The sequence below is a fragment of the Cetorhinus maximus genome, chromosome 8 (assembly GCF_964194155.1).
Source record: "Cetorhinus maximus chromosome 8, sCetMax3.hap1.1, whole genome shotgun sequence".
Taxonomy (NCBI): domain Eukaryota; kingdom Metazoa; phylum Chordata; class Chondrichthyes; order Lamniformes; family Cetorhinidae; genus Cetorhinus; species Cetorhinus maximus.
This window is the reverse complement of record NC_135886.1, coordinates 121,481,325-121,625,503: the sequence shown is the minus strand read 5'-3', so window position 1 is coordinate 121,625,503 and position 144,179 is coordinate 121,481,325. Positions and strand designations below refer to the sequence as shown.

General features: G+C 45.4%; 1 protein-coding gene across 3 annotated transcripts; it reads right to left on the bottom strand.

Moving 5' to 3' along the window:
• Positions 1–74,940: 74,940 nt before the first annotated feature.
• Positions 74,941–137,507, bottom strand: chrdl2 (chordin-like 2). 3 transcript variants are annotated; one of them, XM_078547517.1, is made up of 13 exons: positions 137,491–137,507; positions 136,708–136,967; positions 135,243–135,385; positions 133,281–133,393; positions 132,194–132,290; positions 120,449–120,594; positions 115,218–115,311; positions 113,743–113,810; positions 96,820–96,991; positions 92,492–92,686; positions 90,542–90,724; positions 79,836–79,934; positions 74,941–75,598 (listed from the first exon to the last, which is right to left on the bottom strand). In XM_078547517.1, exons 3-13 carry the CDS (start codon positions 135,346–135,348, stop codon positions 75,468–75,470), a joined length of 1,404 nt encoding a protein of 467 aa, XP_078403643.1. In that variant the 5' UTR covers positions 135,349–135,385; positions 136,708–136,967; positions 137,491–137,507; the 3' UTR covers positions 74,941–75,467. The 3 variants fall into 3 exon arrangements, with proteins under 3 accessions (XP_078403643.1, XP_078403642.1, XP_078403641.1); XM_078547516.1 differs by lacking the exon at positions 137,491–137,507 and adding an exon at positions 137,107–137,348; XM_078547515.1 differs by lacking the exons at positions 136,708–136,967; positions 137,491–137,507 and adding an exon at positions 136,552–136,606.
• Positions 137,508–144,179: the final 6,672 nt, after the last annotated feature.

Genomic DNA, 144,179 nt, shown 5'->3' with positions numbered 1-144,179 from the left:
TAATTGTCGACGGGCGCGCTGCCAACTTCCGTGCACGCCCACCGACCTATGTATCGCACACTATTTTACGCCCAATCAGGTCGGGCGCATGCCTGGCTGTGGGGCGTAAAATCCTGCCCTTAGAGAATTAGCATACGTCCACCCTACAAACTCAGAAAAGCTGACAAACAACTTCAAGGAAAAGCTGACACAGCCTCGCAAAGCTGGTACCTCGAGAAACAACATACATGCGCAGAATAGCCCTGAATATCGCCACATGGCCAAGGTCACATAAATATCATTTATTGTTATTGCTTGGATTTCTGGATTTTTGTAGGTGCAAACTTGAACCTGGGTATAATGTACAAAAAGTAATAAGCTGGATCTTTATCCAGAGATGGGAAGCGAGCAGGGATGAGGAGGTTAGCAGGGTTGAGTTGGAAAACATGGAAGAGCAGCTTTCATGAAGGTCTTGCTGAATTAATGGTAGGATATGATTAACAATTCTTTTCACCATTCCCTGGTCACAGCGAGCCAGATTGAGAACCTTGCTGCTTGTCAGATGGGGAGGCCTTTTAGGAACAGAGGGAAAGGAAGATATGGCATTGGCATGTCATAGATCACAGGCTGCAGGAATGGAGCCTTGGTGGGGTCCATGTGGTCAGAGGGTGGAGGGGAGAACTGGAGGCCAAGGTGGTGGATTGCAGATCAGAGAGCAAGTAGGTGGTTTGAGGCTGAGGTGGTGTTGGGAGTTGGAGGGTGCAGGGGGTAGGTTCAGAAACGATGAGGGGAATGGTCCAGAGATCAGAGGCTTGCAGGGTGGCTTATCAGGGTGGGTGGTGGATAGCCGTCTGATTAAGGTAGGGGAGGGAGGCTGGACAGGGTTTGCGGGGTTGGGGGGGTGGTGGCTGAAGTAGGGGGGCAGTCAGAGGCCAGGGGTGGATCAGAGGCTAGGGAAGGGTCTGGCAGAACAGAGGTAGGGTAGAGTGGGGATTGATGGGAGCTAGGGGGGTTTGTTGTGGGAAACCAGAGTGGGGGTGGTTCAGAGTCGGGGAAGGGGGAGGGAGATCAGAAAAGGCAAAGGGGTTGTGAGATTGGAGACCTGGTGGGGGAGGTCAGACAGAGATTGGAAGGGTCAAAGAGGGGATGTCCGATTGAAGGGAACTAATGAGGCTGGTATGCTGGATCCAACAGTTAAGTGGAAAGACACTTATTCCTGGGTCCAGCAGTCCTTGCTTTCCTTTAGCTACAAGATTAAATTTGAATCATGGATCAATAAGAGGTTGCCAACTTCATTATAATTTAATTGTCAACCATCTCCCACAGCTAAAATATACAATGATAGATTTAGACATTTGTGAAGGGGGATGTGAGTTCTTGTTGGGGTGTGTGCTAGCAAGAAAATTAATGTTTCACTTTCTGGTGCACTTTCCAGTATATCAAAGTGTGGAGAAATTATTTTCTTCCTTTGCTATTCACTTGTTTGTGGCATTTTCCCTATTTCAAACAGATTTTTGATTTTTCGTGCACTTTCCCGGCCTTAGGTAAGAAATTAGTTATTTGTTTGCATTGACAGTTACAGCTACATGCAGATGTGGATGAAGAATGAATATGGAACATAGTGGCAGCTAACCGGTCTGTGCACAACATATCACATACCAGTTCAAAGGAGCAAGTCATAGTGAAGCAACATGTAAGGATGAACAACTGGGTAGTTTCTGCTTTGAGTACAATAAACAATCTAGATGCAAACTATGCCCAAAAGTGCACCAATTTTGAGAAGCTTCCACTCAAACTCTTTTGCATATCAAAGAGTCATTACAGCACAGAGGACACATTTTTCCCATGCCAGGAAATTACATGTCAGAAGTGGGATTTGAACCCCTGCCTCCATCTGGGAACCAGACTGGCTGATTTATCGAAAAAGATTTTACTCCTTGAATTTGACAACCTAGACCATTCAGCTCCTGACACCCAGAACTAGGAGGGGGCACTTAGATTTAAAAGAGGGACCGCCTGAACTCTAGTCAAATGTTCTACCGCTGAGTTATACCCCCAGAGGTGTTAGGGATGGGGTGAAGTGTGGTGGTATCACTGAACATAAAATCTGTCGAGAAGCACGGAAACAACTAAGTAACATTTTAAAATGTAGTTTAATATGGAATTGTTTTAAAAATATTCCTTGATATATTTAAGTGATAACTTGGTGCAATTTGATTAATCTAGCTGAAAATGGGTTTATCACAAAAAATAAGCATTTTTAGTCACAACATCAATTCACCCTGTGAGTAACCCTAAAAAAATATTTGTTAGTTAACTTGGGGTACAATAGCCTAATTTCTTAGTAAATAAGAAAAAAATAGATTCAATAGCTTTTAAAAGTTCTTATTAGTGTTCCTGTGCCCAAAGGAACCAGCTTAATTTTGAGAGCTTTCTCGAAGGCTGACAAACAAGCATATTTAGCAGAAACTCCCGATGATGATTAATTCATCCTGAGAACATTGCCAGCTCTGTGGTGGTACCAGCTTCTGGCACATTGTTTTTCAAACTAGTCCAAAAATTGCAGAAACCTCATTCACACCGATCATAATTTGTGCTTAAGATTCAGCGTTCTTACCAAAAGAAAACCTGAGCGGAAATTTCAGGCCCTGTGTAACAGACAAAACCAAGATGCAGGATTAGCAATCTGGCTAATCTGGTTTCTCATCAATACTGATTACAGTTAGGCCGATGGTTTTGATAATGACAGCCCCCACCCCTCAGAATGTGGGACACAACGTGGGATAGGACCACCCCCCCGCCCCCCCACCTCTCATTTTGGAATTGACCTACCTCAAATCTCACTCTATTCCCTCTCCCTTGTTTTTAGCCTTTGTTTGTTCCCTATCTCCTTTTCAACATCAAAGCCTCCAAATCAGCATCCCTGACTGGCTTACTGCAAAAAAAAACTGTGATTTGCCTCTCCTGTCCTACATGCTAGCTTGCACGTTCACAGAAGTTTATGATTTTTCTGCAGCAAGAGTCAGTTGCTGCCAAAAATGCTGCTTTAACAATTCTCTATATAAACATAGCGGACGGGGGTCAAAACACCAGGCTGTCCAATCCAAATGTGGGCAATTGGTGACCATGCGCTAGATTTTTTCACTGAGAAGGTTAAGGGATGACCTCATGGAGTTCTTTAACATCATGGAGAGTTATGAAGATGTAATTAGTGATGGATGGTTGGTGACGTTGGGGCCACGAGTTTTAATTAATAACAAAAAAAAAAAGAGGTTAGAACTATTTCTTTACCAAGTGAGTGATTGTGGAATTGTGCATCACAAACCATTGTTGAGCCAGAGACCATAAGAGAATCAAATATTTTAGAAAGAAGAATATTAAAGGGGGAATGGGCAGAAGAATGAGATAGACTGGGTGGCTTTAGTTCAAAAAATCCAATGTAGACGTGTTCTGCCAAAAAGCCTGTTCCTGTGCTGCAAAATTCTATGATTCAGTGTTATAGTGAATGAGAGGTTTGTCTTATATTGCTATAGTGAATAAGACGTTTGTTTTACACTGCTGCACTGAATGACAGGCCTATATCAAACCTCTATAGTTAATGAGAAACCTCAAGCCGCTATAGTAACTGAAAAGCCTTTCTGACACCGTTAAGGTATTTGCTCCTGTAGAAAATGAGAGTTTTGTTCATGCCGCTGAACTGAATGAAGCCTGCAATACCCCAACAATTATTGATTGAGAGACCAGTATCAGAATCCTTTAGTTAATCAGTGACCTTCCTTACGCTGTTGTCGTGAATAAGTGGTTTGTCTTACACTACTGTAGAAAATGAGAGGTCACTAGTACTATACTTCCAGCATTTTCTGTTTTATTTCAGAATTCTGACATTTGCAGCTTTGTTTCCTTTGAATTTCTGTAGTAATAAATGTGCTGATTTAGTGGTTGCTGCCCAAAGCAGTTGACCTAGAAAACCCACACTGGGTGGAGCACCTCTTGTCATAAACACACAGGCACTGCTGCTGATCATTGAGAGGGATCAGCAATTGTACGTTTTCAATGGCAGTGGTGCATCACTGTGCTGCAGTCCAGATTAAGTTTTAAAAAATGTGTGCCTCATCTTTGAGAGCTTGGATATCACTCCTGCCCTGCACACCCCAGTAGGAACCACATCTACTTCTGTTGGCAAGGTACATTATGATGATACCATGGGTACCTGCACTAACCTTACATTGGGTCCCACCTGAGGACCTAGCACAGGAACTTTGGAAATTCCTGTATCCCTACCACCTTGTAGTGAATGTGGAGACTCCATCCCCAAAGGACCACCCTGGAATCTTTGCCCTGTTGCTGGGAGCTGGTGCAGTTTCCAGGCATTCTGGTTGACTACTGAAGTCTACCTTGGTGGTCTGCTCTAATAATATTCTTCCACGAATGCACCTTCCGGAAACCCAGCTGCTCCAGCTTTGTTTTCCCATGACACAGTGCAGTCCCATGACCTTTCCATATCATAAGGTCTGTATTCAGGAGTGTTTTTGACTTGTTAGCTTTACTGAAGCCGTGCCAACTTTCTTGAAATGTTTTCTAGGTTCACATGTGTACACTATTCCGGTGAATGAGAAGTCTTCATTAAGCTGCAATAGTGAGAGACCTGCATCATACGGCTCCTGAGAATAAAGGCTTGCTTCACACAACTGTAATTTGTCACTCATTGCTATAGGGAACAACAAGCCTGTACAACATGGATGAGAGCATTCCCTCACATTGTTATTGGGCTTAGAAAGATGTTGATAGCTGATGTTTGAACCTAGTGAGTTGCATGTGTGTGGTAAGTCCCTTTAGTTACCAGCTGGGCTGCCAGGTGATATTTTGCAGCCAGAGGAAAAGTAACACCATATGCCTTGCCATATACTAAAGTGTGTTTCCTGTTGGCTGAGCCGTAAAAGCATCATAGGTATTAAAGTCACAGGGGAGTCAGCGGCCTCATTGCTCCCCTCAGTGCTCTGAGGTTAGCAGCTCTCGAAGTGAGAAGGACAAAAGAAGGATTCATGGCTAAAATTAACAGCTTAGTAGGAAACACGTCTTGTTTGAATTTTAGGATTGCGTTTTCAGACAGTAATCAGAGGGCAGCTGTTGTACTGCCTCCATTATTTAATTTTGGTGGTCTACAATTCACTAATTTTTGCCTTCAGTTTAAGACTTTGGCCCTTTTGCATACCCACGTTGAGTGGCAATTAAATAAAAGATACTGACAGTTGCATAGATTTGGCAAGGGAATAAGCCCATGATTAACAGTGACTCGCAGTATCTGCTTCTTTCAGTTTGCTGCCTGAGTGCTGTTTCTGAGCAATTCCTGGTAGACTGCAGCTAAGCACTGTCTGTACTCTGATTCATAATCATGTCATCCTAAGTATGGCAACCTAAATCTGATACAAGTTTGAAACCGTGCCACTTTGCTACAGAGATTTATTTTGCAGAACAATTATACAGTAAGAATTTTTTGGTTGCTATGTGTAGCAACATTGTTGACATATTCTGGTAATGTTAAAAGAAACTGGTTATAGTGCCATTGGGAAAATGGCAGACTCTTGCAATTCAGGTTTATTCCCAGCACCCAATGCAAGTGTTAGCTTCCATGGGCAAGCTAATGCACCTTACGTTCTGAAACATATCATTGTGTTTCAGTATATAGGAAGCAACAATCCTTCCTCCCCACCAGCCTCATCATTCCCACTGGGTTGTCACTGGGGGTCCATCTTGGAAGAGGGTAATGAGGCCTGGGGGTTAGAAAGGCCCAGGCTTCACTCCAGTTCCGTCATTGATCTTGCCCATCCACCCCAGCCCCACGCCCACCAAAATTAAAGAGTAAATTGGAGCCCCGAAGCCTGGAAAATGTTTCTTCATCATGTTCTGCGCCATGTTACAAGCCTAAGGGAATATATTGCTTCTTATTTGGAAGGGAAGTCAATGAATACCGACAACTAGCAGCAGTCTGTTAGTGGTCTTCTCAAAGGAGAGTCAAATAAAGTCTGCCCCAGGTGCTCCCACAGAACTATACACAAGCATTGAATTTTTTGGAGACTGCAATGATCATTTTGACACTTGAATTTATTGGGAGAATTTTAACTCCCCTCCCACCTAAATCCATGGTGGAAACTAGGCAGGTGTCGGATAAAATGGTGCAGTGGTACTTACCCACTGACTTGCCTTTCAAAGCTGGCAAATTGTATCTTAAATTGCAGTTGGCAACACTGCTTGCCCAAAGCCAGAGGGCCCCTTCTTTAAATATGCTGATGAGCTCTGATGACATCATTGGAGCCCAACAACAACAACAACAACTTGAGTATATATAGCGCTTTCAATGCAGTAAAATATCCCAAGCCGCTTCTTAGATACGTTACCAAACAAAATTTGACTTGAGGAAATATTGGCCTGGATATTCATCCTCGAGGCGGGTCGGGGAAGTCAGGAAAATTCCCAGCTTGGCCCCCCCCTGCCCGCTTCTGGAGTAAGTGCCCGCCATGATGGGATATTCATCATACTGACCCTGAAAAAAGTGTGGAGGCAGCCACAGGGGCTGTTGGGTGCAGAGGTGGGCTGTTTAAAGGGCCAGCGTTGGTGCCACAGGACTTTGTTCCAGTGGAAAAAAATAACACAAAGGCCCTCCAGCCCTCACCCCTCACAACTCTTCACACTCCAAACCACTCCCCATGCCCCATCCATGCTACCTCATGACCCCACCCACCCCTTCAGGCCCCTCATGGCCTCTCTGCTGAGCTCTGCCCCCATCCACCCACTATGTCCTCTATGACTCTGGCAATTCCATGTCCATTGACCCGCTGTACACTTTCTAGAACCAATGAACATCACAGTGTAAAGTGGGATGTGTAAAAAAAAAAAGCTTTGAAAAAATGTACTCCATTGATAAATTTCTCCAATGGAAAAAAGGTCTGGACTGAGAGCTAATAGAAGTGTCAATCGTCCAGGCCCTTTGAAGTTTCAAATAAAACCACAAGCTAAACATACATAATGAGAATTGGCTGATAGCCCAGACATCTATTTGAATAACACAACACCTGCACCCCAGTGGAAACATTGTTTGATCAGGCTCTCTGATCTCTGCCATCAATTTCACAATGTTTATTCACAAGTTAAGTGGATTCCAGTGCTTGTGGTTTGTGGTTTTTGAAACGTCAAAGGGCCTGGATGACTGTCATTTTATTAACTTTCTGTCCAGACCTTTTTTCCATAGGAGAAGTTTATCAATGGATTACATTTTTTTTAACACATGCCACATTACACTGTGATGTTCATTGGTTCTATAAAGTGAGCAGTGGGTCGATGGGCATGGAAGTGCCAGAGCCTGGCATAGATGGCATAAAATGGACCTTTTGAACTTACCTTTTAAAAGGACCCTCATGCACACTAAGGTTCATGACTCCTCTAAGGGAACTTGAATCACCAATCTTTAAAAACCTAGCCCGACTCCATGGGTGGAATCATCCATTCACATTGGCATCAGGTGTGTTCAGTGACGTGAGTGGACAATATGGTCAGAAGGCCAAAAATCGGTTTCACAGCGTCGTGAAACCAGTTAGCAATCGTCCGCTCAGCCCGATGTCGGGCCGCGTTCCCCACCATTGGACATAGGGAGCCTCATTGTAATACATCTGCATATCATTAAAAGGCCAGCCCACCGGACTCATTAACCCCCCACTGCTGGATTGTCCGTCCACTTCGGTGTGATTGCACGCCGGTGCAGAACACGTCTTGACAAGTGTGACATGCAGAAGTTGGGACTTACTGCCGGGGCCTTGCTCACATCACGGACATCCGAGGAGCAGAAGATGTTGGAGCCCAACATCAACAGCACACTGCAGGAACATCCATGGCATGCTGGGTGGATTCTCATGGACATGGCTCCACTGTGAAGCAGCCCACGGAAGTTGGAAAGTCACGACTGAGGGTCTGCTTACAATGGATGATGGTCAAGAGGGTAGAGAGGGAGGTCCAGCTGTGTTTGGGAGAGGAAGATGTGCCAGGAGGTGAGAGAGGAATATCTAGGATCAACTAGGAGAGGAAGAGGTGTTAGGATGGGGTGAGGTTGGGAGGAGGGGAATGAAGGTGTCAGGGTTGGGTGAGGTTGGGAGGGGGGAAATGAAGCTGTTGCGGGGGAGGTTGGGAGTTGGGGAGAGAGTATGGGGGGAGGAGGGGGTGACTCTCCTGGATGAATTGGAAGGCTGAATCCAGAGGCTCGTCATCTGACTCGGACCACACAGATGCTTGATCCCCAGCAGTCTTCCAGGGAGCTTGGCTGGACCTGCGTCCTGCTGCTGCAGACATGTGTCCATGTGGTGATCACTAGATTGTGAACCGAGGTGTGTGTCTCTGTGCTGGTGCAGGGTGTGGATAAGTGCTGGAACAGGTCTTCCAGGCTGCTTATTTCCAGCTCTTCAATGAGGCGGTGTCCTCTTGGCTGGAGGTGAGGATATGGATGGAACTGAGGGACTGGCTGGCTGACAGTGTCGGTTGCTTGACAGAGCTCCCTGTGAGCCAAAGTAGAGATAATTAGTGTATGGCAGCAGAGTCAAGAGCAGGAGAGAGAGCACTCACATTTGCATTGAGGGAGGGATGATGTGGTGCAGGATTCTCACGAGGATGTTCGCCGCCGACCTCACCATCACCGCAGGCACGGTCCATGTCCTCACCAGTCAGTGCGATGGCACACTCCTCAAAATGAGTGAAGGGCCTAATGTGGGCCAGCCCATCCCGGTCTGGGACATCTTCCTGCTGATTCCAGGCTTCTCCTGCATGAAACCAGATGGAGAGAGTGTGAGCAGGACACATGACACTGCGTGGAATGTTTGTGTGGTGAGTGGAGCCATGGACAGGATGAGGACGTGAGCTCGAGCGGATATGAGCCTGATGGAGATGTGAGGGTGTGTGTGAGAGTTAGTGGCGTTATCCCTTGAGGTGTGAGATCCCTGTGGATGTGTGATGGATTTGTGAGTGTGTGAGTTAAGAGTGATGAGAAGAGTGAGCAGATCAGATGAGACCATTCATCCTGAAGCGGCACTGGGTGGCTGTCCTCTTTCACAGGGCATCGGCACTGAGCACCACTGCCACTGCCTCCCATGCTGGATTGGTGATGCAGCTGCCCCTCCTGCAGCCAGAGTGAGGATAGAGGACATCACAGCGAGCCTCCACAGCACTCAAAAGGGTCACGTCACTGAGGTGGGGGGGCTACAGTCTATTTTCCTTTCGGGGCCATCCTGTCTTCCATGTGACAGTCCTGGGCTGGAAGCACTGAGAGGTGTGCGCACGGCTGCACCTTAAGTGTGGCACCCGGCATGAATAAGCGGCGAGATGATGGTGTGGCGGGCTAATGAGAGCCCACCTGCCTTGGAAATGGCGTGTTTCCTGGGAAAGCATAATTAATGCAGCTGTTTGGGACAATATGGTGTGAAAAGCTGTCATTGTGCCTGCAGGTAAAACGTCATTTTACCTGCCTGCTGCTGCTCTTAGTGAAAATCTGGGATGATTCCACCCCATGGATACTGTGGAGGAGTGGGAGATACCTATCTCCGCAATGCAGCCGGCTAGTTCAGGAGTGCCGAATGCGGGCTTTTGACAGGAAGCAGCCCACATCCTTTAAAGGCAGTCTCAAAAATCAGGCAGCCCAGGAATTGGGTCAGGAATCACAGAATCAGGACCTGCCCACCATTTTTAAAGGGCTCCGGAGTCAACCCAACTTGGTGAAAATCCAGGCCATTATGTCAGGTGAGTTACAAGGAACGTCTTAAAGGAGGGGACAGAGATGGAAAGGCATAGGGATTTACGGAAGGAATTCCGGAGTTTAGGGACTAGCTAAGTGAAGGCACAGCAACCAATGATGGAACAATTCAAAGGGGGTGCGCCAGATCTGGAGGAGTGCAGAGATCTCTGGGAGTTTTAGGTTTGGAGGAGGTTACAGGGATAGGGACAGACGAGGACAAGGAGGAATTTGAAGACAAGGATGAGAATTTTAAAATTGAGACATTGCCAGGCTAGTAGTCAATGTAGGTCAGTAAGTCCAGGGCTGAGCGAATGAACAGGATTTGATGTGAGTTAAGGTACAGGTAGCAGAGTTTTGGATGAGATCAAGTTGACAGGGGGTGCAAGGTGGGAGCCAATATTAATGTGAGCGGGTGAGAAGTAATGAAATTCCTGCCAAGCCAAAGGTCATGGCAAGTACACCTGGGTCCAGAAGAGGCCAAGAAAGGCAAATTAAAAAATTATTTATATTTTCTTGTGGACCATTTGGAGCAGAATGCTCTGGGCCCCACAAGAGAACCGCCATACCCTGGACTTCCCTTCCTTTTTCCCTTCCCCACCTGTAATAACTTTTGGATCCTTCCTAAGATCCCTCTGATCCCTAATAGCAGCCTCTAGCTACTAGATTTTAATGGTTGGGAAGCTACTACCTAGCAACTTCCAGCTTGTCTTGCTAAGAAAGTCTACCAACGACATGCTAATTAGACCCGACCATTAAAATCCTTCAGGCCTTTCCACTGCTGGGCCTAGATGGACTAGGCCAAGTTCTCATCCAGGATTTAAAATTCACCACTAAAGCCTGTAAGCTCACTGATGGGATGACAGCATCACTTTGGTGATACGGAGGTGTCCATCTATGGAATCACCCTGGATGAGTAATTCAAATCTTTTCAGACGCCTACCACTCCAAGGTATTTGTAGTACTCAGTGTGATAATATGTAATGTCTGCTTGGAACATTAGAGCTATGTTTGCTAGGTATTAGCTGACCTGTCAAAGGTGCTCTTCTGTTTGGTCTGATCACCAGGTTCTTAGCTTCAACCTTTCCAGATCTGGAACTGTTGAATCTGGACTAGATGAATCAACGCTCAGGTAGAAGGTCTATACCCTCTTTTTTATCCGCTATTTTTGGGAATACTGCATCCATTGGCATCTTATCCTTTCCAGCAGTGTGAAATAGAGGGAAACCTGAAGAAATGGGGCAGAATCTTGTGGAGGTGACTGATATCTTACCCATTGGCTGGAGAGCTGGCGAGAGCCTGCATCGCCTCCTTTCGGGAAGACCCACTGCATCTTGTTCCAGTCAGGCACGTTACAGGCCAGCAGCAGGCTTTCCCTGGGATCAAGGACCCGAGGGACGGAATTTCCACCTGCCATGAGCTGCTGGCCAATCAGAGGCCAGAATCTCTATTGAATGTTAGCGCCACTGGGGAGGTGGTGGCTGCTGCTGGTACAACAGCCACCCGAGATCTAGAATCATCACTGGATCCCAAGCCACAGGTAAGTGATGTTGGGAAGGGTATTGAGAGGTGAGGGTGGCAGCAAAGGTTGAACCATACCTGTTCCTACCTCCAAAGCTGGTGAATCAAACACACCAAACTATCATCTATAATCCAGAGGTGTTCAGCTCAGATTTATCTTTAATACTAAAAAAGCATTTTGGCACTTGGCAAACCACACAAGCAGGATATCCCTTCAAATCAATAAGATCATGGCTGGTCTGATTGTAACCTCAGCTCCTCATTCCTGTCTACCCCCGATAATCTTTCACCCCCTTGTTAATCGAGAATCTATCTAGCTCTGCCTTAAAAGTATTCAAAGACTCTGCTTCCACCGCCTTTGAGGAAGAGAGTTCCAAAGACTCACAACCCTCTGAGAGAAAAAAATGTCCCCTCATCGCTGTCTTAAATGAATGACTACCTATTTTTAAACAGTGACCCCTAGTTCTAGAAACTTCTCTTTTTCTACATTATCCATTGTCCCCTAACTGTCTAGCACTGCTCGACCAGATTTAAGAGACTATAATCCATAAACTTCTAATACTGTCAAAGTTTGGCCAACTATTGAACGGAGGTACATTTTGCTTCAGGTACTCAATTTGGTGATAACCTTCGACTAGGAAGCAGTACAGTAAGAAAATTTTTAAATTTCTTTAAGATATCTGTGGAATCTGTAATTATTTTTAAGAATGTCTGAAAAGGACTTTTAAAAGTTTGCATTAATTGTAAAAGGCTCAATTGTAATTTTCTTGGATAATAAAAAATATTGGCCCATGTGACCTGACAACCCTTGACCTGGAAGCAGTACCAACAGGAAGGAAGTTAAGAAAGAAACTTTACGGTTGGTGGGCATAAAGGAGAGCTGGAGTCAGAAGGCAATCAGCACACAGATGCAGGCACAAAGAAGTGATGCAGCAGGACAAAGTTGTCAATTGCCTCGTGTGTTTGGGAGCAAGCCAAGCTCTGCAAAAAAAATTCATTTTTCTGTATCGCAATAAGAAGAAAAATAGAATTCCCGAAGCTCTTTGAGAAGCGATGCATGACTGAGCTAAAAGGGACTGAACCCTAAATGTAATGTGAATAGCTCAGGCATGTGGAAGAGCTGAGAGTTTGTATCAGAAGACCAGATTGTGAACCAGGATATTGTTGATTGGTTGGTTGAAAAGGAACTCTGGAAGCCTACGCCCATTAGGACTGATGTAGCCTGAGTGAGAGAGGGTTTGTAGAAGTGCACTTTGTCAGTGCTAACCATATCAGGGGACCTCAGGTGGGGCACAGCTGCTGGCAAACCTGACTCAAGGGCCGAAATGATTGAGTAGGAGAATGAGATATCCCACATCTCAGGGGCCAAGTTAGAAAGGCTGTGAGATTGCACGTGTAGCTACATTTGTGTAGGGTGTGATGCGGGTGCTTGTGGTTGTTTAAGACATCTTTCTTGTATTGATTATTTAAAGTGAAATTAACGTTTTTATTTAAAGTATCATTTGCCTGTTAATTCATGTGTAATTTTCATCGGTTCTAGTTTGTGTTAAAATAAAAGTGACAAAACATGGAATCTTGTTGGTAATTTCATTATGTTGGTTGATGGTTTCCCACAGGGATAGTAACAATGTACTGATACTTAGTGCAAATATGCTGCACCTGGCTGCACCAAGGATTTATGCCAGCCCATGTGTTACACTCCACTCACAACTCAAGCATTCCAAGCTATGCCTTGATGTTGATCTGTCCAACCCAAAAATGTAGATGGCGTGAATCCGAACTTCCATTAATTTTATAGGCTGCTTTCGACAACAACGAGAGAATTTGTTGCAGATTCTTTAAGTAGTCCAGTATCATAGGTGCTACCATAACCATGTAATCCAGTTAGGCCACACGACAGTAAATTGCACCATCCATTGCATTATTCATAAGTTGCTAGAATGTATCAAGGACATTGCACAGTGAAATAATTAGAACCATCAAGTAGAAGCATCTCAGCTGGAAAAAATACCATCTTGGATTTTCTTGGATCTACTGAAGCACAACTAGGTTATTAAGAAACATAGAGGTACCATTACACTACCATGTGGATTCTATGGCCATCAACTAGTGGAAATTTGCACTGAAATTACAGAGAGGTGCAAGAAATATTGAGCAGTGATAATGGGGGAATTTAATTCTTACAAGAATTGAAACAGTAATAGTGTAAAGAGAAAAAGGGAAAAGTTTCTGATGTGTGTTCTGAAGAACATTCTTGAACAGTATGATTCCTGCCCAACAAGGAAGGTTCTGGTTCTGAGGAATGAGGTGCGTCATGTGAGTCAAGTGTTAGTCAAGGAACATTTAGGAACAGTGATTACAGGATTATAAGGTTTAGGTTAGCAATGGAAAATGAAAACGAGCAACCTAGAGTAAAAATACTTAACTGGAGGATTGCCAATTTCAATAGGGTGAGAACAGATCTGGAAAAGGTAAATTAGAACCAAAGATTAGCAAGTAAAACTGTAATTGAACAATGGGCTGCCTTTAGCAATGCATTCCCACGAGGGGGAAAGGTAGGACAAAGAAAGCCAGAGATCCCTGGATGACAATCAACTGTGATCAGAATTTCTTTACTTTTCTAGGCCTTAGACTTCTAGATGCTGCCCTGACATCCGCAGCAGGAGTGGAGACAACCTGTGCAATGGTTGGCCCCATTGCCTCTGATGACTTTGGCATGGGTCATCTGGAGAGCAGAGGCCTTGGGGGTCCAGCTTGCTTTGACTGCCCTCCTGTGGGCCAGCTGCTCCCTCTGTGGTGACAGAGGATGAGGTTGAGGGGGTCATCGGCAAAGGGGACTTGGAGGGAGTGGACAGCCTCTGAGATTCCTGAGTGGATGACCCGGGGGGAGGTCCAACCTCCCTTCAGGTACCCAAGGGCTCCAGTCTGACACCTTGAGGGGAAGGAGCACCTGGAGGTGCCCTGTTTCCCTCTTGCGTTGCCACTGCAAGAACTCACCAATCACTATTGCCATGGAGTGCAGATCTGCATGCATCTCTGTGTTCTGCTGGACCAGGATCTCCATGGCGTCTGCCATTCTTCCCATGAAGACCTCAATGCATGCACATGTGGGCACCACTTCATCAGAGAGCAGACAGACGCACTCCTCCAACTCGTGAGCCACTCTGTTGAGGGCTTCCAACAGCTTTGTGTGATATTGCCCTGCCTTCTGCTGATTCTGCACGATGAGTTGGAAGGCCGAATCCAGAGGCTCATTGTCTGACTCAGACCTCACAAATGCCTCTTCCCTAGCAGTCCGCTGAGTGCCGGGGAGCTTGGCTGAACTTACCTCCTTCTGCTGCGGACATGTGTCTGTATGGTGACCACCAGACTGTGAACCTGAGCCTGCTCTAGATCTAGGTACCACTGAGGTGTGTGTCTCTGTGCTGGTGGAGGGTGTGTGTAAGTGCTGTGACGGGTCTTCCAGGCTGCTTATTTCCAGCTCTTCAATGGAGGAGGTGTCCCTTTGGCTGGAGGTGAGGGCCTGGATGGAGCTGAGAGACTGGCTGGCTGAGGGTGTCAGTCACTTGGCAGAGCTCCCTGTGAACCAAAGTGGAGGTAATTAATGCATGGCAGCAGAGTCAAAAGCAAGAGAGAGAGAACTCACAGCTGCGCTGAGGGAGGGATAATGTGGTGCATGATCCTCACTTGGGTGTTTGCCGCCGACCTTACTGTCGTTGCAGGCAGGGTCCATGTCCTCACCAGTCAGTGCGATGACACACTCCTCAAAATGAGTGAGGGGTCTATTATGGGCCACTCCACCCAAGTCTGGGACCTCCTCCTGCTGATGTGAGCCAGCTTCTCCTGCATGAAAACAGATGGAGAGAGTGTGAGCAGGAACATGACGCATGGAATTAGTGGTGCTGTCCTTTGAGGTGTGAGATCCCTGTGAGTGTGTGAGTTAAGAGTGATTAAAAGAATGAGTTACCCTGGGGGAATGGATTAGACCATTCATCCTGTTGTGGCACTGGGTGACTGGCCTCTTTTGCAGGGCATTGACGTTGACCACCGCTGCCACCGCCTCTCATGCTGGATTGGTGACCTTACTTGCTAGTCTTCGCCCAGAGTGGAGGTAGAGGACATCCCGACGGGTGTCCATGGCATCCAAAAGGTGCTCGAGGGATGCATCAGGAAACAGTTATAGCCACAAAGCACCAAGTAAGGATAATTTGACCCCATATGTATTATGGCTGGATTTAATAGAACAACTACTAATTTAACACTATTTTTAAAATAATTTAAAATAATAATAAGGGGGCTGTAGTCTTCTTGCCTTTGGACCATGTCTTCTATGCAGTAGTCCTGGGCTGGAAGCACTGAGAGGTGTGCACACGGCTGCACTTTAAATATGGCACATGGTGTGAGGAAGCGGCGAGGTGAAGGTGTGACAGGCGAATGAAAGCCCTCCCGTCATTGAAACCGTGTGTTGCCCGGGAATGCATATTTAATGAGGGGGGAACTGGGACGATACGGCATGAAAAGCCGCCATTGCGGCCTGTGAGTAAAATGTTCTTTTCCCCACCCGCACTTCGTGCAAATCTGCGATGATTCGGCCCTCTGACTTTACCAAGGAAGGAGCTACTGCCAAAGCCATATTGAAAGGGGAGGTAGATGAGACATTTGAAGGGCTAAAAATAAAGTAAGGCATTATAAAGGTTGGCTGTATTTAAAGTTAATAAGTCACCAGGACTGGATGCGATGCATCCGAAGATACTGAGGGAAGTAAGGGAGGAAATTGTAGAGGCACTGGCTGTAATCTTCCAATCCTCTTTAGACATAGGGGTGGTACCAGAGAACTGGAGAATTTCAAATGTTACACTCTTTTTCAAAGAAGATGTGCAGATAACCCAGCTACTATAGGCCAGTCAAGTTTGACCCAGTGGTGGGAAAGCTTTTAGAAACAAAGATCCAGGACAAAATTATCAGTCACTTTGATAAATCTGGATTAATGAAGGAAAATCAGCGCAGGTTTATTAAAGGCAAAGCAGAGCTCCCAGTAGCACAGGTTCCTGAGCCTAGCCCAAATGTTCAGAATGCTGCCAAAGAGGTCTGGAGCACTAGATGAAATCTGCTCTGATACATCAGAGGAAATGTTTTGGATGCACCAAGGAGTAGCCTGGAGTAGACATGGATGCTTCCTGCCAATGCCAGATTATCACTGGGAAGCATTTGAAAAATTCTAATGAGACTGATTCTAGGAAATTCAATTGGGTTAGCACTACGTAAGTTGGGCAGACAGGAAAGAGTTATAGCTACAAAGCATCAAGTAAGAATAACTTGGCCCCTTATGTATTATGGCTGAATTTAATAGTACAATTATTAATCTAACACTATTTAAAAATAATTTATTTGTCACTGCTGTGTCTTCAAAAAAACTGTCCTGCTATTACCCTCCTTGCTGACGTCGCCAATCAAAAAATAGTTTTCCGATCTAGTAGGAAACTTAAGGGATTGGATTAGCCATGGCTAAGGACAATTATGCCCTTTATTTGAAAGGACTCCTTAAATGGACAGTAATATTGAGCAGGCTGTAAAATAGGCAATTGATCTCAACCTTTCAATTTCACACTGGGTAGTTTAGATTATAATTACCTGCTCCATCTTTAAGGAAACAGTTCCCGAGAGGTTAGATAGATTGGCAGGTTGAACAAACTCTGCAAACATTCGGGTTTCACTTGAGGTTGCATTGTAACCCTATTTACATAAAATTGCATATTTAAATTATGCTCACTCACTCTGTGGCAAAATGGAAGCAAGCATTGCGCTTGTGTTCTTTACCTTTAGCATATAATACCAAAGTGTTTGTGAAAGTTAAAGTTAAAATTATGAACCATGAGGGCAATCCATGATGAATTTAAAACTATCCAGAGTGTTTAATTGGGTACAGAAAAGATAACTATCTGAATGTCTACTATACTCTAAACACATTTTAAATAAATAATAGATCCTATTTCTACAAACATTAGATGCATGGACCCCTTTTTCAACTATTAAAAAAAGATTATTGTGAAAAGTTAATTTTGACAACAGGAGATATGATGATACATGCTTAAATTGGGAAAGCACTGGCCATATTGTCTTACCACATCAGAGAATAAAATCACTGCCATTAAGCCTCAGTGTATTCAAGTCTTTGAAGTGTGTATGTTGCAGTTTCATATTTCTGAAGTGTGACATATTTAAATACAAAAATTGACCATCACTATGCATTGGCTTCCAGTTCACTCATAGCTGTGTTTAGGGCTGAGTTAAGTGCTGGCATGAGTTTAAAGCCAACAGTTTAAGTAACTGTTTTTTTGGCTGTTCTATTACCATTTTCTTTGTTTTTATTATTAATACATAGCTGTGGTTTAGTGTATTTGAGTTTAAAATATTTCCCAACAATTTTTTTCAATCAAAAATTTGATGTTGCACATCTGTTAGTACTCATTAGATGGCAAAATAAGAATCTTACCATGAAAGCTCAAAGTGTGAGTTCCATGATATAATGTTATTATGTTCACTTGTTATAACTCTGATTAAAGCTTAGGTTGAATTCTTGCTATGAAAGATGCAATTTTTGATTGATATACAACGATATGTTGACTTTTTTTGTTGCCTGATAGTTTTACAATTCATTCGGACATGCTTGAAATGCATCAAATTAAGGCAACCCAAGCTGACTTTTAGCAAACAATTGGAAATGGAAATAATCCAGGATTGCTGTAAGATGCCCTTAGTCAACCCTATGGAGAATATTGATTGCAAAGGCTTCCTTTTAATTCATACGTGGCACATCTATTACTGCAACAAGCAGAAACCCTCAGCAGTATTAGCCTTTGTAGCAGAAAAGATGCCAGGTAACATTGCCTAGATTAGAGCCAATGATCATGTTCGTAAACTAAAGAGCTGTCCGGTAATTGTAAGAGTGATAGAATAAGAGATAGAAGGAGAGATGTTCTGACAGAAAGAAAAAAGGGATGGGAAAAATAAGGATAAGAAGCAGAGAGTGATGAGAGAAGGAGTTAGTGGATGGGAGAAAGGTAAAGTGAGGGAATGAAAGAGATATATAGACAAAGAAAACGAGTAGGAGGCAGAGAGAGATGATTAACTAAAAGAGAGAATGAAAAAGAGTAAACTTAGAATCAGAAGAACAAATGGGAGAGGTGGCCTGAGGGAAGGAGAGAAAGAAAGAATATGGCCAGAATATTTCTGGGCCTGTAGGAATAGGTTCGGTGGTGGTTGGGGGCAGCAAAATGCAGTCAGGACACACTACAATGTGGCCGGACATCAATTAAGATAGCTTACATTCCAATTAACTTGAATTTAACAGAGAATACTAGGTTTTATGAATAGCACACAGGAACCACAGGGGTTCAGAGCCCCACCTGGTTAAAGAAACTACAAGGAAACATAGAAAATAGGAGCAAGAGTAGGTCATTCAGCCCTTCGAGCCTGCTCCACCATTCAGTATGATCATGGCTGATCCTCTATCTCAAAGCCATGCCCCCGCTCTCTCCCCATACCCCTTGATGCCTTGAGAGTCTAGAAATCTATTTCCTTCTTAAATATGTTCAGTGACTTGACCTCCACTGCACTCTGTGGTAGAGAATTCCACAGGTTCACCACCCTCTGAGTGAAGAAGTTTCTCCTCATTTCAGTCCTAAATGGCCTACCCTGTATCCTGAGATTGTGACCGCTTATTCTAGACCCCCCAGCCAGAGGAAACATCATCCCTGCATCCAGACTGCCCAGCCCTGTCAGAATTTTATACGTTTCAACGAGATCCCCTCTCATTCTTCTAAACTCCAGTGAATACAGGCCTAGTCAGCCCAATCTCTCCCCATATGACAATCCTGCCAGCCCAAGAATCAGTCTGGTGAACCATTGCTGCACTGCCTCAATGGCAAGTATATCCTTTCTTAGGTAAGGAGACCAAAACTGCACGCAATACTCCAGGTGTGGTCTCAACAAAGCTCTGTATAGCTGCAGTAAGACATCCTTGTCTTGTACTCAAGTCCTCTTGCAGTGAAGACGAACATACCATTTGCCTTCTTAACTGCTTGCTGCACCTGCATGCTTGATTTCAATGATTGGAGTACAAGGACACCTAGGTCCCTTGGTACATCAACATATCCCAATCTACTACCATTTAAATAATACTCTGCCATTCTGTTTTCCCTAACAAAGTGGATAACTTCACATCTATCCGCGTTATACTGCATCTGCCATGTGTTTGCCCACCCATTCAACTTGCCTAAATTGCCTTGAAGCCTCTTAACATTCTCCTCACCACTTACATTTCCGCCGAGTTTTGCATCATCAGCAAATTTGGAAATATTACATTTGGTTCCCTCATCCAAATCACAGGAAGTGAGAGTTCAATGCTGCCTCCGCCAGGCAGTGATACTGAGAGCCAACGTGTGGTGGAAAGGAAGGGGTGGGGAATTGATGGATCACAGCAGAAGGGGTGGGGGGGGGCAGCTATTGTAAAAGTGGAAACCATAATTGAGGGGCAAGGGTGGTGTGTGAAGGTAACAGCACTGATGGGCGAGGGGCACAGAGGACCAGTGGCACCTGCTCCCAAGGGAATCGAAAGAGATTTTTTTTTCATTCGTTCATGGGATGTGGGCATTGCTGGCTAGGCCAGCATTTATTGCCCATCCCTAATTGCCCTTGAGAAGGTGGTGGTGAGCTGCCTTCTTGAACTGCTGCAGCCCATGTGGTATATGAACCATGTGCTGCAGGCAGGTGGTCTGCCAAAAATACACAGGAGAAGGTGAAAGAATAAGAGGGATGGGGCTGATCCTCTCGGTCTTTTTGGCCCAGCTGAGAGGTAAAAGCAGTCCTGAGGGAGGGAGATCCAGGCACCAATGGGGCACAGCAGGAACGGCAGGAGAAACAAGAGGACCACTATCCTGTCGGGCATGCCAGAGAAGGGCACAGAAGAGTGCGCCAACAGCCTGCCGCACAAAACAGGGCCTACCCCCAGGAGAGCCTCCAGTACAAGGCTTAACCACCTGCATATGTCTGAGTGTCCGTGCAGACTGTGCCTCTCCAGGGAGGCAGTCACTGATCTAGGTGCCATCCTGTAGAATAAACAGACTCATGGGGATTGGTGGACAATCAATACCAGTGGCACTGAAGATCACCATAACTCTCAACTTCTACACATCTGGATATTTCCAGGGATCCACTGGGTCATGTGTGGGATCTCCCAGGCTGAGGCTCATCGGTACATCAAAGAGGTGACCATTACCATGTTCAAGAGGGCCAGTGAGTATGTGATACTGCACTGACCCAGGCAGTTAGGCAGAGAGGTCCACTGGCTTCAAGGTCATTGTTGGATTCCCCCAGGTTCAAAGTATCATCGACTGCACGTATCTGGCCATCAAGGCTCCCATGGATCAGCCAGTGGCCTTCATCAACAGGAAGGACTTCCATTCCATCCAAATAAACAACTCTGCGAGCATCGAAAGCAGATCCCTGATGCATACATAATGCCTACACACTCAGGCAGCCCCAGCTGCCACAGCTTTTCTGGTCCCACCGCTTGCCTTCAGGGATGGATAATCGGGAACAAGGGATATCCATTGTAGATGTGGTTTCTCACATCTGTGAGGAACTCTTGCACTGCAGCAGAGGAAACGTACAATACCTGTCACAGGTGCATCCGAGTGACCATTGAGCAGGCCATTGGACTGCTGAGGATGCAACTCAGGTGTCGAGGTCACTCCAATGAAGCCCTTCAGTATGACCCAATGAGGGTTTCATGGATTGTGGTGGTCTGCTGTGCTCTGAACAGCCTGGGGCTGCAGAGGGGAGAGGCCTTGAATAACAAGGACATTATGGATCACCATTTTGATGAGGGAGATGTGGAGGAGGTTGCTGAGCAGGCAGCACAGGAAGAGGAACCCTTTGGGCGAGGGGAAATGAAAGACGTGCAGGGAAGCCATGGGACAATCTCATACATGCCCACTTCCTGTGACCCTGATGTGCTTTCACTATCAGTGCAATAAAGACTTCCCTTCATACTGTCTCCTCCTTCATTTCGCGCTCCGTTGCCCAGGTTCACAGCGCGCACTGACAAAGCTGAGGAGCTGATCAAATGGGGCCTGCCTTTATACCAGCAGCCCATTGACGGAGCAAGGATGCAGATGACATCTGACATGGCAGCAAGAAATGCATGGAGGACTAACAACAGTGAACCTAACATCGATTTATTGGCCCTGCAGTATAAAAGAATTAACAATTGCAATGTCTAAACGCCCATGAACCCCTATTGCAGCTAGGTGCTCTTCTTAACATGCTTACGTGTGCTTGCAGCTGACATGGAGGCAGGCTGCTGATTCGGCTTCCCTGTGGCTTACGATGACCTTGGTGGCCATCCTTTGGCTGTCTGAGGCCTGGTGGGCTCCAATACACTGAGGGACTCCTGTGCACGTACAGGACCCTGCTCTGTGGTTGCAGCTATGGGAGTTGGGGGTCACTGGCAGACTGGTTGAGGAGCCGCTGCCACGCTTGGAGCGTCCTGAGAGGAGCCCCCAGAAACAGATGGCAGCCACCCCTCCTCTGACAAGGTACACTTATACCTCCCTGCTAACCTGAGAACTGCAAGCACCTGGTGGAGACTCTAGCCGTACCGGGAAACTTTGACAGAATTCTGCGTACAACAGTGTTGACTTGCACTCATTTGTGAAATTGTGCATTAATTTTAAATGATCAATTGAAATCTGAAAGCAATGAAATGAAGCAACTGACCAGAAACCATTGCGAACATTTAGTTGTTTGCAACCGTAGAAACCACATCAATTGTGAACAGCAACTGTTCACCTGACATCATTGGTGTTAAACCCTCATGGATCAGTAATCGGCTAGCTCTAAAGTGTGCTCACAGCAAGTGCTGGCCTGTTTAAGCGCTCACGGATAGAATGTTGTTTGAAATTAACTAAATCCTTCATGCAGCCCAGACTTGGAAATTTGTCTTTGTTAAATGATTGTACCAGAATGTGCCAGGGTGGTAGACCTCCTCCCAATTTTCAGTATCACGGAGTGTAAAGATAGGCGGAATATAGATATTAGGTAGAATTCATTCATAATTCAGAGTTTATACTTTAGAATTGAATAAATGGATACAATTTGTTAACAGGTAGAACGGGGCTAAACACACTTGTACACACACACACACACACACACACACACTGCCTCCACAACCAGCCCCCCAGGCCCCCACCCACTCTACTACCACCCCTCCAGCCCCCCAGAACCACCCCCAAACCCAAACCACCCACCCCCCTACAACCACCCACCCCCTCTACACCCCCCAGCCCTCCCACCCCCTCTATACACCCCAGTCCCCACATCCCCTCTACAACCCCCAACCCCTGTAAGCCCCCAACAACCATTACCCGCTCTACATCAACCAGCCCACCACTCCCTCTACACACCCCAGCCCCAACCGCAACCCCTCTACACCACCCCCACTCCACCCTCTCTACAACCACCCCTCCAGCCCCACAACCACCCCACCATAACCACCCCTCCAGCCCCCACCCATCCTCCCCCACAATTACCCCCCCAAACCTCTACCCACCCCCTCAACCACCCACCCCCTCTGCAACCACCTACCCCCTCTACACCCACCCGCAGCCCCCACACCTCCTCTACACACCATCTCCTTTACACTCCCCAGCCTCCCCACCCCCTCTACACCCCCCAGCCCTCTCACCCCCTCTTTAAACCCCCAACCTGCAAACCCCTTCTACACCCCCTCTAGACCCTCCAAGCCCCACCCCCTCTATGTGTCCTATATACCCCCAGCCCCCCACATCCCTTCTACACCCCCTCTAGACCTCCCCAGCCCCCACCTCCTCTATGCCCCCTCTACACCCCTCCAGCCCCCAAACCCCTCTAGAGGGGGTGTTGGGTGGGTGGCTGGAGGGGTGGTTGTAGGTGGGGAGGGGTAGAGTGGGAGGGGGAGAGGTGGAGAGGGGGGAGAGAGGGGTGAAGGGAGGGGGAGAGGAAGGGAGGGGGAAGGAGGGGTAGAGAGAGAGTGGGGGAGCAAGGGGTAGAGAGCGAGGAGTGGAGGGAGAGGTAGATGGAGAGTGGGGGAGGGAGGGCTGTGGGCTGACACACTGTCCCATGTAGGTACATACCCAGCAGGCCCGAGGGGAAGGGAAAGGGTCCGGGCCATCAGAGTTGGCTGCCGGGTGTTGCTGGCTTGTGGCAGAGCAAGTGGGATCTGGAAAGAACTGAGGCAGGTTGGGTGTACCGCAAGATTGTTGTCATGCATTGGGCGATATATTATTTTCTTTTAAAATTTTTTATTCACCTTATCTTTTTACCTTTTTCTGACCTTTCCCCATCAGGCATAAACCTTGCCGGGATGTGCGGCTTTCTTCGGCAGACACAGCCTGGATGTTGGGGATGGACCCTTGCCCTGGGCTATGGTCACTCCTCCAGGCTGCTTGCTGAGCCCCTTGTCATTGCTGCTGGTGAGCTGCAGGTGGTGGAGGCTGATGCAGGTCGTCTTGTTGCCCTGGGCCACATTGCCCGCCAGCTCCTGGATCTTGGCGATCAGATACTCAAGAACAGCGGCCAAGTAGACAGGGCTGTTAGGAAGGGAGTTCCAGGATTTTGACTCAACTACAGTGAAGGAACAGTGAGTTAGGATGTCATGTGGCTTGGAGAAGGGCTTACATGTGGTGGCGTTTCCATGAATCTGCTGCCACCTTGTCCTTCAAGGTGGCAGAGGTCATGTGTTTGGAAGGTGCTGTCGTGGAGCCTTGGTGAGTTGGTAGCATTTTTATTTCGTTATATACTTTCATATTTAATTCCACTGCACTGTTCCTTCTCAATGGTGCCACATTTTCTTTGTTACTCACATTGTTAACTATTTCTTTACCATACCACCTGCCCCAACCCTGGCGAAGTGTCCCTTGTTTTCCCCGAGTCGGTGAAGGCCTATATTCCCTTCAATTCTCAGGTGCTTCCAATTACTAACGATCACCTCCAAACACAGAAGATCGTTTCCACAACCTTGACAAGCTGCGATGGCTTTCGAGTGTTTTTGAGTGCTTTTAATGAATCCTGTAGTGCACGATCATGTTCTCGAGCACTTCAATACACATTCCAAATTACACCATTTGAAGTCAGATCAGCAGTGATTGCTTACAGATTTTTCAGGTAGGGATGTGCTTCACCCCCCCCATCATGCTTTGCACTGCTCCATTGAGCTCATGGACAAGGCAATGGCAGCAGGTCTGTGTTCATCTCCGGCATAACATGTCTGCTGGATCTGCCTCTCTGTGTCGGTCACCAACCTCTCAGTGGAGGAAGCCATGTGTACACATGCCTGAGACATGACTGCACTCATGACCTGAATGGACTCCTCCATCATCCATGTGTGGGTGTGCAAAGCCTCTGGCAGCTCCGCCAGATATTCCCTCAGCTCTCACTGCAGCTCCAGCAGGCTCCCTGTTGCTGACAGCTCCAGCCTGGGCACAGCTTGGGCCTGGCCTCCCACAGTCCTACAACTGTCAGTGGTCAGCTGCTTGGCTGTGATGTTCTCACCAGCTTGTGACCCTCCATCTACACATGAACGCATACCCACCAACGTGAGAGTATCTACACTGGTGCAAGCTGCTGAGGAATGGTGTGATAATGCACCTTCTGAGGATATCCCCCCCCTCCTCCTCAGAGTTGGATGGATGGCCCTCACTCTCTGCAGCTGAGCATTCTTCGCGATTACCGAGACCGGCATAAGAGAACACAAATGTTCAGGGCTTAAGGGCTTCACATCTCCTCAGCCCAACAGTGCCTGATGTGGAGCCCCATGTGTCCAGTGGTGGCACTATGAGCGCTATATTTCACGTGTGATCCAGATGCACCCTTGTGCCTCTGCACTCATTCGCTCACTCTCTTGGGTTAACACATTTGTTTCTCCATCAACAATCGGCCTGCTGCCCTGCAGCCCAGCCAGTTCCAGGGCCACCTCCTCTGCTGGGGTCAGGACACGGATGTCTGGGAGGCCTCCACCAGTCTTGGCCTGTTTTTTATTGTTATGGGGCCATTTCTCTTGCAAGGAGGAATAATGTCTGTTTCCCCATGAAGACTAGAGCAACACTTATGCAGGTGGCAGCCCAATGGCATTTGATGGGGGTTCCCAAATTCCTCCTCCATATGTCCACTCTCCAAGGACCTGGGGGGCGGTGGGGGGTGCGGGGTAGCAAGGACAGATGGCCACCTCTCTCTCATAGGCAGGCAGGCCTCTAAAAGGATATGCCGCTGCCACACCTCCTTGCCTTTGCCTGGTTGCTCTTTCCCTTCCCATCTAGCACACTGTCTCATGTTACCATGTTGGATTTGGGCTGGGAGGCAGGAGGGGTGTGAAAATGGTAGGATGAAGTCCGATGTCTTCTCGCTGCCACGGGATATTTCCAAAGGAGACAACAGCAGCCCTCTTAATTGGCTGCCTCCAGTACAATTCCCTCTGTGGTCCCACCATTCACCCACGCAGGGTCAGGACCTGCAATTGATCCTGGCGGTGGGACCCACAACACGTCGATAAAATTCTGGCCATGGCCTCTGTAGTGCCAGTGCTCCTTTAAGTATTTGGGCTGCCTGCTTTTTATGCAAGTTGGCCACCTCTGCCCTTTAGGAATGTAACAATGGAACTCCTTTGTACACTAGAGCAGATCACTGTGTCTTCCACGTGTTTATTCTTTCAAACTGTTCAGGCAAACTGACTAACTGTTGTGACATTTGATTCAATGGTCCTATTTTATTCCCTAGTGGGCAATCTGGTAAATAAGAGACATTTGACACATTTTCCTTAAAAGCTTTTGGTGCCTCATACTTCACACTGTACCCCAGCAAGCTGCGTGGTGCACCAGAAAGGCCCAAGCTTGTGTAAATTAACTGACAAAAAAATGATGGTGCAATGTCAGCTTCGTGCTGGGCATGCAGCACCCAAAGAGCAGCAACCCCAAGAAGGCTCCACCTGAAAAAAATTCTCAATTGCATAAAGGACATTTGCAACATTAACCCCTCTATCTGGATTCGGATTTGGCACAATAGACTAGAACCTATATAGTTCACTTTCCTGATTTTCTTTGTCAGTGCCATACTTATATCTTAACAATTTGATGGAAAATATTATTCTGGAATGTGCAAAGGAACTGAGTAAGCGTTCATGGGCATTTTTTTTTGTTCCAGAAACCCCATTCCCAAATGCAACATATTTGTGCCTGACTCACACCAGGACTCAAAGGTAAATTATTTGACTATTAGCTGGCTGTTGGCGCGTCGCTTAACTTTAAAAATGCACTACTCAGATCAGTATTTTAATGCTTAAAGCCAATAAAGTGATTTTGAGTCAACTTCAAAGACTTATGACTTCCCCTTTGCCAGTTGTGACTGAAAATAATGCCTTTTACTTGAAAAGACTGTTCTAAAGTATCTGATTACTTTTATTGGATCATCTACTATAATGATTTTTGAGCTCCTTTTGGCTGGGAGTGCATTTTAGAAGTTGGGAAAGAATAAAAAAAATTGATAATTACGACAAACATTTGTCTCCACAGAGTTAGTCACTTATTTTGAGAAACAAAAGAAGATCCCCCTATGAATCTTAGCATTCAAACTTTTGGATTTAACACCAAATAACATGAAAGATCCTGTATCAAAAATGTAATGGCATTGAAGAGAGACAGAATGAAATGATATGGATGGTTGGATAACATGGTTGGATGATCTTAGAGAATTACAATGCTATTTATCATGACAAACCAAATGGACCCAAACAAGCTACAATGTGAGCTGCAGCTGTCACTATAAATTGCTAGCTACAACTCACCACCAACATAAAGCTGAGCAACCTCAGAAATAATCCTCAGCCTGATGTTGCCTCAGACACATGCCTAGTGATATGAGTTTTCATGAGGGTAGCAACTTACATTTCTCTTCTGCAACTTAGATATCTTGAAACCCAAACAGACAACACTTTAAATATATTTTGATGCTATCGCTTCTCGGCCTTTTGGCTAAGATCAAGTGTTGCAGGGGCGACACCATGGTCCTGCCAAGGCAAGGTCGGGATGGAAGGGCGATAACCAATCGCAATCCAAATCCATACCGTGGGCTACCTATCACCGTCCGAGTCACGGTGAACCACAGCGAAGGAGGATCACCTATGGATCGGGGCTTCTTCACCAGGAGGATCCTGTTGAAGGCGTGCGGCTTCCAAGCTACGGAGATCTTCACCCTGCATGACTCCCGCAAAGGCGGTTATTTTGACGTGACGTTCAAGCGGGTGGCAGACTGCGTCCGGCTCCTGAGGGTGTTCGAGGAGAAGAGAGACCTGCCGGAGATGAAGATCCTGACGGCGGAGCCGCACTTTTCTCTGTCGTTGCAACGGGATCGTGAGGTGATGGTGCATGTGTACAACCCCTTCGTCCCTGTCGCCGACGTGGTCACCTTCCTCACCAGGTACTTCGATAAGGTGGGGACCGGCACCGAGATTCGAGACGACTTGGGGATCTGGACAGGCAAACGCCTGTTTAAGGTCACGCTAAAGACCGATGGTAAGGGAGCCATTTTCCACCCTCCCTCCAGTTTCGCTATCGGGGGAAACCGTGGCTACCTGGTCTACGCTGGGCAACCCAAGCATTGTCGCTCATGCGGCAAGGCTGGTCATGTGGCGGCCAACTGCAGCGCCTCCCTCTGCAAGATCTGCAAACAGGAAGGGCACCAGACAAAAGACTGCAAACAGGCCAAGTGCTGCAACCTGTGTGGCGAGGCAAGTCACCTCTACAGGACCTGCCCCAAACGCTGCCGTACTTACGCACAGGCAGCCAAAGCCGACCAGGGGGAAGCAGAAGAAATGTTTCGTGTCACTCCAACCACCAAGGCCCCCAGGGAGCTCAACGGGAGAAAGGAGGACACAGAGAGAGACAAGGTGGAGAAAGAGATTGAGGCAACAGAGAGCCAAGCAACAGCACTACCCCCTGAACCTCCCAGTCCTCAGGACAGCGAATCAATGGAGGAGGAGGCAGCAGTGGAAAAGCAGCAGGGGGAGTGGCGGACGGTGAAGAAGAAGAAAAGTAAGAGGGAGCGAAGAAGAAGCAAAGGCGTTTCCCAGAGAAGCGGCAAGAGGCGTCTCCCATCCAACACGGATGACAAGGGCAGCAGCTCTTCGGATGATGAAGTGCCAGGGCGGCACCGACAGAAGAGGCGGCAAAGCTCCAGGGCGTTGGAGGACGAGACACCCGAGCTCCAGAAAATTGGAGACAACAAGGAGACCAGCGCACCCCAACTTTGCCTGCAACCTGAGGAGGCCAGTGCACCACAGCCCCTGGAATCGGGGAGCAGTGAGGCAATCACCGCACCCCAGCTCCAGGAAGCCGGGAACAGCAACACCCCAGAGGGGGTGAGTTTTGGAGAAGCTTCTCCAGCAAAGGTCATCTCAAAACCCACTCTCTACGTGAACCTCCAGATGCCACCGGAGCAGAACACGGCCAAGGAGATCTACCTCAGCCCATCCAAAGTGAAGGAATTTGAGCTCACTACGGGTATGAAGGAGCAGACTAAAGGTCTGGGACTCTCAGAGACAGTGGGTTTGGTAGGAGAATAAATGCTTTAAAATGGGTTTAAAGATTGTATCCATAAATGTGCGTAGCATTAAATCTACTACGCGATGTGTTGCGACCTTGGACTACCTAGCCAAGGTCAAAGCTGACCTGTTGTTTCTGCAGGAGTGTGCGATACCGCACCTCAGCTCCTACAGGCAATGGTCACGATGGTGGTCCCATGGGCCATCGATCTGGTCGGGCGGAAACGACTCTCGTTCCTCCGGCCTGGGTATTCTGCTGCGGGGAGGCAACTTCACCGTCTCCGAGGTCAAGGAGGTGGTGGGCGGGCGACTCCTCGTAGCAGACGTAATGTACAAGAACGCTCCACTCCGGTTAATTAACGTGTATGGCCCGGCACAAGGGGCTGAGCGGCTGGAGGTTTTTCAGCAGCTCCCACTGCTGCTGGCGACCTCCAGGCCGGTCATTCTGGGCGGTGACTTCAACTGCATCATCGATGCGGCTGGACGATCTGGCAGGGCCGGCAGCAGATTGGACGCTACGTCCAGATCCCTGATGGAAACAGTTAAGGATGCCAAGCTGCACGACGTCTTCAGCAACCCTGCAGACGGAGCGCAGCGTAGATACACCTGGTCGTGGCCAGACGGGTCCATTCGTTCCAGGATAGACTTCCTGTTTGTGTCCCGTGCATTCACAGTCAGATCCACCGAGGTCAAGCCGGTGTTCTTCTCTGACCACTGCCTCCTACTGGCGGACTGCCACTTGGAGACGGACCTGAGGGTGGGCAGGGGGGCATGGAAGCTAAATGTGCAACTGCTGACCCCAGAGAACATTGAGGAGCTCAAGAGGGATTACAAAGGTTGGAGAACCGTGAAACCCCTCTTTGAGTCCCTGACACACTGGTGGGAAGCGATCAAGGGAAGCATCAAGAGGTTTTTCATCCTCAAAGGCACCCAGAAAGCTAGAAAGGAACAGAGGGAAATGTCCCGACTCCAGAAAAAGATGCAGAACCTGCTCCGGCTGCAGTCGATGGGGGTCGATGTCAAGGAGGAGCTCCAAGAGGTGAAGGGCCAGCAAGCCTCGCACTTTGCCTCGGAGGCCTCCAAGATCATCTTCCGTTCCAGAGTCCGCTCCGTGGAGCAGGATGAGACGTGCTCACGTTTCTTCTTCCAAAAGGTACACAGAGAGCGCTCTGTGATCAGCAGCCTGAAGGAAGAAGACGGCTCAGTAAAGTCATCACGGTCCGACATTCTGAGGATCAGCAAATCCTTTTATGCCGGATTGTATGACGTGAAGCCCACGGACAGCACGGCCTCCCAGTCCTTCCTGTCCTCTATCACGGAGGTCTTAGACCACAGTACACGGGAGAGCCTGGACAAACCGCTAACTCCTGATGAACTGACTAAGGCCCTCGAGTCCTTCGAGAAGAGTAAAACCCCCGGAAGCGACGACTTGCCGGCAGAGTTGTATTCGGCTCTGTGGGACTTGATCGGCCCAGACCTGCTAGGAGTGTACGAGAGTATGCTCCAGGCCGGTAGTATGTCAGAATCCATGAGGAAAGGCATCATCACCCTCATCTACAAGCACAAGGGGGAAAGGGAGGAAATTAGAAATTGGCGACCCATTTCACTGTTGAATGTGGACTATAAGATTCTGTCCAAGGTCATCGCCAACCGGGTCAAATCCGCTCTGGAATTGGTGATTCACCCTGACCAGACCTGCTCTGTGCCAGGCAGGAAGATCTCTGACAGCCTGGCACTGCTCAGGGATACGATTGCCTATGTACAGGACAGGGGTGTGGATACCTGCCTCATCAGCTTGGATCAGGAGAAGGCCTTTGACAGAATATCGCACACCTACATGGGGGATGTGCTCTCCAAAATGGGGTTTGGGGAGGGAATTCGAAATTGGATCCAACTGCTCTACACTAACATCAGTAGCGCAGTCTCAATCAATGGGTGGGAAACAGATAGCTTTCCGATTAAATCTGGAGTCAGGCAGGGCTGTCCTCTCTCGCCTGTCCTTTTCGTGTGTTGCATAGAACCCTTTGCCGAGTCCATCAGGAAGGATCCGGGCATAAGAGGAGTGACGATCCCAGGCAGTGGAGGCACTCAGGTAAAAGCCTCCCTGTACATGGACGACGTCGCCGTCTTCTGCTCGGATCCGCTGTCGGTGCGCAGACTGATGCACATCTGCGACCAGTTCGAACTGGCCTCGGGAGCCAAGGTAAATCGTGGGAAGAGCGAGGCCATGTTCTTTGGGAACTGGGCTGACCGATCCTTTGTCCCCTTCACTGTCAGGGCTGACGGCCTGAAGGTGCTGGGGATATGGTTCGGAGGGACCGGGGCATGCGTTAGAAACTGGAAGGAGCGAGTGGCTATGGTGAAGAGGAAACTGGGCATGTGGGAGCGACGCTCCCTCTCCATTGCGGGTAAGAACCTGGTCATCAGGTGTGAGGTACTCTCGCTGTTGCTGTACGTGGCGCAGGTCTGGCCCATTCCAGACTCCTGCGCGACGGCGATCACTCGAGCCATCTTCCGCTTTATCTGGAGGTCGAAAATGGATCGTGTCCGCAGGGACGCGATGTACAAGCCTCTAGATAAAGGGGGAAAAAACGTGCCCAACATCGCCCTCATACTGATGGCCACCTTTGTGTGCGGCTGCATCAAGCGGTGCGTAGACCCTCAGTACGCAAACACCAAGTGTCACTACGTGCTGAGGTTCTACCTGTCCCCGGTGTTGCGAAGGATGGGTCTGGCCACGCTGCCGCGGAACGCTCCAAGTAGTTGGACCGTGCCGTACCACCTGTCCCTGGTGGAAAAATTTATGCAGAAAAACACCTTTGACCACAAGTCCATCAGGCAGTGGTCAGCACGTAACGTCCTAGAGGCCCTGAGGGATAAGGAGAGGGTGGACCCTGTGGGATGGTTCCCCGAGCAGACTGTCAAAGTCATTTGGCAGAATGCCTCATCGCCAGAACTTTCCAACAAGCACCAAGACGTAGCTTGGCTGGTGGTGAGAAAGGCCCTCCCCGTCAGATCCTTCCTACACGCCAGGAAGCTCACCCCCTCTGCACGTTGCCCTCGAGGTGGCTGTGGTGGGTATCTGCTCAGAGCGGCTGTCAGCAGCATATCTGCAAAGTAAAGGGGCTGTAAGTGATGCCCTAAAACTAATGGCCAAATCGTTCCACTATCACTGGCATAGCAGGAGTTCCGCTCATCACAGTGATGCAGTCCAGATCCCAGCTAATTTTCCAGGGTCAGAGTCTTTTCCAATTTCCAGGTGAGCTTGCCATCCATCTGCAGAAGATGACCAAGATCAGGTGTGACAGTCCAAGCAGGAGTTGAAATTTTTAAGCCAAAAAAATTTAAATTAAAGTTCCTCCCAAAAAGAGCCAGAGTCTGTGCAATCAACTACTCAGCGTTGTTAAGGCACAAATAGTCAAATTCCCATTATTTGCGTGTAATTATAATTTAACTGCCTGTGTTTGGGCAGATGTATCACATACCTGATACTTCTCCAGTCCAAAATGCTAGAAACTGTGGGCTGATGGTAGAACTTCATGATCACGCCCAGGCACTTAGTAAGGGTAATTCCCCCACTTAACATTCCTGGCAAGAAGTCTCATCCACCTGGTGCACATATTGGAGGCATTCACCATGTTCAATTGTGTGGCTATAAATTTTAAAAATGCACTGGAATAAGCCCAAATGTTTGGCATGTGCTTCAAATACAGAATATTGCCCGCCAAAGTCTGAAGTCAGAAAATACCCAGTTTTATTATTCTTTAGAAGGTGAAGTTTTATTAGATATTTTATGTGCTCAAATTGACAGACCTTTTTCATTTAACAGATATGTGTTTAATAGACAGTTACTGCTTGGGCCCAGATACCTTTTGAAGGTATGTCTTATTGAAGTAGGTGAATCCATCTAAAGTCTTCAAAGAAAATCAAACCAGATAACTTCCACGGACAATGGAGAAAACGAAAAGAAACTGGTCCAAAAATAAAGGGTGGGGTGAATTTCTTTGAAGGTTTCCCAACTCACCATCATAGCTGTGGTGGAATGACTCAGAAACTCTGTAAAAACAGTGTAAACACTGGGCAGAATTTTAACCCTCAAAATCAGGTGGGAAGTCGAAGTGCAAAAAAATCTCAAACCTGAACCCAAACTGCCTCAAACCCACCTACTTGTGGGAGATGGCCACTCACTTAAATATTTTAATGAGGCTGAGTGCCTCTGAGTTTTTTCCTGCTCCAGCTTTACCGTTTGCTGGCTGGGTTTCTTGGGCCTTAGGAAACCAGGCGGTTAACAGGAGCTGGGGCTGCTGCATGGAACAATTAAGTGCTTTTCCGGCACTGCTTGTGGGAAAAGCAGGGCAGGAATGCTTCCCCCGGCCCAACAAGGAAAACTGTAACCCTCTCAAGAGATCTGAGCCCCACACCACCCCCCCACCCGCCCCCAACCACCTCCCTCGCCCCACCACCCAATATCAACCCAGTCACTGTGCAATATTCTCCATGGCTCACTAACTCTATCCAGACCCAAGACCCTCATGTCATCCATAAGACCCCCGGAATCTATTCTCCTCCTCCCTCGATCCCTCTGCCCCATGCCGCCATCAATGATCTCTCCCTGATCTCTCCAGCCCTTCAAAGTCCCCTTGAAACCCAATTTCTCCTGATCCTCCATTAATGCCCCCCTTGGCGCTCAAACTCCACTGCCATCACCATTATGTCGTCTCAACCTCGAATCTTTGCTGGACCACTCTGTGATGTTTTTTTCAACCCTTAATCTCTTTCAGACCCCCTCATCGATGTCCCAAAGATCTCCCTCAGGCCCCTGATCTTGGCCACCCCATTGATGTCTTCCATCTATCTCCAATCCCTTATCTCTTTCTCCCTCCTCCCCACCCCCCAGGTGCAGCTTAAATTCAGCAGAACCTGAGGAAAACCTGTTGTTTTAGGTTTTCGAACTCAAAACATCTCCTGCTCACTGACTCGCGGCTCCCCATAAATACCAGGGCCATTGTTTCGGCAGTTGTTCTGCAGACGAATGGGAGAACCATTCAGCCTCTCACATATAATAACTTGGTGCAGCAGTTACAAGCTATTTATTACTTTTTACCACTTAATGAATTAGTGAAGCTTTCTAATTACTGTAAACATATATACATAGAAACATACATAGAAACTAGGAGCAGGAGTAGGCCATTCGGCCCTTCGAGCCTGCTCCGCCATTCATTATCATCACAGCTGATCATCCAACTCAATAGCCTGCTCCCGATTTCTCCCCACATCCTTTCATCCCTTTCGCCCCAAGACTATATCTAACTCCTTCTTGAAAACATACAATGTTTTGGCCTCAACTACTTTCTGTGGTAACGAATTCCACAGGCTCACCACTCTCTGGGTGAAGAAATTTCTCCTTATCTCAGTCCTAAGTGGTCTACCCCAGATCCTCAGACTGCGACCCCTGGTTCTGGACTCGGCCACCATCGGGAACATCCTTCCTGCATCTACCCTATCTAGTCCTGTTAGAATTTTATAGGTTTCTATGAGGTCTCCCCTCATTCTTCTGAACTCTAGCGAATATAATCCTAACTGACTCAATCTCTCCTCATATGTCAGTCCCGCCATCCCAGGAATCAGTCTGGTAAACCTTTGCTGCACTCCCTCTATAGCAAGAACATCCTTCCTCAGATAAGGAGACTAAAACGCACACAATATTCCAGGTGTGGTCTCACCAAGGCTCTGTATAATTTGCAACAAGACATCCCTGCTCCTGTACTCGAATCCTCTGGCTATGAAGTCCAATATACCATTTGCCTTCTTTACCGCCTGCTGCACCTGCATGCTTTTCTTCAGCAGCTGATGTATGAGGACACCCAGGTCTCGTTGCACATTCCCCTCTCTCAATTTATAGCCATTCAGATAATAATCTGCCTTCCTGTTTTTGCTACCAAAGCGGATAACCTCACATTTATCCACATTATACTGCATCTGCCATGCATTTGCCTACTCACTCAGCTTGTCCAAATCACACTGAAGCATCTCTGCATCCTCCTCACAGCTCACCCTCCCACCCAGCTTTGTGTCATCTGCAAATTTGGAGATATTACATTTAGTTCCCTCATCTAAATCATTAATATATATTGTGAATAGCTGGAGTCCCAGCTCCGATCCCTGCGGTACCCCACTCGTCACTGCCTGCCATTCAGAAAAAGACCCGTTTATTCCTACTCTTTGTTGTTTCCTGTCTGCCGACCAGTTTTCTACCCATCTCAATACACTAGCCCCAATCCCATGCGCTTTAATTTTACACACCAATCTCTTATGTGGGACTTTGTCGAAAGCCTTCTGAAAGTCCAAATAAACCACATCCACTGGCTCCCCCTCATCAACTCTACTAGTTACATCCTCGAAAAATTCCAGTAGATTTGTCAAGCGTAATTTCCCTTTCGTAAATCCATGCTGACTCTGTCTGATTTTACCACTGTTTTCCAAGTTCTCAGCTATTAAATCTTTTATAATGGACTCTAGAATTTTCCCCACTACCAACATCAGGTTGACTGGTCTATAATTCCCTGTTTACTCTCTACCTCTCTTTTTAAATATGGGGTTACATTAGCTACCCTCCAATTTGTCGGAACTGTTCCAGAGTCTATAGAATCTCGGAAGATGACCACCAATGCATCCACTATTTCCAGGGCTACTTCCTTAAGTACTCTGGGATATAGATTATCAGGCCCCAGGGATTTATCGGCCTTCAATCCCATCAATTTCCCCAACACCATATACTTCTAATGCTGATTTCTTTCAGTTCCTCCCTCTCACTAAACCCTGTGTTCCCCAACATTTCTGGTATGTTATTAGTGTCCTCCTTTGTGTAGACAGAACCAAAGTATTTATTTAGTTGGTCAGCCATTTCTTTGTTCCCCATTACAAATTCCCCTGTTTCTGACTGTAAGGGACCTACATTTGTCTTCACCAATCTTTTTTCTCTTCACGTACCTATAGAAACTTTTACAGTCAGTTTTTATGTTCCCCACAAGCTTACTCTCGTAATCTATTTTCCCTTTCTTAATCAATCCCTTGGTCCTCCTTTGCTGAATTCTAAACAATTGTTGCAGTTCACCCATGCACTCTTTGAATGTTTGCCATTGCCTATCCACTGTCATCCCTTTCAGTAACTTTTTCAATCCATCATAGCCAATTCATACCTCATACCATCGTAGTTTCCTTTATTAAGATTCAGGACCCTAATCTCAGAATCAACTACGTCACTCTCCATCTTGATGAAGAATTCTATCATATTATGTTTGCTCATCCCCAAGGGGCCTCGCACAACTAGATTGCCAATTGTTCTTTTCTCATTACACAATACCCAGTCTAGGATGGCCTGTTCTCTAGTTGGTTCCTCAACGTATTAGTCCAGAAAACCATCCCGCATACACTCCAGGAATTCCTCCTCTACGGTATTGTTACTAATTTGATTTGCCCAATCTATATGCAGATTAAAGTCACCCATAATTACAGATGTTCCTTTATTGCATGCATCTCTAATTTCCTGTTTAATGCCATTCCCAACATCACCACTACAGTTTGGGGGTCTATATACAACCCCCACTAATGTTTTTTGCCCCTTAGTGTTTCTCAGCTCTACCCATACAGACTTGCGTTAATTTCCTCTTTAACCAGCAGTGCAACTCCACCGCCTTTTCCTTTTTGTCTTTCCTTCCTAAATACTGAATACTCCTGGATGTTCAGATCCCATCCCTGGTCACCCTGCAGCCATGTCTCCTTAATCCCGACTATATCATACCTGTTTACATCTATTTGCACAGTTAATTCATCCACTTTTTTGCGAATGCTCCTCGCGTTAAGGCACAAAGCCTTAAGGCTTGCCTTTTTAGCATTACTTGTCCCGTTCCCACTATTTTTCACTGAGGCCCTGTTTGATTCTTTCCCTTGATTTCTCTGCCTATCACTTTTCTTATTCCCCTTTCTGTCTTTTGTTCTTGTCTTTGACTCCCCCTCCTCTGACTCCTTGCATAGGTTCCCATCCCCCTGCCATTTTAGCTTAAACCCTCCCCAACCACTCTAGCAAATGTTCCCCCTAGGACATCAGTCCCAGTCCTGCCCAGGTGTAATCCGTCCAGTTTGTACTACCCCCACCTCCCCCAGAACCGGTCCCAATGTCCCAGGAATCTGAAACCCTCCCCATCACACCAGCTCTTCAGCCACGTATTCATCCGATATATCCTGCAATTTCTGCTTTGACTAGCACGTGGCACTGGTAGTAATCCTGAGATCACTACCTTTGAGGTCCTGCTTTTCAACTTACTTCCTAACTCCCTATATTCTGCTTTTAGGACCTCGACCCTTTTTTTACCTATGTTGTTTGTACCACTGTGTACCACGACCACTGGCTGTTCACCCTCCCCCTTCAGGATGTCTTGTAGCCACTCTGAGACGTCCTTGCCTCTAGCACCAGGGAGGTAACATACCATCTTGGAGTCTCATTTGCGGCCACAGAAATGCCTATCTATTCCTCTTATAATTGAATCCCCTATAACTATTGCATTCCCACACTTTTTACTCCTCACCTGTGCAGCAGAGCCAACCACAGTGCAACGAATTTGGCTGTTGCTGCTTTCCCTTGAGAGGCCGTTCCCCTCAACAGTATCCAAAGCGGTACATCTGTTTTGCAGGGGAAAGCCACAGGAGATTCCTGCACTGCCTGCCTAGTCCTCTCGTTTTGCTTGGTGGTCACCCATTCCTTTCCAACCTGCGGTGTGACCACCTCTCTATATGTGCTACTACTGTATTCGTTTGTCCTGTTACTGTTTCATAAAAGTAAAGTGTAATGTTCTTTTGGCACTTTCCTGAAGTAAAGATAGCATAAGCTCACGTGATATAAGTAGTCACCAGAATAAATTTGTTCCTTGGCTATGCAACTGATTTATTTAAACATGATTGGCAATTAAAAATGCATTCCCTGGGACTTTGCGAATAAAGCTCACCCACAGGAGTAGTCTGAAACTTAGGTTAAAAATATTTTAATTAAAATTAATTAATTAACTGATTGATTGAGTATTTAATTATCTTAATTATTAATTAATTAACAAATTATTTTATTTGATTTACATTTGAAGCCCAAAAAAGACATAAGTGCAATGCCAGTTCATCAGGAACTGAGGGCCAGTTCACACTGGCGGCTGGGAGACACCCCAGTGATGGGGTTGTCATCTGAAGATGGGACTCATCCACACAGTCCTCCTGGACCCACGTGTTGGGGAGGAGAGGTGGTGCAGAGGAAGGCTGCACCAGGCCTTGGACTCACCATTACTGGGGCAGCAGGAGGAGCAAAAGGTGCAGCTCATGGCTGAACAGACCCACCAGGACGCCATCGAGAGTGGTAGCAGGAGAAAGGCCAAAGACAACTCGTTCTGAATCCCAGTATCTTCAGAAGTCATGTGAATTACCTGCAGTTGTCGGAACACCTGTACTAGAGAAGACATGCGCCTCTCAAGGGAGTCTGTCACTGACCTCTGCGTGTTGCTGCAGGACAGCCTGTGATCGATGGGACTGGGTTATCCCCTATTCCAGTGGCACTGAAAATCACCAGAGCCCTGAATTTCTACGACTCTGGCTCTTTCCAATGATCCACCAGGGGCATGTGCAGCCACTGCACTAGGCACAGTATAAGAGGGCTGGAGAGTTTGTGTGATTCTGAACTGACCCTGATAGTCAGGCTGACAGCTCTGATGCCATTTGCTGGCTTTCCACGCGTGCAGAGTGTAATAGATTGCAAACATGTGTCCTTCAAAGCTCCATCGGACCAACTTCAGCCTTCATTAGCACAAAGGACTTCTCCTCCATAAGCATCCAGTTGGTATGCGACCACCAAAAGTGCATCTGCAGGTGTGTGCCCACTTCCTAGGCAGCACTCAAGATGCATATGTGCTTTGGCACTCCCAGCTGCCATAGTTGTTCCAGCCCTGTGCGCGCCTACATGGATGGATCCTCAGTGACAGGGGGGTACCCTCTCGAGACATGGCTACTGATGCCTGTGAGGGATGCTCACACTGAAGCCAAGGAACAGTACAATGCCTGCCACAGGTCAACCTGAGCCACAATCGAATAAAGAACAGGCCTGCTCAAGTTACAATTTTACTGCCTGGATAGGTCTGTAGGAGCTCTGCAATATGACCCAGCAAAGAGTTCCAGAATCATTGTTGGCTGCTGCACTCTGCACAATCTAGCATGGCAGGGAGGTGAGGCCGTGCACCCACAAGACATGTGTGATGTGGGAGGAAAAGGCTGAGGAGGTATGGCAGCAGCATCAACCACTAGCACCAGAAGCCAGAGCCTTGGAGGTACCTCCCAGGAAGACTCATGATAACCTGATTCACAGCTGCTTCCAGCAGGCAGCAGGTACCTGAGCTGGCTGCTGCACACCACCAACAGGCCACGTCTCCCCCACATCTCATCAGACGTCATGGGCAGGAATTATCTGGTCCCGTTGGCGGTGGGTGTCATGCATGGGCTGGGGGGTGGGTACAATTCGGCTTGAGGGGCAGAAATTGGTTTCACGCCGGCGTGAGATCACAGTGGGATCACCCAATGGCGTCTGCCATGGCAAAACGCGAATCCCGGTGGAGGCTGACATGAACACAATTTGCATCTCACTAATGGATGTAAAGTAAGTGCCGACTGGAATCGTTCCCCCATGCCCGATTTACCGTCACACAGGCGGGAAAAAACACTGGCCCAAAACATGTCCAGACAAATGTGGTGTGCAGAAGTCGGGACTTATCTTTAGGGCCTTGCTCAGATCGCGGACATCCGAGAAGCAGAAAATACAGGAGCCCTACAGCTACCGGACCCTGGAGGAACACATGCATCGCATGGCGGGTGGGTCTTCATGGAAGGTGGGGGGAGAGAAAGGTCTAGGTGTGAGTGGGAGAGGGAAGGTGTACCGGTGGGCTGGGGGGTACATAAGTGTTGGGAGGGGGCGGGCTGAAGGTGTCGGGAGGGGGAATGAAGGTGTTGGGGGTGGAGGAGGGAGTACGGGGGAGGAGGGTGTAATGGGGGAGAATGCTGCAAGTGGGGAGGTTGGTGTAAGGGAGGAGGAAGGTGTAAGAGAGGAAGTTCAGAGGGTGAATGGTGCCCGGGTTAAGCACAGGAGGGTGTGCGGAGAAGGGAAGGTGTCTGGGGAGATCAAGGGGGTGGTAGCGGAGAGGGGAAGGTGTCTGGGAGGAGCAAGGCGGGAGGACGAGTGGAGAGGGCAAGCTGTCCGGAAAGAGCAAGGGGAGGCGAGTGGAGAGGGGAAGGTGTCCGGAGGGGAGCAAGGGGGGAGGAGGAGCGAAGAGGGGACAGTGTCCGGAGGGAGCAAGGGGAGGTGAGTGGAGAGGGAAAGGTGTCCGGGGGGGCAGGGATGGGGAGCGGAGGGAGGAAGGTGTCCGAGCAGAGCAAGGAGGGGTGGGGGGACCGGAGAGGGGAAGGTGGCTGGAGGGAGCAATGGGGGGAGTGGAGAGGGAAAGGTGCAAGGGAGGGGTCTGTGAAGTTAATGACTGCCTCCTGGGGAGCGAACTGAGGGTTGGCATGATAGGAGGGAATGGTGAGTGTGGGAGGGAGCAGAGGGAGCCTGTAGGGTGGGAGGGTGGTGGCGTATTGGTAACGATAGAAGGGGAAGCGAGAGTGGTTAGTGGGGACTCAGAGGCAGACACGGACCCTGGCGATGGGAAGGAGAAGGTGGGAGGACCTCTTCTTGCTGTCAGTTGGGAACAAGGCCTCTCACCGTTCTTCAGCCACCTGGAGGAGAACCTGCAGAGAGCCATCGCTGAATTATGGGGCCATTCTTTCTCTGGCCTGCCCCATACCCCTTTTATCAGCCTCTTGCCTCACTTTCTCCACTGAAGGCTGTAGACACTGAAGATCCAGGATGCTGTTGCGTTTGCTGATGTATGCAGATCCTCCTTATCAACATTTTCTGTCTTGGAGCTGAAGGCTGGTGTTCTGAGCTGCATGGTGATTTCTCCTAAGTGCAGACACAAAAACAGTCAGAGACCTTGGAACCACTTCATGCAGGTCTGGCTGCCATTTTAAAATGGTGCCAGCACCTGTGCTGCCATCAGCTGATGCCAAGATCGCTGCCTTTCTGCCTGTGCCCGTCACTTAATTGGACAAGCTTGTACCTCTACCTCATTAATCGGCTGGCTGCCACTTGTTTGTGTTCAGCCAGCTGCTTCTACCCCAAGCAGCAATGCCACTCACTCCTGATACTGCTGCCTGGTCATGCATCATTGATATTAAAGCTCCTCCCAATGAAACAGCCTGTGTCTGCATGCAAAAAGACTTGGACAACATCCAGGCTTGGGCTGATAGGTGGTATTTACCATCCATGCTACACAAGTGCCAGGCATTTCATTAAGACCCCTCAACATTTTGGGGTCACCATTGACTAGATACTCAATTGAAACACATTAAATACACACTGGTTACAAAAGCAGGTCAGATGCTGGGTATTCTACAGCAAGAACCTCACCTCCTGACCCCCCCAAAGCCTTTCCACCATCTACAAGGCATAAGTAAGGAGTGTGATGGAATACCTTCCATTTGCCTGGATGAGTGCACCTTCAACAACACTCAAGACGTCCCACCCTATCCAGGACAAAGCAGCCGCTTGATTGGTACCTCATCCACCACCTTAAACATTCACTCCCTCCACCATTGATGCAACATTGCTGCAGCATGGACCATCTACAAGGTGCACTGCAGTGACTTGCAAAGGTTCCTTAGGCAGCACCTCCTAAACAGAAAAACCATCTTCTATTTTATATTATGAATCTAGTTTCTGAAAGGTGGAAGAATCAAGCTTGCTTTTATAATTTGCCACTGGCCATATATTCCAGTAACCTGGAAGATGATTTTTGGAAAGTCAGTATCACTTCTGGACAACATAGCTGCTTTAGAAATAGTTTTGAATGGCCTGGTGCCAACAGTGCTGCAGTCATTCCATATTAATAAATCTGTCTTGTATTCATGGAACATTTATAGATTCAGTAATTGCAACATAATGCCTACCGAGTCTTTTAATGTCACAATAAAACAGTCTCGTCGGGTAGCTTGTATTTCAAATTCATTGAATCATAAAAATATTTTGGGAAATGTGTGCAGTTTATAACATTTTCTATAAGCAAACATTTAGTATGGTGTTATTTAGCCAATATTTACACAGTGGTCAAATTTAACCACTGATATGATGAACTAAACAGTAGAGTTTCTTTCTTCCTTTTGCTGTTTTTTTTAGTTCTATTCAGTCAGTTCTGTGCTTTATGTCTAGATAATGACCATAAATTCTTCAGCTGGGTAAAGGTTCTTCTAAATTGAATTATTTTAGCTTGATATCCTTATTAGAATAACATTTTCCAACATTATCATTATGTGTTTGTCTTGGATCCAATTATACATAAACATGTTTTGCTTTGTAACTTTTTGAGGTGCTTTAACTTTCAATAGAACCCACGTAGTGGTCTGCAGATATCAGCCACTGTTTTTTCCAGAGTATAGAACAGTCTTTTGCTTCAATCTGCATATGTAAACCCAGCAGCACCATATTCTACAATGTATAAGAGTGTATTTAGACTGCAAGTTTAGCTTTAGTACAAACCCTTTTCAATAATGCAGAAATGCTAAATTTGCAGTGTAAATCAGAGCAAAGTGCAGTGAGACTGGTTAGAGGAGACACTTTCACACCTCTTGAATTTGATATTGGCAAACGCACGGGTCACTTTTTAAACCTACCTGAACTTAATTTAAATTGTAAGAGCGTGGCACCCACTCCTTTAGATTCCCTAAGCATTTAAACTATTGGGAGAGGTCTCGGCCCGTGCATACCCATACAGATGCAGATTCTATAGGCCAGAACAATTAGAGTTGGAGGCAAGAAGCAGGTGTCTGGATTAATCCCGATGTCACCATCCCACCTCTGTCTCAGCAGTGCCAGCATGTGGGATTTTCATGTCTTAGAGAGCAGGACAGCCTGGAGTCGGGCCTGCTGCCAGCAATAATGGGAGCAGGGCAATGGCAAAGCAGCCAGGTTAAGTGGCCTGTGTCCAGTCCCAGAAACATTAGCTCAATTCTTCATTGTCATCAGCAGCTTCTCCAAATAAAGTTAAACCTGCAAATCACTATAAAGCCGCCCCCACCTCACCGCACCTCCTCAACCCCCTACCCCCAAAACCCTCTTCAACCCCCTCACCTCCTTTACTTCCTTCATTGCACCTTCACCTCCTCATCCTCTCTTAACCCCCTCCTCTCATCCTCTCTTCACCCCCACTCATCTAGTATCCACTTTATAAACAAGCCCTATAATAACATTTGGAAATCACTGAAAAACTCATAAATCTGTCACAATAAACAAACATCATTTGATTAGGCATTTGAAAATCCATTAGCCTCATCAGAATCTGATAAAATCATTCAAAATCATGAAACTCACATTCCCCAGGATAGCTGAATAAACAAACAATGCACTTCAGAACCCATTAGTGCTTTTGAAGGAAGCCAAAAGCTTATATATCTGTCAAAGCTTTCAAGCAGCCAAATAGATGGCTGAGCTGATTTGCAAAGAATGAATATGGAAGCAATGAGGAGAGTCATGCACTCCATGGGCAGTATTTAATTGAGGCAATGGGGGTGAGAGCAGGTGGGAACCCTGCATCGTCTCCTTTGGGGAAGACCTACTGGTATTAAGTGGACAGTGACGGACTTTCCCCAGGATTAAGGATTCCTGAATTAGAATTCCCGCTGCCCCAAAAGCTGCCAGGCAATCAGAGGCTGGCAGCTGCCCATTGCAGCAGCGCCAGCAGAAGAGGTGGAAGCTGCTGACGATGCACACCCGGAAGAATGTCACAGATGAGTGAGTGTGGGATGAGGTAGGCATTGCTGGGGAAGGCCTGATTCTGGGTTCCTTCCTGATGCTGCATCCCTTGATAAGGCACTGTATGTCTTTGAATGAGAACCCTCCCCCACCCCCGACTCCCAGAGCGTGAAAGCAAACCTGACAGTATTTTTTTTTCAGGCTTCCTGAAGACAGCTCTTGAGTACCATCTATAAGATGCATTGCAGCAACTCAGCAAGGCTCCTTTGACAGCACCTTGCAAACCCATGATCTCTACCGCCTAGAAGGACAAGGGCAGCAGATGCATGGGAACACCACCCACCTGCAAGTTCCCCTCCAAACCACTCACCATCCTGACTTGGAACTATATCACTGTTCCTTCACTGTCACTGGGTCAAAATCCTGGATTTCCCTCCCTAATAGCATCTACACCAAATGGACTACAGCGGTTCAAGAAGGCAGCTCAGCACCATCTTCTCAAGGGCAATTAGGGATGGGCAATAAATGCTGGCCTAGCAGTGATGCCAACATTCCATGAAAGAATAAAAAATAACTGCCCTGTCTGCCGCTGGTTGCATACCAGTGGTGGAAGGCTGAGGCCCTTAAGTGGGTGCTAATTGCTCACTTAGGGGTCTCAAAGGCGGCATGGCGGAGAGGCAATCCAGAAGCCTGCCCACACCAGACTTAATCAGGGCAGAGGTGGGAAAATGGTGGGGTCCCCACCCAACATATACCAGGCATTTAAATGCCCACCCCCAAAATCACTTTCAGGGAGGGCATTAAATTCCATACCACCATTTCCATGAAGCAATATGGAGTTTGCCTCCCTGGCTAGGTTTTCTTTGTTTCATTTATTCACATGCTCTTTTTCCCTTTGGGAAATAGGGTTCAAGTGCTGGAAGGATCTTGCAAACTGATTAACAGCCTGTTTTGAGCTCTGTGGATTCTCCTTCTGAGGTCAACAAGTCCTGAAGTGGGACTTGAACACAGGGTCTTCCAGCTCAGAGGTAGGAGCATCCATCATTTGGCTAGGTTAGTTGAGGAACAGGGGACTGCACATGATAAAACATCCGGCACTACTGAATAGCGGCAGGTACCGGTAGCAGAGACAATTCAGGAGACAGCTTGCCAGAAGGAAATTTCCTGCCCCAACTCTGCTGAGGATGACAGAGATGTGGACTTCAGGGTTCTAGCTTTACACAAGCAGTTGCATCAGGAATTGGAAAACCTGTCAACCTGACAACATGGCTGGCAGTGTAGAGGAGTCTGTTTTCAGCATATGTTGCATGTGGAAAGGACGTAGTACCAATATCACAAGTCTATCCTCAAAACTATAGTTTCCCAGCCCTGACATAAAGTTGATGAATTTACATTGTATGCTATATTATCCTTTCTATGATGGGGAGTACAAAATTGTGCAGAATGATCTTAACTGGAACATAAACATTACCTTGTGCAGATTTATTATTAGCTCTTTCCTTTTATACTCTATGCCCCCAAATGCTTAAAATGGCTTTAGCAGCCTGCAGTGAAATTTTCAAGGAATCTGTATTTGATTCACACCCTTCCATATCTTTCTATTAAGAGCATTCTCCTATTTCTTACTTTTCCTTCCAAAATACTTCACACTTCTCTACATTAAATTGCATTTACCCCATATTCTGCAAAACTCTCCCTGCCCTCCTGAAGCCTTATACCTCATTGTTTGTCAAAACCTCTCCTTTTGTGCTGTTAGTAATATCTGATAACATGCTCCATGTCCCCCAATTCAAACCATCTTTATATGTCAAGAACAAAAGAGAATCCACCATTGACCCATGAGGTACACCAGTTCCAATCTGTCTCCAATCCAAACAAGACCCAAGTAGCTCTAACCCTTTGCTTCCTGTTCATCAACCAACTTTCTTTGCAATTTTCCCTACAATATACATCAGAATTTTTGTAACAGGTCTCCTGGGGAACATGTTATCAATTGTCTCCTATTGGCATATTGACTATTAGCATATACTGGGTGCAATACAGATTTACCAAAATGGTGAAGTGACTTACAGGGTTAGATGATGAGGACAGATTGCATAACTTTGGGTTGATTTTTGATCTAATTTATGTGTTTAAGTTATAAAAGGATTCAATACAGTATATATAAAAGAGCTATTTCCTCTAGTGGGGTATTCCAGAACAAGGGGATATTATCCTAAAATTAGAGCTGGCCATTGAAGAATGAAATCAGGAAACATTTTATTCACACAAAGGATAATGATAATTAGAACTCTTTCCCCAAAATGCTGTGGATGCTGGGCCAATTTTTTTTTTAACTGAGGTTGACATATTTCTTTAGGTAAGGTTATTAAGGGATATGGATCAAAGGAAGGCAATGAAGTTGAAGTACAGATTAATCATTACCTAAGGTTCAAAGGGCTGAATGACTTTAGATGTTCCTATGTTCTTAAACTTTTCTATTTATGTTTCTAGCTGAAGATGGTTATGATCACTTTAGTCTTGTCTTTTACATTTGCATGTTGGGCTCTACCAACTATTGATGGGGTTAGCCAAGGGGCCTCCTCCTTTTATTAGTTGCTTAATTGTCCATCACCATTCAACCAGGCTGTGCCGGAACTGCAGTGCTTTGACCTGATTAATTGGGATCACTTAGTCTGTCTATAGCCTTCTGTTTCCCCTGTTTAACATGCATGAGGCTTCCCCTTATTTTCAGACATGCTTGGTGCTGCTTCTGGCATGCTCTTCCACACTCCTTACAGGGTTGGGCATCTGGCTTAATGGTAACGGTGGAGTGAGGAATCTGCTGAACCATGGGCTTTTGTGGTTGTATACAATTCTGCTAATGCTGATAACCCACAGCACGTCATAGAGGCCCTATTTTGAGATACTAGAGCTGTTCCTAATCTCTGCCACTTAGCACAGTGGCAATGTTACACATGACACGATGGAGGGTATCCTCAATGTGAAGATGGGACTTGATCTCACCAAGACTGTGGCAGGGATGGCAGATTTCCTTCCATAAAGGACATTAGTAAACCAGTTGTGTTTTTAGGAGAATCCAACAGCTTCATGGTTTCTTTAACTGCTACCATCTTTTTATTTCCTATAAATTGAATTCTAATTCTTAAGCTTCCATGATGGGACTTGTACTTGTTCCCAAAATTACAAGTCCAGTAACACAACCACTATACTACTGTTGTGATCATCCATAATACATTAATGCAGATTTATTATTGGTTTTACTAACAGTTCGTGAATTAACTCCAAGAGGCAACATTTTTAACGAGCTGTTGATCTTTGATTTCACACATCAATCAGTTTTATTTCGTGCTGTGTTTAAAGGATTGGCTAAAAAGGTTGTTCGCCAGCACAACTTGTCCTTGTAGTAAAGAGAGCCCATAAAAATTTAAATCCCAAAATATTCAAAATATTTCCTAACATGGTAAAATTAGTGCAGTAAGTCAATATTTTGCAGGTTTCTAAAATGTTTGAAAGCAGTAAGAGAAAAATAGATTGAATGTTGCCAATCTTAAGGATATGCAATCAAAAGGTGTTGGCTTGAATTGAAGTTTTTCCATCACCCATTATTCTACAATGGTGTGATGCATTATATTTTCCTCATTACAATTGATCGTGAAAAAAGTTTACATTCTTCTCCATTTGATTCTGCACATTTGTATCAAAACCTCGCTTCGTTTTAAACATTTTTTGAAAGGGAAATTTCTCTGCTAATGCTTAACCTGAATGAGATTAGCAGCAGTAGCAGATGGGAGGGAAGGCTCAGTTAGCAGGCGGTGAAAGTTATTAATTGTACAGTAATTTCATGCTGAGGGTGGCCATATCAGTATCAGGCTGAAGCAGGAGGATGACACTCACTGGACTGCATGTTGTTCAGAGAGAAGGGCTGGAACCCTCAAATATGCTGGGATCACATACTTAAAGGTTTTGGCTAGTTTCATGAGAGTGTAAATAATGAATAAAAAGAAAGAATTGCAAACCACCCAACAACAATGACTTGCCTCTATTTATATAGCATTTTTAACATAATAAAAAGACCCAAATGCACTTCACAGGAGCATTATAGAAGAAAATATGACACAGGACGGAATCGTCCCAGATTTGCACAAAGTTCAGTAGCAGACGGGAATAAGGACGTCTTGACGCTGAAGGCTGAAATGGCGGCTTTTCACGCCGTATCGTCCTATTCAGCGCTTCCTCGCTCCAGATGCCATATTTAAAGTGCACCAGAGCACAACCTATCTAATGTCTTCAGACCAAGACTGCTCCAGCGACAGATGGCCCCAAAAGCAAAGAAGATGGCAGCTGCAGCCCCCAAATTTAGTGATGCCTCTCTGGGGCGCCTACTGGATGCAGTGGAAGACCACCATGATGTCCTCTACCCCGGCTCTGGATGCAGGATGTCCACCAATCCGGCCTGGAAGGCAGTGCCAGTGGCAGCGGCGGTCAGTGTCATCGGAGCACAGAGGTCAGCCATCCAGCGCAGGAAGAGAATGAATGGTCTCAACCACCTCATCACTCTCAATTCACAAACCCATCACACATCCATAGGGATCTCACACCTCAAGGGGCGACACTACTGACTCTAACATACTCCCTCACATCTTCCTCAGGCTCATATCCTCTCGAGCTCATGTCCTCATCCCATCTATGGCTCCACACACCACACAAACATTCAAAGCAGTGCCATGTGTCCTGCTCACACTCTATCCATCTGTATTCATGCAGGAGAAGCTGGCTCACAACAGCTGGGAGAGGTCCCAGACTGGTGTGTCCCACATTAGGCCCCTCACTCACTTTGAGGAGCATGCCATCGCGCTGACAGGTGAGGATGTGGACTATTCCTGCGGTGACAGTGAGGTCACGTGTGGATCCTGCACCACATCATCCCTCTGTCAACGCAACAGTGAGTGCTCTCTCCCCTGCTTTTGACTGTGCACCCATGCACTAATTATCTCTTAAAGATAATTCACAGGAAGCTCTGCCAAGTGACACCTCTGCCAGCCAGTCCCTCAGCTCCATCCAAGTCCTCACCCCCAGCCAAGAGGACACCTTCTCCATTGAAGAGCTGGAAATAAGCAGTCTGGAAGATCCATCACAGCGCTTACCCACACCCTCCACCAGCGCAGAGACACACACCTCAGTGGGACCTAGATCTAGAGCAGGCTCGGATTCACAATCTGGTGGTCACCACACGGACACGTGTCCACAGCAGGAGGAGGCAGGTTCAGCTGAGCTCCGCTGCACTGGGAGGACTGCTGGGGAAGGGGCATGTGTGAGGTGCAAGTCAGATGATGAGCTTCTGGATTCGGCCTTCCAACTCATTGTGGAGACTCAGCAGAAGGCGGGGGAGACATAGTGCAGAGCTGTTGGAAGTCTTCAACAGAGTGGCACGCAAGTCAGACGTGTGCACCCACCTGCTCTCTGATGAAGTGGTGCCCACATATGCACGCATGGAGGTCTCCATGGGAAAGATGGCAGACGCCATGGAGATCCTGGTCCAGCAGAATGCGGAGATGGGCACTCCATCGTGGGAGCCATGGCTGAGTTCCTGCAGTGGAAACGGGAGAGGGCTCCTCGATACCCCTCCAAGTGCTCCTTCCCGTCAAAGAGTCAGGTTGGGGTTCTCGGGCACTCGAAGGGAGGAGGAGCAGCCACTGGACACCCCTGGGTCATTTATTCAGAGATCTCAGAGGCTGTCCTTTCCCTCTGAGTCTCCTTTGCCCTCAATCTCATCGTCTGTCACCGCAGAGGAAGCAGCTGGCCCACAGGAGGGCAGCCAAAGCAAGCCAGGGCCCTCAAGGCTCTCCAGAGGACCCACACTGAAGTCATCAGAGGCAACGGGGCCAACCAGGGATGAGTTTGGGAGGGGGGAATGAAGGTGTCGGGGGTGGAAGTGGAGGTGGGGGGGTGGGGTTGGGGGTGAGGTTGTGACAGGGAATGAAGATGTCAGGGGGGTGAGGTTGGAAGGAGGTGATTGAATGTGTTGGGGTGGTGAGGTTGGGAGGGGGGAATGAAGGCGTCGGGATGAGGTTGGGAGAGGGGGAATGAAGGTGTCGGGGAAGTGAGTTTGGGTGGGGGGATGGAGTACAGGGGGAGGAGGGGGGGTAAAGGGGGAGAAGATGGCAACTGGTGGGGTAGGTGTACAAGGGAGCGGAAGGTGTAAGGGAAGAAGCTCGGAGGGGAGGAAGGAGTGCGGAGAGGGGAAGGAGTCCGTGGGAGGAAGGTGTGTGGAGAAGTGAGGGGGTCCAGGGGAGGAAGGAGTGCAGAGAAGGATGGGAATCCAGGGGGAGGAAGGAGTGCAGAGGGGGGAGGGAGTCCAGGGGGAGGAAGGAGTGCAGAGAGGAATGGGAATCCAGGGGGAGGAAGGAGTGCAGAGGGGGGAGGGAGTCCAGGGGAAGGAAGGAGTGCAGAGGGGGGAGGGAGTCCAGGGGGAGGAAGGAGTGCAGAGAGGGATGGGAATCCAGGGGAAGGAAGGAGTGCAGAGAGCAGAGGAAGTAAGTGTGGAGGAAGAAGTAAGGGTAGAGGAAGGAGTTGGGAAGGTGGAAGGAGTAAAGCTGGAGGAAGAAGTGAGGGTGTCTGAGGGAGTCAGGAAGGGGGAAGGAGTAAGGCTGGAAGAAGAAATGAGACTGGAGCAAGAGGTGAGGCTGGAGGAAGGAATCGAGTGGGGAAAGGACTAAGGATGGCGGAAGAAGTAAGGGTCTCTGAGGGAATCAGGAAGGAGGAGGGACTAAGTGGGGGTGGAGTCCGGGGGTGGAGTCCGTGTTTGTGGGGGGCGGTGGGAGGACTAAATGAGTGGGGAAGAGCTTCCGTGAGGGAAGGGGTTCCGGGGGAAAGGGGTCTGGAGGGGAGAAGGGATTCCTGAGGGAAGGGGTTCCACAGGGGGTCTGTGGTCCGGAGGGAGGGAGATGTCTAGGTGAATGTGCAAGGGAGGGGTCTGATGTGTCCATAACTGCACCCTGAGTGCAAACTGAGGGTGGGTATGGTATGAGGGAATGGTGAGAATGAATGGGGGCAGAGTGAGACGATAGGGTGGGAGTGTGATGGTTAGACAGTAGCTTTGAAGGGGCGGCGAGGGTGGTTGCTGGGGATTCAGAGGCAGATATGCACCCTGGGGGTGGAAAGCAGGAGGTCGGGGAGGTGAATGTGGATGGGGGTGGGATTTTTGGGAAGGAAGGGAATGTGCGTGTTTTCCTGAACATCGCCGAAGGAAAAGGGTTATGGCCAGTAGGTCATGGAGAGGAGGTGGAAGGTGATGCTGAGGGGGTCAACTGTGATGGGGGAAAGGAAATGAGTGAGTGGGGGAGGGGAAAGGACAGGGGAGCGCATGAGAAACCAAATCCACGCCATGCTGTCTAAATCGAAAATGAAACGACATTCATGGTGGGCGAGAGCAGGTGCTGTATGGGAGTGGGATCAGTGGGTGGGCGGAGATGCAGGTCAGCTCAGATGGACAACTGAGAGCGAACCCCAGCAGGCAGCATTCAAAATGCTCAGGGCATTGAGGTGAGTGTGATACGTGAACGATCTGCGTGCGTGGGAGAGTGCTTACACGAGGCTCCAAAAGGCCCTGCCACACACACACTCTTCTCCCTCCAGAATCACTCGTTGGCCAGCTGCTCCCTCTGCAGTGACAGAAGATGAGGCTGAGGGGCTCACAGGCAAAGGGGACTCGGAGGGAGAGGACAGCCTCTGAGACCAGGGAGTGTCCAGCTGCCGCTCCTCCTCCCTTCGGGTGCTCGGGAGCCCCGGCCTGATTCCTTGAGAGGAAGGAGCACCTGGAGAGACATCGAGGTGCCCCGTTTCCCTCTCACGTTGCCACTTCAGGAACTTACCCATGGTCCCCCCAACAGAGTGCAGATCTGCCCACATCTGGTTCTGCTCGACCAGGGCCTCCGTGGCATCTGCCATCCTCCCCGTGGAGACCTCCATCCGGGCACCACTTCATCGGAGGGCAGGCGGACGCACTCCTCCGATTTGCATGTCACTCTGGTGAGGGCTTCCAACAGCTCTGCGTGATGTTCCCACCCTTTCTGCTGACCCTTCAGGATGAGATGAAAGGCCAAATCTAGAAACTCGTCATCTGTCTCGGATCTCACAGATGCCTGAACTGTAGCAGTCCTCCAAGTGCTGGGGAGCTCGGCTAAACTTGCCTCCTCCTGCTGTGGACACGTGTCTGTGCATTGACCACCAGATTGTGAACCCGAGCCTGCTCGAGATCTAGGTCCCACTGAGCTGTGTGTCTCTGCGCTGGTGCAGGGTGTGGGCAAGCGCTGTGACGGGTCTTCCAGGCTACTTATTTACAGCTCTTCAATGGAAGAGATGTCCTCTTGGCTGAAGGTGAGGACGTGGATGGAGCTGAGGGACTGGCTGGCCAAGGGTGCTTTGTAGAGCTCCCTGTGAACCAAAGCAGAGATAAGTAGTGCATGGCAGCTGAGTCAAAAGCAGGAGACAAAGCACTCGCATTTGCGTTGAGAGAGGGATGGTGCAGGGTCCTTACGAGGTTGTTCGCTGTTGACATCACTGTCACTGCAGACATTTACATGTCCTCTGTAGTCAGTGCAATGGCACACTCCTTAAAGTGAGTGAGGGGCCTAGTGTGGGCCAGTCCACCCCTGGTCTAGGACCTCTTCCTGCTAATGTGAGTGGCATGAAAACAGATAGAGAGAGTGTGAGCGGACACATGGCACTGCATGGAATGTTTATGTGGTGAGTGGACCCAGGGACGGGTTGAAGACGCAAGCTCGAGAGGGTATGAGCCTGATAGAGATGTGAGGGTGTGTGTGAGAGTTAGTGGTGTTGTTCCTTGAGGTGTGAGATCCCTGTGGATGTGTGATGGGTTTGTGATTTTGTGAGTTGAGAGTGATGAGAAGAGTGAGTTACCCTGGCAGAACGGATGAGACTATTCATCCTGTAGCTGCACTGGGTGGCTGTCCTCTTTTGCAGGGCATTGGTGCTGACCACTGCCTCCCGAGCCTGATTGGTGAGGTTCCTGCCCATCCTGTGGCCTACACTGCATCCAAAAGGTGCTCGAGGGACACATCATCAAACCTGGTGGCTGCAGTCTTTTTGCCTTTCAGGGCCATGTCTTCTTTGCAGCGGTCGTGGGCTGGAAGCACTGAGAGGTGTGTGCGCAGCTGGACTTTAAACATGGCGCCTGGAGTGATGAAGCAGTGAGGTGATGGCCTGGCGGGTAATGAGAGCCCAACCGCCAAGGAGACAGCGTGTTTCCCGGGAATGCAAAATTAACACTGCGGGTTTGGGAAGATACAGCGTGAAAAGCTGCTATTGTGGGTAGAACGACATTCTACCCATGCACTACCGCACTTAGTGCAAATCTGGGATCATTCCACCCTATATTTCACCCTAGACATTTCATCCCGCCCTGCATCGAGGTTGAAGCAAAAATGTGAGTCCCACCAGGCCGATTAGCCCGTCTGCCAACCATAAAAGTGGATGGGTGACATAAAATTGCTTTCAGTTGGCTCCTTAATGGGCTTAATTGCCCGCTTGATTGTTGGTGGGCACGGTTCCAACTGCCACATGCACCCGCTGAGCGAAATATTGTGTGAGTGCATGGTGACGTCAGGACACGTGCCCAACGTCTTCTTGTGCGACTTCATCCTTTGTCGGGTTGGGCCTGTGCCCGCTCAGACAACATAAAATTCTGGCTATGGTGCCTTTCTTCACTTGCAGGCTTCGTAAGTCCTCCCGCTGCATCCCCCTCCTCTAACAGTTCAGCTGCACGCAGCTGGACCAAGATTGATTCTGGAGGGAGAAACATGTGTGTGGCAGGGCCTTTCGGTGCATCATACAAGCACTCTCCCACTCACACAGAGCCTTCCTCCATCACACTCATTTCAATGTCCCAAACAGCTGCCTGCTGGGGCTCTCTCTCAGTTGTCCATCTGAGCTGACCTGCCTCTCCACTCACCCACTGATCACACTCCCATGCATCCCCTGTGCCCATCCAACACAAGGCTCCACTCACTTTCGATTTGAGAAGAATAGTAGTCGTCACATTTCTGCTCAGCTTCCCCATCCTTTCCTCTCCCTCAGTCACCCACGTCCTTTCTCCCATCACTGTGGACCCCTTCCACTTGCCCACCATCAACTACCAACCAGAACCATTTTCTATCCAGGGTGAGGTGAACGTGCACGTCCTGTACCTTCCTGGGTATCTAACCCCATCCACATTGACCTCCTCCTTCCCACCCCCAGGGTTTGCCCCGAGTCCCCACCAACCACCCCCACTGCCCCTTCTACCCCTACTGGCGCACCCTAACCCTCCACCCTTTTGGCTCACTCTTTCATACTCACCATTCCCTCCTACCACACTCACTCTCAGTTTACTCGCCACGTGGCAGTCATTGACTCCACAGACACCTCCCTTGCACGTTCACCTGGACATTCCCCCCTATTCCCCCCTCCACTCTTACTCCTTCCCCCCTCCCAACTCCCTCCACCCTCTGAACTCCTTCCCCCCTCCAAACTCCTTCCTCCCCCGAACTCCTTCCTCCCCCTGGACTCCTTCCTCCCCCTAGACTCCTTCCTCCCCCTGGACTCCTTTCCCCATCCAAACTCCTTCCTCCCCCTGGACTCCTTTCCCCATCCGAACTCCTTCCTCCCCTGGACTCCTTCCTCCCCCTGGACTCCTTTCCCCATCCGAACTCCTTCCTCCCCTGGACTCCTTCCTCCTCCTGGATTCCTTTCCCCATCTGAACTCCTTCCTCCCCTGGACTCCAACCCCCTCCAAATTCCTTCTTCCCCCGAAATCGTTCCCCCATCCATAAGACCATAAGACCATAAGACATAGGAGCAGAAATTAGGCCATTCGGCCCATCTAGTCTGCTCCGCCATCAATCACGGCTGATAAGTTTCTCAACCCCATTCTCCCGCCTTCTCCCCGTAACCTTTGATCCCCTTACCAATCAAGAACCTATCTATCTCGGTCTTAAATACACTCAATGACCTGGCCTCCACAGCCTTCTGTGGCAATGAATTCCATAGATTCACCACGCTCTGGCTAAAGAAGTTTCTCCTCATCTCTGTTCTAAAAGGTCTTCCCTTTACTCTGAGGCTGTGCCCTCGGGTACTAGTCTCTCCTACTAATGGAAACATCTTCCTCACGCCCACTCTATCCAGGCCTTTCAGTATTCTGTAAGTTTCAATCAGATCCCCCCTCATCCTTCTAAACTCCATCGAGTATAGACCCAGAGTCCTCAAACGTTCCTCATATGTTAAGTCTTTCATTCCTGGGATTGTTCTCGTGAACCTCCTCTGGACCCTCTCCAGGACCAGCACATCCTTACTGAGATACGGGGCCCAAAAAATCCGAACTCATTCCCCCCTCTGAACTCCTTCCCTTACACCTTCCTTCCCCCTTACACCTCCCCACTTGCAGCATTCTCCCCGTTACACCCTCCCTCCCTCCCAACTTTACCTCCTTTGTCCCCCGCCCCCCCCACCTCACCCCCGCCAAAATCTTCATCCCCTGACCCCAACCTTACCCCCACCTGCACACCACCCCCTCCCCCCGGTACACCTTCCTCTCCCACTCACAGCTGGACCTTCCTCTCTCCCCCACCTCATCAATCATCTGCAGTAGCCCATGGCCAAGAGCATGATGTTCCGAAGCAGACCCGAGACATCAGGGGAGACCTCCCGCCTTCCAAGAGCTGCTTTGTGGTAGAGCCATGTCCAGGAGAATCCACCCAGCATGCAATGCACGAGTTCCTCTATGGTCCGGTAGCTGTAGGGCTCCAGCATTTTATGCTCCTCGGATGTCCGCGACCTGAGCAAGGCCCCAATGGTAAGTCCCGACTCCTGCACGTCACACTTGTCCAGACGGTCTGGCCAGTGGGATACAAAGCGGGTTCACGCGGGTCTTCAGCGGGATTGGCATTCTGCTATGGCGGACACCATCAGATGATCCTGCTATGCTTTCACGCCGGTGTGAAACCAATTTTTGGCCTTCATGCCATATTGCTCCCCCCTCCCACCGCCATGATGCTCACGCCTACATGGCCAGAAAATTCCGGCACTGAACCACGTACGGAGCTATTAAACCAGATGACCAGAAGCTTGGTGCAAAAGTTCAATTTTAAGGAGTGTCTTAAAGGCGGTGGAGAGGGGTAGGGAGGGAATTCCAGAGCTTGAGGCCTGGGCAATCGAAGACATGGCCACCAATGATGAAGCAATTATAATTGGGGATGTTCAAGAGGCCAGAATTAGAGGAACACAGTATCTCGGAGGATTGTGAGGCTGGAGGAAATTACAGAGAAAGGGAGGGGTACAAGGATGAGGTTTTAAAATCAAGATGATGCTTGACTAGGAGCTAATGAAAGTCAGTGAACACAGTCTTTCTGCAATTTGAGATTGAGGCAATAAAACTTTAGATGACCACATGTAGGGTAGCATGCAGGAAACCAGCCAAGAGTGGGAATTCAATCATGAAAGGTCCTTCTGGGTTAAGTGCCCAATGCCAACATTGTCCTCACCCTTCCAGAGCGCACCAAGTCGTTGAAGCGCTTGCGACACTGGATCCAGGTGCGCCGCACCACGTCGCGGGAGCTCACCACCTCCGCCACCTCCTCCCAGGCACGATTCATCATGTGGGGGGGGGGCTCCTCCTCCCATCCTGGGGAACCAGCACCTCCCATCATGCTGCCACCTCCTCGAGGAGGACAGCAAGGCAGTCATCGGAAAAACGAGGGGCACACTGGCCTCCCCCTGCCCTACCATCCGGCCTGGCCTGCTCCGATGGTTTACCCTCCAGACTTGCATCGCCTCCATTGACCCTCTGCGCAGCCCTTCGCCCAGCCATTGCAAACACCCTTTCCAAGGCTGCACAAGCCGCCTTGTCGCCATTGGACCCGGCGGGCTGAGCGTGCCCGCCCCCGCCCGCCCACTCCCGCTCTGCACGTGAGTTGTGAAGTACGCTGGGCGAGCCTTAATTGGCCCACCTGTGTAAAATGGCGGCGCGGACCCGATCACGAGTGGTGAACGGGTCTGCGTTCGCCGCTTCCGCTCCCGTTCCGCCCCTCCCCCCGCCAGCCAGAAAATTCAACCCAATGTTCATTTGCCAGCATTTAAATAATTCACCACAGAAACAAAGGAAATGCATGCGAAAATGCTTCTTTTTAAAGTTTAGCAGCTACCTTTCTAAATATTCCATTAGAGATTAACTAATTGTCAATTAAAAATTACATTTGCTTCATTTTAATCTTTTTTTTCTTTTTGCTTTTTGTTTATATTTTTTAATAAAACATTCTGACCTTTTCTCCTGTCTCTTGCCAGTGTGCGAGAACTTGTGTAAATAAAAGAAGCTTGGCAGATCTTTAGCTGTGAAAAGAATTGGAGTTATATGGCAACACATCGATGCAAATAATCACTAAGTAGACTGTATCCTTTCCCAGAAAAATCACCACTGCTGCAATGGCAATTGTCAGAAGATAGTGGGGACCATATCTCAGCCTCAGGGACCACTTTCCATGCATGCACTTAGACAGTGAGTACAGGAGCCTTCTGGTCCTTGAGGGTATCACAACTAAGCCTGTTCCTACATCCAAGCACACACACTTTACAGCAAGAGACACAGAACAGCAATTGGGTATAGGTTATTCCCCTGCCTAGCCCAAGTCACTGAGGCTAGTTATTGAAGTATAAAGGGTTAATGTTCAATGTGTAAATATATGGTCTACAAGATCAGTAACGTGAGATCACATGATAATAGAACATGGAGTGAGATAGCTCTGTGTAGCGCCTCGTGCAGAGTCTACTTTGTAAATAGTTAGTATAATGTTCAATATAAGATGGAGTTTGCTAACAGTATCGCCTCCAGCATTGTCTGTAAGTCCAGATCCATGACTACCTCTTCTAAGGCCAAAACAACAATAACAGATATAGCACCATAGCATTTGCTATAGTTAAGATTAGGCTATTCAAAACAGATCAAGAACAAACCTAGGACAAACCTAGCCTGGTAATATCCAATGATGTCTATAAAAACTGATATTTGAAGAATCATTTCTTTTGCATTGCTCTGTAGCATGGTCAGTATCTCCCCCTCAGCCAGAAGATAGCCAGACAGCCATTTTCAGAGGCTTTTTTTCAATCATTCTTGAGGCTGTTAATTAGGAGATGTCTAAGGTCATACACTTTTAAAAAGTGTTTAGCTTTTACTGTCTGCTGTTTCCCTGAAAACATGCCGACAGTTGGAGGCTAGCTGCATTGAGCGCAGGCACAAACCACACAACAAGATATATCCTGTCTTTCTGTTGCACAACAAATTGGAACATCACTACATTTTGTGCCATGTTGTTTCTTTTCATCTCAAATTTGATAAAAAGTCTAAAAGCAGTTGTCTAGAAATGTCACTTTAAAATCTACAAAATTAGCATGTGTAACAGGCATAACTACTGAAATCTATCCTAAATTCAACTTCAAACTAATATAATTCTTGGCAAATTGGGATTAGTCATATAACAGCAATTCACTGTAATTAATGATTCTATTCCAACAGTTTTAAATTGACACATGTGTTGTGAATAAAGTAATTGCATGACATTCTGTGGTAACACTCTAAACTATTAACTTGTTTTCATAGCAGCTAGCAGTGACTCCACTGCCAAAAACATGCCTTTGACATTTTGGTGATGTCATCACTAGAGGTGGAAGAGCCAGATATTTTCGAGGTCAAGTCGAGCCTTGAGCTGAGTCAAGAATTTGGCTTCGATCTCTGAAGCAAAATGCTGTCTAGGCCAAATTGATTTGGAACTCACCACCTCTCCTTTTATATACACATACAAAAGTTGTATGGTAGAATGATTGCACATCACATGCCCAGCACTCTCATATTATATGGCTTGTTTGCTTTCCAGATTTTCACACCTTCCCTTGAAGAACATTGCAAGACAATGAAAGGATTGCCAGGCTGAAGAGCTGTCTGCAACATCAACAGCCCTTCCATGGCCATAACCATCTTTATACTAGCTGATTGGGTGGCTAGTTCTGTAACAAGGTTTTATGGGCATCCAGAAACCACAATACAGAAGTATCCCACTGGATGTTAGCACAGAATTTAGAGCTGGAGCTCCAGTCTCCAATCACCAGCACTGTCTGGATTCAGGTTTGAACTCTGCACCCCTGACTCAGAGACAGGAATGCTGCTATTAAGCTAAATGATTGCTCTATTATGTTGACAAACCAAAGGGACATATTGACTGCTGTTTAGTTACTCCTTTTGGTAACGTTGCTTATTAGCATTTCTTGATGTACAGTTAGGGCTGATAAAGCCTCTCATCCGAATGACTTTGTCACTATAACTTCTGGGTTTCTTTGAAAACGTTCAAAAGTGATAGCCCAGGGAAATTACCAAGTTACATTTAGTAGCATCACAGGATATTTCTAAGAAATATCTCAAAGTGCTTCACATTACCTTTGAAGTCTATTGATTGATATTATGTAGATAAAGAAAGTAACACTTTTGTACACAGTAAGAGAGCTGAATAATCGTTCCACTTTCTTTTGGTTGAGGAAAGAATTTCTAGCAGGATACATCCTTGTTCTATTTAAAATACTGTCATGCCGACTTGAACCATTCAAACATGTAAACAGGACCTTGAATTTATGGACCAGATTTGCTGTCAAAATAACACCGAGCCCAATAGAAACATAAGATGAGTGGCAGTGGATGCATGGTTCAATGTAAAAATTCAAGATGGACTGCTTCACCATTAGTTTTGAACAAATGGCATCTTACTGTCTTGTTAACCATTGACATGCACTGAATGGTGTGAAGTTGCTGTAGTTATACAGTAGATAGGAATTCAACTCAACATGGAAGGTTAAGTCTTGTCATTTCAAGCATAACAATGTGATAAGTGTGAATTACTGTTAATCAATGCCCCTGGCACTTAAAATTAATCAGTAAAAGTGTGAAGTTTATTTCCTAAAGGTTTTAATTGTTGCTGGCAATTGAGAAATGCTAAATCTAAAATGAAACCTTTTTTTTTACTTTCTACCTCATTTTTCTTTCTCACTTAGTCTGATCTTTCTTTCCCTCTGTTTATTTCTCCTTCTGATCTGACATTAACCCACGCTAATTTACACTCCTTTTTCAGTCCTGGTGCTGTTAGTTTCTCAGTCATTGATTGGTTAAGGAGATACACAGTTGCTTGACCTGTTCATTCGTGTCCTCGATGCCCGGTTTCTCAAGCTGCAACATTATCAATTCATACTTTCAGCACCTTGCCACACAAAAAAATTTAAAGTGTTAAACAGTCAAGGGCAAGTTTAACTAGTAGCACACACCACTGGATCCAATGTCACAGAACATTATGGCCCAATGTCTCATCCAATGAACTGTACCTCCAACAGTGTAACATGCCCTCAGTACTGGAGTCCTAGTCTAGTGTATGTGCTTAAGTCCTGAAGTGAAGATTGCAACCCATTAGCTTCTGACTCCAAGGCAAGTGACTGGGTTTTCGGTCCTCACCTGGGCTGGGACTGGAGGTGGGCCAGAGCTAAAAATGGCCCCATCAGCCTGCATCCTGCCTCCAGCCCACATTTTACAAAGGTGGGATCTGGATTTGGCAGGGCTACCAGTCCGCATGCAGCGGGTAGCCGATCAAGCTCATTAAGAAAAAAGCAAAATACTGCGGATGCTGGAAATCTAGAACAAAAACAAAAATACCTGGAAAAACTCAGCAGGTCTGACAGCATCTGCGGAGAGGGATACAGTTGACGTTTTGAGTCCGTATGACCCTTCATCAGAACTAAGACATATAGAAATGAGATGAAATATATGCTGGAAGAAGGGGATGGGACAGGAGAGCTCGATAGAGGGCCAGTGATAGGTTGGAGGCCAAGAAGAGACTGCCAAAGATGTCATAGACAAAAGGACAAAGGGGTGTTGATGGTGGTGATATTATCTAAAAGATGTGCTAACGGGGATATTAAGGGAAGCAAGCTAGTGGCAGATGGCCCTAGTGTGGGTGGGGTGGGGGGAAGGGATCTAAATGGGCTAAAAGGTGGAGATGAAACAATCGATCGAAATACATTTAAAAATAGGAAGGAAAAGAAAAAAATACAGTGTAAAAAAAATATATAAATTATTGGAGAAAGGGGGATCAGAAAGGGGGTGGGGATGGAGGAGAGAGTTCATGATCTGAAATTGTTGAACTCAATAATAAGTCCGGAAGGCTGTAAAGTGCCTAGTTGGAAGATGAGATGCTGTTCCTCCAGTTTGCGTTGAGCTTCACTGGAACAATGCAGCAGGCCAAGGATGGACATGTGGGCATGAGAGCAGGGTGGTGTGTTAAAATGGCAAGCGACAGGGAGGTCTGGGTCATGCTTGCAGACAGACCGAAGGTGTTCCGCAAAGCAGTCACCCAGTCTGTGTTTGGTCTCTCCAATGTAGAAGAGACTGCATTAGGAGCAGTGAATGCTGTAGACTAAATTGAGGGAAGTGCAAGTGAAGTGCTGCTTCACTTGAAAGGAGTGTTTGGGCCATTGGACGGTGAGGAGGGGGGAAGTAAAGGGGCAGGTGTTGCACCTTCTGCGGTTGCATGGGAAGATGCCCTGGGAGAGGGTTGAGGTGTAGGGGGGTGATGAGGAGTGGACCAGGGAGGGAATGATCCCTGTGGAAAGCCACCAGGGGGTGGGGGGTGAAGGGAAGATGTGTTTGGTACTGGGATCGTGCTGGAGTTGGTGGAAATGGCAGAGGATGATCCTTTGAACGCAGAGGCTGGTGGGGTGATAAGTGAGGACAAGAGGGGCCCTATCATGGTTCAGGGAGGGAGAGGAAGTGTGAGGGCGGATGTGCGGGAGATGGGCCGGACATGGTGAAAAGGAGGCGATTAGGGCCAGGGAACTGGAAATTGTTGATATCATGTAGGGCATGAGAGGAATCACGGATGTAGGTGGGGAGAGACTGGACAAGGGGAGAGAGAATGGAGTCAAGATAGCAAGAAATGAGTTCCGTGGGGCAGGAATAGGCTGACATGATCGGTCTGCCGGGACAGTCCTGTTTGTGGATTTTGGGTAGGAGGTAGAAGCGGGCCGTCCGAGGTTGGGCGGCTATCAGGTTGGAAGCTGTGGGAGGAAGATCTCCTGAGGAGATGAGGTCAGTGACAGTCCTGGAAACAATGGCTTGATGTTCAGTGGTGGGGTCATGGTCCAGGGGGAGGTAGGAGGAAGTGTCTGCGAGTTGACGCTCAGCCTCTGAGAGGTAGAGGTCAGTGCGCCAGACAACAACTGCACCACCCTTATCAGCGGGTTTGATGTCAAAGTCAGGGTTGGACCTGAGAGAACGGAGTGCAGCAAGTTCAGAAAGGGACAGGTTAGAGTGGGTGAGAGGAGCAGAGGAATTGAGACGACTGATGTCACGTCGACAGTTCTCAATGAAAAGATCAAGAGCAGGTAAAAATCCAGAGGGACGGGTCCAGGTGGAGGGAGAATATTGGAGGTGCATTGAACGGGGAGACAACTCCTGCCCAAAGAAGTGAGCACGGAGACAAAGGCGGCGGAAGAAGAGTTCAGCATCGTGCCGAGCCCAAAATTCATTGAGGTGAGGGCGTAAGGGTATGAAACTGAGTCCTTTGCTGAGCACTGAATGTTCAGCATCAGAGAGGGGAGGGTCAGAGGGTATGGGGAATACACGGCCGGGGCTGGGATTGGAAGACAGGATGGGGACAGAGGGATGGACAGGTGGGGAGGGTCCAGGATGGGCAGACCAATCGTGTTAGCCTGTTCTTGCCCCACGGAACTTATTTCTTGCTATCATGACTCCATTCTCTCTCCCCTTGTCCAGTCTCTTCCCACCTACATCTGCAACTCCTCTGATGCCCTACATCATATCAACAATTTCCAGTTCCCTGGCCCCAACCGCCTCCTCTTCACCATGGACGTCCAATCCCTCTACACCTCCATCCCCCACCGAGATGGTCTGAGGGCTCTCCACTTCTTCCTTGAACAGAGGCCCGAACAATCCCCATCCACCACTACTCTCCTCCGTCTGGCTGAACTTGTTCTCTCACTGAACAATTTCTCCTTAAACTCGTCTCACTTCCTCCAAATAAAACGTATGGCTATGGGTACCCGCATAGGCCCCAGTTATGCCTGTCTCTTTATGGGGTATGTGGAACATTCCTTGTTCCAGTCCTACTCAGGCCCCCTCCCATAACTCTTTCTCTGGTACATCGATGATTGCTTCGGTGCTGCTTCATGCTCTCGTCTGGACTTGGAAAAATGTATTAATTTTGCTTCCAATTTCCACCCCTCCATCATTTTCACATGGTCCATCACTGACACTTCCCTTCTCTTCCTTGACCTGTCAGTCTCAATTTCTGGTGATAGACTGTCCACCAATATCCATTACAAGCCTACTGACTCCCACAGATACCTCGACTACAGCTCCTCACACCCCACTTCCTGTAAGTACTCCATCCCATTCTCTCAGTTCCTTCGCCTCCGTCGCATCTGTTCTGATGATGCCACTTTCCAAAACAGTTCCTCTGACATGTCTTCCTTCTTCTTTAACCGAGGTTTTCCACTCATGGTGGTTGACAGGGCCCTCAACCGTATCCGGCCCATCTCCCGCGCATCTGCCCTCACACCTTCTTCTCCCTCCCAGAAACTTAAAGGGTCCCCCTTGTCCTCACTTATCACCCCACCAGCCTCCGCATTTAACGGATCATCCTCCGCCATTTCCGCCAACTCCAGCATGATGCCACTACCAAACACATCTTCCCTTCACCCCCCTGGCGGCATTCCACAGGGATTGTTCCCTCCGGGACACCTCGGTCCACTCCTCCATCACCCCCTACACCTCAACCCCCTCTCACGGCACCTTCCCATGCAACCGCAGAAGGTGCAACACCTGCCCCTTTACTTCCCCCCTCCTCACCATCCAAGGGCCCAAACACTCCTTTCAAGTGAAGCAGCATTTCACATGCACTTCCCTCATTTAGTCTACTGCATTCACTGCTCCCAATGTAGTCTCCTCTACATTGGAGAGACCAAACACAGACTGGGTGACCGCTTTGCAGAACACCTTCGGTCTGTCTGCAAGCATGACCCAGACCTCCCTGTCGCTTGCCATTTCAACACACCACCCTGCTCTCATGCCCACATGTCTGTCCTTGGCCTGCTGCAATGTTCCAGTGAAGCTCAAAGCATCTCATCTTCCAACTAGGCACTTTACAGCCTTCCGGACTTAATATTGAGTTCAACAATTTCAGATCATGAACTCTCTCCCCTATCCCCACCCCCTTTCTGATCTCCTTTTTCCAATAATTTATAATTTTTTTTACACTATATTTTTTTCTTTTCCCTCCTATTTTTAAATGTATTTCGATCGATTGTTTCATCTCCACCTTTTAGCCCATTTAGATCCCCATTAGCACATCTTTTCGATAATATCACCACAATCAACACCCCTTTGTCCTTTTGTCTCTGACATCTTTGGCAGTCTCTTCTTGGCCTCCACCTATCACTGGCCCTCCATCGAGCTCTCCTGTCCCACCCCCTTCTACCAGTATATATTTTAAGCTCATTAAGAACCTAATTAAGGCCAATTAAAGGAAGTGAGCTACAATTTTCAAGTCTTCCTGCCTGAATGCAGCAGTAGCCAAAGGCTGCCCTGCAGAGTGACTCTCCTCCCCACAGTGTTGTTTTGCTGCTGAATCTGTTTGTAATTAAAGATTTTTAAAAGTTGGAGGGAGGGCACCGCCATCTTGAAGTGCTCTCTCTTTCTCTCTCCCTCTCTTACTTATCTTCCATTGCAGCCTACTGCCCCTTTCAAGCTGGAAGGCTTAAAGAACTCAATACCCATTGTCCTTAATTTGGATGGCAAACCTGCCCTCTGCTCATTAATCACTATTCCCCCTGGGGGCTGGTTTGGAACACAGAAACAATCTCGACCTCTGTTTTCCACCTCAATATGCTGCACTATGGTGTGACGGAAAGGCCAGTTAGCTTAACATCTATCATAGGGAAAACGTTAGAAGCTATTATTAAAGATGTCATGACTGGACACTTAGAAAAATTCAAGGTAATCAGGCAGAATCAACATGGGCCTGAATATTGCCGTTGGCATGTAGGGGGCAGGCCCGATACACCGACACGCAAAATGAAGAGAGATGATGTCGGGCGTGCGTCCCAACGTCATCGCGCACCATTTAGATCTTTCATTTGGCGGGCGCGCACCTGCCGAACTGTCAAACGGCCTATTAAGGCCTTTAAGAAACCAATTAAAGTTGTTTGCAACGCTGCCCATCCAACCTTAAGGTTGGCGGGCAGGCAAAGAGCCCAAGTGGCCTTTGCGAGCGGGATGAGGTTTCCTAAAGCTTTTATTAATTAAATGATTAAATTTTCCTAAATATAAACACATGTCCCAGCTCATGTGACACTGTCACACGAGGGCACATATTTAAATAATTTTGTACTTTATTTATAATTAAATTTTAAAAGTAATTTAATCTCCCTGAGGCAGGCCTCGACTCTCCCTGTTGAGAGCTACCGGCCGTGCGTCACACTGGGCGGGCCTTATTGGTCTGGCCACATTAAATGGTGGCACGCAGCCAATCGCGGGTGGCGATCGGCTCCACGCCCGCCCCCACCCGCTCCTGCCCAGCCCATCCGACACAGGTAAGTTTCTGGCCATGGTTTTGGTAAAAGGGAAATCATGTTTAAACAATTTATTGGAGTTCTTTGAAGGAGTCACTTGTACCTCCGATGAAGGGGAACTGGTATTTAGATTTCCAGAAGGCATTTGATAAGGTGCTACATCAAAGGTTATTGAGGAAAATGAAAGCTCATGGTGCAGGGGGTAACATATTGATATGGGTTGAGGATTGGCTGCCTAACAGGAAACAGAGCAGGTATAAATGGGTCTTTTTCTGGTTGGCAAGATGTAACGAGTGGTGTGCCACAGGGATCAGAGCTGGGGCCTCAATTTTTTACAATTTATATAAATGACTTGGCTGAAGGGACCAAAGATATGATTGGTAAACTTGCTGGTGACACAAAGATAGGCAGGATAGTAAGTTGTGAAGAGGACATAAGGAGGCTACAAAGGGACTTATAGGTTAGGTGATTGGGCAAATGTCTGGCAAGTGGAGTATACTGTGGGCAAATGTGAAATTGCCCATTTTGGCAGAAAGAATAAAAAAGAAGTATAAAAAAGAAGCAGAGCTCTGAGATTCATAGGGATCTGGGTGTGCTAGTCCACAAAACACAAAAGCTAATATGCAGGTACAGCAAGTAATTAGGAAAGCTAATAGAATGCTATTGTTTATTGTGAAGGGAGTTGAATATAAAAGTAGGGATGTTATGCTTCAATTGTACAGGACACCGGTGGGGCCACATCTGGAGTGTGTGTACAGTATTGGTCTCCTTATTTTAGTAAGGATGTAAATGCGTTGGAAGCAGTTCAGAGAAGGTTTACTAGACTAATACCAGGAATGGATGGGTTGTCTTATGAGGAAAGGCTGGACAGGCTAGGCTTGTATCCACTGCAGTTTATAAGAGTAAGACGTGACTTGGTTGAAATCTTTAAGATCCTGAGGGATATTGACATGGTGGATGTGGAGAGGATATTTCCTCTTGTGGGAAAACCTAGAACTAGGGGTCACTGTTTAAATATAAGGGTTGCCCATTTAAGACAGGGATGAGGAGAATTTTTTTCTCTCAGAGGGTTGTGAGTCTTTGGAACTCCCTTCCTCAAAAGATGATGGAAGCAGAGTCTTTGAATATTTTTAAGGCAGAGCTAATAGATTCTTGATAAGCACGGGGATGAAAGGTTATCAGGGGTAGTTAGGAGGTTACAATCAAATCAGCCATGATCTTATTGAATGGTGGAGCAGGTCTGAAGAGGTGAGTGGCCTACTCCTGCTCCTAATTCATATGTCCGCATGTATGTATGAAAGTGAAGAGACAGTGGTAATGTTACCAGACTAGTAGTTCAGAGCCCCTGGCTAATGCTCTGGGGACATGGGTTAATATCCCATCATGGCAGCTAGTGGAATTTACATTCAATTAATAAAATCTGTCATATTAAGCTAGTCTCAGTAAAGATGACCATGGCCAGGATTTTACATTGGCCAGGTAGGCTCAGCAGCTCCTGCAATTGGCTCCCCATCACGATTTCATGCGGGTGGGCCAATTAAGGCCCAGCCAGTGTGGGTCACGAGCGAGAGCGCTACCTGTGTGGGCGGGTGTAAATTTGAAATTAATTAGTTCATTAATGGCCTTAAAAGGCCTTTCAATTATCGGCGGGCGCGCAGCTGATTCCGGCGCACGCCCACCAAACGAAATATCACGAGACAACACAATGACGTCGGGGCACATGCCTGATGTCACTGCGAGTCATACTATGTTCTGGCATGTCGGGTGCGTGCCCGCACGCCGAATATTAAATTCTGCCCCATGAAACCATCATTGATTGTTGTAAATGCCCGTCTTGTTCACTAATGTTCTTTGGGGACGGAAATCTGCGCTGAATACCTGGCCTGGCCTACATGTAACTCCAGACCCACAGCAATGTGGTTGACTCTTAGCTGCCATCTGAACTGGCCTAGAAAGCCAGTCAGTTCAAGGGGCAATCAGGGATGGGCAATAAATGCTGGCCTTGCCTGCGACGCCCACATCTCATGAAAGAATAAATTATACAGATTTTCCATGTGATTTCCCACACAGTAAGCTCTTGTTTTCAGTTGGGCTTTTTCATAGAAGCTGAGATCACCCAGTCTCCTAATATCATTCTGGTCTTTCTCTTCTGTTTAATGATTCCACCATGTGTTCCAAGGCTGTATGCTTTCAGTGCTGTGGCTGTGAGTTGTGGCTTCCTCCACACTTACTGCCATGTGCCAAAAACTGCAGTGCGCATTCCGCTAATGATTGCAACAATATGTTTCATTCTGAAAGCATGCTTCTTTTAAACGTTGGGCTCCATGTTTCTGGTTATCTATAGCCACTAGGTGTAAAAAAGAAGGGAGAGAAAGCTTCCACGAAAGCATAGCACCTCTAAGCTCCAGCAGAACTTTGAATAGCTCTGTGATCTGTACATCATGCAACTGCGCCCGATAGTGCTCCACGCTGCTCACTGGCAGATCATCTCCTTCCTTTAAATTTGCCTGTACAAGAAACATGGCCTCTTTACTGGCCTTTTGGACAGAATGGATTTCTGTTGTGCACCACTACTGTGGTGGTGGTGGAAGAAGGGAGCGAGGGGCATGAAAATCAACCCATATAAGTTCGCTCATGGCCACAAGGACATTCAAGTCCTGAAAGTGGTGTAGCAAAAAGTACAAAGCTCATCCTTTAAAATAGCTGATGGAATTATGAGGGAAAAGCAAAGGATCTGGGGAAGCTATAACTGGGAGTACCTTTCAGGCAGGCAGACAGTGGAGTGAGCAGCAAGCAGACCCCGTATCATCAATTTGAGACCTGGGCTATTTTAACTTTTAAACCTCATTTACATTTGATTAACTGGCTGACCATGTGAACATGTTGGAAATATTAAAGTTCCTTTCCAGAGGTGTTGTAACTCCCTAAGAAAGAGCTTAAGGGTCAAAGTAGCAGAAAGTAAGTACAATGGGTGGCAACATGAAGATCATTTTTAAGAGCCTCTAACCAATAAGATCATATGTGAGACATCTAGGCAAGCTGGACATTCCATCCCTTCAAACCTTCTCATTAAAGAGGAACTCTTATCTGGAAAATATGTTCATTTATTATTTGAAATGGAAGAAAAAAGAGTACATTTGTTATTTTCATGACAATGCCATTTTATTTATTTGGGTGATGATTGATTTACATCATTGCAGCAAATAAAACCAAGGATTTGACCCAACACTTTCACATGAAGGTAATGAGGGCCAAATTTCCTTCTCTGTTTGGGAGAAGCATCAGCACTGGATACCTTCTGATTGCTGTTTTCCTCAGTAGTCAGAAGCCTTCATACCAGTAATCATTCCTGCTGTTTCAAGTCTCTCAAGTCTGCAATGCCATTTGTGTTACAACATCTTTTCACAGGTGCCATGGGGAAGGTTTGCACTTGGGCCTAGGTCAATGATCTAAACCTTTATGTCCGAGTGGGTTCAGGCCAAGTCAGTGCACTTTTTTAAAATTCATTCATGGGATGCCTAGGCCAGCATTTATTGCCCATCCTTAATTGCCCTTGAGAAGGTGGTGGTGAACTGCCTTCTTAAACTGCTGCAGTCCATGTGGAGTAGGTACATCCACAGTGCTGTTAGGGAGGGAGTTCCAGGATTTTGACCCAGCAACAGTGAAGGAATGGCAACATATTTCCAATTAAGGATGGTGTCTGACAAGTGCCCAGGTATAAGGGGATGGGAAAATCGATCCCAACATTTTCTGTGTTAACAAGTTACACAAGGTGAATGCAGGCTTTCTTCCAGATAAAAACAGTACTTAAAGTTATTTCTCCACTGATAAAAATAAAATTTAAGGTGAAGATTTAGCTGTTGAATGTTGCAGGAAAGTTTCAGTTCCTGTGCCCCATTTGGCAGGAATGATTTTTCCCTTTGGGGAAACAGGGGTTGAGATTATTTCAAGGCTTTGAACGAACCACCACCAATCCCATCCCCACCCCCTCAGGGGAAACAGTCACTCTCCTGTGTTTTTCCCTGGGACGGCCTATTAATGGCCAGATGGTCGTTTCGCTGGCCAATTAAGAACAGTGGGTGTCCTCTCAAAGTTGGAAGGCCTATCAGAAGCCTTCCAGCCTGAAAGGAACAGAGTCCTGCAATGAAAGGTAAGTACAAGACAGGGCGCATCAAGGTGGAGGCAACCTCTCCAACTTTTTTAAATCTTTAATTAAAAAATAGATTCTGCAGTCAGGCTAACACTGTGGGGAGGAAAGTTGCTCTACAGGGCAGCCCTTGGCTGCTGCTGCACTCAGGCAGGGAGACTGGAAAATTGCACTTAGCTTTCTTTATTTGGCCTCAGTTAAGCTCTTAATGAGACTGATTGGCGACCTACTGCACGCGGGCTCATAGCAGAAGCCAAATCCTGCCTCTTCAACCATGGCCTGGAGGTGGGATAGATCAGGGGACAGGCCGGCAGGGCTATATTTAGCTCCCGCCCACCTCCAACCACAGGCTCAGCAGGGGCCGAATATTCAGTACTTCATCTTGCAGCTAGAAGCTAATGGGTGCAAGCTTCACTCCAGGACTTAATCACATACACTAGCCTGGCACCCTACTACAGCACTAAAAGCATGTTATGGTGTTGGAGATGCAGTTCATCGGAAAAGACATTGGGCCATAATTTGCTGTGGCAGGGGATCCAATGGTATCTGTCATTAGTTAAACTTGCAGTTGAGCGTTTAGCTCTTCAGATTTTTTTGTGTGGCAAGGTGCTGAAAGTATGAATTGATAACATCACATCTTGAGTTACTGAGCATTAGAGACCCGATGAACAGGGCAAGTAAATGTGCATCTTCTTACCCAATCAAGGGTTGAGAAACTAACAGCACAAGGATTGAAAAAGAAAAAGAAGTGTAAATCAGAGTGGGTTATTTCAATGCCAAATCAGAAAGCGAAATAAACAGAGGGAAAGAAAAGGCAGATTAAGAAAGAAAGAAAAATGAGATAGAAAAGGCAAAGTTAAAAAAAATTCAAATTTTGCATTTTTAACATTTCCAGCAACAATTAAAAAAACCTGAAGGATTAAGACATCACACTTTTATTGATTAATTTTCAGTGCCAGAGGTGCTGACTGGCAGTAATTAACACACATTGTTAAAAAGGTATTTATGCTTGAAATGACAGGACCTAACTCCTTGTGTCAAGTTTAGTTCCTCCCTAAATACAGCAATTTCATACCATTCAATGAATGTCAGTGGTTAACCAGACAGCGAGATGGTGTTTTCACAAAGCTAATAGTGAAGCAGCCCATCTTCGATAGCAACCTTTGGGTTTGTAATTTAACCATGCAACCCTCTCTCATCCGACATTTCTGTTAGCCTTGGTGCTATTTTGACAGCATATCATGCTCCATAATCAAGGCCCTATTTACATGTTTGAGTGGTTCATGTCAACATTTTGAACATATGAATTAGGAGCAGGAGGTGCCCTGGTATAAATTTCTCCCTCAGCGCAAAGCAAATGAACCAATTATTCAGCTCTTGCAGTGTACAAAAGTGTTACCTTCTTTATCTACATAACACCAGTCAATGGACTTCAAAGGTAGCCTGAAGAACTTTGAGATATCTCTTAGAAATATACTGCGATGCTACTAAATGTAACTTGGTAATTTCCCTGGGTTACCACTTCTGAACGTTTTCAAAGAAACCCAGATATTATAGTGACAAAGTCTTTCAGATGAGAGGCTTTATCAGCCCTAACTGTACATCAAGAAATGCTAATAAGCAATGTTATAATAAGTAGCAACAAAACAGCAGTCAATATGTTCCTTTGATTAGCCAACATAATAGAGCAATCATTTAGCTTAATAGCAGCATTCCTGTCTCTGAGTCAGAGGTGCAGAGTTCAAACCTGAATCCAGACAGTGCTGGTGATTGGAGACTGGAGCTCCAGCTCTAAATTCTGTGCTAACATCCAGTGGGATACTTCTGTATTGTGGTTTCTGGATGCCCATGAAACCCTGTTACAGAACTAGCCACCCAATCAGCTGGTATAAAGATGGTAATGGCCATGAAAGGACTAATGATGTTGCAGACAGCTCAACAGCCTGGCAATCCTTTCATTGCCACCACTGTGTGGTCATTGGGAGGTGGGCGGCCTGTGGTTGCTCCTGCACCCAGGCAGGCATGGCGAGCTTCCAGGCCTTCCTGGAGTACCCGCCTGCCATGGATGACCACCTCCAAGCACCTAAACTGTCCCCTGTTGCCTGTGGGAATCTAAAGGTAGGCTGGAAAATTCCAGGCGCCCCACATTAATTGGCTTCAATTAGGTTTTAATGATAAAATGGCCTGGAAGTGGGATGAAGCTGGGGAATTGGCTTCTGGCTAATGGTGCTATTTTTAACTCTTGCTGGCCTCTGAATCTTGCTCTGGTGGTGGGCAGAATTCCAGCTCAATTTGTTCCTGACCAAAGGCTAGTGAATAATAATGATGGCAATGTACTTTATATTGCCATCATCTGCACCTTAACATGCCCAAATCCTTTGTATACCATCCAGAGAATAGTATTTTCAAACATGTAGGCTAAAAATTCATTATGGCCTGTTTTTGGCTGTGAGGATCATGGTTCGCAACCTACTCACACCTCTGAGTGTTGCAGCAGCCAGCACACAAACTTGGTTTTATAACCTCATTTTAGCTGATCATAGCGTCAGTCTAATGGGACCCGTGCGGCCGACTGCCTGAGAGCTTATCGGGGAACAAAGCAAAGTCTGCTGATAGTACATGGTGCAGTCAGCATGTTCCTCTTAAAGGCAGTCTGTCCCTCTACAAGGGGAACTGCACACAATGGAAGACAGCTGTTGCTGGTTGCTGATGTTTACAGGCAGAAGTTCCAGGCGTTAAGTGGAGTTCTGTCTGGGTTTCCCCAAATGCTAAGGAGCTTTAACCCTTCAGCTTCAGTGTTTTAATAGTTTCCCCACCCAGAAATCAGCCTGGTTGACAAGCTTGGCTCCCTGTTGGAAGGGAGGAAGAAGCAACCACAGGCCAGGGGCAGGTAGATTTCCTGCTCCCTGAGGTGGGGATCATGAAGCAGGTTGGTTTGGAGTTGATCACAAAGACATTGGAGAGAGATCAAGGGCAGAGAATGGTAGTAGAGATGAGGGCTCAGGCATTACGTTCAAAGCAGAGATCCAGTGTGTTCAAAGCAGAGGTCAATAGATTTCTAGATACCAATAACATCAAGAGATCCTGGGGTAGTGTGAGAAGATGGTGTTGAGGTAGAGGATCAGCCATGATCCAGTTAAATGGCAGAGCAGGTTCTTGAGGCCAAATGGCCTATTCCTGCTTCTATGTTCCTATGTGACCGGTAATGATGGGGGATTGATAATTGGGTGGGGCCTCTGCTTGCGGGAGGGAAGCAGGTTATACTGTGCTTCTGGAAGGAACATTCTTGCTCCCCCTGACCCACAAGCAGTGCTGGAAAAGCACTTAGATGTTACATGCAGCAGTTTGCATCTTTATTTAGCTGTTGGGTTTCCTGAGGCTCAAGAATTCAGTGTTAAAGCTGAATGAGAGGTGAAACTCTGAGGCATGCAGCCTCATTAATATTTTAACTGAGTGACCCGTTTCTTGGGAGCGAGTTGACTTCACCCCCTCCCCACCCCCCCACCCCATCCCACCCGTCCCCAATCCCCAACCTCCACAAAACCCTCATTAAAACCAGAAGCATGCCTGTTTTTGATGTGTTGTGTTAGGGTTTGAGATTTTAAATAATTTTAACATCCTATTCGACCCGATTCCAATTCCATCCAATTTACCTATATTGCTTCAATTGTCTCCTGCTTCCAATGTTCTGTGTCATTGCTCACCTCCATTGAACTATGCGAATCTCTCAAGATTTGGTATGTGCAGGCATACACATTGTATGCAATTGGGTATTTTTTCACCTTGGGTAGAAAATTGACTATAGTGTTACAACTTCACATTGCAGTGGATAATCTGCTGCCCTAAGAGATCTTGACAGGCTCCCATCTAACATTCTTGATTTACTCTAGCAGTCAACTCTGCCACATTCTCCAGGCAGAAATCATGGATTTTTTTTGTCAATACAGGAATTTCCAAAGGATGTGTCCTGAGACCTCAGGTTTTTACCGCGTATTAAATACTCAGATGAGTAAATAGAGAGAGATATTGCTAAGTTTGTGTATGACACTAGGGCTGTTTTTGTGAATAACCTTCTTTCATTCTTTGATGGAAACTGGTCAGTATTGATAAGTTAACACACACCAATACAATGGAATACTTTGTTGGATGGCCTGCCATTGTGATGCATGTAGTTGGAGAACAGCTAAATTCCTTAATCCTAAATATTATTAATATCTATATATATATTTATGTCTTCCTCCTTCAGGTACCATGCTCTAAGAGGGCATTGGCAACTATGGACTTCCATTGTATTGATCCATGATTATGCTTGGTGAAATACTGCAGTGGTTTTCCACTGCCTTCTGCGTAATGGCTGACCAGGAAACTCTCCGGCTCCAGCAGGCATATTAGAAGGATTTACAGGCTGATGATCAACCTGCTCGGCCACATTATGAATGCACCTTCTGTAGCCTTCAAGTCCTGAAGTGGGACTTGAACCCAGAGGTAGGGGCACTGCCACAGCCCACATGACGTCATAGGAATAAAATATCATAATGTCAATGCAAGGGAAATGCTTCTTGAAGCATCTATCCTAAATTGTCTCTGCTAAACACTTTTGAAAGGATAAAATAAGGGATACGTGAAAGATTCATGATGCTTACAATTTTTTAAAAATTTGTTCATGGGATGTGGACGTCGCTGGCTAGACCAGCATTTATTGCCCAACCCTAGTTGCACTTGAGAAGGTGGTGGTGAGCTGCCTTCTTGAACCGCTGCAGTCCATGTGTTGTAGGAACACCCACAGTGCTGTTATAGAGGGGGTTCCAGGATTTTGACCCAGTGACAGTAAAGCAATGGTGATATCATTCCAAGTCAGGATGGTGTGTGGCTTAGAGAGGAATTTACAGGTGATAGTGCTCCTGTGCATCTGTTGCCCTTGTCTTTCTAGGTGGCAGGGTTTGCGGGTTTGGAAGGTGCTGTCGAAGAAGCTTTGGTGAGTTGCTGCAGTGCATCTTGTAGATGCTACACACTGCTGTCACTGTGTGTCGGTGGTGGTGGGAGCGACTGTTGAAGATGGTGGATGGGGTGCCCATCAAGCAGTCTGCTTTGCCCTGTATGGTGTCAAGTTTCTTGTTGGAGCTGCACTCATCCAGGCAAGTGGGGATTATTCCATCACACCCCTGACCTGTGCCTTGTAGATGGTGGGCAGGCTTTGGGGAGGCACGAGGTGAATTACTCACTGCAGGATTCCTAGCCTCTGACTTGCTCTTGTAGCCACGGTATTTATATGGTTGGCTCAGTTCAGTTTCTAAGGAGATTTAGATGAATATAGTTTCCTATTAATTCAGAGGCACTAGAAAAGAAATGACAAAAGAACAAAATGTTATTCAACTGGCTATAGTTTATTAGTTTCAAGAAAAATAGGATGAAACACCGTCAGTACATAAATAAAGTACAAATACCTTCGATGATATCATCAACATATTCCGCAGGCTTATACAATGAAGAAAGAAACTTTACATAAAACCAAGATATGCATTACATGTGACTTGAATATTAATATGCATATGTTGACAAGCTAATTGTATTCTAAGAATTAAGATCACATAAGTAATTTCAATAGTGTTTTATAATACAAATAAATACACATTAGGACCACTCCATTTGTTTACGCCTCCAAAGGCACTTTTTCTTCCTTGTAATAAAGAAAGCTAACACAGTGATTTTTCTTTGTTAATTTTTCTGTTGTATACATTTTGGTTTTCGGGGGTGCTCTTGATTAGCATCAGAGACCCACTGCAGTCCAGCTACAGGCCAGCTTTTTATGAACTGAATTTTCCCTTCTCACATTATGGTGCCCCAACCCCCCGCCTCCCCCCAGCACCCCACCCCACCCACCCTTCCTACTTCAGCAGTGTTCCTTCTCTGCTTTGTTCAGCTGTAAAACTTTAAGCAGGTCTTCCAACTCTGTTTTGCATCCTCGGTTCATACATAGCGGGCTGATTTGTGCTTCTCCCTCTTTGAAAATTTTCCATCGGTCTAGGCACGCAGGGGAAAAAAAATGTAACGTTTGTGAAATTTAATAAGGTGCAGTATTTTCCTGTGCCGTTCAATGAACATAGCCTAGACAGCTGCTGGTGAGGTACAAGGCAAGAATTAAATCAAAGGATTTAAACGAAATCATAAGTCAAAAGAATAATACTCGAACGCTTTTTATATCATCCGGCCTTTTACATGGGGAAGGATTTTCCCCTTGTCCGCTGCGCCCGTCGGACGGGCCTGGGAACAGCCACGAGATGGACCACCGCCCGCGATCGGGCTGCGACCGCGATTTCATGCTGGCTGGCCTATTAATGAAAGGCGTGCTAAGATCCTCAGCGTTGCCAGGGTGGAGGCGGGAGGACTGCGAGCACTGGTGCCTGCGCACGCGCGTGGGGAGGAGCGCGCACTGAAAGCTCCCTGAAGGCTCAGAGCTGCCTCAGGGAGCTGAAGGATTTTAAAATGAAAAATAAACCTTTTACAAATGATATAAACATGTCCCCACATGTGACTCAGTCACACGAAGAGGGACATGTTAAAAAATGATGTTAAACAATTTTTTTTTGTTTTTTTAGTAACCGTTGGAAACCTCATCCCGCCCGTGGATGAGGTTTTGTAAAAAATGCAGAGGCCGCCTTGCCTATTCATCCGCCTGCTAACCGGATGGTTGAACGGGCAGCGAAAAATACAAATGAATTACTTAGGGTCCTTAATAGGTCTCTTAATTGTCGGCGGGCACGCTGCCGCCTCTCGCATGAGCCCAACAACCGAAAGATTGCGAGAGTGCGCGATGACGTTGGCACACTCACCCGACATCATTGCGCACTATTTCACTCTCATTTGGGTCGGGCGCCTGCCCGCGAGACGAAAAGATTCTGTCCATGGTTGCACAGAGCTTACAGCACAGAAATAAGCCATTTGACCTAAATGGTGATTGCCAGTTTTAATACTCTCCACAAGTTTCCTCCCATCCCTCTTTATCTAACCCCATCTACATAATCTTCGAATCCTTCCACCCCTGTGTGTTTATCTCTCTTCCCGTTAAATACTTCTATGCTATTTACCTCAACTGCTCATTGTAGTAATGAATTCCGCATTCTTACCACTCTCTGAGCAAAGAGGTTTCTCCTGAATTCTTTATTGGATTCATTGAGCGACCATCTCATATAAGGCCTCTAGTTTTAGACTCCTTACAATTGGAAATTTGAGGCAAGATTTTGTCCTTTGGTTCGGGACCCTTTAGTCAGGTGAAATGGGGATCATAACCCTGCACTGTGTGGGAAACAGCCACATGGCCGTGATTTTCCCCCAATTGGCCAATTAGTGGCTAGAGGGCGGGCTTGCCATCCAATTAATGATGGGCTCTCAAAGCTGGAGAGACAATAGGGAGCCCTCCAGCTCAGAAGAAGCTGACGCCTGCCGTTCAGCTAAATTCCTAAGATTTAAACTTTTAAATTAAAAGATAAAATCAGCAGCCCCTCTGGAGAGGAAGTTCCTTCAAAGAGCTGAAAATTCCAATCGGCCCCTGACAATAGGTCTTAAGTGGCCATACAATGTCTTTAATTGGCTACCTGTTGCCTGATGACCCACCAATGCTCACCCCCATATGCGGTTAAGAATCCTGCCCACCTTCTCCAAATTTAATCTATCAAAGCACCAAAGGACACAAAGTGAGGAGTGCGATGGAATATTGTCTATCTTTCTTGGATGAGTGCACCTCCGACAACAATAAAAAGCTTGACCCCATCCCGAACAAAGCAGCCATCTTGATTGGCACTCCATCCACCACATTAAACATTCACTCCCTTCACTGCTTCTACAATGTGGCTGCAGTGTGTCCCATATGCAAGGTGTGTTGCAGCAATTTGTCAAGGCTTCTTCAACAGCAGCTCCCAAACCCAATCTACTTTAAAGATGCAAGCACTAAATGCCTTCAGCGAGAATCATTCATATTTTAGTGCAAATCCAGCAATTTCTCAATTGTCATGGGGAAATTGGTGGCAATCTCCTGTTTTTGCAGTGCTAATGGTGATTCACAAATCACTATGTATTTCTTCCTGGTCGCAAATTGATGGGTTTTTGGCACGTTAATAAGGGCAGGCACCATGGGGTGGATCTTATGGCACTGTACCAGATATGTTTTTGGCAGTTGGGCACGTTAAATATGATGGGTGGCTAGCCTTCCTGCCCCCCTCTGACCCAGTCTCCATAATACAGGGGTATATCCACTAGCCACCTACCCTTCAGCCTATTGAGGTCCTCAATCTGTCTCCATTGCCATAATATTGTCGACAATGGAAGGCGGGCAAGAGTGGGAAGGCTGTTTTTTCACCGAAGTTGGTGAAAGAGTGGGAAGGGAGGTAAAATCTTATGAGGGGGGAATATGCTGTGCGCATTGAGGGCAGCCCACTAAGGTCGTACCTCCCCCCCAACGCCTCTTTGCCCCCTGCCTGGCCTCCAATATCCCAGCCCCCGCGTGAACCCTCCCTAAAGTGCCTAAATCCTCCCCACCCAACAAGCCCATCGGTCTTCTCCGTGGAGATGCTTGAAACCCACTACTGAGTTCTGACGCTGTGGGAACTGCAAGAGCTGCCGGCCAATCTGTTTGGCTGGCAGCTCTTGAGGGTGGCACTTCCTTTCACTGAAGGACGGAAGCCCCACTCTCTTGCTTGTTGAGACCACCCACAGTGTAATATTGCTGCAGTGTAGCCTTTTTTAAAGTCAGTTGGTTTGCCAGCAATATGCCACACCCACACCAACACCCCCCGCCCCTGCTGTTAAATTCAGCCCCGTGCATTTGTAATTATTTTTTCAGCAATTTCTGGGTCACATTATCTTCAGGCTTGTGTGAAAGAACTTAATCAATGGGAAACAGGGTGGGTGGAGCAGGGGAACATGTTGATGAGAGTATGGGGGAATGTTGGTGAGATACTGGGAATGCAGAGGTCTTGATAAATTTAATGGCAGGACATCATTCTCATTTTTAACTTAATTTCCCAACCAGAAATGAGCCCCAGGAAACCAGCTGTAGAAGCAGGAGACTACTGGAGATGGTCCCTGGCAATCAGAAAGGATCAAGGAATGGTAGGGATGCTCGGGTGTGGCAGTGTGGAGAGAGTGATGAGAAGATTGGACTCGGTGTAGTTGGTTGGCAAATTGCGGGGAGAGGCAAAGACCATGGGTCAGAAGGGAGAGGTTTTGAACCAACGATTGAGAGAGAGGGAGGCAAGATCATGTGGAGGGAGGTTCGAGTTCACTAGCTTGGAGGAGGAATTGACAGATTATGGAGCTTTGACAGATCACTGGAGGTGATGGGGAGGGGTGGGAACTGTGTTGGCCAATCAGAGCAGATGATTTCCCTGAGCTACCAGAAGAAGCAACTCCCCTGTTCCTGGCCCACAAGCAGTGTTCTAAAACACATTTAACTGTTGGGTCTAGTTGCTCCCTCAACCTTCAGAATGCCAAAAGGCAAGCATTAAATTAAAATAACTGTCAAAACTTGAAGAAGAGTCTCACTAACACATTATAATCATGGACCCAACTCTCCAGAGTAGGTTACTTGAACATTCCCAAACCCGCGTAATTAAAACAAGTGTATTTACAGCATATTCGGGTCCGGCTCCACATATTTGTGATTTTAATCACCCATCACCCAACCCTCCCCTGCCCATCCTTGGGGTAAAATTCCTCCCACTGCTTAAATTTCTTTTAAAAAATGCTAAATATTACTACGCCACTCGGTAGAATAGATTATTTCATTATGTATTTTCACTTGTGATCTCCCTCCAGCCACTTTTCTTGAAAGGCAACTTAACAGAAACCAACTTTTTTGTTGATGAACTCAAGAATCAAATATAGCTTTCCAGAGTGGCTTTAAGTCAACAATGTACAGTTGCTCCTTAATTTATCACGATGTGGCAACAAACTGACAATCTTACCATTAGTCATGGGGATGACTGGTATGGGAAATGGAAATATAATCCTATCACCATGCAGCTCAACACTTTATTCTAAGGGTTGGCCTAAGCTATATTTTTGGAGCAGAGTAGAGTTTTACAGCACCTAATCCACATTATACCTAACATGGCTGTGTGCTGGGATTGGGTTCTTACAGTGGTAAAATCAATATGCACATCCCTGCAACATTTTTATTAAATTACTCTCTTCAAAGAATAATGTGTTCCTGCTAGTTTATTCCATTACTGTTGTGCTTTGCAGGCCCTGAGCTGCTACTTACTCTGAGTGGTCCGTGTCAGTGGTTTAAAAGATCCAAGGGTAACCTGTTTTTCAAAGTCTCTTCTTGACATTTTCTCCATGTGAAAGTGGCGTAGAACACCTGCCGTGCAAACAGTGACAGCTATATTAAGGATTCTAATTTCCAAGTTAATATACCAGCTTGTTATAAAACAAATTCATTTTTTCAAAAGCAGTTCCTTCTGATTTAGCTGTGGAGTTGGAATTCAGAGTGTCAATTATAAATACACGCCATTCAACATACTCGATAGCTTGCTTTAAGCTCTGCATGAGAGGTCTTGTGGTGCAATGGTTAGTGTCCCCACCTCTGAGCCAGAAGCTCTGGGTTTGAGTCCCACTCCAAGACATGATGGCCACGGAAGGTGCATTCATAACGCTGCTAAACAGGTTGATTGTCAATCTGCAAATCCTCCCAACACACTTATAGCAGGTGGTAACAACAGGAGGGACTCCTGGTCAGCCGTGTTTGATGCAGAGTGGCGTCCGTCAAGTTATAGCCTTTGGCTTCATGCTAGTCATTTGTTACAGGAAAATCAAGCTACAAAAACAGATGTAAGCATGCGTCTCTAGATATGGGTGGTCTATTAAGTCTAAGTTCTGCCTTAAAGTTCAAAATATTGTTAAACACCTTTTAAAAATGAAAATATCCCCATAACTTTCTGATATCAGGTCCATGGGGTTATAAAGAATCTTAACTTCAAGGCACATAACAGTGCTGTGTCAGTTATCACTGTGTTTTCACATAAATATCCAAAACAAAATGCAGAGAGAAAAAAAATTTGATTTTTGGCACGTCTCTACATTTTTGTTCTATAAATAATTTTCAAAAAAACTTTTAATACATCTCTTATGACTCAATGGACAAAGCATACTGCAATTTCACATTAGTATGTTGTGTGATCAGGTACATGTTACATAAATGTATCACACGCTATTTTCTATTGTACATTCCAGCCACAGTTTATCAAACGTGGAAAGGCAGCAGTGGCTGAAAGAACAGCAGAAGCAGCGACTGCACAGTACGATACAGTACGATAGACTCTTCACCATGCGAGGAAATTGGGGAGAGCAGGCTAACTGAAAAGGTTCATTCCACAACAAAGGAGATTTTTTTTTAAGAAAGTGTGATGATTATAGAGGTGAATCAATACATCAGTGTTTCAGGGTGTAGAAGACAACAATTACTATTAAAAAAAAGCTACATGTTTTTCTTCCACAGTTAATTTAATTATATTTTCTTCTTTATTCTAAGTGTTCAATACTAAGCATCATTCCCGTCCTGACACCAGACTGGTAGGCAAGCTCTTGATCCATGCCTGCTCTGCAACCAGTTGCTCGGAAGAGCGGAGAGAACTCAATCGACATGACTCAGTTCATCCAATTATGCTCCTTTCATAGTGGTGAAGTGTTGCACTTTTGACTACTGCCTTCACAAGACCCTAGGCACAGCCAAACTTAACTCTTGGCAAACAATGCGCAGAACGACCCATTCTGTAGCTCTGTAGCACAGTGCTTTGATAATGGACATACTGTGTCAGTTTATGGTTTTGGTGACTTGCTTTATAAATCTTTTAATACAGAAGGTGTATTGTACAGATGCAAATAGCTCCTACTTTTGCATGCTGCATGGATATAATCTTCTGTTCTATTTTAAGCCAATTGGAAATTGTACAGAATCAAATAATCTTAATTCCATTTAGATTCCATTTAGATATAAATCTATTTTAAGGATACATGTCAAAGTTTGCTTCTGTGCAGCTACTCACACTACTAATCTGGCAACATATCCAAAGGGTGGTACCATGTGGAATGATATCTTTACTGCATGTCACCGTCTTTCACTACCAGGGTTTTACAAGATTGTAAAACAAATTTATGTGTGTTGAAGGATTTGGTTTCAAACCCATTTTGTTTGCAGAGATGCTGATCGAGAGGTCATAAAAATAATTTAAGCACATATTTGTTGCACTAGGAGCATTGCATTGCTTTCTCTGGTTGTTCTAGTCAGCTGTTTCTTACAATCTGGCTATAATTACAGGAATAAAATGGCTGCGTATCAATATTAAGAACGTTTGGCATGGAAGATTTTTGCACACTTCCCATAGTTTAAGCATTAAACTGATAATGCCAATTTATCACACGAGAGAAAATTGCCATGTTACACTGCAACTCTCAAGTCAATGTGAATGGTTTTCAGTGTGCATTAACGTGTAAAGTGACAGTAAACTTGGGAATCAGGTCCCAATCTGACACCAGACTCCAGGGACATTTAAAAATAGTGGGCAGGACCCTGATGTGGAAGTCCCACCCCCATTTCTGACAGGTCCCATTTTTGCTGGCAGGGGGAAGGGGGCAGGGAATGAATCACACAGGCAAGAAACCCGAAATTAGCAGGGCCAACTGAAATTAGTGCTGAGTTCAAACAGACCACATTTTCACTGTTTCAAGGACTTAAACCTGCAGCATGGGAGTTACAAATTTATGGAGTGGATGTAAATGCTGTTGAAGGGTGGAAAAGGTCTGTTCAAGTGTCATGATCTGAAGTTATTTAAATCACCAGCCCTTTAAAAATGAAATCAAATCAGGCTGATCTGTTAGTTAGAGTTAAAAATCATTGGCTGCTGGATTGCTGGTGTAGGTTAGAAAAAAAACTCAACATGTTTCTGCAGTTTCAATAGAGTTCATTGTAGACATTTCCAAAGGACTATCAGTACAGCTGAGGTAATTATATATTCTTGGCTGAGTTTCAAAAGTTGTAAAAGCACTTACCTCAGCAGGGGGCTGAGTTCACATTTTGACTGACAGTTTAAAGAAGCTATTAAAGGATTAACTGCCTTTGATGTTGTTACTGAATAGAGGTTTGTTTGTTTTTATAACATTTAAGGAGATTTCTATTCTTTGCATGAGTTTCATGAATGAGTTTTCTCTTTATCAAATATGAGGAAGAACTCTATTAAATTGTTAGAAGTTTATTTTTTTCATCTCCACATGGCTCATGAGGTCTGCCCATGGTCTATGGAGGTGGCATGGGGGTAGGAGGTGGCATGGAGGTATGTGAGGGGCATGGGGCACATTAGTTGGCATGGTGGGGGCATGGGGAATGGGTGGGGGAGTGAAGGGTATGCAAGGAGTGAGGGCTAGCGGGCCTAGCAGCTTATCAAAGTCCTAGAGAACCGAGTTGGGCCCTTTAACAGACTGCCTTGGCACCGGCCCACCCCCTTGGCCATCTACGATCTGCTTCTGGGGTCAACAGGTCCAATTCTATATCTCCCCGCCTTCCTGGAATGAAAATTGGGTATAATGGGGCCCTTTAAACCTAGGCAGGTCCTACGAGTTGGGAAATTTCCTGACTCAAGCTACCCACCTCAGTAGTGTAAATCTAGCCCATGGTGTTCAGTGTTGCTGTGGGATTTTCTTTCAATCAAAGAAGCCTGTGCAATTAATTAGAGTGGTGGTGATGTGTTACAGTTCACTGAAGGAGCCTGAGTTGCTGTGGCAACATGCATTTTGACGTGTGTGTTGTAGTCTGAAGCTATTGAAAGTGATGGTAGAGGCTCCAACTTCCTTTCCACGACAGGAGTTTCACCCGCTCTCACTGCCTACCATTGGCAAGTGTTGCAAGGATTTGCAGGTTGATACTCAACCTGTTTGGCCGCGTTACGAACACACCTTCCCTGGCCATCAAGTCCTGGGGTGGGACTTGAACCTGGAGCTTTCGACTCAGAGGCAGGTACACAGCTGTCTGTGCCACAAGACCTCTTAATCCGAGAGTATCCTCCTATAATTTTCAAAAATTGATCTTTTGAACTTCTCCTTGTGCTATACCATCTCTTCAATCTCTCCTACTCCCAGTTAATGTTTTTCCTCATTGAAAGTTTGCTCTTGTTCATACTATCTCTAAGAAAAACGTTTCTTCCCGCCTTCCAAACTATCACATTGCCTCAACACCAATACTTCCTCAAGTTACGGATGCTGCTGTTAATTTTCAACTTATCCATCACTTTGAAAGTTCTGTTCTAATCCACTATCATCGGTACAGCTTTCAGCAGAGCAGTTCCACAGATTACCTCGTTACACCGCTTTGCTCTTTTTGGTGAATCATCTGTAATTGCCTCAAAGGCATATGAAGTATTTTAAAGGATTTGGCATTGTTCAGTATTCTGTGAGTAACCATGGTCATCTATCAAGATAATGCTCATGTCTATCTAAATCATTCTCATATAACTGTTGCTGTATTTCCTCTGGGAGCTCGGGGGTGGGTTGGGGGATGTGGGGGAAATCTTCTGTGATCTATCCTCTCTCCCACTTTGTAGTTTTCTTTTTATGACCTTCTCTGATCATCCATCCCTGTTCATTCTATTGATTCCAATCTATATAGCCAATTTTCTTCTGATTACACAGTCCCAGTTCTCACAACCTGTAGTCTTCTGAAAGTAACAACTGAATCACTATATGTTGGTTGCCTCCATTCCCTTCAATACGGCAACATTTTACTTCTTTCAATTTTGCAAAGACACATTTCCTTTGTGCCTAACCAGCTCCTGCCAATTCTTACCTTTGATGGTTCACACCTTAGTCTTCCTTTATCTGATCACACTTTTGCTGTCACTATTGTCACAATGGAACTGCCATATCTCTTTCATTGCTTAAAGCTATCTACAGGAAGCTTAGTTTACTCATTCATATCAAATTTGTCTTCTCTCATTAACCAATAACTCTCTATAAAGCTCAAGTGACTAAACTTTTTATTATAACTCGCCTATTAGGGGAGGCTTTCCAAAAAATGTTCTCGTACTTAAGGATATAAGATGATTGTCACCCGACAATCTCTAGCCTCCAATCTCTCTTTTCCCATCACAAACTTCCTTGTCATTCTTTATTTTACCTATTATACTATGGTCAGTTCACCTCTGAATATTTCACTCTTATTGGGGGGAGAATTCCAGTTTGGGGCCAAACAGGAAGGTTGGGAGCGGTGCTTCCATGGAGCCTGACCAACGTGCCAGTTGGGTTTCCCAAATCACTTTTGAGTTCAGGCCTCATTAACGTTTTGCCAGTGAATTGTCGGTGCCAAACGGGCACCCTACTACATGAAGAAAATTGTCTTGTGGCAGCATGTAAGGTTTTTCGGAAGACGGCTGGGGTAGCAGGCGCTGGAAGGCTCAAGAACTGGCCAACAGCAAGTCAGACAATTATGTGAAGCTCAAAGAAAGCAACTGAGCAACAAAGAAAGCCTTCTACTTTTTGTAAAGGATTATACAGGATGTACAGCACAGAAACAGGCCATTTGGCCCGAGCAGCCCCTGCCGGCATTTATGCTCCACTTGAGCCCCCTCCTGTCTTTCCTCATCTGACTATATCAGCATAATTCTCTGTTTTCTTTTCCCTCAAAGGTTTATCTAGTTTCTCCTTAAATGCATCTCTGCTATTCATTTTAACCATTCCCTGTGGTAGTGAGTTCCACATTCTCAACATTCTCTGGGTAAAGAGACCATAAGACCATAAGACATAGGAGCCATTTAGACCATTGAGTCTGCTCCGCCATTCAATGAGATCATGGATGATCTGATAATCCTCAACTCCACTTTCCTGCCTTTTCCCCATAACTCTTGGGGCAGAATTTTCCAGTCGGGGGGGTGGGGCCCATTCGCCGATGTGTAAAATGACACGTGGTGATGTCGGGCGGAACTCCCGACGTCACCGCTCCCTATTTAAATTTTCAGGTAGGCGGGGGCTCAGCAAAATCAGCTGCGCGCCCGCCGACCTGTCAACGGCCAATTGAGGCCATTGATAGAGTAATTAAACTAATTAATGGACCTGCCCGTCCAACCTTAAGGTTGGCAGGTCGGCCAGGAGCCCTGGCGGGAATTAAAAAAAACGTGAAACCTCATTCACGGGCGGGATGAGGTTTCATGTAGGTTTTAAAAAATGTAATTAAATTTTTTTTAAAAATTATGGACACGTCCCAACTCATGTGAGACTGTCACATGAGGGGACATGTCAGGGATTTTTTTTTTCTATTTTTAATATTTTTGACAGTAGAGCCGATCTCCCTGAGGCAGCCCTTAGTGCGAAAGAGCTCACTCTCAGCTTTAGGGATTCCCCCCCACCCGCACAGGGAGCTCTGTGCGGACGTCACGCTGGGCGGGCCTTAATTGGCCCGCCCACGTAAAATGGCGGCGTACCTCCAGTCGGCGCCTCCACGCGCCCGCATTTCAACTTCGCCCCCGACGGGGGGAAAATCCTTCCCTTGATTCCCTTACTGATTAAAAATCTGTCTATCTCAGCCTTGAATATACTTAACAACCCAGCCTCAACAGCCCTCTGCGGTAAAGAATTCACAGATTAACAACCCGCTGAGAGAAGAAATTCCTCCTCATCTCTGTCTTACATGGGTGACCCCTCACTCTGTGAGTATGACCTCTGGTCCTAGACTCTCCCACAAATTCCCTATTTGACTTCTGGTTCAAAATCTTTTGCTGATGGCCTTTTTGTTTGCTCTGCCCCACAAGTGGAAATATTCTCTCTGTGTCTATCCTATTTCATATTTTTAAAGACCTCTGTTAAAGTCACCCCGCAGCTTTCTCTTTTCAAAAGAAAAGAGACCCAACCTATTCATCCTCTTCCGATAGGTATACTCCCACATTTCAGGTGTTATCTTTGTAAACATTTATTCCATCTTCCCCAGTGCCTCTGTATCTTATTTAAAATATGGCAACTAGAATTGTAGGCACTACTCCAGGTGTGCCCTAATTAAGGCTCATTACAAGTGCAGCATAGCTTCTTTAATTTTCAATTTTACCCCTTAGAAATGAATCCTAGTGCTTGGTTTGTTTTTTTATGACCTTGTTAATCTGTGTCACTTTTAGTGATTTGTCTATTTATACCCTCAGATTTCTTTGCTCTTGTACCCTATTTTGATTATTATTTTCTAAGTATATGTAACCTCCTTATTTTTCTTGCTAAAATGTAACACCTCACATTCATTTATGTTGAAATTTATTTGCCAATTATATGCACAATCTGCAAGCTTCTTAATATCTTCTTGTAATTTGTCACAGTTGACCTCAGTATTAACTATTTCCCTCCCTCCAAAAAAATTTGGTGTCATCTGCAAAGTTAGAAATAATGGGCAGGATTTTCCTGTCGGCAAGTGGGGGCGGGGCCCGCTCGCCGACGCGTAAAATGATGCCCGGTGACGTTGGGCGGAACTCCCGAAGTCACCCCGCCCCATTTACATTTTCAGGTAGGTGGGAGCTCAGCAAAATCAGCTGTGCGCTCGCCGACCTGTCAATGGCCAATTGAGGCCATTGACAGAGTCATTAAACTAATTAATGGACCTGACCATCCAACCTTAAGGTTGGCGGGCAGGCCAGGAGCCCTGGCGGGAATTAGAAAAAGCATGAAATTTCATCCACGGGTGGGATGAGGTTTCATGTAGGTCTTAAAAAACTTAATTAAAGTTTTTTTTAAATTTATGGACGTGTCCCAATTCAGGTGACAGTGTCACATGAGGGGACATGTCAGGGATTTTTTTTTCCCTATTTTTAATATTTTTGACAGTAGAGGCGATCTCCCTGAGGCAGCACTTAGCCTTAGGGAGCGCATAGCCTTAATTGGACGGCCCACATAAAATGGCGGCGCGCCCCCAATTGGGGGCACTGATCGGAGGCGTGCCTCTGTGCACCCGCACTTCAACATCGCCCCCGAAGGGAGGAAAATCCTGCCCTATGTTTTTGATTCCAAAGACTAAAATGTTATATAAATTGTAAACTAAACCAGCACTGGTCCTTATGGAACACCACTTCCCACCTTCTGCCACTCTGAATAAGTATATTTTATCCCTACACTTTGCTTTGTATCCCAAAGACAGTGAAGCTTCTGGTGATCATCCTTTGAAGGATTGCCAGATGGAATTCACAATACCTGGACAAATGGCACTGACATGTGCCATACATGCTCTGGCCTTTTCTCTTTGAAAGCAATGTGTTTCCATTTACTCACCGGAACCTGAATCAGCTTTCTGACGGGTCTTTCATTGGTTATCCAACACTCTGATCCAGGACAGCCAAAAACACTACTGAAACTTGCATGTTAGGGAACTGAATCTGATGCAGAATTCCAATTGCAACTTTCAAGCAAAAATGGGTGAAACATGCAAGATGTGCGCAAGTCTGACTTTCTACAGTCATTGAGCAGCTTAATCGGTACAGACACTTCTGGAGCCTTCTTACAAAAGATGGGCAGCATTTTACATCCTGCGAGCAGGCACATGCCCGACCAGGTCAGGCGTAAAATAGTGCACAATGACGTCAGGCGAGTGTCCCAACGTCATCGTGCACTTGCGCGATATTTCGGTCGGCAGGTGTGCGCGAGAATCAGCAGCGAGCCACCGACAATTAAGAGGCCTATTAAGGCCATTAATTTATGAGTTTAAAGCTATTTTTCACCTTACGGTTGGCGGGCAGGCGAATCGGCCAGGGGGCCTTTGGATTTTTTAGGAATCCTCATCCACGATGAGGGATGAGGTCCGACATTAATTTTTAAAAAATGTTTTGACCTAATTTTCATTATGTTTATGTTCATGTAAGGGGTCCAATGTGGGGACATGTTTTTCACAATTTCAGAATCTTTATTTTTGATTTTAATATCCTTCAGCTCCCTGAGGCAGCTCCCTGCCTTCAGGGAGCTTTCAGTCCGCACTCCCCCCCGCATACACAGACCTTTGCATTTGCAGTCCTCCCACACCCCGGCAGCACTGAGTTTCTCAGCCTTCCATGCTGGCTGGCTGTTAATTGGCCAGTCAGCATGAAATCGCGGTCGGGAGCCTATCACAGGTGGCGGACGGTTTCCTGGGCCTGCCCGCCCGACAACCCGAAAATCCTGCCTGATGTGTTTTCAGGAATTTTTAAGATTTTGGTGAGGCCTGGAGAAAGAGAAGTGCCCCTTCAGGCCCCACAAAAATCTTCCGGCCTGTTCTTGCCCCTCAACATCTGCTCTCTCCCCAGCCTTGCTTACTGGTTGGCAATTTACTTCCTAAAAAGGACACTGAGTGGCAAAGGAATGCCTGTTTGGCATCCACAGCTCGCTGCAAAAATATTAAATGAACCCTGTACTAGCAAGTAGTTTGGGCCTCCCTGCTGTGTTGGGCAGGCACATCACCAATATCATGCCTATCCGGCATCCAATCTCAATGCTTTTCCCGGTAACAACATTTTTTTCTCCTGGTCTAGCCAGCCAGCAGGAATCTGCAATATTCCAGGTGACATCCAGTGGTATTCCATTCCCATACATAGTAGAAAAACAGTAAGAGGAATACACAAACAAATCTAGAATCCAACTGTCTTAAAGATGGCTTTTGATCTAAAGCACTTGTGGGCAGAACAAAGTGTCACATCACACTTATTCTCAGTGGGACTTGCTGAGTTTGCTACAAATTTGAAACAAAAATAGTTTGCGGGAAAGTAAATCAGATGGGATCTTGGGCTTCATAAACAACAAGGAAGTTATGCTGAACTTTTATAAAGCTCTTGTTAGGCCACAACTAGAATATTGTGTCCAGTTCTGGTCACCACACTTTAGGAAGGGTGTGAGGACCTGGAAAGGGTAGATGAGATTTACCAGAATGGCTCCAGGGTTGAGGGATTTTAGCTACAAGGTTACGTTGAAGAAGCTGAGATTGTTTACCTTGGAGCAAAAGGGATTGAGGGGAGATTTGATAGAGGCGTACAAGATGATGACAAGTTTAGATAAGGTAGACAAAGAAAAGCTGTTTCCATTAGCTTATGGTATAAGGACTAGGAAATACAATTTGAAAATTTTGGGCAAGAGGTGCAGGGAAAATATGAGGAAGGATATTTGTAGGCAGCGAGTGCCAATGACCTGGAATTCTATGCCCATGAGGACGGTGGAAGCAGAGACGATTAATGATTTCAAAAATAAATTGGATGGGCACATGATCAAATTAAACCTGCAGGGCTATGGAGCTAGAGTGGGGGAATGGGAATAATTAGATTACTCTATAGGGATGAACTCGACAGGACGAATGATCTCCTTCTGTGCCATAATGATTTTACGACTGGGCAAAAGTGTAGACACCAGTCTGAATTTTACAATTAAGCCCTAGCAATCATATTTTAGGACTTTTCTTTGTTACTCACAGCTCAACGCTTCTTGTTGCTTCTGTGCTAAGCTATGTGGATGAACAAAATGTCAGAGATATTAGTGTAATTGTTTTGAGTTAGAAAATTGCAATTTCACCCTCATTTTAGAGAGGTGTTAACTCGTTTGTTATAAAAAGGTTAAAGATGCCATTAAAATAGTAATGACGGTGATTTTGTACAGGCATGTTAAACATTTGTAGGGTAACACACCAGCAGTAATTTTCTCCTTTTAATGGGGAAGCAGGTTATTCACTTCACAGGATAATTAAAAATAAAATCACTGGTAATCTAAAATTAAACCAAAAATGACATTATTGGCAACAGGTCAGTCAACATGTGAAAGAGGAAAAAACAGGTTAATGCTTTGAATTTCTATTTTTATTCACTTCACAGGATAGACAGACAGACAGACAGACAGACAGACAGACAGATAGTTAACTAGGTAAAATAAATTAATTGATAGTGAAGACAACATTTTGGCTTTTTCACAATTATTAGCTTTAATTTTGTGGTGTATAAAACTCACCTTTTACTAGAGTCCAGACATGGACTTCTACTTCTGGAAGATTGTCAATCTCTATGGCAATTTTCTTGCTGTATTTTTGAGAATCAGTTTCCTGGAGCAAGAGTGATTCATAAACTAGAACAGTCTCTTCATTGCATCCTACTTCCTTACTGTCATCTTGCGAAAACCCTGGTATCCCTGGTGCTGTGGAAGAAAAACGGAGAACTAAACTCTTAACGCAAATGCATCTTTACTTATTAGCAGTAGGTTAATGTTTCTTTTTCCTTGAACATTATCTGCTATCTAATTCCTAGAGACTGCTAGATTGAAACTACCATCATTGCTTAAGTAAGATTAGATGATAAGATGATAAGTAATAAGGAGCAGGAGTAGGCTTTTCGGCCCATTGAGCCTGCTCTGCCTTTCAATAAGATCATGGCTGATCTGACTGTGGCCTTAACTCCACTTTCTTGTCTATCCCCTATAACCCTTGACTCCCTTGTCAATCAAATGTCTGCATAACTTAGCCTTGAATATATTCAATGACCCAGCCTCCAGTGGTCTCGGTGGAAGAGAATTCCAAAAAATAAAGACCCTCTGAGGGAAGAAATTCCTCCTTATCTCCATCTTAAGAGGATAAGAACCCTCATCTTTGAACTGTGCCCCCTGGTTCTAGATTCCTCCAAAAGGAGAAATATCCTCTCAGCATCTACCCTGTCAAGCCTCCTTAGAATCTTATATATTTCAATAAGATCACCTCTCATACTTCTAAACTTCAATAAGTATAGGCCCAACCTGCTCAACCTTTCCACAAGCCCTTAAGACAACACATTCACCCCAGTAATCAGCTTAGTGAACCTTCTCTGAACTGCTTCCAATGCAAGTATATCTTTCCTTAAGTAAGGAGACCAAAACTGTATGCAGCATTCCAGGTGCAATCTCACCAATGCCCTGTATAGTTGTAGCAAGACTTCCCTACTTTTACATTCCAGCCCCCTTGTAATAAAGGCCAACATTCCGTTTGCCTTCCTAATTACTTGCTGTGCCTGCATGCTAACTTTTTATGATTCATATATACAAGGACACCCAGATCCTTCTGTACTCTGGCATTCTGCAGTCTCTCTTCATTTAAATATTATTCTGCTTTTCTATTCTTGCTGTCAAAGTGGACAACCTCACATTATCCCACATTATACTGCATCTGCCAATTTTTTGCCAACTCACTTAACCTATCTATATCCCTTTGCAGATCGTTTGCATCCTCCTCACAGCTTGCTTTCCTACCTATCTTCATATCGTATGCAAATTTGGCTATAATACAATCAGTCCTTTCATCCAAGCCATTAATATAGATCATAAATAATTGAGGCCCCAACACTGAGCCCTGTAGTACTCCATTAGTTACAGTAGGTCCTTGGTTGTTCGGTTGATAAGTAACATTGTTCAGTTGTTAAGTAGCTTGTGAAACATGGAGCCAACAGATCAGCAACATCCTAGAAATCTCCATTAGTAGGGGTGCTATAGTTAGTCTCAGTGCCCCTGGGTGAGGGGGTGTGAAAATCATTCAGGATTTCCACTCCCAATGAACATCCAGTGAATTCTTTGGAGAGTACACATGCAAAAATGTCAGTTAAGGGCAGAATGGTTGCGATGCCATCCTTAGAAATTTCTTTTCTGCACACATTCACAAAAGAACATCAACTATTAGAGGCATCCATAGAACTATATACTAGCATAAGCCAGAGCTGTAGGGGAAGGAAGAAAACTGGGAATGTAATAAAATGAAAATGCTGATTTCAATTTTTTGGGGGTGAACAAATGTAAGAGACAATACGCAAAATTCAGAGCAACTATTTGTGTATTTGTCCCATTGTATAGTAATACAAGGGTCCCAAATCTGATCCTCCACAAGTTCTAAACATGATTAGTGTTTGATTAGAACTAAATTGCATTAAATAAAATCATTTCTACCTGGACAAACTTTACAACATTTTCCATTGATTTTCTGTGGGTAATTACATGGGTAGGGATCTGGACAATGGATCTTCTTGCACTCTTGTTTGGTTATGTTACACGTACACAGCACACACTCCATTAGTCCAAACGGGCGCAAGACTGGATGCCATGATTCTCCATGTGAGTAGGTCTTCCCATTTGAGACACAAACTGAGGACAGAAGAAAGAGCAGCTCAATCTTTTGAATAGCAACTCATTGTTTGTCTACCATTTTTACATGGTGCTATGTAAGTTTCTAACAAAATTTTATTTTGCTTGAACTATGATAAACTTTGATGCCTGCATAATTGCCAGGCATTGTCCACATTTCCTGTTACATTTGCAATTATAGAAAGTATTCACACTATGACTATTATGATTCAGTTATTCAAGTACATTTTATCCCTCATTTTGGGAATCTGATTGCTAATAACTTGTAGGGATTATTATTACTGCAACTCCTCCCTGTCTTTTCATTGACAATTATTGCCAAAGTTAAAATGGGAGTAAACAGAAGGATAAGAGTTTTAATTTTGAGCCAATACAGGTCAAAATGGCTGAGTTCCGCTTTACTCCAGCCTGTCTGACTCATTAATAGGATTCAGCTAGCCAGTGCTATAACTGGTAATGTAGATTTAGCTGGCCAAATAATGTAAAAGTTAGCTTGTGCTCAGTATGAATAAATTGTGCCAGTAAGTTGCATGGTTTTAGCCAGTTAAATTCCAGTAACGTTTTCGCACATACCTTGGTTCCATGCCAACCTGAATCTAAGTCCCAATAAATGTGTCACTATTGGGAAGGGAGCATTATCGAGCAAGAGGAAATTCCACTTATGTAGATTTTTCAGTAGTTTGGTTTGGACACTATTAAACATGCTAATGTGTTTCTGTGCATGTCAGACATCTGGCTGGCCAAAACCAAATCATGCAGTTTTGCCCAGAACAGGATAATTACAAGGACTGAACTCTTTCAATCATAGACACAATCCTAACAGCACTGTGAGTGCACTCACACCACACGGACTGCAGTGGTTCAAGAAAGCAGCTCACCACCACTTTCTCAAGGGCAACTAGGATGGAGAATTAATGCTGGACTTGCCAGAGATGCACATAAACCATAAACAAATGAAAATAATCTCTGAAACAAAAATAAAAATAAAAATACCTGGAAAAACTCAGCAGGTCTGACAGCATCTGTGGATGTTCCTCTCTGCAGATGCTGTCAGACCTGCTGAGCTTTTCCAGGTATTTTTATTTTTGTTTTGGATTTCCAGCATTCGCAGTTTTTTGCTTTTAAAATAATCTCTGAATTAGCTTTGCAAATGAAGGACATTGTGTTAAGATGACAGAAGCAGTGGCATATTAGAGTAACGTGGCTGCCAATCCATTAGTAGTTGGCAGTCTGAACCCTACTCAACATCCAATATAGTTCTGACATAACCTGAGCCCAGGTGGTAGCTGACCTAACTCCTGACTCAGTGAACCTATTCCAATGAATGGATTTGAAAATTATATGACCATCATTATTAACAGGTAGAAAGGATTGACACATAGAGAGAACCAATGACAACCATTAGTTTTTTTAAAAAATATGAATAGAATAAATAAAATATTCTTGCTCCCAAATGAATGAATTGATAGCTGATAAATCAGCCATAATTTCATTCATTTAAACATATATGTTGGGAGCTGTTCTCAAAATGAATACATTAACAGCTGATGACAAGGATAATTAAGATTTTATTTGTGGAAAAAAAAAACAAAATTTGCCCCATAGAGATGATTCCACAATCGTGTGCTAAGAGCACACTTCATGGGAGTAAGATCAAAGAATTGGACTGCAACATCCTATCAGTGTCCAAATTCCTCTAAACTGTCTAACGTGTAACTTCAGTTGGGGCCATGAGATTATAGTAGCAGATAAATAATTGTTTGGAGCATGAAGTATAATGGAACAGAGTGTGAGACATGGGCTCAATTACCTGCATTAGTGGTAAATTTTACCAGAATGATAACTGGACTCCAAGGGTTAATTACGAGGAGGGATTGCACAAACTAAGGTTGTATTTCCAGGAATTTAGAAGGCTAAGGGATTTAATCAAGGTTTTCAAGATATTAGGGAGAATTGATAGGGTAGCTAGAGCCCCTGTTGCTCAGGGGTCTAAGATTAGGAGGTATAGACTAAAAATTAGAGCCAGGCCTTTCAGGAGTGAAATTAGGAAACACTTTACTGATAAAGGATGGTAGAGGCTTGGAACTCTCTACTGCAAATGGCAATTGATGCCAGATCAATTGTTAAATTTGAAACTGAGATTGATAGATTTTTGTTATCTAATGGTATAAGGGATATGGAACAAAGGTGGGTACATGGAGTTAGTTCATAGATTGATCATAATCTCATTAAATGGCAGAAGAATTTAGAGGGCTAAACAGCCTACTCCCCTTTCTATATTCCCATGAGCTGGATTTTTATGGCCTCCAGTGCATTTGAATGCAGGGTTGGGGGGGATTGGGGGGGCGGTGCTCATAAAGTAAAGTGGATGGCCTTCTCACTGCCTTCCTCCCCACCCCTGACCTGTCTCCCATTGTATGGTGGGTGGGGAAAGCATCAGGCAGCCTGCCCAGCCTTAGGTCTACTGAGGCCTTATTAGCAAACTAATGGTCACATAAGAGACTCATTCTGCCTCTGCCGCTATTTTACGTGCGCCAGTGGAAGGTGGAGGCAAGATGGGTAGTCTGGCAACTTTTACTGTGTGGGCTGCTGTCAGGCAGGAAGGGAGGTATCTCCTTTAGGGGCTCTCCTGTGCCTATTGGAGGCACTCCCCACAAATTTGTACACCCCCTTTAATCCTCCCCCAGTGGCTTCTCAAACCCAGACCCCCACCCGATTCCTTCCTTTGCTGGGGTCTGCCGGCCAGGCCTGTCTAAAATCCCAGACTTACCTTTTGGTCCAAGCTCCATCTTCCACAGGAAGTGCCTGTAGTCACAGCAGTGGCCACCGCTCGGAGCTGGTGCTGCTGGGACTACAGAGCTGCTGGCCAATCAGATTGGTTAGCAGCTCTCTAGGGTGGGATTTCCTCTCAGATGGGGGCAGAAGTCCCACTCTGAAACAATTAAGGCTGCTCCCAGCATAATAGCATTGCAGGGCTGTCAGGTTTTAGGTGGGTGGGCGAACGACTGACTTTTCGATCAAGGGTACAGAGGTTATAGTGCCCCATAAAATTCAGCTTTATGTTCCAAAAGCTAGTGATCTGCAGCAGAGTGCCTGTTTGGCACCCATAGCTCACTGTAACAATGAAAATTCAACCTAAACCTAAAAATGGATCAAGCCTCCCAATTCTGGCCTTTTGCAAGTCTCAGAGTGCTTGAAGTGGGTTGACAGTTAAAAAGAAATAGGCCTAGAAAGTTAGGCTTGTTTGCTTTGGAGAAACATAGGCTCGATGGATATGATTAAGGTTTTTAAAATTATGAAGAGACTGAATATAGTTGATTTATATGCAATATTCAAAATAAATAATGAAGCGGGATTCTATTTGTATAAAATATATAGTCAAAATCAAATTAGATGCCAGAAAGTATCTCCTCTCTCAGAAAGTTGCCTTTAAACAGGCCAGTGACAGGCATGTTGCGTACCACTGTCCCATAACAAGGTTAATGCTCAAGGAAGTTAGATATCCATAACAGACTCTTGGAACTTGCTAATTATCTTACAGAGTAAGGGAGGAGCTTACTATTGCACTTTTTTTCTGAAATCAGCCACTGTTATTTTTTCCCTTTTCTTCCTCCTCAAGATTTTTCATTACTAATAGTTAGGTGCACGGGATTGAAACATATAATCGATAGGATGAGCACTGGGCCTGCCAGTTGTTTCCCACCCTTCTTTATGAACATTTGACTTTTTTTATTCATTCATAGGATGTGGGCGTTCCTGGCTAGGCCAGCATTTATTGCTCATCCCAAATTGCCCTTGAGAAGATGGTGGTGAGCTGCCTTCTTGAACTGCTGCAGTCCATGTGGTGTAGGTACACCCACAGTACTGTTAGAGGGAGAGTTCTAGGATTTTGACCCAGCCACAGTGAAGGAATGATGATATACTTCCAGGTCAGGATGGTGAGTGGCTTGGAGGGGAACTTCCAGATGGTGGTGTTCCCATGTCCTTCTAGATGGTAGTGGTCATGGGTTTGGAAGGTGCTGTCTAAGGAGGCTTGGTGAGTTCCTGTAGTGCATATTGTATAAGGAATATCAGTAATCCAAAAGTAATTGATTGAAAGTGAGCTTATCACTTAACTTGCAAAATTTCATTACCTCTGCCATGCCTGTGCTTGTCGATTACTATTTGCACAATGGTACCAGATCCCTGCTGGGGGTCAGTTAGCAAGCCACGATGAGTCCTTGAGCTGGGCATTCTAGGTAAATTGGCAATGGTGCTCCCGAAGCCTCCCCGAGATTCATACTGAGTCCGCTGGTACGAATGTCTCTATTTGAACAAAGTTAGAATGCCATTCATTCAAATGTGCATGTTGCACCATAACAACAAATAAAGTGTCCTGAATTTAGGCATTAGGCCTTGCTGCAAGTGAGAAGTGACTTTTTCTTTCAGCTTTTGTTAATAAGCTTTCAATTTTCCAGTATTCCCTCAGAACAATGCATTTTATCAATGGATTTGCGATGGCCATTGACTGGGTATGTGTTATCTGGCACCTGTTACTGTTTCAGATCTGATGTGCCACCTGCTTTCTAGCTTCTACTTATCTTCAGATTTTGCTTGTATATGGCTTTGAAGTCATGTGGCAACAATGTAAAAATTGCAGGTTTATAGTGCCACGAGCACCAGCATAGGCAATAACATTGACAAGACAATTGGCTCGTAAAAATCACCCTTTGAAATAAAAGACCAAGCTCAGTGCCATGAATGAACTACAGTGAATGATGCAGCAGAAATGGATGTCAATAGTTTTGAGTTGGAAGGGTACTTCCTCCATGAGAAAGTTTAACAAAACTTTTTTAATTGGTTTGCAACTACATAAGGTAATAGTGTAAATCAAAGTCAAATATATTAGCATAGAAACTCCTTTAGGACCATTTTTGGATGACAAAATTGGGCCTTGTTAATATAATGGCCTGGAATTTGCAAGTGTAATGACAGCAAGACTGCCAATACATGCCATCATTACTCTGTGAGACTGACAGAAACTTCAGGCTTCCACACACGGCCAGAAATCCAGAGATTGCAGTCAGTAATACCCTGCTCCTACACAGGCTGCACTATTGTAGTCTTCGCAGATGAAGCCAATGGGGGAATTAGTGATTTCATGTGAACTTTTCTCACACTATTCTTGCTGTAAAATTACTGGAAATATTATGCATTGATGAACAAGTTTTTAATGGCATACTAGGTCATAATTATTGCTGACCAATGTCTCTAGTCTTGAAAAAGTGATTTTAGAAGTGTGGAGTCTCATTTCCTCAGAGGAACATTGAAAAATAATATGATTTTTCAAACTACTAAGTATTTTTAAACATTACTTATGATATTTCAGCTTTTATCATAATTCCATGTGTAAGTCACAATCTTTATTGTGCTTTCTGTGAAATCATTAAAAAGTGAATCATAACCTCTGCCTTTTAGTGCCTGGTTTTCACTCTGAGAATTCTTCAGTCTGATTTGCTGATCAGCCTGCATGTTGATCTCACTGTTGCTGGGCACCACAGATCCCCTATAGATGGTGCCAGATTCAAAGTGACATCAGAAAAGAGGAAATCAACGCTCTAGACTTGGCTAAATCTTTTTGGGAACCTTTATTTGAGGTCAGCATCGAGTGTTGTCCCTTCACCTTTCTTTTTATTCATTCACGGGATGTGGGCTTTGCTGGCTGGGCCAGCATTTATTGCCCATCCCTAATTGCCCTCGAGAAGGAGCCAAGCTGCCTTCTTGAACTGCTGCAGTCCATGTGGTGTAGGTACACCCACAGTGCTGTTAGAGAGTTCCAGGATGTTGACCCAGCGACAGTCAAGGAACAGCGATATATTTCCAAGTCAGGATGGTGAATGACTTGGAGGGGAACACCAGTTGGTGGTGTTCCCATCTATCTGCTGCCCTTGCCCTTCTAGAAAGTAGTGGTCATGGATTTGGAAGGTGAACCTTCCCTTTTTCCCGATTCCCATTGACTCCAGTTTTGCTCGGGCTTCTTGATGCCACATTCGATCAAATGCCGCTTTGATGTCAAGGGCAGTCACTTTCACCTCACCTTAGGAGTTCAGCTCTTTTGTCCATGTTTGAACCAAGGCTGTAATGAGGTCAGGAGCTGAGTAGCCCTGGTGGAACCCAAACTGAGTGTCAGTGAACAGGTTATTGCTAAGCAAGTGTCGCATGATAGCACCGTTGATGACCCCTTCCACTACTTTACTGAAGATGGAGAGTAAACTGATGGGGCGGTAATTAGCCGGGTTGGATTTGTCCTGCTTTTGGTGTACAGGACACACCTGAGCAATTTTTTACATAGCCGGGTAGATGCCAGTTTTGTAGCTATACTGGAACAGCTTGGCTAGGGGCACGGCAAGTTCTGGAGCATAAGTCTTCAGTACTATTGCTGGAATATTGTCAGGTCCCACAGTCTTTGCATTATCCAGTGCCTTCAGTTGTTTCTTGATATTGCATGGAGTGAATCGAATCGCCTGAAGACTGGCATCCGTGATGCTGGGGACCTCCGGAGGAGGCCGAGATGGATCATCCACTCGGCAGTTCCGGTTGAAGATTGTAGCAAATGCTTCGCGTAACTCTCTATTCCCTTCTTCCTCACGGCCAGAATTTTATCTCACGGGTGGGCATGTGCCTAATCTGAATGGGCATGAAATAGCACAAGAGGATGTTGGGAGGGCATCCCGACGTCATCCCGCATGCGAGAAATCTTCACGTCAGCGGGCGCATGTGGGTGTCGGAGCCGCGCCTGCCAACAATTAAAGGGCCACTTAAGGTCATTAAAAAAAGCAATTGATTCCAATTTTACATTGCCTGTGTGATTTTGCGCTCATCATACAGGCAAAACGGGCAGAAGAGAAGCCCACTTTTAACAAAAACTCATCCAAGGGCGGGATAAAAAGGGTCAGCAGCATTGCTATTGTGAGTAGCGAGGGGTTTAGGAGATAGTTTGCTGCTGATTGTTTATTTGAACGTGACAGCTTCATCTCCGTTCTGAGCTTCATTCTTAGCATTTCAAGGCTTCATTCCAGGATCCATAGAAACATAGAAACTAGGAGCAGGAGTAGGCCATTCGGCCCTTCGAGACTGTTCTGCCATTCATTATGATCATGGCTGATCATCCAACTCAATAGCCTGGTCCTGCTTTCTCCCCATATCCTTTGATCCCTTTTGCCCTAAGAGCTATATCTAACTCCTTCTTGAAAGCATACAATGTTTTGGTCTCAACTACTTTCTGTGGTAACGAATTCCACAGGCTCACCACTCTCTGGGTGAAGAAATTTCTCCTCACCTCAGTCCTAAATGGTCTACCCCATATCCTCAGACTGTGACCCCTGGTTCTGGACTCACCCACCATCAGGAGCATCATTCCAGCATCTACCCTGTCTAGTCCTGTTAGAATTTTATAGGTTTCTATGAGATCCCTCCTTATTCTTCTGAACTCCAGCGAATATAATCCTAACCTACTCAATCTCTCCTCATATGTCAGTCCCGCCATCCCAGGAATCAGTCGGGTGAACCTTCACTGCACTCCCTCTATAGCAACTACATCCTTCCTCAGATAAGGAGACCAAAACTGCGCACAATATTCCAGGTGTGGTCTCACCAAGGCCCTGCAAGACCTGTTCCTGTACTCGAATCCTCTGGCTATGAAGGCCAACATACCATTTGCCTTCTTTAACGCCTGCTGCACCTGCATGCTTACCTTCAGCAACTGGATAACAAAGACACCCAGGTCTTGTTGCACATTCCCCTCTCTCAATTTATAGCCATTTGATTCAGATAATAATCTGTCTTCCTGTTTTTGCTACCAAAATGGATAACCTCACATTTATCCACATTATACTGCATCTGCCATGCATTTGCGCACTCACTCAGCTTGTCCAAATCACACTGAAACATCTCTGCATCCTCCTCACAGCTCCCCCTCTCAGCCAGCTTTGTGTCATTTGCAAATTTGGAGATATTACATTTAATTCCCCCATCTAAATCATTAATATATATTGTGAATAACTGGGGTCCCAGCACCGATCCCTGCGGTACCCCACTAGTCACTGCCTGCCATTCGTAAAAAGACCCGTTTATTCCCACTCTTTGTTTCCTGTCTGCCAACCAGTTTTCTATCCATCTCAATACACTACCTCCAATCCCATGTCCTTTAATTTTACACGCCAATCTCTTATGTGGGACTTTGTTGAACGCCTTCTGAAAGTCCAAATAAACCACATCCACTGGCTCCCCCTCATCAACTCTACTAGTTACATCCTCGAAAAATTCCAATAGATTTGTCAAGGATGATTTCCCTTTCATAAATCCATGCTGACTCTGTCCGATTCTGCCACTGTTTTCCACGTGCTCAGCTATTAAATCTTTTATAGTGGACTCTAGAATTTTCCCAACTACCGACGTCAGGCTGACTGGTCTATAATTCCCTGTTTTCTCTTTGCCTCCCTTTTTAAATAGTGGGGTTACATTAGCTACCATCCAATCTGTAGGAACTGTTCCAGAGTCTATAGAATCTCGGAAGATGACCAACAATGCATCCACTATTTCTAGGGCCACTTCCTTAAGTACTCTGGGATGTAGATTATCAGGCCCCGGGGATTTATCGGCCTTCAATCCCATCAATTTCCCCAGCACCATTTCCCTACTAATACTGATTTCTTTCAGTTCCTCCCTCCCACTAAACCCTGTGTTCCCCAACATTTCTGGTATGTTATTAGTGTCCTCCTTTGTGAAGACAGAACCAAAGTATTTATTTAGTTGGTCAGCAATTTCTTTGTTCCACATTATAAATTCCCCTGTTTCTGACTGTAAGGGACCTACATTTGCCTTCACCAATCTTTTTATCTTCACATACCTATAGAAGCTTTTACAGTCAGTTTTTATGTTCCCTGCAAGCTTACTCTTGTACTCTATTTTCCCCTTCTTAATCAATCCCTTGGTCCTCCTTTGCTGAATTCTAAACTGCTCCCAATCCTCAGGTCTGTTGTTTTTTCTGGCCAATTTGTATGCCTCTTCCTTGCATCTAATACTATCTCTAATTACCCTTGTAAGCCATGGTTTGGCCACATTTTCTGTTTTACTTTTGCGCCAGACAGGAATAAACAATTGTTGCAGTTCACCCATGTGCTCTTTGAATGTTTGCCATTGCTTATCCACTGTCATCCCTTGAAGTAACGTTTCCCAATCCATCATAGCTAACTCGCGTCTCATACCATCTTGGTTTCCTTTATTAAGATTCAGGACCCTAGTCTCAGAATCAACTACGTCACTCTCCATCTTGATGAAGAATTCTATCATATTATGTTCGCTCATCCCCAAGGGGCCTCGCACAACTAGATTGCCAATTATTCTGTTCTCATTACACAATACCCAGTCGAGGATGGCCTGTTCTCTCGTTGGTTCCTCAATGTATTGGTCCAGAAAAGCATCCCGTATACACTCCAGGAATGCCTCCTCTATGGTATTGTTAGTAATTTGATTTGCCCAATCTATATGCATATTAAAGTCACCCAAAATTACAGATGTTCCTTTATTACATGCGTCTCTAATTTCCTGTTTAATGCCATTCCCAACATCACGACTACAGTTTGGGGGTCTATATACAACCCCTACTAACGTTTTTTGCCCCTTAGTGTTTCTCAGCTCTACCCATACAGATTCCACATCGTCAGAGCTAATATCTTTCCTCACTATTGCATTAATTTGCTCTTTAACCCGCAATGCAACTCCACCGCCTTTTCCTTTTTGTCTGTCCTTCCTAAATACTGAATACCCCTGGATGTTCAATTCCCATCCCTGGTCACCCTGCAGCCATGTCCCTGTAATCCCGACTATATCATACCTGTTTACATCTATTTCCGCGGTTAATTCATCCACTTTATTGCGAATGCTCCTCGCGTTAAGGCACAAAGCCTTAAGGCTTGTCTTTTTAACATTACTTGTCCCGTTTCCACTATTTTTCACTGAGGCCCTGTTTGATTCTTGCCCTTGATTTCTCTATCACTTATCTTATTCCGCTTTCTGTCTTTTGTTCTTGTCTTTGATTCCCCTTCCTCTGACTCCTTGCATAGGTTCCCATCCCCCTGCCATTTTAGTTTAAGCCCTCCCCAACCACTCTAGCAAATATTCCCCCTAGGACATCAGCCCTGGTCTTGCACAGGTGTAACCCGCCCAGTTTGTACTGGTCCCACTTCCTCCAGAACCGGTCCCAATGTACGAGGAATCTGAAACCCTCCCCTTCACACCACCACTTCAGCCACGTATTCATCCGATATATCCTGCTATTTCTACTCTGACTGGCACATGGCACTGGTAGTAATCTTGAGATCACTAGCTTTGAGGCCCTACTTTTCAACTTACTTCCTAACTCCCTATATTCTGCTTTTAGGACCTCATCCCTCTTTTTACCTATGTCATTTGTACCAATGTGTACCACGACCACTGGCTGTTCACCTACCCCCTTCAGAATGTCCTCTAGCCGCTCTGAGACATTCTTGACTCAAGCACTAGGGAGGCAACATACCATCCTGGAGTCTTGTTTGCGGCCACAGAAATGCCTATCTATTCCCCTTACAATTGAATCCCCTATAACTATTGCATTCTCAGACTTTTTACTCCTCCCCTGTGCAGCAGAGCCAACTATGGTGCAACGAATTTGGCTGTTGCTGCTTTCTCCTGAAAGGCCATTCCCCCCAACAGTATCCAAAGCGGTATATCTGTTTTGGAGGGGAATAGCCACAGGAGATTCCTGTACTGCCTGCCTAGTCCTCTTGCTTTGCCTGGTGGTCACCCATTTCCTTCCTGCCTGTGGACTCTTAGCCTGCAGTGTGACCACCTCTCTATACATGCTATCCACAATACTCTCTGCCTCATGGATGCTCCACAGTGTCCCCAGCCGCCGCTCCAGCTCCAAAACCTGGGCTTCCAGGAGCTGCAGCTGGAGACACTTCCCGCACACATGCTGGTCCCGGGTACTGGAAATGTGCCCAGCTTCCCACATAGAGCAGGAGAAGCACACCACGGCTTTGAGTTCGCTTGCCATGACTTACCCCTTTAAATTAAATTAAACCTTTTGGAAGATACTTAATATCAATTACTCTCGAGCCCTTCTTCCCTGCTCTTCGTTGTTACAGAATATAGCCCCTACAAACGATGAACCATAAAATAAGACCTTAGAAACTATAGCAATAAAAGTAGTAAATGCTTACCCAGCCGTACTCACAGTACTCAAAGTATCACCTTGTTCCCTCCTCACTGAACTCTCTCAGTCACCCCTGCTCTCCAAGCTCCTCTTCAACTCCTGACTCCTCTCGCGCTTCTCTTCAACTCCTGACTCCTCTCGTGCTTCTCTTCAACTTGTGACTCCTCTCGTGCTCCTTTTCAACTCCCGGCTCCTCTCGCACTGCTTTTCAACTCCTGACTCCTCTAGGAGCTGCTGACTGCCTGTCCCAGAATCCTCCTCTCGCTCTCTCCTCTAGGTGCTGCTGACTGCTTGTCCCAGAGTCCTCCTCTCGCACTCTCCTCTAGGTGCTGCTGACTGCCTGTCCCAGAGCCCTCCTCTCGCACTCTCCTCTAGGTGCTGCTGACTGCCTGTCCCAGAGTCCTCCTCTCGCACTCTCCTGCTTCTCCAGGATTCAATCATGTCTCCAAGGCCCCCAGAGGATTTTGACCATATGGACCCTTCCAGGCACCAGACAGTCTTCCCTTACCCTGGTAACGGGGATTGTGCTCTCACTCTGAGGAAGGAGGGAGTGGCTAAAGGGAGAGGAGATCAGGTGTCCCAATGCAGCTTCCAGGGGAGCAACCTATGGGAGGAGAGGCACAAGGGGCGCAGGGCTAGCAGGTAGCCCAAGGTGGAAGGGACCACAAAAGACGCCACTATCCTGCGACCAACATTTACAGGCAGCAATGCAGCCACCTTAATATGTCTGAGGTGCAATGCTGAAGGAGGCTCTGCCTCTCCAGGGAGACTGTGATCTCCATTTGTCAGATGATTGGGTCTGAGATCAACTCAAACGGTGTGGGTGGACACCACATGCCAGTGGCTCTGAAGCTCACAGCGGCCCTCAACTACTATGCCTCCAGCTCTTTCCAGGGGTGAGTGGGGGATCCTTGTGGAGTCTCCCAATCAGCTGTCCACAGTTGCATCAAGCTGGTGACTGATGTTCTGTTCAGACGGGTAATTATTGATTTCCGTACAGATGAGGCCAGCCAGGCTGAGAGACCCAGAGGGTTTGCAGCGATTGCTGGGTTCCCCAGCATCCAGGATGCAATCGACTGCACACATGTGGCCATCAAGGTGCCAGCGGGACAGCTGGGTGCCTTCGTCAACAGGAAGGGATTCCACTTGATGAACATCCAGATAGTTTGTGACCACATGCCTCAAATTCTGCAAGTCTCTGCAATGTACTCTGGCAGTTCCCATGACTCTTTCATTTTATTCATTCCTGGGATGCAGGCTTCGCTGGCTGGGCCAGCACTTATTATCCATCCCTAATTTCCCTTGAGAAGATGGTGGTGAGCTGCCTTCTTGAACCACGGCAGTCCATGTGGTGTAAGTACACCCACAGTGCTGTTAGGAATGGAGTTCCAGGATTTTGATCCAGCGACAGAGAAGGAACGGCGATATATTTCCAAGCCAGGATGGTGAGTGACTTGGAGGGGAACTTCCAGGTGGTGGTGTTCCCATCTATCTGCTGCTTTGTGGTCGTGGGTTTGGAAGATGCTGTCGAAGGAGCCTTGGTGAATTCCTGCAGTGCATCTTGTAGAAGGTACACACTGCTGGCAATGTGCGTTGATGGTGGAGGGACTGAATGTGGATGTGGTGCCAATCAAGTGGGCTGCTTTGTCCTGGATGATGTCAAGCTTCTTCAGTGTTGTGGGAGCTGTACTCATCCAGGCAAGTGGGAAATATTCCATCACACTCCTGATTTGTGCCTTGTAGATGGTGGACAGGCTTTGGGGAGTCAGGGGGTGGGTTACTCGTCGCACAATTCCTAGCCTCTGACCTGCTCTTGCAGCCACAGTTTTATATGGCTAGTCCAGTTCAGTTTCTGGTCAATGGTAACCCCCAGAATGTTGATAATGGGGATTCAGTGATGGTAATGCCATTGAACATCAAGGGGAGATGGTTGGATCCTCTCTTGTTGGACATGGTCATTGCCTGGCACTTGTGTGGCATGAATGTTACTTGCCACTTGTCAGCCCAAGCCTGGATATTGCCCAGGTCTTGCTGCATTTGAACATGTACTGCTTCAGTATCTGAGGAGCCGTGAATGGTGCTAAACATCGCACAATCATCAGCAAACATCCCCACTTCTGACCTCATGATGGAAGGAAGGTCATTGATGAAGCAGTTGAAGATGGTTGAGCCGAGGACACTATCCTGAGGAACTCCTGCAGTGATATACTGGAAATGAGATGACTGACCTCCAACAACCACAACCATCTTCCTTTGTGCTGGGTATGACTCCAACCAGTGGACATTTTCCCCCCTGATTCCCATTGACTCCAGTTTTGCTAAGGCTCCTTGATGCCACACTCGGTCAAATGCGACCTTGATCTCAAGGGCAGTCACTCTCACCTTGCCTTGGGAGTTCAGCTCTTTTGTCCATGTCTGAACCAAGACTGTGATGAGGTCAGGAGCTGAGTAGCCCTGATGGAACCCAAACTGAGTGTCAGTGAACAGGATATTGCTAAGCAAGTGCCACTTGATAGCACTGTTGATGACCCCTTCCATTACTTTACTGAAGATGGAGAGTAGACTGATGGGGCAGTAATTGGCCGGGTTGGATTTGTCCTGCTTTTTGTGTACAGGACACACCTGGGCAATTTTCCACATAACTCGGTGTTGTATCCGTACTAGAACAGCTTGGCTAGGGGTGCGGCAAGTTCTGGTTCACAAGTCTTCAATACTATTGCTGGAATATTGTCAGGGCCTATAGCCTTTGCAGTATCCAGTGCCTCCAACCATTTCTTGATATCATGTGGAGTGAATCAAATTGGCTGAAGACTGGCATCTGTGATGCTAGGAAATCTATCCCATTTAGCACGGTGGTAGTGCCACACAACACGATGGAGGCGTGACTTCGTCTCCACAATGACTGTGCGGTGGTCACTCCTACTGATACTGTCATGGACTGATGCATCTGCGACAGGCAGGTTGGGAAGGATGAGGTCAAGTATGTTTTTCCCTCTTGTTGGTTCCCTCACCACCTGCTGCAGATCCAGTCTAGCAGCTATGTCAGTTAGTACTCAGCCAGCTCGGTCAGTGGTGGTGCTACACAGCCACTTTTGGTGATGGACATTGAAGTCAGATCCAGCATATGCCACCTAATGACTCCAGAGGCTCATCATCTCCCTTCGAATCAGCATCGTCCTGGTCTCCAGCAGCCCTTCAACTGCCAGCCCCTGGGCACTCTCTCCCTCCACCTGCACCTCAAGTGAGTGTGAAGTACCCTCACCACTCTGCACCAAAATTCTAGCCGATGATCTAATGCCCGCTGGGGCGCTGGTATCTGCGTTGGTGCCTGGTTCAGAGAGCGGGTGTGACGCAAGTGCATCTAAAGTCCAGTGGGTTCTCTGGCATCAAGGGTGGCTCGCCGGAGTCCTGCGTTTGTGGACAAGCTGGCGATTCTAGGGGAGAACAATGACATGTCATTAGTTAAAGTCATCACATTGTCACTGTGCATGCCGGGCACCCTGGTGAGACAATGGAGATCTGCCAGCATGGTACTGTTGTCTTTCAATGATCAATGAACGTGGATGCTGGATGTCCAGCAGGATGTATGGGAGGATTTGACGGGAGATCCATGAGGGTATGCGTGCCATGGTCTCTGTTGTGGAGGAGTCCATGCGGAGCATGAGCACTGCATTGGCCCTCAAGGTTTGAGGCTCCCATTAATGATGAGACTACACAAGAATGTTTGCACAATCTGACACTCTCGCCTCTGTGCACTGCACAGGTATGAGTGCCTTCGTCAGAGAGCCCTGCCTCTCCACGACCAGCTGATCGAGGGGAGTGCCAGCTCCAAGGCATCCATCTTGTACCTCATCAAAATGAGGAGGTTTGGGGTCTCCGCCTGCCTTAGTTCTTTCATTGGTCTTATGGCTTCTCCTCCTGAAATGACAGAGGAGCGTTGATTTGTCCACTTTCTACCTGCAACGCCATTGCAGCCTGACAAACCCCCCACTCTGGGACACCTTGCAGAGAACATCCGTGTCGTGGCCCTTGACCCGCAAGGCACTCAGGCCAAACAGCCAAGGCTCACCCCCTTGTGCGGCGTCGGTGTCAGTGACAGTTTGCACTCAGACTCTTACCCCCTGAGCTCCACGGAGGGGGGAACGGCCAGCCCTTGACAATTCTCCACACTGATCCATGCCAACTCGGTACTCACCCTTGCCGAGCGCAGCAGATCGTTGAACCTTTGCAGCACTGCACCCATGTGCGTTGTACAACATCATGGCCACTGACCTCATATGCCACTTCCTCCCGGGCATTTTTTTGGTCAGGTGCAGTGGCCTCCTCCTGCCATCCCTGAGACCTAGAATGTCCCACCTGACAACAACCTCCACAAGGACCGCAAGGCACTCGTCCGCGAATGCCCACCTGGCTGGCCCTCCTGCCTGACATCTCCAGCTGCTGGTGAGGTCATCGTTTGAATGAAATGGTTTCCTGGCCAGACTCCAGAGATTCTCCCCTGGCAGCCTTCATGGAGCTGCCTCTGCCAGTTTTAACCATTGGACACAGCGCCCGGCCCTTCCCAACCATTGAGAAGACGCATTTCACGCTAGGCGGACCTTAATTCGCCATCCAGCTGTGAAATTGCGTTTGCAACGCGACCACGGCTGTGAGCGGATTCCACTCCGCCGACTTGGTGCGCAGGCAAAATGTGAAACTCAGGCCCATGTGTTTATCTAGCTTTCCCTTAAATACATCGGCGCAATTCATCTCAACCACTCCCTGTGGCAGCGAGCTCCACATTCTCACCACCCTCTGGATAAAAAAGTTCCTTCTAAATTCCCTACCTGATTTCTTGGTGACTATCTAAGTTTGTTCACACGAAAAAAAAATATTGTGCATTCACTGGAGATTTCCCTTTTTAGCTTTCAACTGCTCAGTGCGAAACTGAGAATGTGCCAGAAAACTGGAGTTTCAAGTGTTTAAATTATTTTCAATAGCATTTGTTCATTTTGTAAACATAAATTTAAAACTCTGCTTTGTGAGTGACTTGTGCTGGGGTGTAATACCAGAAAGTTTGTGTGTGTATAGTGTTGCTTATGAAAGATTTGACTTTTTTTTGTTCGTACAGTATTCTGCCAAAAGTATGTTTGATTTAATAAAATCCTGACCTGTGCTTGAACACTTTCTGTTTAAGCAGCTCCGACATTATTTCTAAATTTGGTGCACTAGCAACTCTGTCTGACTTCAGCTTGAATAAGTTCAGACGCTTTCTGTCTCCATTTTTCTTCTCTTTGTTGTTTATTAGTTTCAACTATTGCACTTTTGAGTCAAATGCTTGATTCTGTTTGAAACTGAAAATCAAGGTGAAATTACCCAGCTACTCAAATATGATTTGTGCTATTAAATTTAAAATGTTAGCTGTTTTTCATCACTTGGAGATTTCTCTTATAATAATTGTTGAAAAAAAAGTAACCTAATTTTTCACATGACAAAATATGCAGATAGTCATGTTTTAAGTTAAGTAAATGAGAGAAAGCACAAGAGGGCTGCAACTCACTTTCACTAATACAAAAGCAAAATACAGCAGATGTTGGGAAATCTGAAATAAAAACATTGTTGGAAATACTCAGCAGTCAGGCAGCAACTGTGGGGAGCAACAGAGTTAACATTTCAGGTCGGGTTCTGATGAAAGGTCATCGACCTGAAACATAGGCCCGGATTTTCGCTTGCGAGGCCGATAGAGCGAGTCGAGAAATTTCCCGGCTTGCCGCATCCTCATCAGGAGAAGCTCCCCCAAATGGTGGGATCGAGTCAGACCCATCGCCCGCCCCTGGACGCAGATCAGAGGCAGACACGGGCGGCTGAGGAGGGTTGTCTTTTAAAGGCCCGTCTTATCCTCTAGGACTTCGCCCCTTGTTGTCAATTTTTAGGGCCTTTAGCCCTCACTCCTCACACCCCGTCACTCCCCCACCCGCTTCCCATGCCACCTCCATGCCCCAGGGTCAGCTCATGCCCCACTGCTTACCCCCTTATAGCCCTCTTGCTAACTTGCTGCAGTGAAAACTCTGTTTCTCCCCACAGATGCTGCCTGACCTGTCTAGTATTTCCATAATTTTCTGTTTCTATTTAATTCACTTTCATTGTATGTTACAATCTGTTAATCTTTCAGTCACTCTTAACATGTTCACTCACTGCATTTAATTTACACCCTGGTCTTACTCTCACAGCTCTCACACTCATTCAAACTTACAATCATCTTCAGTCTACCTCTCAAACATTATTGACCTTATTTCGCCTGGCCTCCCTTCTCCTTGTCCTGTCTCACCCATACACTTTCTCTCTTAAGCAATTTTTGTGAGTACCTCTCTGTGCCTCCTCACCTCCACGGTTTATCTTCTGCCCTGGAGACTTTCAGCAATTCTCTCCTCCTCCAACATCTATTCTTAGCCCTGTATCCTCTTGATTCCACTCATATCTGCCAACGTTCCTTAATCATTCCATTTCCTATGCCTACATGGTGTGCCTCATCTCATCACCTTTGGTTCCTCTTCTTCAAGATTATTATGTGCCATTCTTCAATGATATCATTTGTAAGCATTAGGTCAGCTTTCATATTTACACTAACACCACCTTTACCTCTCCGCTTTCTGCATCAACCCCAAGGCTGCTGCTATACTTATTAACTGTGTTTAAGATAAGTCAAAATGTCCTCTAGCCTAGTGAGAAAATCAAACCAATTTTCTTTGGAAAACGTATGCCTCTAGCCCTCTAGCTTTAAGTCCATTAACCTCCCCAGCTACCACCTCAGGTTGAATCTGGAAATATGGAACCATGGCATACTGCTTTCAATTAAACTTACACCTCATCTATTGCTAAAACTACTTTCTTTCACCTTTGCAACTTACCTGCCTGTGCCACTCCCCCTCCACTGCCAGCAATTCCTATTCCATTCTTTATCGCATTGTGGTTTAACCCTTAAACACTGTTCTAACCAACCTCTACCCACCATAAGTTACAACTTATGCAGAATCCTCACCAGCACAAAGTCCCACATGTTCCACTGTCACCCTTGTCCTTTCCACTGATTACCTGTCCCACCGCTAATTGAATATTTTATCCTTATTTTCACTTTCATAGCCTTGTCCCACCCAATTTCAATAATCTCCTCAGGCTGTTTGTACCTTCCAGTACTCTGACACTTTGTGCCCATTCCCTTCACTCTGCCGCTGGTGGCTGCTCTTTTAACCATTATGCTCTAGCCTTTGGAATTCCTTCCCTAAAATCCTGTCTTGCTTTCAAAAGTCCTTGGAAAAACTTCAGCCATGTTGCCTCAACCACACAGCTCCTCCTCTTTTCCTCCACATGCTCAGTGTCTATTTCATTCCTCCTCACTATAAATGCTTTGAGGTGACTTTATCTGAGGAGTGCTGTAGAAATGTAAGTTATTGCATAACACAGGATTTCATCTTGTGGGCTATCAATGAGTAGACCGTGCAATGGGCAATCTATTAAAACATTTTTTCATGTAGCATGATGGTGAGATATTACTTATATTTTCCACAGTTGTAACAATGCGGATTAATATTTGTATTTTTATAATTCAAATAGGGAGTAGCAATCTAAACTTTGGAGAACAGTAACAATGCAAGGAACAGGTATATTATTACAAATATAAAATTGGTATAACTATTATGTTTTGGACTGTCTCTTTTATTTGGGGTAAAATGGAGGAATGAAGGAGGTCATGTGATCTGTTCTGAACCCTGCCCAACAACAAACTTTGGGTTGGCTTGTTTGTTAAATGTTAAAGCGGGGACCCAGGCTGTCTTACTGGGAAAAAGATGCTAGACATTCACATTGTAAACAAGCTGTGCTAACAGTGGGTAGACTGTCTCCAGGTCTCACAGGGAGGTGTTAGGAATGTTAGGTTTGTAAGTGGTTATACTTTAAACTGTCTATCTAATTCCAAGTTAGAATGGAGTTGGGGGTCAGAGGGTAGCTAATTAGCATTTCTACCTGGATACAAGGCCCATGTCATTAACATTGCCATGGAGATGGGCTTTGATAGAGCAAGAATCCATCAGAAGCCATTGTAGTATCAGCTTATAGGTTTCTTAAGATATCTCTGAACCTCACAGACAGATCAGTTTTCAAGAATCTGAGAGAGAGTAGAGGGGTGCGGGGGGAGAGAGAGAGAGCAAGAGCGAGAGAGAGAGAGCAGAGAATTAGAGGCATTCACCATGCAGAATGCAGGTGGGAGCTTGCGCTTGGATTGAAGAGGCCAAATTTGAGAGTATTTAAATAAGGCTGGAGGATTTGCCTAGCTTTGGCTAGAGGGAGGAATTTCCAGGGCAACCATCGCCGTGAAGGTCAGGGATTATAAGTTACCTGACTGGAAAAGGAAAAAGGAAGCAAGCCATTGGGAGCTGAGCAAGTCTTGGACTGGTTCCTGGGGAATGAAATGTCCACTTAAGAGGCAGAGTAAAGTATAACCATTGACTCTGATTTCTGGTCATTTTAAAAGTTTAAATGGGTGACTTTTCTAAGTTCAGAGCTAAAGTTGTCTACAAAAATAGTGTTTGGTCAATGTTCTTTTTAGTTTGTTTGTTATAATAAATAGCCCTAAAACTTTAAATTCTGTCGTGTGATCCTTTCAGTCAGTCACTGGGAATTCATATATCCTTTTAAAAGTTAGCGGTGTCTACAAGGATTGTAATAACAGAGGTTAGTCCACCATGATTGCTGTAAGTACCAGTAGAACATCTGCATTGTTCTAGCAGTGAATGACAGCTATCATAACCCAAATGCCTTTTTAGACAATTTTGTCTTTTATCCCTCCTTTTTTGAAATTACCGATTAGTCTGAGATAGGTTTCACAGATGGCACATTGGTACATTGCCAAAAACCGTTTCTAGACAATAGTACCAGGAGTCAGTTTGACCACTTATATGCTCACCATATCCATGCACACTTTCCGCCAAGAATCAGTGGATGATGATCAGGCACCTGGAATGATTTTTTTTCCTTTCCCTGCCCTATGGGCACTGAGGGTAATTTTAGCACCTGCCAATTGGAGGATCCAAAGTTGCATTCTTTGTCAGTTAGTTTAAATTAATTCTAAAATTTACGTTCCAGCTACCCACATGTAGCTAAGTTTATTGACAAAAAGTGTTTTTAGCATCAAAAGACTTGACATTTTTTCCTGACCTGCAACATGGTCTTCAGAGTTTCCCAGAGTGAAGGGAGTTGGTACAAAGTCTCAGAGGAGTGGAGAGTACAAACAGTATGAAGAGATTACTGAAAGAGGGTGGAACAAGGCCATGCAATGATTCTGATGAAATCTTCAAACCTAAAGCCTGTCATTGAAACCCTGAGAACTGGTTTGAATGACCAGTTTCCATGATTGCTGCTAGTGTATACACAAGAACCTACCAGTTTAATCATTTTGAATGATTAATGAACACATTATCAATATTTGATGAAAAATATCTTGTGGATTAAACAACAATCAAACCACCTTATACCAAATGGTCTCCATCTGTGCTGAAAATCTTTATGTCTCTTTGAGACATCGAAACTAGACAAGTGTGCCAATAGCAAATTGGTCACAACACACTGACTCCATGCAAAGAGAATCTGTGTAACCTGCTTACTTCACTTGATTCTTAAGATCAATGACTTGGAAGGTGTGGCATACTTAAAAAGAAGAATATTTGTATGTATGGCTTGTATGTATTTTTTTACTGTTTTGTGTGAAATGGTGCTTGTTAGTTTGACTGCTAATTGTTTTGAAACATCATCTCCAATTTAATCTGAGGAACTGTGTACAGTATATACGTACCGCTTCCCTGTTGGATGCTGGGCGGAATATCTCTGCTTCAGATGTGTCCCATGAGGAGTCTCCTTCTCCTGTCAACAATGTACATATCTTCAGAGGTAGGAAACATACTGGCCTCTTTGAGTAAATCACCAGTTAACATATTTCTTTGGGAAATACTCTGCCTCATTAGGAGGCATTCAACAAGGAGAAGCAATAAGTGCCAACAGACTGAAAACTCATCAGTACTTTCGACATCGGTAATTTATGAGATCAATTATAATGTACATTGTAAATTCCCACCTCCCAGAGTTTGCATATTTAGTCAATAAACATATTGCTTTATTTTCTACAAATCTAGTCTTTTTGTGAAAGAGCGACAAATCATTTTGAGGATGGAGATGAGTCAGTCTTTTCTCTTCATTTTAAGAGTGGCATGCAGAAGTGATTACATTGACAGGGTAGAAGCTGAGAGAATGTTTCCCTTTGTAGGGGAATCTAGAACTAGGAGGCATAGTTTCAAAAAAAAAAGGGTTTCCCATTTAAGACGGAGAAAAGGAGGAATTCCTTCTCTCAGGGGGTCATTTGTGTTTGGAATGCTCTTCCCCAGTGAGACTAGGTCATTGAATGTATTCAAGGTTGAGTTAGACAAATTTTTGATTGACAAGAAAGTCAAGCGTTATGGTGGGCAGGCAGGAAAGTGGAGTTAGGCTACAATCAGATCAGCCCTGATCTTATTGATTGGCAGAGCTGACTCAGGGGGCCAAATGGCTTACTCCTGCTCTGATTTTTTATGCAAACATACAAATTAGGAGTGGGAGTAAGCCATCCGGCCCCTCAAGTCTGCTCCACCATTCAATAAGATCATGTCTGATCTAATTGTGGCCTCAATTCCACATTCCGCCTACCCCTTGTTAGTCAAGAATCTATCTACCTCTGCCTTAAAAATAGTCATTAACCCTGCCTCCACTGCTCTGTGGGAAAGAGAGTTCCAAAGATTCTTATGTTCGGGTACATTGTTTTGATTAGTCCCATTGCATTTTCTGTTCATCAAAGTATTTTCTTTACTTTCAAATGCTTTTTGATAATGATGGCCCTTTAAATTCCGGCCGGAGGGAGACATGAGATGAGGTAAGGTTAATCTTAGCTCAGTTCCTGGTGGACATGAATCTACAACACAAAATCACTATGATTTGTTACTAATTTAGACTAAATTAGCGATCTCAATCAGAGAGCTTACAGGCACAATTGGAGTTGCTTATCTGAGGATTTAGATTGTCTGAGGATTTACTTTGAGCACTGTTCTGGCAAAGTAGAGGGAATGTTACTCAACATGTGGTACATGTCATACCTGATCTGAAATTGCTTGACACTGACTCAAGGTGTCAAATGTTGGACAAATGTTGCATTCCGTAATGAGTACAAAATGGACAAAATGCTTATATAAAATTTATGTATATGCATATATAAGTAGAAACATGTGAAGTTCTAGAAATTACCTCTGCAAACTTGGCAACAAGAGTCAGGAACAGTTATTGGGAATGGACAGGTCAGCTTTGGGCATGTCCTCAAGCCACAGTACACGTTTCCTTCCTTCACATCAAAGAAAAGAAGAAACCATTAACTTTTCAAGCCCACAGGAGCATTCCTACACTGTTACGAAAAATAGTTTCAGCACAAACACTTTATAACACTGACGCACTGTCATAGTAGTAGTGAACATCACAAGTACAGTTTCACTAGAACTCACCCAGTCAGATTTCAATATTTAAATGGAATTGTTTTTTGTTGCATCTGCAAATACACTGAATTACGATTTTCACAGAAAATTGAGTAGAATCATAGCACATGATCCATATAATGCAAAGAAAAAATAGTGTTTGAATAATTGGGCGTAATTATTAATGTACAAACTTGTAGAAGGTGATCCTCAAAACACCAATAAAAACCCATGTAATAAAACCAGAATTTTACTTCTGTCTTAACAATGCATGATGATAAGACAACATTGGGGGCTATTAGCTTTGATGGGCCACATGGCATCCTTCAGTGCCAGCAAAAACTATGATTAAATTTACAGTATAAAATCATTCAATAAGACATTATTGTTTAATAATATTGGAATCCAATGTAGTTTCTCCCCTCAAAATCCATATAATAGATTTCAGTCTTTGGTTTGCACTAAAGAAAATTCAAGATGCCAAAATTCATTTTGGGGGAGAGAGGTAGGCACCCAATCACATAATCTGATGAGGATTTTAAACCAACTGATATTCTAGCATCATTATTCCTCAACAGGGATTAATCAGAAATGTTATACATCTGAATATTTTATCTTATATTGTGCAGAAGTAAAATATATATAAACAGAATATTTAGTGGTGATTTTTGAAATATTGGAATTCTATGTTTAATATACAATGCAATGTGTTGACAAGTGCAACCACTTTCTAATACTTCACTATAAAAATTAATGTCTGCAATCAATTTACTTGCCACTTATTCTTAAATCATATTATGTTTTAAAGTACTTGTTTTAATATTCTGTGTTAAATACTCAACATAGTTATTTATAAACTATTAAAGAGTCATATATCTAGAAATGGCAATCAAATCATCATTGTTTGTCAGCACTTGGTTGGCACAACAGCTTAATGGTGCTACAAAATCTTTTAGAATGTCCATGGACTAAGCAGTCCCTTTTACTGTTCTTAGACAGGTGCAGGGTACTATTAGGCTTTTAATATATCTGTTAGTAGATGTTGATAAAATGTTTCCCCTACAATTATTTCTTAATAATTTTTATATAAAGCAATTACAAAGTATTTACAACACAGGAACAGGCCATTCAGCCCAACAGATCCATGCTGGTGTTTATGCTTCACATGAGCTTCCTCCAAGCTCTCTGCTTTATTGTGAGAAAAAATATTCAGAAGGTTTGAGTCTTTCTTTTCAGCTAATGTCTTCTAAACATCATAAATAACAAAAGGATAAAAATCCCTTAAATGGACTCATGGGTGAAGGTAACACTTTTACTATTAAACCACACAAACACAGAAGATCCTAGATTTGATTCTGCTCTCTGTTAACTTAGCTGATCTTTGCTCTAGAAGAGTCCGGGTCCTACAATTGGTCATAATATTCCTGGAACTATGGAAGAGAAAATAACTCAGCTAGGGGTCCTGTTCCTGATCATATTTTAGGGATTCTTGACCTTGGAGGGAGCAGACATTTCCTGAAATTGTTTATTGTCATTGGCATAAAAAGTTACTAAGCTGACATTTTTTAACATTACTGTTTTAATATTAACTGTTTTTTACCTAAAAATGTGTAATTGGGGAGTTATTTTTTATTTCTAGCCCTTTTTAGATCTCATTAATGAGCTTTCAGAAAACAAGGTGTTTGTTGTCTATTGGGGAGCTTAAAATAACCAGGTAGTGGCTGCAAGAGCAGATCAGAGGCTCAGAATCCTGCGGTGAACAACTCACCACCTGACTTCCCAAAGCCTGTCCACCATCTCAAGGCACAATTCAGGAGTGTGATGGAATACTCTCCACTTGCCTGGATGAATGCAACTCTAATGACACTCAAGGAGCTTGACACCATCCAGAACAAAGCAGCACGCTTGATTGGCACCATATCCACAAACATTCACTCCCTCCACCACCAACAAACAGTGGTAGCAGTGTGTACCAGCTACAAGATGCACTGCAGAAACTCACCAAGGCTTCTTAGGAAGCATCTTCCAAACTCACGACTGCTACCATCTAGAAGGACAAGGGCAGTAGATAGATGGGAACACCACTACCTGGAAGTTCCCATCCAAGCCACTTACCACCCTGACTTGGAAATATATCACCATTCCTTTACTGTCGCTGGGTTAAAATCTTGAAACTCCCTCCCTAACAGCACTGTGGGTGTACCTACACCACAGGGACTGTAGCGGTTTAAGAAGGCAGCTCACCACCATTTTCTCAAGGGCAATTTGGGATGGGCAATAAATGCTGGCCTAGCCAGTGGCGCCCACATCCTGTAAATGAATTTTAAAAGTAGTAAGCAATTAAGTTTCCTGATGAGCTGGAGTTAATTTAGTGAAGCTGCTAATTTACCCTGGCAGAGTATCCTTTCAGTATGAATGTTGCTGCAATTGTTATATTCACTGTTTCTCTTGGTGGGAGAATTTTGTCTGGGAGTGTAGATACCCACGTGTGAAATCAAATGCTTCAAAGTTTGGGTCTTTAAGTTAAGACAAGTGCAAGGACGGCCAGAATTAACTAATAAATCATTTTAAATATGACTTTCAATGCAACCTGCACATGCAGATCATGCACAACACTTCAAAGCTTGAATTATAGGTGACTCTCTGTTTCTAAATTCAATGGAAGTTGATTGTCTGCACAACAGGAAATATTTTGGTTCTATCGCCATATATCCATAAATCATTCTTTCAAAATCGAAAAATGGCATGTCAGGAAATTGAGCTGTCCAAATTTACTGCTCGGTCAATTTTTCCACAGCTTTCCGCTTTCTGGAGCTAGACTAATATCCTTGATCCTTACTTTATTAGTGAAGTGGCCATTAAGCCACTCAAGAGGCAAAAAAACATTATTGCCAGCAGGTCGTGATTGGCCAGGTTATTGCTGGCAGGCCTAACAAGAGCTTATAGAATGAACTCAGCCACCAAACAAAAACCTAAAGTAATTAGCAATTTAATTCCCTCCTGTTAAAATAAGCAAAGTATCACCAAATAGATCAGTGGCTTCTAAAGGTGTAAAAGTGACCCAAATGAAGGCAGGATAAGAGTTGGCACGAGGGCCCATATAGCGAAATAGTCTGCTCACACATCAATGACTGCCTTTGGGGTGAGGTATCAGAGAAATGCTCACATGCCTGGACCTATATCCAGTAAGAGTCAGTGGGGTTTCAAGAAAAGATGAAGGGAGAGACCGGGGGACCAAAACAGAGGCGTATGGCTCGAGAATGCTATCTGTAATCCTTTTGAAGGTCACAACATATTGCATAGGTATTGCTTCAAATATCCATTTAAGAGAAATATTATAGATTAGATTTTGCTGCATGAGAAATTCTGCATCTCTTTGAGTAAATATGAGTCAGAATCATAACCCTTTGTATCTGTTGACTGTCATTTCATTGAACAATATTGTACACATTAGGTCACAAAAAAATGAGACCACAACCTTTCAATTGCCTGAATTAGCATCGCTTGCCTTGCACAAGAAAATGTATCATTGTAATTAAACCTTCAAAATGTTGAAAGAGTAATACTTTTGTGCAGAAACTGGGCTTCTATTTTGTGTTGTTAAGCAGTATTTGACCTCAGGCTGAAGAGAGGTGGAGTCTGCTGCAGAGGATATTCTCAGTGGTATATATGACTTGGAGCCAATTTGAACATAACTATGTTCCAGTCTTTTGTCTTGTTTTTCTTAAGAATAAGCTTTTTTTTTAAAATATTTGTGCCAAGCATATTTTTAAAGCTTTAGGCAATCTATTGTACCTGATAGATGACATTACTACAGAATAGCACACCTGCAACAAAATGTATTACCGCGCAGTAAAACCGTTCAATGATACGTGAATCCAATAGGTAAAAGTTGCTCGTTGTGTTCGACTTGCTTCTAATCAACTCCCACCAGCTTCTTTTAGATTCCCGTTGCTTGTCCGGGTGTGAACAGAGTTAATTTATGCCCTCATTTTTTTTTCGCGCAAAAGTAAATATAAAAAGAAAGCTCTGTGCGACGCCCGCCCTAATAGCTTGGCTAACATGACATGTTTCTATTAATTTGGCGCCATCAATTTGGCATTCCCGACACTCTAGCGAGTGAAAAACAATCTCGCAAATAAATTTCCATAAGCCAACGTGTGTTTTGGCACCTCATTGCGGGAGTAGTACTGGGGACTCGAAAATTCAACATGTAAAAACTGCAAGGGATTGCTCAGGCTGGAAGTGCAACATGCCTATTCAGCGGTTTCTATGAGGTTTTTATTCGTTTTTTTTTAAATCTAGACCCACATCCCGTTATTTCAAACTATATCAAGCTACAGAGATATAATTGCTCAAGACTCAGTTGCTTACTTTCCATTGTAATGTCGATGGCGAACAAGGTCGGGTATTATTTAAAAGAGCAGCAGTCAAATTAATTTGTGATACACAGGCTTTAGCTACAAACAAAACTCAATGTGATACTGTGAACCAGGTAAAGATAAACCATCATTCTGACTGGTGATTTGTGTTCTACCTTTTTTACCTACTTGTCAAGGCTCCTCCATAAGCACTTCACCAACCCAGCATCTCTACCATCTAGAAGGACAAGGGCAGAAGATGCATGGGAACACCACCACGTGCAAGATCCCAACCAAGCCACTCACCATCCTGACTTGGAAATATATCGCCCTTCCTTCACTGTTGCTGGGTCAAAATCTTGAACTCCCTCCCTAACAGCACTGTGGCTGTACCTACACCAAATGGACTTCAGCGGTTCAAGAAGGCAGCTCACCACCACCTTCTCAAGGGCAATCAGGCCTAGCCAGCTACACCATATCCCATGAATGATTTTTTTTTTCCAAAAAGCACAGATGTATAAAAAGTATAAAGACTACTTGAGATTGCGTTAAAATGCTGGTAAACGAATATGTGGTGTGAGTTCTCTGGTCAGGATGAAGGTTTGTTTTCAATCCATCTGTGGCGATCCTTGGCAGAATGGGTACCTACCGAGCAGCTGCACTGTGCACATTGGTTTGGATGCCGGGACAGAAATAGCCCATCAGCCACGAACATCTCTCCATGTTGATAGCTGGTGCCATTATATTCACATGATTTCCCGATGATTTTAGCAGCTGCCGGAATATGATGCTCTTCTGTATTGGAGAGGGGAGGAAATGGCATTAAAAATGGCACATATCCACATCAAATCATTTACAATCAATCAAGACACAGCAATGAATAGTCACTTAATCCAATGTGGTTCAGATATGTCTTCACAAAAAATACACCTGCACATTGCATCAGTGGTATCCGTGTGTGCTAAAGATTGAAAGAACTTGCATTTTTATAGCGCCTTTCATAACTTTAGTTCTCCCAAAGCGATTTACTTTGGAAGTGCAGTCACTGCTACAATGTTACACCTACTTTATGATAAGTACAGTGTGCACCACACTACAAGGTATGTTATACTTACAAATCCCGAAATGCACTGTCTAGCTGCTTGGCATAACGCTCTCCTACATACCTATATTTTATTATTCAGCCTCTGTTTTATTAGCCAATCATTATCTGTTGGACTGGGATATACCTCGGAATTGATATTGAAAATATTGCTGCTATATATAAGCAAAAATGTCACGCACAAACCGTTCAAGAGGTCGCCCTGCGTGTGGCGGAGGGAACGGCCGCATTCAGCAGAATTTGCTGCATTTTGCAGACTCGTCCAGATTCGCCGCCAGACGTTGCAATGCTCCGAAAAGCTGGTGGGCGTGAGGACGCATTGCAATGTTATGTGCACGTGTCTTCGCTGCACCGGGCGTCTGCGCCGTTGTTAAGTGAGCGGTACAGATGTTTTCTAAAATACCTATCCCTGGAGGGAGTGAGCGTCAATGTGTTTCTAATCAGGCGAGTTATGAGGATCGAACGCGATTGGTGTGTGACGTGTAGTCAGCTAGAAACGGGTGCCAAGCGTCCAACGCGGATGCCAGGAAACGGCCCTCGATGGCAACTAAACAGAGAGAGCAGGAATACTACATTTAAACACATCCCACATTCCCCGAAAAAGCAGAGTCCTATAAAATCAACATTTATTATATTTGATTCGTTTTGTGACGGCTTTACTAGCTCTGTAGCAGAATTTAAACGACTTGAATAAATTGTGTGTTAGTCCGAATGCAATTGCTACATTATTTTTTCATGCGTTACATAAATGATAAAAGTGTTCAGGTTCAAAGAAGGATACACATAAAGAGGCCGTTCGGCCCATCCTGCCTGTGCTCTTTAGTAAAACTCCCATTCCTCTTTCTTTTAAATATGACCATTGAATCTGCTTCTGCTGTCCATTGAGACAGTACATTCCAGATCACAACAACTCACTATGTTAAAAAAAAAATCCTCCTGTCCCTCTGATTGTTTTCTCTATTCTCTTAACCCTATGTCCTCTGGTTACTGACCCTTCTGCCACGGAAAGTTTCTCCTCTATCAAAACCATTCCAAGGATTTTGAAAACCTGTATCAAAGCACCTTTTAACCTTCTGTACTCCAAGGGGAGCACCTTCAGCTTCTCCGGCCTCCCCAAGTAACTGAAGTCCCTAGTTCCTGGTGCCATTTTAGTAAATCTCCACTCTTAAAGTGTGTTGCCCAAAATGGAACCCACAACCTGAGATGTAATCAATGTATTGGCATAACCTCCATGGTTTTGCACTCCATGCCACTAATAATAAAGCCAAGAATTCAATTTGCATCCTTAAACAGTCTTTTCAGCTTACCTTCAAAGATTGTGTACATACATGCCCAGGTCTCGCTGTTGTTGCACTCCCTTTTAGATCATTTAGTTTATATTGTCCCTCGTCATTCTTCCTATCAAAATGCATCACTTCTCTGTATTCAATTTCATCTGCCTTTGTCTGCACATTTCATTGGGCTATGTCCTCCTGAGGTCGGTTAATAACCTTCTCATTTTTTGAACTATGGGCGGGATGTTCCAGCCCTGACACCAGTGGACATTGCACAGGCAGGACAGGAAAAATTGGAGAGCTGTAAAAGGTCAATGGCTCTCCAAATTTTACCGTCCCGCCCGTAACGATGTCCACCGGTGTCAGGGCTGGAAAATCCCGTCCAACATTCCTGAGTTTTGTGACATCTGCAGACTTTGAAATTGTACCCTGTATTTCCAAGTCCAGGTCATTAATATATATCAAAAGAACGGTATTCCTAATATCAACCCCTGTAGAACACCACTGTATACTTTCCTCGAGTCTGAAATACAACTTGCACCACTCCGCACTGCTGTCCCTTTGCCAATTTGTAAATACATTCCACTGTCCCTTTAATTCCACAGGCTTTAATTTTGCATAAAGTTAATCTTAAGTGGAATCCAGTGGTACTTTATCAAATACTTGATTAAAAATCTATAAACACAGCATCAACTATGCTACCCTCATCAGCCCTTTGTTCACCAAAAAATTCAATCAAGTTTGTCAAAAATGATTTGCCTTTAGCAAATCTGTACTGACTTTCATTAATGTGCCAATAGTTTTCCAAATGTCAATTCATTTTTTTGTGAACTATTGTCGCTAAAGTTTTCCACACCAACGACATTAGGCTAACAGGCCTTTAATTGCCGGATTTATCCCTCTCCCTAATGAAGAACACTTGCAACAGCTTATAGATTGGTTCTCCTGGGCCTGCAAGGAGTTTGCACTGACAATCAGCATCAGGAAGACCAAAGTTATGGACCAGGATGTAGAGATTCCACCTTCCATCAGCATTGACAACCCACTTTGAAGGTCATCGACAGCTTCTCATACCTTGAATCAACAATAACCAGCAACCTGCCCCTTGATGCTGAAACCAGCACCATGATTGTCAAGGCCTCAGCTGTCACGTCAAAGTTGAGAAGTCAAGTGTGGGCCAACAGCAAACTAACTGAAAATACAAAGCTCCGTGTGTACCAGACTTGTGTTCTCAGCACCCTCCTTTACAGAAGCAAGGCATGGACAACTTTTGCAAGTCAAGAAAAGTTCTTGAACAGCTTTCACCGCCACTGCTTCAGAAAAATACTTGGAATCTCCTGAAAGGACATAATGCCGAATATGGAAGTACACCAGTGTGCAGGGATCCCCAGCATGTTTGCCCTCTTGAGTCAGCAGTGACTCACTATGTGAGCTGAATGGGTGACAGCCACATCCCCAAAGACATGCTGTATGACGAGCTTGGTATGAGAAGACCAACAGGTCGCCCATGTCTGCGGTGCAAGGATGTCTGTAAGCAAGGCTTCAAGTTGACCAGGGTTGGAATCGATGCATGGGAACTCCTTGCTGCTAACCGGAATGCCTGGAGGCAAGCAGTGAGGAAGGGCGTGGAAAATGCAGAGGGTAAAGGAAACAACCAGATGACGGAAAAGAGAGCCCGCCAGAAGGAAAAACATCAGTGGGCTTTGGGCCAAGGCTCTTCATCTGTGCCATCTGCAGAAGGGACTGCCAGTCATGAATTGGCCTCTATAGCCACAGCAGACAATGCTCAATCCAGAAGTGACACATGCCTTGGGCATAGTCCATCGTCTCCCCAGACAGATGGTTGTCATTACATTGCACTACATTACATATCCCTCTCCCTTTTTTGACCCAGGATGTAACATTTGCAATCCTGCCATCCTCTGAAGCTATTCCCACACCTAAGAATGATTGGAAGGATGTGGCTAGAGCCTCCACCATTTTGACTTTTACTCCTTCAGAAACCTAGATGCTAGAGTGGATGATGTTTCTGTTTGATTGCTGCCAACCTTTTAAGTTCCTCCTCTTCAATATTTTTATCCTATCCAATATCAATAGCGCCTCTTTCTTTACTGCTACATTGGCAGCATCCTCTTCACTAGTAAAGCTAGATGCAAAGTTCATTTAGTATCTCAGCCATGCCCCCTGACTCCACAAGATAATCTCCTTTTTGGCTCCTTATTGGCCCCACCCTTCACTGATTATCCTTTTACTAATTATATGTATATAAAAGACATTTGGATTCCCTGTTATATTACTGCTGATCTATTCTTATACTCTCTCTCTGCCCTTCTTATAACACTTTTTTGATCTACTCTGTACTTTTTGTATTCAGCTTGGTTCTCTACTTGCTATCTATTTACTAGCAGCCTCACATTTGTCATAAACCTCCTTTTTTGTTTCATTTTATTCTCTATATCTTTAATCATCCATGGAGCTCCAGCTTTGGATGTCATTCTTTCTCCACTTGTAGGCTTTTGCCTAATCTGTACCAGAACTAAAGTAAAAGCAGAACTACTCTGATGAAGGGTCATCTTCAACCTGAAACAGTAAATCTATTTCTCTCTCCACCTGCTGAGTATTTCCAGCATTTTATGTTTTTAATTACAGATTTCCAGCATCTGCAGTATTTTATTTCTGTACCTGAACTATCTCCTTTTTGAAGGCCTCCCATTGTTCAGTTACTATTTTACATACCAACGTTTGATTCAAACCTACCTGGACCAGATCTCATTTTAATTCACTGAAATTATCCCTCTCCAGTTAAGTATTTTTACACTTGATTGTTCTCTGTTCTCTTCCATAAGTATTCAAAATCTGATGATATTGTGATTATCGTTCCCTAAATAGTCACCTATTGAAACATTCCCCATTTGCCCCACTTCATTTCCCATAATTAGATTCAGCGCTGTTTCTTTCCTCATGGGATTGGAAACACATCTAATACACATTTCAGGAAATCTTCCCCCTCTTAGAATCATAGAATGTTACAACACAAAAGGAAGCCTTTTAGCTCATCTAGACCATGCTTGCCCTCTGTAAGAAGAGCTCAGCTAGTTCCACTCCCTTGCCTCTCCACGAAGCCCTGCAAGTTATTTCCCCTTCAGGTGCTTATCCAATTTTCTTTTGAAAGGCCGATTGCATCTGCCTCCACATTCTTACTGCATATTAAACTAATACCTTGCATCTGCCTTCACCAGAGAAGAGGTGCTGCCAATGTAGCAGTAAAGGAGGAGGTAGTATTGATATTAGATGGGCATTCCGGATCCTATTCACTTGCTGCATCAATAAAATTTTCATCATGCAACCGTTGTTTTTTTTGCCAATCACCTTAAATCGGTGTCCTCTGGTTCTCAACCCTTCCATCAGTAAGAACAGTTTCTCTCTATCTTCATTGTCTAGACTCCTCGTGATTTTGAACGCCTTTATCAAATCTCCTCTCTACCTTCTCTTCATTAAGGGAAACACCTCAGATCCTGCTGTCTAACCATATAACTGAAGTCCCTCATCTCCTGAAACCATTCTCATATATATTTCTGCATCCTCTCTAAAGGGCATTCACATCCTTCCTGAAGAGCAGTGCCAAGAATTGGATAAAAAAAATCCTCCAGTTGAGGTTGAGCCAGTGTTTCATGAAGATTTATCAAAGCTTCCTTTTGTACTCTGTGTCTCTATTTATGAAGCCCAAGATTGAGAGGCCATGGGGTGGTGTTACAACTTGGGGATCTTCCAATAAGCCCAGGGGGCTGGTTAAGGAGGGAAATTCCCGCTGCCCATCACCAGCCCACACAGAGAAACTAGCCAGGCTGGTCGCTTGGCATAGGCCTTTTCTGCCACCAGTTAAGTGCATTAATTGCCCACTTAAAGGCCTCAATTGGACCACTAGCCAGCAGGTCACCTGACACCACATCCAGCGCTGGTATAATTGCAGTGGGGACAGGAGCGGCAGGTAAGCAGCAGCAGGCTGCCTCCTGTATTTAACATGGTCCTTGCCTTCAAATCCAACAGCAGGGGAGTGTTAAATCCAGCCCATGTACTCCAAATCCAAAAAATCAAAATTACAAAACACAAGAAATATGAGTAGGAGAAGACCATATGGCTCATTGAGCTTGCTCTACCATTCAATATGATCATGGCTCATCTTAGAATCAACTCCACTCTCCTGCCCGTTCCCCAGTCATAAATATATTTAGTGATGGAGTATCCACAGCCCTCTGGGATAGAGAATTACAAATGTACAACCCTTTGAGTGAAGGAATTTCTCCTCACCTCAGTCCTAAATGATGGTCCCCTTATCCTGAAACTGTAACCCCATGAATCCATCTTTGACTACATACATTTGCCCCATCTGAACCTTCCTATTTCTGAACTCTTATTTGTCCTAGCACGATTTGTCTTTCTTAGTCCTCTGTACACCTTGTTTCTCCTCTAAATTGTTTCCTCTTTTGCCCATCCCCCTACTAAATGACTTGAAACCCTCCTCCATAGCACTGGTTAATCTTCATGTGAGCACATTGGTCCCAGCTCGATTAAAGGGACAGAGGTTCAGTCCCAGGAAATGCCACCTCTGCACACTGCATTCTACACCCATCGTGGGTACTGGACATTTGTACTGCAATAGATCTGCCTTGCAATGTGGGTTGTCTACTTGCAGTTCCCACATGGACTTTTTTTCTCCCCAAACTCTTATCCCCTCCAAAGAGGCAGTTTTCTCCTTCAGAGAAGTCTTTTTCAACTCTAACCCCTCTTCACAAAGACATTCTTCCTCCTTGACTTCCATCCTAGCTGCAACTCCTCCCTGATGATACTGCCTTACTCAGTGATTCTGAATTAGGATAGGATTCCTAATTCATTGCAACACCACGTATTGCCCCTCACAAACCATTGCAGACCGGTGGAACCATAGAAAAGTTACGGCACAGAAAGAGGCCATTCAGCCTATTGTGTCTGCCCTGGCCATAAAAAGAGAAAAAAGAAACTAGCTGCTCAGCTTCAATCCCACTTTCCAGCACCTGGTCTGTAGCCTTTCGGGTTACAGCGCTTCAAGTGCATATCTAGGTACCTTTTAAATGAGTTGAGCGTTTCAGCCTCAACAGTGAATTCCAGACGCCCACCACCCTCTCGGTGAAAAAGTTTTTCCTCGTGTCCCATTTAACCCTTCTACCAATCACCTCAAATCTATACCCCCTGGTAATTGACCCCTCAGCTAGGGGAAACAGGTCTTTCCTGTCTACTTTATCCAGGCCCCTCATAATTTTGTTCACCTCAATTAGGTCACCCCTCAGTCTCCTATGCTCTAACAACCCTAGCCTATCCAATCTTTCCTCATAGCTGCAATTTTCACACCCTGGCAACATTCATGTAAATCTCCTCAGTACTCTCTCCAGAGCAATTATCTCCTTCCCGTAAAGCGGTGACCAGAACTGTACACAAAATTCCAGCTGTGGCCTAACCAGTGATTTAAACAGTTCCATCATTACTTCCCTGCTTTTGTATTCTCCACCTCACCCGATAAAGGAAATCATCCCATATGCTCAGAACTGAATATCACGCATGTTGTATAGCAGTCAGCAAAGGAGATTCTGCCTTTTGCGCCCTGCCCATGTCCAATTTTACCATGATAGTGTGTGACCACATTCATGTCTAGGCTAAATCTCTTCCCTGAATTAGTTAGGCATTTATTTACTTTACTGATTCAATTTCATAAGATGCTATGATTTGATTTAGTATTGTACTAATAATGCTAGCCTACTACACCCAGATTGTTTTCAAGTAATTTTCCCTCTTTAGATGAAGGATATTCCAAAACTTTTTAATTTTTATCTATATGTAGCAATCTTACAAAACATGCTGCCACTTTTGTCTATATGGTTTATATGTCTAATTAATACATTATTAATCATTGTACTTAATAATGATTCAGAAGTATTTTTATCTTAATTAAGCAACACAAAGTAATTGGGTATTATTACATTTTGCAATCGTCACTCTACAGAAACCATGAAAGCCTTGGCTATCTAATATCTATAATGGCCTACACCACAAATCACTCTTTAAATTGATGCTAATTGTCACCATGTGGCTCACAAAAGCCACAAGGATGGTTGGTATGGTATGTTACAGTTGTGGATGTTTTCTGAGGTTACAGCTTGGGTGCACTGCTACTGTACCTTGTGATTTAACTACAACTTAAATCTTCAAAATCGATTCAATAACTAGCAACCTTCTGCATCAAAGATAAAAGTAATATATGTTGTAACAGCATGTCTGAGTATGTATTCAAGCTTAGCCAGGATGTGAAATTAATTTGAAAAGTCTACAACACTGCAGCAAAAGCTTTCAATTATGTTACCTCCATCTTACCACCATTCTGTTGTCTCCAAAGGAACCATAAAGCTTGACTTCATGGTGTCATCTGAAAACATCTATTGGATCACTATATTTCCTCATGTGGAGAAAGGTTATTAATTTAAATTGTACATGGAGAATAGGAGATTACTTTTCGTGTCAGCACAAAAATCAAGGTTCCAACCCAGTCAAGCCCTTCAATTCCTCTTAAGACATTTGATACGTCATCAGCTGCCATCAAAACTGGGCCAGAAAGCTTTGGAAGCACCATAAATTCTTGAAACTGCAAAGTTAATAATGACTCTTTTTAAAAACTGTTTGAATATAAGATCCTAGGTATAAGAAGGGGAAACTCAGTCCATCTAGCTTGCACTCTCATTTATGTCTTCACATTTAGGATTGATGTTACATATTTTTCTTCTGGGCGAGTGTTAATCTCCTCAGTCTGCTGTGCTTTAATCACTGACATGAAACACACAGATATGGCTACTCTAATAGGAAAATTGCATGAAAAACCCCTTGTTATAATATACTATTGAGGCTCTTTCATAAACTATGAAATATGAAAAGTGTATTTAACACTTCCTAAAACATTTAATCATCTTTAAAGTTGCAGAAAGGTCTTGTATAGTTGTCAGATTTGTGATGTGATATGTAATGGACGAGGTATGCTGGTGCCCACAATATCCACAAGCCTGTGCATTTTAAAAAATATTTGGGAACCTTTCTGCCCAGCAAATTGCCCCATACTTCAGAAAAGCTTTTGCACTAAACTGATGCAGAAAGATCGTCCACCTGAAATGTTAACTCTGTTTCCCTTTCCGCAAATGCTGTCAGACCTGGTGAATGATTCCAGCATTTTTCTGTCTTTATTTCACATTTCCAGCACCACAGGGCTGCATCTTCCTGTCAGCAAGCTGGTGGGGGGAGGGAGGGGAGGGGGCGCCCGCTCGCTGACGCATAAAATGCACGTCATTTGCATTTTCAGGTCGGCGCGCGCGGAGCCGAGTTGGCTGCGGGCCCGCCGACCTGTCAAAGGTCACTTAAGGCCACTAATAAAGCAATTGAGGTAATCAATGGACCTGCCCATCCAACCTTAAGGTTGGCGGGCAGGCCGGGAGCCCATGCAGGCTTCTGAAAAAACACGAAACATCCACGGGCGAGATGAGGTTTCATGAGAGATTTTAAATGTTTACAAAATGTTGAAATAAGAGAAATTGACATGTCCCAGCTGATGTGACAGTGAATTTTTTTTCACATTTCTAAAAATTTTTGAAACTTCCAGCGATCTCAGGCGGCACTTTACCTCAGGGAGATCCGTGCACTCTTTCCTGCTGCGCGAAAGAGTGCACTCCCGGCTCAGGGAACCCCCCCCCTCCACTGTCCACACAGGGAGCACACAGCACTTCGAAGCGGACGTCAGGCTGGGTGGGCCTTAATTGGCCCACCCACATAAAATGGCGGTGCGCCCCCCCCCCACTAGTGGGGGCGCCGATCGGGAACCCGCCCGCCTACACCCGCTCCTGCACATCCCCCTCAACGGGGGGAAAATATTGCCCAGTGTTTTGCTTATATATATTCCCCCCAGACTGAATGAACAGCGCAGAGTCAGAATCAGGAAATATAAGCTAGAATGGTGAATTCAATGTCAAATTAGGTACAGAAAGTGAAATAAAAGGAGGGAAAGAAAGAATATATTAAGCAAGAGAGATAAGAGAAATGGATGTTTTTAATTAATTAAAAGCTCAAGCAATGAGACTTCACATTTGTAAAGTTTCCAATCAGTGTCAGAGAGGTTGTTTAATTAAAAATTAACATGCTGCTCAAAGGGTACTTACTTTAGATTATACAGCCTTAATTTTTTGTGGTGAGTTTAATCCATATTTACAAGGCCAATGCTGTAACGTTATGTTGCTTAATACATTGGAATGGTGAGCCTGGCAGTGAGATGCTGTTTTTGCTCAACTTATGGAGGAGCTGATCTCAGACAGCAACTTCTGCATTTTCACCTTTAACTTCCCAGGTGCACTTGCCAGAAATTGCTGTCCAATTTATGTAAAAGTAAAAATGAGTACTGTTCGTTACATCATTAGTGTCACAGAAAAAAGCCAGACCCAATGTTCATGATTTCTGAATTCTCAGGTGATTTTATGCAGCAGACCCATCCCTGGTAAAATGATACTGTCCAATCCCATTGAATGTAGGGCCTGTGAAACAACATACAGAACCAACTTTCATCCCGTCATTCTGCTAGGTTTGAATCCTGACTATCGAGGCGAAAGGCCAACATCCACCAGTTATACCCATTAAAACATGTGTATCTTTTTATATGCATCTATCTGTACATGTGTTACTGTTTGTTTGTGCCAAGCTGTGTGCTTGGAGTCCAGTGCACTGTGCATATGTAATGCATGTCTCCTGATGGATTAACTAAAATAATTGTAAAAGAGCGCTTAACACAGATAATTCAGGTCTCACTTCAAACATATTGTTCCAAAAGAATAATGAGCTATCTGTCAGCAATGATTTTCACCCTTTGATATCTGGGCTCATCAGTCAATATTATCTTATTTCTCCCTATTACTTGCAACTGGGGGGGAACTGAATGTGAATTTTGCAAAGAAATGATTTGCTTATGACTATGGTGATTCTTCTGATAGTGGCTATTTAATATAACTGATCTCTATAATTGTGAGTCAAAAGGGAGTATTGATTCCTTAACAGGTCTCCCACAGTCCTAATGAATGTGATACCATAGTAGGCAGTTACTTTCTACATTTGCTAAAATAATGTCCAGTCTGTGCATGATCATATCTTCTGTGGCTGGATACTTAAAGGTACAAAACTCTGTGAACTGGGTCTTCTGTTAAAGTTATGACAGTAAATCTCAGGTGACAATATTAGCTCTTCACTTAAAGTGTGATAAACTTTACGGTCAACCATCATTTTCAGCAGTTTTACAGCAATGGAAAAGTACCCCATAAAATGTGTGTGTGTATATTTAGTAATTAGGTTATAGTTATACTACATCTACCTATATGGACTAGCCCCTACCTGTTCCAATTTGCAGGCTGCAGGTTAGAATTATACTGAAGACTGACCTTGTCTAATTGGTGACAAAGTAAAGCAGAAATGGAACTCTGAGAATGCATGGGTAAGGCAGCGCATTATTCATACTTCTCCATCCAAAATGTTAAGTTTCTAGGCTGTTCAATGGATACATGCACATTCTAAGTGGTGGGAGAATGTATCCACACACTTATCCATCAGCCAAAACTTGCAATGTAAATTCTGAATCTGGAGATGAGGGTGTTGGCGCCATGGATTGGCCAAGATGGAGACTGTCATTTTTCACATCGAAGCACACCGCAAACTGCTTCACATGGAGGCGCAGGCGACAGCTTAACCCTCTTGTCCTAAAATTCGATGCGTACAGCAGGTTTTTAAATGGCAGTGTTTTCTGCCAATCTTCTAGAAATTACTGATAAACTCGCACAAACGTTCGGTCCATATAAATGAAACCGAACAGGGGATGGGACTCCAAGCCGCTTCTTCCCTTCCGCGCACTATCGCATAAACCCTGACTGAGCCTATGCGGAAGATAAGAGGGGAATTGGGTCCTTATTATTACCTGGTGAGCAGTGAGGGCAACACTGCTGTGGGAGTGTCACAGGGCTGGAACAGTGGATACTCGGACATTTCACTCGATTGCAGGCCACGTGCCCATTCTGGAAACATAAACCCCGTGTTAGTCATTAACATTCAGAGACTGCACCGTATAAAAAGCTAACGCGCCTTTGAATTGGGTTATCTACAATTCAACCTCATCCAGGATTCCCAGTTAAAGGGTCGCGGGTGACAAATGTGCTCAGGGTGCGTTCATCCGGAGGCATTTCGAACACACATTAAGAACATTATTTTGCTGCAATATTACCTTAATGCATAAAATTTAACATAAAAGCCATATAAACGTATAACATTTCTAAAAGGCTGTCTCGTGTGCAGCCTCCAGAATTAGTTGAATATTAGTTTGTCAACTCGCCTCGTTGTCTTTTAATGTTTTCGTCTCCGACTTATTCGCTTTTGCTGTCGTGATCTGTTAAAAAACCTTTGTCAAAGTGAAGTTCGTCCCAGTTGTACGGGTGCGCTCGCGAATTAAGTTTCAAACCCCTGAGCCTGAACGATCCTCCGCACCTTTCTACTTACACTATCGGACTCAGCACATGCCGGGGGTCACTTTCTAGTGGTCTGGACACTTGGTCTCATCAATTCTTACTTCGTCAAAAGCGACCACAATCAAGGGGTGAGGGTTAGGGTTAGGGTTCGGGTTAGGGAAGTCTGGGCTCCGGAAACCACATTTTAAAAGTGATTTTACCAGGATTAGCTCAAGCTGTATCTCCACATCATTTTACTGGTAAACGCAGCTTGCCTACGAAAAGGGGGAAACCCTTTATACTTATAACGTAGCATTTGCAAGCTGTTAGGAGGCTAAGGTTAAACTATCGCCAAGCTTGTAAAGTCCACACGGCTGGGGTTTCTAATGTGACTGGGTTTCGATCTATTTCTGTTTGGCTGCACATATCGCAGTGTCTGAGCACTCCACCTGGTACTTTCTCAACTGGATTTGTTATTTATTTGCTACCTTTGACGGCTCCCCACCGCCTCCCAGCTTCCCGGACCCTTCGGTTCTAGAGAAGAAAAGGATGATGGCGATGTACCTCCGAGCAAAGACAGTTTATACAATAGACGAATCCATAGGGCTCCAGGTAAGGGTGCCATCTCTCTCCCATCCGGTACTTCTTATCTTGGAACACGCAAAATGTGTCGGATTCTGTTTGGGGAGGAAATGTAACAATCGGCAAGTCAACGCCTTTTTTCATGTTAAACACCGACCTGATGATGACTACATTTCATTAACACTGAACAGAATCACAAGGACCTTGAAGAGACACAGAAACCAACCTGGGATGTTCCCAGAGCCTAGGATCTAGTCTATCTGACCATACAGTGTCAGGCACTGTTAAGTGTAAAATGTGGGAGATCATCATCAGTCAGGTGTAATGAAGCAATGGACAGCACCATCAACTCACAGCATTCCGCAATGCCCAGGCAGGCGCTCACATTTCCCGCCCGGTTTCCCGAGGTATTGAACAATGTTAAAATAACTTTTGCCCCGAATAACCCTTTAAATAAAATGAGGTTCTTTTGCTAACAAGTAAACATACTCAAAACACCCACAAACAGACAGGTTTACATGCCCTTAACTCACTGGCCAGGCAAGAGCAGTCAGCAAATGATGGCTGCGGTTTATTGGCAGAGTGCGCATCAGTTTAGCAGCACACCTAGACACTACCTGAACACCGAGAGCCGCAGCAGCCGCAGTGTTTTACCTGTGTCACTGAATACCGTCATTCTGTTTGACACACACCGGCAAACTCACAAAACTGGTACAGTTAAAACATCGTCCCAAGACAAGTATGCGACTAAACCGAGAGTGCTCTAGATGTCAAATCCCGCGCCCTTCCATGTTTATATTCTCTTTTAATTGTTGTTAAAAAAGAGAATATTTCAATCAAGCCCCTGACTCAAAACTCAAGCATCATCTTGAACGTCAAACGTCAGTTTCTTGCAAAGGCTCCGACCAAACAGGATCACTGACATAATTTGGGTTTAGGGTTCGCAAAAAAACCTGCGATTGGGGATTTGTTGGGTAGGAACTGCAGCCGTTATTTCGGATTAGGATCCGAGTTGGCAGAAATTGCAGCATTATTTCGGATTAGGATCAGATACATGGTTAGGACCAGTAGAAAGGAGCGCTTCACTGAGGTTTCGGGTCAGAGTTATGGGAAACTGCAGGACTATTTAACATTGAGTGCGAATTTAAGCAGAAGTAGGATTATTTCGAGTTTGGGGCCTTAGTTCCAGTTAGAAACCGAACCCGTCCTTTGAGATTGGTCACCCAGGAGCAGACGCGGTAACTTTGCATTTTTTGCTGTGAGTTAGAACAGGGCGAAGTGGAACATTCACCATAACATCAATGAAGGTGACCCAAACCGGGATTCTCAGGCACACATCGCCCTACACTTTGGCATAAAGTTAGTAGAACCGACAGCCTTGTGTCAAGGGTTAGTTATGTTACGTACAAGCGATAATTCTGTGTCGGGCCATTGGGGGTGTTGAGATGGGAATGGTGTTCCCGAGTGAAACCGTTAGCCCTGCAGTGTGGTAGCGGGTGAGGCTGACAGCCCTACCTGGAGATTGGGCCCAGTAGAGTGGATGGTCTTATGTGAGGTCCGGGTTGGTTTGGGGACAGCGGGTGGGCTCGCACTGGGGCTAAAATTAAGACGAAGCGTGACCATGGACTCACTCCAGGGCGAAGAATGTGATGAGCTTTGGCTTCTCAGTGTCCACTCTGCCATAGCAACTGGGAGCCGGCTCCCCGGCTCCTGCAGCCGCCGTGCAGTCTCGGAACAGAATGAAACAGTAACAGTAGGTAATCTCTGAAACAACAAATAACATATTTGCAGTTCGGGGGCGAGCTCTGTGCGGACATGAACCCTGCTTTGGGGACACGCCTGTATCTCTTGCATCTTTTGTTGATGTTGGGAGTGAAGAGCCCCCTTGGCCACCCAGCGGAAAGTGTGAAAGAACCAGCGCAAACGGTATTCATCCGGACTTACGTCTGCTCTGCTCAGACTTGCCCGCCTCCACCTTGAGGAACATGACAGCGCAGTAAAGGACGAGGCCAAATTCCTCTCTGCTCGCCAATCTCCAGATCGCTCTCATCCTTCCACGCGACTGGGAAAAGTTCAACAGAGCTACTCTGGAAAAAAAAAACAAACAAACGGGGTATGTGTGCTTTGGACGAAAAGGAAACGTCACTGAGTTAAAACTTGAGGTGCAGCCCCTTCCTGCCACCCACCACCCCCTTTTTTTTAAATTTGGTCGAAGAGACCCAGGCTGCGCAACAAATCCCACAGACACGCGTTACTTTCATTCCAAAATAAATCACTGCGTATTTTTAAACACATTCCACACACATCCTGCCGCACATTCATCGCTGAATGCACGCATGGCATATTTAAGGCTATTACGCATATCGTCCTGGATTCTTAAGTTTAAAGACGTTGGCTGTATGCATTTACGACCGGACTTTTTAGAACATCACTCCGCAGATCCCAATATTCCTCACAGTCTCGAATGCATCGCACCTCTCTCAGGACAGACTCCGTGAATTCAGTCCGTGTGTTCCACACTTCAATTGTCAGTCCAGTGGCGCCCTGAAATAACGAATTTATGCAATTTCCCCAAAATTACTTTCCTGACTTACTGCGCTTATCTATAATCCCACCTAAACTAAAGGGAGCTAGGGGATAATTTTAATACCCGTACACACGTTCCCTATTCTACTGTCAGTAAACATTCCAGATAATATTCAGACAGGACTTTAGGGGTCAATTGACGTTAATTGTGTTTGAAATCAAAACACATTGTGTTTTTCAAAACTTGTGCGCACAACTGATTTGCTACACTCCTGTATTTATCTTTTTCGGATGTGATATCACATTCCAAGTACCTAAATTACAGCGATTTCCACCTCCGCTCGACCTGACATGGGCGGGAAATTCCAGATTCGCCTGGCTGACCAAAACAGTATTTGAGTGCTGAAGCCTGTCTCACCGACCTTTCAGTGTGCTGTAACTTAGCCTGAGTTACTGGAGATGGCATCCAGTATTTTCTTGGTGTGTCGCTGGCGAAAGCTGACCAAGGTCTGAGATAACCGGCTCTTATTCTAGTTCCTGATTATAAAGACCTGCAAGCGACATACTGGTAAAATGCTTGTCATCCGTGCTTTATATAAATATATATATATAGAAAGGTACATGTCATGAACAGTTCTCAAATGCATTGTAGAATTTTACATTAATGTCACTAAATAACCGAATCACAATATTGGCCACTGAATAGTTTAATCTTCTATCTCTTTACCTACTCGCGGCTTCAATCCTGACCATACCAGAGGATTTCACACATGACATCGGTTCTGTCCGAGTGGATCTGTTAATAGCACTTAACAGCCAAGGAAAGAGAACGCGATCTGAAATCGGCCACATCTCATCTCATTGACAATAAGGGATGACTTACCAGGATCGGTTAAGGCCGCAGGATTGGGATGAATATTAATATGCTGTCCCCCTTGACTGCATGGGAGCCCGGCTAGGATCCAGAGCGGGTTAATACGATGCGCTCTCGGTGGTTTATGATGAAATCCTTCAGCTTTTCAAACGTGCTCAAGTGTGAGGAACAGCCCCGGAGCACGGAGGCTAAGTTCGGATCAAATAATCAGTTGGCGTGTTCAATTCCGACTTTGGTAGATGAGCGATTTTTTTTTTCAAAATCCACCCCTTAAAACAAAAAGAGAAAACAACATAAGCACCTTGTGATGAGAAGTTCAATACGGACTGTGTGTGTGTGTGTGTGAGAGAGAGAGAGTTTCTGGGCAGCAGAGTGCTGGAGTTAGACAATGAACCTCATATGACCAACCCTCTCTGATAGCCTAATGAGGAGACACTGCCTCAGTGTTTGATGTTCACACTTTCATTTTTTTCTCCCAAATGTAACTTTAGCGTTTCTGAAATCCCTCAGGTGGCCGAGCTCCAGTGAGCTGCAGGAGGTAACAGTAACTCAGCAGCGACCCTCACTGGGCTGCTGGCCCTTTCACAAGTCTTGTCCGGGATTCAGCTCTGTCCACACTCTCTGCAAAGCGCAGTCAGAAGGCAACCAGTTGGGGCGAATCAATCATTGGGGAACGGATGGTGATTTTTAACCTCCCACCAGCTCCCCTCTTTCCCCCACCCCCCCTCCCCCCACCACCACCATCACCACCACTCATTTCAAACCCCCTTTCACACATGTAAGATTTCATACAGCCAACATAAGTCCGCCTGAAACAAGACGCCTGGACGAACGCTGGAGACTCTCAGAGGAGTGAGGGCGCATCACAAACCGTGAAAACACAAACTTCCTCTCGTTTGGCAAACTTGCTGCAACTTAATACTTACAATCAGAACGCTAAATTAGCACAATAGAACCCTGGAGAATAAAATCATGTATTCAGCGGAATGCAAGTTATAAAGCTCCTCTTCTACTAAAGAGGCTGGTAATGAAATTAATGATCAGATGCCAACAAAATCTAAGCTTTCAATAAAAAAATGCAATAAAAAACATATTTTAATCAAATAATTAAGGATTTTTGCTGAGAGGACAAAGAGAACAGATGCAGGTTGGGTTTTTGGAGCTTTAAGTAACAGTACCCGGGACAGACTGCAATTAATAACTCCCTGGATATGCCCTCCGCACGTAACCCACTGTGTGAACAATTCGCAGTTTCCAAACTCTAAAGCTGCGAAAATTATCTGTCTTGGAGCAAAGCCATTTCATTTGTGTCATGGCATGAAATAAAGCGATTGTGTTCGACTAATTGTGGCAAGGCGCAGCATTAAATAGTTTGTCAGGATTGGAGGGAGGGAGAAGGGCCATTTCGTTCTGCACCAAAAAGCCCATGATCTGATGCGAAGCTCAGCAAAACAATTTCATTTAGCAACAATTGTTTTGCAACATGCTGCATGTTAGTAAATGATATTTGGAGTCCACCGAACGAATCATTTTCCTTAACAAATGGGATATGCCCTATAAACTTTGGGCACCGTCAGTCAGTCACATTTGCAGATGTGTGGCCAAAGGCGCAGTTGCCATTCCCCGTGTGCCCTACAATCTCCAGGTTATGTACGTGCAGCTTTCCATATTTGAATAAAAAATAATGGGAAGTTTGCAAAAGCTATACGCTAATGAGTTTTAGTTGGTTAACTTGTAGATATAGTTTTTCTTTTTATCGCTCCCCCTGTCCCTTATTCACCATTCTGCAAATAAGGTATAGAATGAATAGACTATCAGACTACCTGCTGGCTACAATACCGTCTGTTTCCTCATCCAAGTGGCGGATGCTTGAGTACAGTCTGTACTCTACCTATTATGAGCAGCCAGAGTCTGAGTTGAAAAATCCAAAACAAAGTGTCTACTGCTAGATGTGATTCTGCAATTTGGGTAACACTTGTTGAACAATCTTGAGTGCACTAAGAACTGCATACCATCCTGGATTCACGTCTGAGGCCACAAGAATGACTGCAGAAATGTTCCCTTAACTATCAAATCCTCCATCACTATTGCTTTTCCAATTTTATTCATGCTCCCTGAACAGCTAAGCCAGCAATGCTGCCATTGACTTGGCTCTAGCTGTGATCCTAGATGAACCATCACTCTCACTAGTATTCAGAACTGGATAATGGTTGGAGAGCATGATTCGCTCAAGTAGCTCCTGCAATACCTGCCTGGCCGTTCTTGACTGGCTGGCAGTCACCCATTCCCTCTCTCCCTGTGTGCCCTTAAGCAGTGGGTTGACCATTTCTATGATTGTGCTGTCCATGAAGCTCTCAACCTCACAGATGCTCTGCAGTGATGCTAGCTGCTGTTCAAGCTCTAAGACCCAAAACTTGAACTGCTGCAGTTGATGACAGTTCCTGCAACCAATATAAGATAATCAGTCGAGTTGGTAACCTGGCTCATTTACACTTGAGAGAAGTGACATACATTCATATGCAGGCACATGTTCTCCACAATCAAAGGGAATATGTTGAAGCCTTTTTTTAATTACCTGGAAGTATGGGGAGCCTATAGCTAGCTCCCTGTTGCTTTCGCCATGGCAATGCCTTGGCCAGTCAGAGTCAACTTGCCAACCAATCAGTATCCATTTTCTCCTATGGTATAAATGTTTGTGGTTGTTTGAAATTTAGAATTTTTGCTATTGTCCTGATGAATACAAGATAAAAAAAATGCTTTGGAAACACGAATGTCTGTTCAACAATAAAATCTTTCAGTTAATCTCCCTAATAAATAAAGTGTGTCTAATAAATAGAGCCATGACAGGGCAGTCTGCTTGGAGTGCACATCCTCTTCCATGTGGGAACTCCAGAATGCTTCTTGTGTCCTGGATAGTGCTATGTGGGGAATGATTCCATATACAAAATGAGTAAAGATTAAGCAGTTTTTAATCTTATTCTGAATCCTGAGATCTGACCTCAGCTCTCGAATCTCTCCCATTTTGTTTACAAAAAAAAATGTAGTATTATGTGGCTTGATTTTTCTGTGTTATTGTACTGATGATGACTCCAATTGAACATTGAGAAGACCAAATACATATGATTTAGCTTCCACCAAAAAAGCTGTACCTTCATCGCTAACTCCATTCCAAATGGCAACTTGATGGTGAATACCCTTCATAAGTGTTTAAACCAAGGCTTCAAATCCTATTTCCTATCCAAAGTGAACTTACTCACAGGGCAGAATCGTCCCAGATTTAACCTAAGTGCTGTAGTGGGCAGGAAAAAGAGTGTTTTAGTCGCCAGCCACAATGATGGCTTTTCACGCCGTATTATCCCAATCCCACCTCATTAATCATTCATTCCTGGGAAACACGGCGTTTTGATGGCGGGTGGGCTCTCATTTGCCCGCCACGCCATCACCTTGCTGCTTTCTCACGCCGGGTGTCATATTTAAAGAGCAGCTGTGCACACACCTCTCAGTGCTTCCAGCCCATGACTGTTGCTTAGAAGACATGACCCCGAAAGGCAAGAAGACTGCAGCCCCCTGATTCAGTGATGCATCCTTGGAATGCCTTTTGGATGCCGTGATGTCCCCTAACCCCCACTCTTGCTGCAGGAGGCTCAGCAATCTCTCCACTCCAGCTTGGTAAGTGATGGCAGTGGTGATCAGAGCCAATGCTGCACAGAAGAGGTTGGCCATCCAATGCAGATAGAGGATGAATGATCTCATCTGTGCAGCCAAGGCATGGCAACCATCTCATCACTCTAAACTCACACACTCAAGCCCATCACATATTCACTGGCAGCTCAAGGGACATCACCACTCACTCTCTCACACACACCCTCACATCTCTATCTGGCCTCATCTCTTCTGGAGACTGCCTCCTCAGCCCTGAACATCTTGAGGCCACTTGCATAGAACAGCTTGTGCCCCCCACCCCCACACACCCTAATACCCCCTTCCCCAAGCAAGTCCTAACCCTGCAGCCATTGAAAAGCCACCCCAACCTTATGGCTGGTCTGGAAGGTAGAGACCTGCCCATGAACCCCCCTAAAAGTGATGTGGTGCTGTCAGCGAAGCCTGGCGCTGATGACCATGAGTGCTGCCCAATACAAGGTAGGCAAACAAACCTCAAAGTCCCAAACGAAGTGCAGCTTGCCACATGCATGTCACTTATGTACAGTTGTGAAACATGTCGGTGTGCTTGGATGATCTAGTGTTGGGGGGTGCGGATGATACCCGGCGAGCTGGGCTTATAATGATTTACAGATGTATTACAATGAAGTTCCTGATGTCCAATGACATGAAACGCAGCCCGCCATTGACAGGCAAAGCAGACGACTGCAAACTGGTTTCATGACATCATGAAACTGACTTTTGGCCTTCTTGCCATATTGTCCGCTCATGCCGCCAAATATGCCCCCCACCAATGGGCACGGAAAATTCCACTCACAGTTACATAGCATCATCCAGCTTCAGATTTGTCTTAACCCCAGCATCATTTGAATGCTCATCCACACTTTCTTCACCTCCAGACTTAAAGTACTCTCCTTATCAATCTCCTGAGCCATTCCATACTCTAATTTCTCCAAAAATCTGTTGCCCTTATCCTAGTCTGCATTATGTCCTGCTCACTCATCAAGCCTGTCCTCAATAATGATCCCTAATCTGTTGAAATCAACTTCCTTGATTATAAATCTTTTGATGACCTCATACTATGCTACCCTTGCAACTTTCTCTAACCTTGCATTTCAGCTTTTGTGCTCCTAACCTCTCTCCAGCCTCCCGTACTCTTTCCTTTACTTCACTCCAGTTATATCAGTCTCACTTTTTGGAAATCTCTCCTGAAACCTCTCCACCATGCTAATTTTCTTCCTGGCTTTGAAATCCTCCTCAAATCTATATTTTTTTAAAAAACCCAAAATACTGTAGCTGTTGGGATACCTGAAACAGACACAGAAGATTCTGGAAAACACTCAGCAGGTCAGACAGCATCTGCGAGCAAAGGAACTTAGAGTTAATGTTAATGTTTCAGGCGGATGACCTGGCACCAGAACAATCTTTTTTTAATTGTGCTTTCAATCCATCCGCTTGCTGCCTCCTGCCCATTTTCTCTGTGATGCATGTGGGACTGTTGTTATACTTATTGTTGTCTATATGGATGCAGCCTGCCAGTGGGTAGAATTTTTCACTAAGCAGGCGGGCGCGTGCCCGACCTGCTCAAGTATAAAATAGCGTGTGATGATGTAGGGTGAGCATCCCAACGTCAGCGCGCACTCGCGCAATATTTCGGTCGGGAGCCATGCATGGGAGTCGGAGTCATGCCTGCCATCAATTATGAGGTCAGTTAAGGCCATTAAAAAGGCAATTAAGTTGTATTTTACATTGCCCGCGTGATGAGCGCTTATTGCACGGGCAAAATGGGCAGGCGGGCAGTGGACACTTTGCTAAACCTCATCCAAGGGCTGGATAAAAAGGGTCAGCAGCATTGCCAGTGAGAGTAGTGAGGAGTTTTGGAGATAGTTTGCTCGTGGTTGCTTATTGGTACTTGACAGCTTCATCTCTGTTCGGGGCTTCATTGTTAGCATTTCCGGGCTTCACTTCAGGACTTATTGGTGTCTCCAAGGCCCCCAGAGGATTCAGACCTTGTGGACTCTTCCAGGTATCAGACAGCCTCCCGTTAACCTGGTAATGGGGATTGTGGTCTCCGCTGGTGGCACCTCCTCTGAGGAGGAAGAGGAGGGCAGAAAGAAGATGAGGCCTGGTGTCCCAATGCAGCTTCCAGGGGAGAGACCTGTGGGAGGAGAGGTGCAGGCACAAGGGACGCAGGGCCAGCAGGAAGTCCAAGGTGGAAGGGGCTGCAGCAGATGCCACTATCCAGCTGTCAGGATTTACAGGCAGCAGTGCAGCTACCTCAATATGTCTGAGTTGCAATGTCGAAGGAGGCTCCGCCCCTCAAGGGAGACCATGACCTCCATTTGTCAGATGATTGGGCCTGAGATCAGCTCTGACTGTGTGGGTGGACACTCCATTCCAGTGGCTCTGAAGGTCACAGTGGCCCTCAACTTCTATGCATCTGGCTCTTTCCAGGGGTCAGTGGAGGATCTTTGTGGAGTCTCCCAGTCAGCTGTCCACAGTTGTGTGAAGCTGGTGACAGAAGCTCTGTTCAGGCGGGTACTGACCTTTATTCTTTACCATACGGATGAGACCAACCAGGCTTTGCAGCGATTGTTGGGTTCCCCCATGTCCAAGGTGCCATTGACTGCTAACATATGGCCATTAAGGCACAAGTGGGTCAGCCAGTGCCTTCGTTAACAGAAAGGTATTCCAATCCATGAATGTGCAGATAGTGTGTAACCACAGGATGCAGATTCTGCAAGTCTGTGCAAGGTATCCTGGCAGCTCCCATGACACATACATCCTGAGACACTCCCAGGTGCTGAGGCTCTTCAGTGCTCCAGCCCAACTGGATGGATGGCTGCTGGGTGACAAAGACTATCCATTGCAAAGGTGGCTTATGATGCCTCTCCACCACCCATGAACAAAGGCAGAGCAATGTTATACAAGGAGTCTTGCCTCCACCAAGGTGGTAGAGAGGACCATAGGTCTTCTCAAGATGTGCTTCCGATGCCTGGACCATTCAAGGGGTGCACTACAATAACCCCCAGAGTGGGTGTTACTGATAGTGGTTGAATGCTACGCTCTCCACAATCTGGCACTGGCAAGGGGGAACCCACTAGAGGAAGGTGATCCGGACGCAGCTGCACAGGGCACAGATGATGAATCCAGTAATGAGTCAGAAGAGGAGCACAGTGAGAACACTGAGGACGTGGAGGCAGACTTCAGTAATCTCCAGGGAGGCAGGGACAATAGGGACACTTTGATCCAATACTCCTTCAGCTAGGCTGCCAAAGGTCTGCTTCCACCTCATGCCAGGGCTGCCACCTCCATCCTGGATGTTTGAAATGACCCTTTCATTTGCACCCAAAGTCCACTCAATGCCTGTGCAATAAAGTATCCAGCCACTCACGTCCAGCATTACACACTGGCACCAGAAAGAGAAAAGGTGAAGCATACTCAGACCATCAGAACCAAAGCAAATTTAATGTTATTGTCACATTGAAAGCATAATGACATTGCCATTACTGGTTTTGATGCCCACACCAACAGATATATAAACTAAACATAAATGAACAGAAAATCACCCCTGAACTGTCCCTCTTGCGCTCATGGTGCCTTTAACTTAAGTTTCCAAGTGCTACTACTTGGTGACCCCCTCGCTAGCACCAGCCTTGGAGACAGTCTGCTGACTCTGGTGTCTTGTTGGCCTTGATGACCTTGGCAGTCGTCTTCTGGCCAGTGGAGCCTGTGCTGGCCCCACCTGGGAGGGAGTGGCCAGTGCCATGGCTGGCATCTCCCCAGTCATCGCAGCTTCATCAGATGCCACAGTCACTGGC

Bases quoted from the DNA above. Each gene is read 5' to 3' on its own strand.
- chrdl2 (XM_078547515.1), bottom strand. From the start codon at position 136,601: ATGTCATGTGTGAAATCCTCTGGTATGGTCAGGATTGAAGCCGCGAGT. The intron at 135,386-136,551 runs GTAAAGAGATAG...TTTTTTTTCCAG, and splicing joins AGGATTGAAGCCGCGAGTAG to AGTAGCTCTGTTGAACTTTT. The intron at 75,599-79,835 runs GTAAGTAGCAGC...CTGCGTGCCTAG, and splicing joins ACTGACACGGACCACTCAGA to ACCGATGGAAAATTTTCAAA.